This window comes from Quercus robur, chromosome 7 (genome assembly GCF_932294415.1).
Source record: "Quercus robur chromosome 7, dhQueRobu3.1, whole genome shotgun sequence".
NCBI lineage: Eukaryota > Viridiplantae > Streptophyta > Magnoliopsida > Fagales > Fagaceae > Quercus > Quercus robur.
The window spans coordinates 49432395-49576573 of record NC_065540.1 but is presented as its reverse complement, the minus strand read 5'-3'; the positions used below and the strand labels follow the sequence as shown (position 1 = coordinate 49576573).

The window sequence follows — 144179 nt, the reverse complement described above, 5'->3', positions numbered from 1 at the left end:
CCCATTGCTCCTCATAATTACAAAATCTCCAAGTGAGTCCAAGTTCCAACTAACCTTCATTTCACTATCAAACAAAGTTAATTACCACGCGCAACGCGCGGGTTTGCGGCTAGTTCAATTAACATGCAAAACGTGTGGTAGCACAAACAAATCACCAACTAAGTTAATATGCAGTGGAAAATAAATTTGATACGGTGATTTGTTTACGAATTTGGAAAACCTCTAAGGCAAAAACTCCATCGCGTGATTTTAACGTCACAACTCCTGAGAATTCATTATTATCACAACAAACAGTTACAAGTAAAAGAATCTCAGTATCTTATACCAACTTACAGTTGAACCTTTACCCCAATACCCAATTGACTTGTTCTATATTAACAATCTCTTCTTTTCAATGCACGGCTCCCAGTATGTGACTAACCAATCGATGCGCGAATCCCAGTATGTGACTTACTCACCAACTTGAGAAGGATATTGGCTGCAAAGTTCTTCAATTCATCAACACAATGAAGATCACGAAACTCCTTGGTTACAAAACCCAATGGCATACAAACGCGGCAGCTTCTTCAAGAGAAAGATGAACGAGGGCAAATTCTGTCTCCAATCACAATTTGCATGAACAAAACTTTCCCTCACACTTGCGCAACCTTTTATAGCCCTTAAAATAATCCTTATATATGCTTAGGGTTGTGAGAAAAGAAAGCCCAAACATGTATACACGAATTGGTGTGAAATCAAATCTGAAAAACTGATTTTCATAAATCTCGATAGATAGGTTATCTATCGAGCAGCTGTCGAGCATTGGGCTAAGTCTGCCTTTTAAACCTCGATAGATGTTATCTGTCAAGCTAGCTATTGAGCTTTAAAATCCAGCACTTCTTCACTTGTTTCTTGGAAAAATTTGCATGGTTTTAACTTTTGACTTGAACTCTTGTTCCTTGAAGTATTAAACACATTCTAGATCTACCCAATTACAAGTAAAGTGTGTTTTCTCAAAGGATTAGCCAATTTTAAATGACATATATTCCTAACATGATTCACATATGTCCTAACAACATCCACATGGGAGTTTAGGTTTTCATGATGAAGTCTTAAGTCAAAACATCAAGTGAGATTTTCTTACGTTAAAATCATGTTCATGCATAGTTAAAATAAATAAATGCATCATTGTATATGGAATAAATTAAAGGTTACTTAATTTCATATTTTGATCTAACCTTGAGTTTACTCATGATAAATGAATCTTTTTTTTTCTTTTTTCTTTTTTCTTTTTCTTTTTTTATCATTTATGTCACTTGTGTTGTTCCCATGACATGTGACGGTATCAACACTTTTCTCTTATAATTCTTTTTGTGCTGTAATTGTATATGGGTAAATTATCAATGGCAATTACGTATAGTGGGAGACCTATTTTTGGATTTGATAGAGAGAGTCCCTAATACCTTTTTACATTGTAATTTAGCCTTCGGGTTAAGGATGTAAAATAAAGCTTTATATATGTTTGAAATATTGTTCTCTTTAGATTGTGACAAAGTCAAAAGCCATGTAGTTTTTTGTTTTTATTAGGTTGTAACCTACTAACCTAAGATCAAAGCCTTGTAACCTTTATATATATATATATATATAGAAATTAATGAATTATTTCGCAATTCAATAAAATTAAAATTTTTTTCTTAATTCTTTTTTCGCTAAAACTAAATTAAATTGTGACTTCATGTATATCCTTTAATCTAAGATGGAGTATAACAATAGCTGAGTTCCTATTATGAGACTTTCTATTACGGGACACTTATATCATATGATACCACCAGTAGCTAAGCTTGGAATATTTGCTATCCAAGACTATTTTGTTCTCTTGGCTAAAAAAAATATATATATATATATATATATTTTGTTCTTTGTTCTTTGTTCTTTGTTCTTTGTTTTTCTTTTTTTGTGTGTGTGAAACGGAAACGACTATTTTGTTCATATATGATATGTTTATATTTGAATGGATTACAGAATTGTGGCAGCAATACGATACGGGCCAGTGGACATGGGCTGGATAGCCATTGTCCCAAGAACAGTAGAACTTTCAATTGAAATTCAAAGACATGGTACCTCCTTGGAATGTATGTGGCAATGTGACCCCAGTATGTTCACGGCGAAACAAAAGAAACAAATATAGGCACCATAACGGCTCTTAGGTCTTAACCTTCCATTCCCATTAAGCAACTCAGATTTGTTAAGAGTTGAAACTAATAGTCTGCTTCATGTGAATAAGAATGAAAATCTAGCTGCCCGTCAAATACCAAGGCATGAGGACCAAAAGGTCTGGTCACAAGATATTGACGATGAAGTGCTTCTGGACAAGGCATAATTTTATGACATCAGTCATTTCCGGATTTTATTGGTTGATTGCTTGCACATTGGATAGTCAAGAAGAAATGACATTCTTAATCGCCTGAACAAGGAACTTGCAGTTTCGAAATTATGTATAAAAAAAATACATCTCTGTTTATTTTTATTATTTCAAATAAAGAAAATACAAATAAATATGAAATAAATGCTCAGCCAAGGGCTAGCATAGTTTAAAACGAGAGAGAGAGATTACATTACACAAGCTAACCCCCACTGCAGACATGAACAACGTTAAAAAGATAAACTAGACATCTGACCTAACCATTACCATATGCTTGAAAGATGATTTCTTCACTCGAATGCATGTGGAGATCAATTTTGCTAACTTTAGACTAAAATTCTGGTACATACAGCCGAAAAACATGGACAACCAGGTCATTTCTTGCCCAGCTTAGTCTCTAACAGTTGTAAAGATTTTCTACCTATCCTACATTATTAGTTGAAAGTTCAATTTGTACTAAAACACATGAGCTTGTTTAAACCCCCAATATAAAAATTACGGCTTAACTTCTTTTACTCTAATTTATTTAAATGTGGAACAAAAGTAAATGAAGCTCAATCACTGGATCTATTCTAGTGCATACACATGAACAATAAACAATAAAAGTAAAGCATAAGAGTAAGGGAAGAAAGATGCAAACACAAGATAACACCAAGACATATTATCGAAGAGAAAACTGAAGAATTCGGTGAAAAATCTCTCCGCGACCCTCTAAGTTGAAATCAATCCATTAGTGAATAAGTAGGAGTACACGAATAACAAAAGACCCTCCAAACCTAGTCTACCCAATGTACTTGAATCCTCCAAACTCCTGCTACCAACTGACTTCTTGGAGTCTTGTCTTCACTAACTTTTTGGATCCCATAATGTACCCGATTGCATCCGTCAAGCCTCACCAGCTTCTTTTGATAAATTCCCAAAACTTCCCAAACTCCAAAATACTCTCTACACTCTGAATAGGTGTAAGTTGTGTTTGAATACAAATCTCCTCTCAAGTTATGACAATGGGAGAGGGAAGGAGAAGAGACTAGAATGATTTCTCACTAAGGATGAGTAGCTCTCTCTCTCTAAAAGATGGGTGTGTTGTGTTGTAAAAAACCTATCTAGAGTTTTTCTCTCTGAATAGCCTCTCTTACTTTTATGGGTAATAAAAGTATATATAGTATGGGTAAAGGGTAAGAAAATCAGACTTAAAATCCTCCAGGTAGAATGATTCGTGGGTACCTCGCAAGATGGCCTGTCTTGCAAAGCACTCGTGAAATGCAGCTTAGCACTTGACTCTTCAACTTCTAGCATGTGCTTCTCACGTACCCTTTTCGCAGGAACCTTTACTCATGAGCTAGTAGCGAAACTGCACTAATGTTCATTTCATGCTCAATTCTTCATCAACTTAATACTAAACCCAATATAATAAAATCCCATAAAATACGAGAAGCAAAATTATTACTACACTTTTTTCTCATAGAATAAAGTCAACATAAAACATAGTTGTAAATCACCACTTTACATCAGTAAAACAATCAATCTAACAACTTTTCATGGCAATTCTAATGAGTAATGAACACATTCAGTGACATGTTGTACTAGGCCTAAGCAGTAGAGGGGGATAGGTAATTATGCCCATAGCTTGCTTCACAATTGAACTTTGCCATGTGATAAAATGCAATTTTGATTAAGAGATGAATGTGTATGATCACTGGATGACAGATCTTTTTCTTTGGATAAAAACCTTTTGAGTTGTGGTTGAGCTGTGGAAGTAGCATAAACTATTATGCTAGGTTTTGTCACAAAAGTGATTTTTAATGAAAGAAGCAAAAGATACCTGAACTAAGATCATGACACTTCTAAGGGACCAACAAGGTCTTCATTGAATTCACCAAATATATTTGGACATTCATCCCATTTGCCCTGCTGCCGAGCTTCCCAATATTCACCAACAAAGTGAAAGGGTCCATTATCACCTTCTTTCTGGAACCATCTGGGCTTCCACCCGTTTTCTTGCATTTTCCTTGCCCGTAAAATGAGGAGTAAGATGAATCACCAATAAAAAAGATAAATAACGATGCTTTGATGAATATGGACTAAACCAGGTCCTGCCTGCCTAAGTTAGATATAGGCTTTACGATTCTTCAAATTTAAAAATCTCTATATTTTTCTTTTTCCCGCAAAAAAAAAAAAAAAAAAAAAACCCACAAAGAGAACTGAACACAAACAAACAAACAAACAAACAAAACAGAAAAACAGATCAGAGAATTACAAGACTCATTTCATGTCACTCGGGGGACATATGGGAGCCCAGAAAACCAGAGAATTTCATGTCACTTGTTACAAGACTCATTTCAATTGACACTGATAATTATTGGCCACACTATTCACAATCAATTCAGTCTATTATGGCACTTGCAAGGCAACATATGACTATATATATTGAGGGTAAATGACAAATAACTCCATGTGATTAGGACCATTATTAGTTTACCCTCCTGACTTTTTGAATGTCATATTTTACCTCCCTGTACCTTGGACTAAATTGCAAAGTCATATTTTCCATCCAAATTGATGGAAAATGGCAAGAAAATGACAAAATACCATTTCTTGGTGTTATAGGTTTTTGGAAGGGAAATGCATGTATTTTTCATTTTGATATCATTTTCCATCAATTTGGATGAAAGCATGATATTGCCTTTTAGTCCAAGGTGCAGGGAGGTACAGTGTTGTATTCAAAAAGTTGGGGTAAACTGATAATGGCCTTAACAACAGAGGTAATTTAGTCCAAGGAATACAACTTTACAGACATATATCGGTCATCCCCTTCTTATCCATAATGCACAAAATCCAATAACGTAGTATGACAAGATCAAAACATGCTAATTTGCATAATTACACACCATTCAGCATCCCCTTCTCAAGATCTAATCTTAGTAGAAGCCAACAACAAACAAATTGTTACCTAATTTTCTACGGAAACCATGATACAATATTTTCCAAATTCCTTAAGCTTCCAGCTTTAAATAAATTAAAAGCTACAGCATAAATCCACATCAAAATGATTGTGCATACACAGATTTTTGTCTACAACTGCTAAAGTTTCATAGAGCATATATTGTAAACAGCAGCTGGCATCTGATATAAAGCTATTATAAACAGAAATCAGAACCGGAGACATTCAATGATGAGTCCAGATATAAAGCTAGAGACAGTCATGTCAGTGTAACTGAGGCTTTCTTTATCAATTCATAAAAAAAAAATTAAAAATAAATGATTACATTCTAGAATGAAGACTTGGTTTCTAGAAAGATACATCATAGATATATCTGACCATAGCATGGACTTCAGATGTACATACTATTAAGTACAGCAAACATAATATTTATATCAGCTGATGACAAAAACATGCCACGTCAGCAATCTGAACATTTTTTTGCCTTCCAAGTGTAAAAATCAAACAAGAAAAAGGAACACACAATTTAGCAAACGAAGCTAAGATGTGTTTGCATGAGTGTTCATGAGAAAGAGGTGCTAAGCATACCATTCTTTGCCTCTTTTCCAGCTGCTGTTTCTCCGCATTCACCTTCTCATATTCGCCATTTTCCGAATGTCATTGATCTGATCGAAGCCTCGAGTCCGTGGGTGGGAGCTTCTCCTTAATCCGTGATCAAATACCCGGGATCAGACACAACTAAAAAAAACAATTAGAGATGCATAAGAGGGAAATGAAAATGCTGAGAAAATTGATTTGATACATCATGTCTACCTGCAGTCTTGGTGTCAGCTCATTTAGTGTGATTGCAAACGAAGTTAAGTTGTACCGAGTGAGATTAGGAGGCGGCTTACTCTTTTTCCATAGCAAAGCTGCATCATCAGAAGAAGTACAATCCTTGGGCTTGCCACTCCCATCATTATTAACATAATACATGCTATCATCCCACTTCCCAAATAATGTGGCAACCTTTTTTCCCATAACATCTTCAACAAATCCATTTACCCGTGTAGATGTAGGATACAATTAAATAAATCTGCTAATCATGTCAGCAAATAACAATTAAATTATACAAATAAGTTCTATCAAGAATAGTGATACAGCATGTAGCCCATGCAGATATACGGTGATAAAAAAGTAAATGGAATTTAAAAGTTTCCATAACTTCTCCAGATATTTCGGTCAAGATGCAATCATATGAATGGAATTCTCTACAAGTAGGATGCAGTACTAACCTGGCGAGGATTTCAGTCAAGAATAGACTGTTCTTTAAACTTGAGTTTGCTTGAATATTCGCGATTACCATGTATGTGCATTGTCCCATGGTGACCACAATAAACTTTACCGAGGATAAGATTATAAATAGTTGTAGTGACCTAAGAATAGCGTGATCATGTTTTAGAATATCAACGAAGCACCAATAGAAAAGAAAAGAAATGCACAAGATCAAGACGACTGAGCAGTCGATATTTTGCACAAACGCAATAGCACAACAATGCGCACCTTGCTCCACTGGAAAATTTCACCATCATCAAACTCTAAGGTCAGAACTCCGATAGGGTCAAGCTGAATTGACCGCCTCCAAAATATTGTGCGGAGGTTGCTGTCACACCAGAATTTCCACTCTCTGCCTTCCAGTGGCAGGCAATGAGTGTTGGATGGTGACTGACCTGTTGCAATCAACATGATATCAAATTACTTTGGATTGAAGATTACATTTAATTGTTTGATCATGATTACTGTATTTATTCAAAATGAACACTTGCGAAAGTGATTAAAAGACTGAAGAACATACATTGCCATACAGCGCATTACATATTCTTCATTGTAAGGTTGAATTTATTCAATCATCTAATTGGCTTTATTCCGTGCCAAATTTGCTTGTAATTCAGCATTTAGTAACCCTATATTTAGGTGGGTTTGTTGTAAGGGTAGTGAGTGAGATAGAGTGAAGTTTGCTCAAGAGTGTGCAAGAAAACAGAAACTCGCGGCTGAGACTCGCGGGTGGACTCGCGGCTGCAAGCCGCTAGAAGCAGCACACGTGCCAAGCATGCTGGAAGATGAACAGTCATGCTAGCTGGAGCACTACAGGACAACTGGCCATACGGTTAACTCGCGACTGGATCTCGCGACTTGGTCAAGCTGCGAGGTCAAGCCGCGAGCCACCCCTGTTTTGTAAAACCTGACGTTTCACATTCCTCTCCCACTCCAGTATAAATACCCCTTTAACCCACGATTGAAAGAATGCTTCCAGAGAGAATTTTGAGAGAGAAACCCTAAAGAAAAACCAGATTGCTTCACCCACAATCTCTACCTTAGAGTCTCTTCAAATTCCTCAACTCTCTTCCTCTCCATTGTCAAATCCTTGAGAGGCATTATACCAAACCTGGTTCTCACCATCATTTTCACTGTGAGACAGTTGTTTGGATTTCTGGGAAGCAGTTAGGAAGGAGCCAATCTTCATTGGTTGATGCTACGGTCTAGTAGCGGAATCCGGAAAACTAGAAAAGAAAAAGGTTCGGCGCAACCTCGTTGGAGCAAGAAGCTTGGAGGACTTAGGTGCACTGGGTAGATTAGGCTTGGAGGGTCTATTGTTGTCCTTGTATCCCAACTGTATTTTCTAGTGGATTGATTACCGCTTAGAGGGCGGCGGAGAGGTTTTTCACCGAGGACTTCGGTTTCCTCTTCGATAACACATCGCGTGTTGTCTTTGTGTTTGCATCTTCCTTCCTCTCTATCTTTGCCTTTATATTTATCTGCTGTGGATTTTATTTTGTTATGACTTAGATAGTTTATAACCAATTTCATATTATAGCATGTGTTAAGTTTCCGCACACTAGTTGTTTGACATATTGCTTGAATTGGTTAAGTTGTATTTTGGGGGTCTAAACGTTCAAAGGTGTTTTGTACACGTTTTTGAACTTTCATTCATGTGTAATTAAGCCTCCTCATATGGATTAAGTTCTTAAAAACACATCACATTTCAATTTCTTTCTTTCTTTCACTATTCTCATGAAACACAAACATAATCTTCAAAAAATCTAGAGAAAATATTCATGGAATTTTTCTTGTCATAAGGTCATAGCCATTGGACTGAAACTCAAGGACTCTAATATCCACTCTGGCATCCAAATTCTTAGAAATGTGATTCCAATAAACCTGGATGCCTAAGAATGTAAGTATGCTCATGTTTGGTTTGATTAAAAATCTAAATAGGTTTCCACGAATGTAAGATCTCTGTGTTTGGTTTATTCCTATAAATTCTATAGGAATCATTTATTCTTCTTATAATATCTTTAGCCTTATAAATAAAATGTACAAGTATTACGCATCAAATAAATAATAAGAAAAATGTTAGGACATATGTGATTCAATGTTAGGAATATATGTCAATATTTTATATAATTGGCTAATCCTTTGACAAAACGCACTTTAATTGTAATTTGGTAGATCTATGATGTATTTAATGCTTCAAGAAACAAGATTTCACGTTTAAGTGTTAAAGCCATGCAAGTCTGTCCAAGAATCAAGTGATGAAGTGCTGGATTTTAAAACTCGACAGCTAACATCGATCGAAGTTTAAAAGCTGCTAAAGCCTGTGGCTCGACAGCTAGCTCGATAGATGGCTATCTATCGAGGTTTATGAAACTCAGTTTTTCAAAGCTAATTTTCATTCAATCCGTGAATATGTGTTTAGGCTTTCTTTTCTCACAACCCTAAACATATATAAGGATTATTTTAAGGGTCGTAAAAGGTTACACAAGCTGCACAAGTGTAAAGCAAAGTCTTGTTCATGCAAATTGTGACTGGAGACAGAATTTGCCCTAGTTCATCTTTCTCTTGAAGAAGCTGCTGTGTTTGTACATCGTAGGGTTTTGTGACCAAGGAGCTTCTTAATCTTCATCATGTGATGAACTAAAGAATTTTGCAGCCAACATTCTTCTCAAGTTGGTAATTAAATCACGTACTGGGATCCACGCAATTGGTTAGTCACGTACTGAGAACTGTGCATTGAAAAGGAGATATTGTCACTACAGAACAAGTCCAATTGGGTATTGGGGAAAGGGTTCAACTGTAGGTTGGTATAAGATACTGGGATTCCTTTACTTGTAACCGCTTGTTTTAATAATAGTGGATTCTCGAGAGTGGTGACCTTAAAATCACCCGATGGGGTTTTTTGCCATGTAGGTTTTCCCCATTCGTAAGCAAATTACCGTGTCAATTTATTTTCCGCTGCATTTAGTTTAATTGGTGATTTGTTTGTGTTGTCACGCATTTTGTATGTTAATTTGATTAATTAATAAACTTGGCTAATTAATCAATTAATATATCACAAGGGGTCAATACATTCTAATCCTATCAAAAAATTATATGAACTATGACTTAAGTCAAATCTTACATAAAAATAAAGATTATTAGTGTTAAGCTTCTTACATGCAAAAAAAGATAAAGGTTATTAGTTGCCCAACTTCAGGACAGATGTAAATACATACTCCAAATAATTACCTAGCCGCTATTTATAATTTTTTCCTTGTATGTTCCCTTTACTTTAATTGAAATTTTTATTATTCATATGCTTCAGCTATTTTAAATCGATTATCGATTCAAAAGGAAGTCTGTTGGTTTATGCTTTTCACAAATGATTTACTTCTAGTGGATGAAAGGAAATTAGAAGTGGAGTTAATGTCAAGTTAGAAAATTCTCAAGACACTCAAAAATCTAAAGGCTTTCAATTAAGTAAGACACATTACATGGAATGTAAGTTTAGTAAAAGTAGAAATAGAGAAAAGGGGATGATATTACTCAACAGTCAAAAGATACTAAAGAGTGAGATGTTTTGATATCTTGGATCAATAATTAATAAAATTGGAGAGACAGAAGGTGATGTTTTTCTTAGGACATGAGCAGGGTGGATGAAAGGGAGAAGCACGTCAAGAGTGTCGTGTGATCATAGAATACCTATTAAGTTAAAGGAAAATTTTAATAAGAATGTTATAAGACAAGATATGCTCTATGGTACAAAATGTTAGGTAATCAAGAATAAACATATTCAAAAAATGAGTGTAACTGAATTGAGAACTTTTAGGTGAATAAGTGAAAAAATATGGAAATATATGATTAGAAATGAGAAAATCCACTTAAATATAGGGGTGGCCCTATTGATGAAAATATGAGAGAAAGATAACTTGAGATAGTTTGGCCATATTCAAAAGAGAGCGATAAACACACCAGTAAGAAAGAGTGAGTTAATTCAAGTTAAAGGACAAAAAATAGTTAGAGTATATATATATAAACACACACACACACACACACACACACACACACATATATATATATACTAGTAGCAATAGTAGTAGTAGAAAAAAAGAACATGTCAATTAAAGAAGTAACAAAAAGTATGACTTTAGAAATAATAGAATGGAAGAAAAGAATACATGCGGTCGACCTTAACTAAGCTATGAGGATAGATAGCCAACCCAAAACAACAACAACAACAACAAATATATATATATATATATATACACACACACATGCTTCAACCATTGTTGTTATACATGCTTCAACCATTCTGATTGTAAAAAAGAACCAAGATTTTGTAGAACTCCCAATGCAGAAATACACAAGTCTATCCTTTGTCGCACAACTTCTGACAACTTGTTAACAAAAAATTAGAAATAACTAAGGTGATATCTATTGCAAAATACAAAACTAAATCTGGACTAAAGAGTGTGTACCGACGTAATTGCATAAACCTCTTTTTTTATATAAAAATAAATTTATTAAAAAAAGACTACTACATAAAAAAATAAATATATAAAAAAATTTATTAAAAAAAATAAAATAAAATTTAAAAAAAAAAAAAAAAAAAAAAAAAAAAAAAAAAAAACCTAAACAAGATTGTGAAGCCTCTTTTCCAATATAAGTAATTAGATGAATCATGCAAAACTGAGTAAAATAATAATAATAGTAATGATAGGTGCCTAGCATTTAACTAATTGGATAAGCTCTAGCTAAATGAAAAGACACATATCTTCTGTCATAACTACCATTCAAGCAGTATAAAGATCTAACTGTAAAAACCTAGTACATATAAGAATATATCATAAACAACTAGAATTCAAATATCATACAACACAAAAAAAAAATAAAAAAAGGAAAATGAGATGTGCTTCTTACTTACAGTCAACTCTGCAAAAGAATGTCATTTTGAGGGCAAACACCTAATGTCTTCCATATCTCATTCTGTAAAACAGATTCAACTTAATCACAAAATCATACAAAAATTCAACCCCGGCTCCCAAAGAATAATACAAAAACCAATCACGATAGATTGGATTATAAAGTTGTGATTTCCAACTACTTTGTGTTGGTTTTAATTCTGTACCAAATTTGATTGTAATTTCTTCAATCATTTATGTATATGGGATTAATTGTAAGGGATGAGTGTGAGAGATCGGTGAAGAATCAAGCTTCAAAAGTTGAACAAGTGGATTTTGCGACTAGCTCCCGACTATCTCGTGAGAAGTAACCCACGAAAAGAGCCATGTGTAGAGCACATGACTGAAAGATGAAAAGTCGAGCCAGGCTAGATTTTTCATGACTGTCTCGCGGGTAAGGCCAACCCGCAAAGGACCCGCGAAATTCCTTGTTTGGCAAAAAGTTGGGCTTTGCTTTACCAAGTCTTTACCCACACTATATATACCCTCCTTATCCACAAATTGTAAGGAGTGCTTTTCAAAGAGAAAACCCTAGAAAATACACTTGAGAGTTAGAGATTGTTATACCCACAATTATTTACACATTTTCTTATGGTTTTCTTTGACTCCTACTTCTCCATCTTTAGATCCTTAAGAGGTTGCTAGGTCAAACACTTACCACACTCATACTAAGTGTAAAGTGAGAATTTGGTGCTGCTGGGAAGCATTGGAAGGAGCCATTCATTAACATATGCAATCGAGCTAAATTGTGGGATCCGGAAAGCTAGAGAAGACAAAACTCCGAGAAGTCAGTTGGTAGTAAGAGCTTGGAGGGCTCAAGTATATGGGGTAGACTAGGCTTGGAGGGTCTTTTGTTATTCATGTACTCCAACTTTATTCTCTAGTGGATCGACTTCAACTTGGAGGGTCGCGGAGAGGTTTTTCGCCTAGTTCTTCAGTTTCCTCTTCGATAAAAAGTCTCGGTGTTATCTTATGTTTGCATCTTTCTTCCATACTCTTTAAGCTTTTATTTTATTATTAATAATGGATGAATATGGCTTAAGGTAGAATTATCGGTTCATTGCGCTTATTTACTCTTGTTCCGTACTTAGTCTAAGTTAGAGTAAAAACAATTCACCTGTAATTTTTATTTGGGGGTCTGAATAAGCTCTTGTGTTTTAACACAAATCCGAGCTTTCAATCAGTGACTGTTTTAAATCACGAACACTTAAGAATAACATAGTGCAGGCACCACAGTTCTTTTAGAGTCGATAAACACATCATAAGAAGAAAATTGAGCATGCCAAATACCTAACGTTGGATAATTCAGCAGTATTAACCAATTCAATGAAAAAAAGAAATATATACAAGAGAATAAAACATGAACCATATTTAAATGAACAATGGTATACTTACCGCAATAAGATCTGACCTGGTCATAGAATTACGTATCCAGTTAAACAATAATATTGATCCAAAAATGGATTCCCATATTTCCTTGCTATGACCTTGGGCATAGAAACAACTATATTGTTTTGAGAAATATAAAGGGTATAGAGTATTGCAGCTTTTATATATATATATATATATATATATACAAGATTTTTTGTTTTTTCCTTTTTTTACATTCTATTTTTTTATATCTCCATGCTTTTGCTCCGGAGAACCAGCCAAAATTCAAATGAGTAGTTCTGGTTCTACAAACTGAATTTTTTTTTTCTTTCAAGATTAAGCCACAAAAGATGGCGCAATTTGACACTACCATTCATCCATGGGCCTAACTTGTGGCTATGGAGATAAATGTAAGCATCATGCAGGAGTTGTTTTGATTTTAAAATTGAATGTTCAAATAGTGTGTAAAACACGTTGAACTTTTAGACCCTCAATTTACAAATTACCAATTCAAGCTTAGAATCAAACAATGCAAAATATGAACATAAGCTTAAAACAGAATTGATAAAACAATCTAAACCAAATAAAATCACAACCACAGCAGAAATTAAATGGCAAAGATTAAGGGAAGAGAGATGCAAACAAAAAGACAACATGGCGATGTGTTATCGAAGAGGAAACCGAAGTCCTCAGCGTAAAACCTCTCCGCCACCCTCCAAGCGGTCAATAATCCACTATAGAATGAAGTTGGGATACATGAACAGCAGAAGACCCTCTAAGCCTAATCTACCTAGTGTACCTAAGCCCTCCAAGCTTCTTGCTCTAACGAGGTTAGTCCGAACTTTTGTCTTCACTAACTTACCGGATTCCACTATAACCCATAACATCAACCAATATCAATTGGTCGCTTCCTGTGAGAGTCGCTTTTTGACATTGTCCAGGCCCAAGCTTAAGTAATGACCCTGGGCCCTCTTGTTCTAGTTTGAAGGAATAGGGCTTGGTTCACCGCAGCTAAATGGGCTGTTTACAAACCAAGTGGTGCACAAAGCAAAGATCCTACAACACACGTATACACTAGCAAGCAAGAATATATGTATTGAACAGCAAGAAGCGCAGCAAAAGGAAAGCAATATAATAAGGAAAATCATACAATAACTGTTAGGGATCCTCAAATCAATATGAAATATTTGATTATTTTCTTAAATATGGATTACAATGTGCTCACTAAGACGTGTTACAAGATCCAAATGAACTCAAAAATCACAAACTTGGATGGCTATTCAAGCCTCCAAAACTTGCAAAGTTTGAATCCCTTTGAATCCGAGTATGCTCTATAATGGCTATATTGGGATACCGAGGAGTATTTCTCTTTCTTTTTTTACTCTCTCTAAACTTTTTACAGAGTTTTCTCAATGATTATGTTATGGTTCACTCCTGCCGAAAAAATTGTCTTTTAATGTTAGATTCCTTCCCCTTTTATAGTGTCATTTTAGGGTTCGAGGTACCATTGATCTCCCTTTTTTGGCTCCCTGGGTACCAGAGCCCCTGTTATGCCAGCCACTCTAACGGTTGATTCTTTCTCCATTTCTCATAGTTTTCCTCTTTTAGTCCTATTTTCCTGAAAGCCACTTGCTGACTTTCCATTCTAGGGCGCTCTTTGGAGAGCAGACCTTCAATCTCTCTTCTTTTAATGTTTCCAAGCCTTTACCTTTTCAAACCTAGCTTTTGGCTGCCCTTCCTTTTTGTCATTTTTCCCAAGTGAGTCGAATCCTTCCCTGCCAAGTCGAAGGTTTTCCACAGCTACTTCCCCTTATGGTTCATCTTTCTAGGTTCCCCAAGGTACCAGCCTTTTGTTTACAAGTTGTTGCTTTCCAAGCTCTCTGGTTTTTTACTACATCGCTGAGCGTTTGAGAAGGACATATCTGTCCTTCGTTTCTTGTGCTTTTTGGTTCCCCTTTCGAGCTGTCTCAATCCCACTTTGGCTGTGCTGCGCGTCCCAGGGATCCCGGGCCTTTGGCAGTCTCTGGGATCCCGGTCCAGTTCTTTCTACTGGACTCTTTTTGGTCCTCTGATCTTGGCAAGTTAGGCCTTTTTTCTTTCTTCCCTTTGTTTCATGGGCTCTAAAACCTGCCCCTTCATGGATCTTGGGCTTCAAATCTTTTAGGCCTACCATCCTTTGCTTTTATGAGTTCAACCCCTTTTCAATTTTTTACTTTCCATGGAGTTGGCCCAAGGTGCTATTTCTTTGGGCTTTGTGTTATGATTTTTTGAACCTCAAAACTTCCTAACTACTTCCCAAGCACCAAACAGCCTCCTCACAAATATAGGTATGGTGAGAAAAGGTTTTGGCTAATATACCTCTCAAGGATATAACAATGGAGAGGGTGAAAGTAGAGGAATTTGGAGAATCAAAAGATAAAGATTGTGGATGAGTCAATCTTATTTTTCTCTAGGTTTTTTCTCTCAAAAGTCTCTCTGGAAGCTCTCTACAATACGTGGGTATAAGGGATATTTATACCGGTGTGTGTTTGGAATGCGAAAGGTCAGTTTTTCCTAAACAGAGTGGTCTGGTTACTTGGCCTTGTGACTGGACTGAATTGCGAGTTCAAGTTGCGAGCTAACTGCCTGGCCAGCCTGGGACTTTTGACTTGTAGTGCAACAGTTGGCATGACTCTTCAGCTCCTCTGCATGCTTCACACGTGTGCCTCTTTGGCGACTTGCCAGCCGCAAGCCAATCGCGAGATCCAATCACAAGGCCCTGTTGAGTTACACACTTCTGAGCTTTTCTTCACACTCTCTCACACACTACCCTTACATGATTCTCATCTAAATACAGGGTTTCTAAATGCTGAATTACAAGCAAATTTGGCACGGAATAAAACCAACAAAATGGTTAATTAAATTCAACCTTACAAAAATGTTTTCTTCATTTTCTCTTGTACTACATTAGTAGTTCTCCATCTTGTGTTCATATAAAAATGTAAGAGTCATGTCTATGTCTGCAAATTTTGATTTTGATTTAAACTGCAGTTGTCATTTATGGGCCTCTCACTAATGGGTTCTAAGAGTATACATGTTTCCCTTTCTATAAATTTTCAGCGCTGCTTGCTCTTAGTTGTGGCTTTAGGACTACAAATTAATATTTTGAACCAATGTTATGAAAGGGGACCATGTGAGTGTCATATATAAGGTTGTCAATTAAGTCTTCTGTTGGCATTTACAAAAACAAAGTGGAGACATGAAGAACTCTTTATGTGCACTAAACTGGCTTCTTTATGTTTCAATTTTAGTCGCATAACTAATATGTTTGCAAAATTAGCTTAACGGGAAAAAAATCTGCCCAAACCCATTGGCTAAGCTTTTTGTTAAGTGGTATCCCAACATGCTATGTGAAGTGCTCACAAACAATCTCCTCATGGTGTCAACTTTTAACTTGTACAAACTCAAGCTCCCAACTAGTGGTACCAAAACCGAGCTAGGTGGTTTAAGTAAAGGCTTTAGTACTAGTTGTGGTTGAGTAAAGACTTTAGTAGTGGCAAGTCAAGGAAATTAGGTGTGTTGGTGGCTCTCATAATTGTGTAAGGAAGACTCCCTATGTTCACTCCACCCATTGTTGAGTAAAGGTACCCTAGGTAATGCACGATGCTTGGATTGTGTAAGGAAGACTCCCCATGGTTGAGTAAAGGTACTCTATAAGTAAGCATTTGATTTAATGGTAATGCTTGGCACTTAGATTATTAAGAAAAGAGCTTCTGTTTAAGGGGAAGATTACCCAAGGTATAACTACAAGTGGCTTGGTAGAATACTTAAATGTGAAGGCTGATTTATTGGAATATTCATCATGTGAGTGGTGTGGTTAGTTAAGTAGTAAAATCTCAAACTAGATAATAATGACATAAGAGAGTTAATATAATATTATTGGACCCAGTTAGATTAAATGGTTAAATTCATCATTTTCTAACAGATTAAGTTTTTTGGGAAAATTGGTAATTTATAATGATATTGTTAGGTTCTAAAGACTTAGATTTTTATGTATTTAGAACTCTAATGTGTATTGTTGGCAAACCATGATCAAAACAATATGGTTAGTAGTATTTAGTCTTGCTCAAAGTTGTATCTTTTATGTAAAGTTGGAATCGAGTTGATGCAGAAGTTACTGTGCATTTCGGCCTGGCTCGATCTATCGAAGCTTAGGCTTGATCGATTGAATCTCGGGCAGAATGCATTTTTCTGCAGATTTCCAACTCAGCCCTAGTTTGTTTAAAACGTTTAGGGTTTTCTAATTTGTCCTAAGTATAAAAGGCAAACCCTATCCACATTTTAGTGTTGCTCATATTGTTGTTTGTGTAAATCTCTTGTGAGATCTAGAGGAGCTTTCCTTTACACAAATTTAGGGTTTTCAAGGAGGAGATATTATCTACACCTTGATGATCAACTCAGTTGCTGCCATTGAAGCTTAAAGAAACACAATTGGGTGTGTTTATATCTGGTGGTGAATCCAAGAAAGAAGGAGTCTTTGGATTCGGAGCCTGCACGTGGTCGTGTCAGTAAGTTCTACTGGTGGGTGGCAATAAAAAGTCGAGCGTGGGGGCTTGTAAGTCTTATTGTATGAACTTCGATTCTTTTAAGATAGTGGATTCAGGTTTACCTTAAGGATAGCTAGGTTAAATCCTCCCAAAGTTTTTACCGGTTTGGTTTCCTGGGTGATCATATCATTGTCTTATTTATCTTTCCGCTGCTTTACATGATATGATTGTTTTGATTATGATAACCTAGATTTGTTAATTTGGACTAAGTAACAACTTGGCTAATTATCTAGGTTAATCCAATTATGTTTTTAAGGGGTCTAAAAACCATCAAGTGGTATCAGAGCAGATTGCTTTCTTGTTGTTGATCTTTTGATCACTGAGCTGATCCTTGACCCCTGCTGTCATGGAACACGAACACTTTCTTGTTATTCCTCCTCACTTTGATGGGAATAATTATGCTCATTGGAAAGTAAGGATGAAAGCATTCCTGAAATCAATTGATGAGAGAGTCTGGAACTCCGTTGAATACAGATGGGAGAAGCCCACTACTCTTGTTAGTGAGTGGCAAACTTCTCAAAAAGAAGCAGCCACGTTCAATAGCAAGGCTATGAATGCTATCTTTAACGCTGTTTCTATGGAGGAATTTAAGAGAATCTCTAATGTTGAGGTTGCTCATACTGCTTGGAATATCCTCCAGACTGTGCATGAAGGCACAAAGGCTATCAAAATCAATAAATTGCAGCAATTGACTTCAAAATTTGAAAGCATTAGGATGTTTGATGATAAATCTTTTGATGAATTCTATGCTAAACTGAATGATATTGTTAATTCTACTTTTAACTTGGGTGAAATCTATGATCAACCTAAAATTGTTAGAAAGATTCTTAGATCTTTAACTGAAAACTTTTGACCCAAGGTGACTGCCATTACTGAAAACAAGGATGTGGACTCCATCCCTATTGATAAACTTCTAGGATCTCTTCAATCTTATGAGTTGGACTTACCCAAAACTAACAAATCCAAATCAATGGCTCTTAAGTCAGTTGATGATGTTGAGGTTGGTGGATTTGATGATGAGCTCTCTGCTACAGAGATTGCTTACCTTGCCAAGAACTTTAGAAATTTTCTCAGGAATAGTAACAGAAAGGCAAGAGGCACGAACACTGCTGAACCTAGAAACTTTAGGAAGAATGATCCCACTAAGGTTAACAATAATGATAAACCTAGAGAAAAAGTAGGTCAATCTTCTAATAATTCTATGCGACCTCAGTGTTTTGGATGTCAAGGGTATGGTCACATGAAATCTAAATGTCCTACCTATTTGAAGTCTAAGTGTAAGGCTATGGCTGTAACCCTTAGTGATGGTGAAGTTTCTGATAATGAGTCTGATTATGACGAGGATGGAAACTTCATTGCTTTCACTGCTACTGCTGTAGTCAATGCTCTCTGCTGAAGAAAACCCTTCTGATGGGGAACTCTCTAAAGATGCAGATCTTCAAAAGGCCTACAACAAACTTTGCAAATTTGCTGCAAAGGATGCTATGAATATTGAACTTGGCCTAAAGAAAATTGAATCTCTTGAGCTTGATAAGAAGAATTCGCTTATAAAACTGTTTGATGCTAATGAACTTTTGAACAATATGAAAACTGAGAATATACTATTGCTTGATAAAGTTAAATTTTTGGAACTTGATTTATCTGTTGCTAGATCTGCTAGTTCTAAACTTGATCAAATGCTGAGTGTTCAAAAGTCTCCTTCTGACAAATCTAGATTAGGTTATGTTGAAAGCATTTCTATGTCTGCTCCCCATTCCACAAACTTTGTCCCTTCATCTTCTTCTGAACCTTCTGTGAGTGAGATTGTGAGTGAAACTATCAAACCCCCTGTGAGTGAAGTTGTCAAACCCGTAGAAGTTTCATCATCTAGGAAGATTAGGGTTGATCTGAAGAAGTCTAAACCTAAGAAGCCTACCCTGTCTAAGAACAAGTCACATGATAAAGCTACATGGGTTTGTCATTTTTTTGGAAAGTCTGGACATATTCGTCCAAACTGTTACAAGCTACAAGCTACAAAGAGAGCAAACAAACCAAAAGTACATGTGCCTCAAGCACAAGATCCTATGGTACTCATTGGTGAATTGGTAAAGGTTTTAAACCTTTATTCCAATCTTGAAGTTGGTAATCATTCCCATGTGAATAAGAACTCCAATACTCATGGTGCATTTAAAAGATTTTGGATGCAAAAGACTCGAACTAATTAAGTCTTTCTGACATGGTCCTTGTGCTTCATTACTCTATCCCTTTGTGACCATTGTTCTTTGGTTCTGTGTTTTTTTCCTAGGATTTGCATTGCATAACATTCATACATTTCATTCTAGGTGTTCTTTTTTATTAATAAAAAAATATAAAAAATATTTAAAAAAAAAAGGAAAAAGGGAAGAAAAATGAAGCAAATTGTATTTTTGCACTAGTTTCTTGGTTTTTGAGAACAAGGTTGGTCAATCTATTTTCACATAACATGTCTTTTGTACTTTGTTTAGCTTTGATGAGCTTACTTATTGCACCTTACTAGTTGAAGCTTTGTAGTGCATGTTGTGTAGGAAAGATGTTTATGGTTTTGATCACTTTGTCTTGATCTTGAAGTCACATGTTTTTTACTATCGGACTTGAACTTTTAGAGAAAGGCATAAATAACCATCTCACCACTGTTCACTAGCCAATCATGAACACCTTAGTGCATATCGTAAGATTTTGTGCTTGATAAAGTGTAGCAGATGCACAAAAAGAACATAAGATGAAGCCTCGGTTTAATTGCTTAATCCTTAAAATTGGTGTGTACTACTAGGCTTGATGCCAAATCACATAATTAAAATTGGTGTGTATATTATTTTGGCTCTTTAATAAGTTTCTGAATAAATTAAAATTGGTATGTATATTATGAGGCAAAATTCAAAAAACTTACATGATTGCAAGCTTATGTTCTAGGAGAGATGGGAGTTATATGATGTAACTCTTCAGGTGATAGTCTCTTTTATATTATATGTGATGAATTTTGTAGACTTTGTGATTAATTGCTATTTACATATCACCTCACATGTATCTCAAATTTTTGCTAGTTGCACACACTACACAAGTTACTCTTTGCTAAACATTGTACATGTTATTGTGTGTGTCTTTGGTCTGACCAACCAAGTTTGCAAATACCTTGTGTTTTGTGCAAAATTGATTTGATGTTTGAAAATTTATGAAGAATGTAAGAAATTTTAAAATTTGGGAAAACTGGGCTTCAATTCTTGTTTTTGAAAATCATATCATCACATACTCATGCATTTTGGGTCTGTTTGGATTGAACTTATTATTGCTGAAACTGAAAACTGAAAACTGAAAACTGAAAACACTGTAGCGAAATAATTTTTAAATGTGTAAAAAGTATCGTGGGACCCATTTTTAATATTTTTAAATGCATAAATAGTACTGCTACAGTACATGAACAGTAACAAAACAGTATATGAACAGTAAAAATGGTCTCCTTAAACGCGTGAAAGTGAAAAAAAAAAAAAAAAAAAAAAAAAGAAAAAAGAAAGGGGAAAAACGTGGAAGCGGATTCAGCAAACGCTGAATCCAAACCCACCCTTTGTTTCTCAATTTCAATGCTTTGAGTTGTTCCTATATTTTTTTTCAAAAAAAAAAATGTGTTTTTCCTCAAATTTAGTGAGCCTCTGCCAGTTTCAATTGATCCAATCTATTTTTCGATCAATCAAAATTCTTTTAAATTATCTAAGGAAGCCTCTATCTATTTCGATTGATCGAAACTGTTTTGAAATTGTTTTTTTTAATTTTTTAACGAGCCTCTATCTGTTTCGATCAATCGAAACTATTTTCGATTGATCGAAACTCGTGAATCACGTTTTAAAAAATTCAGATTTGACTTGTTCAAAACTTTTCAAAACTTTTTTCTCTCTCTCCGACTAGGCAAGGCTCCACTGAGATTTTTTTGTCATTTTCCTCCAATTTTCTTGCAAGGATTCTCTCTCCCTAAGTCGGTATGTCTATTTTACCCTTCCTTTTGCATTGTTTTTCACATTTTCATGCATTAATCTCATTATTTTTTGGGTAATTTTTGAACTATGCTATATTTGGGATTTTTGATTAATCAAGCCTTGTTTTATGAATTTGATCAATGGGTTTTGTTGCTACAATGATATATTCATTATATATGTTGGTTAATTTGATCAATTTGGGATTTTATGAAAAATCAAAAATTCTAGGGTTTGTTTTGAATCCGAATTGGGGCTTTTTATTCAAATTGGTTCAATTGATAAAATTGGCTTGTTGAATTGCTGTAATTGGTCATTAATTTTTGAAATCTATCTTGTATGATGATCAATTCGTCAATTTATTACAAATTGATCAAGTGGTTTTTCAAAATTTTTGGGTTTTTGTTAGAAACTCTATGCTCAAGCCAAATTTGTGAACTTGAACTTAAGTTGAACTTAATTGCACTGCATTAGGTCATGCATCACTACATTTATTTTGTTCGTGCATCATATAAATTTTTGTTCTATATATTTTTTGTGCTAACTTGTAGTCTGCCCTTGGTTTTTTTTTTTTTTTTTTTTTTTTTTTTGCTTTGTGTCTTGTCCTTATCCTAGCACCATGCCTAGGAAAACTAGAGCCCATAGGACCCCCTCCACTTCCTCTGAGTCTCCCTCTAGGAGTGAGGTGTTTAGGAATGACAGAAGCAGAGAGGCTTTTGAGAATCTGAACAGTAAGTGTAAGATTTGGTTGTCCCTCTTAGAGATAGATCATCCACCCCCAACCGCCCTGATTAGAGAGTTCTTCTCGAATCTTTCTTGCCACATCTATGATTTCAACACTCTTGTTAGGAGTTAGATACGAAGTGTTGAGTTCACCATTACTCCTCGGGTAGTGGCTGAAGCTCTTGGGGTTCCAGTTTTTTGGAAGCCTGACTATCCCTATGATGAGTCTCCACCCTTAGATGTTGTCATGTCATACATCACGGGGTCTTCTATCCAATGGGGTTCTGATCCTCAGATCACGTCCGTTGAGCTTACTGAGACTGCCTATCTTTTCTTTAGGATAGCGTGTCATTCTTTGTAGCCCATTTCTCATCTCCACACCATCCCTCTAGAGCGATGTGTGTTTTTGTAAGCTTTTGTTTCTGGTGCGTCTATCAGTTTCCCTCATCTGTTCCTTCGTTCTTTGAACGAGGTTTATAGGAGTTCTGCCGTAAGGCATGCACTTATTCATCCTATTTTCATTCATAGGATTTTGCTGTTTCTGGGTCTAGATGGTTTTCCTTCCGGTGAGCCTGTTCATGTTGTTGCTCCCATAGGTGCCACCTTTCTTAGGCAAAGGGCTGCTCACTTAAGAGTTGCTCCTTCTCGTCCTAGAGGTGTGTCATCTGGTGCTGTTCCCCCTCCTCCCTCTTCTATAAGTGCTGATGCTGCTGAGACGTCTGGTGCTGCTGCTGCTGATGCTGATGTTCCTCCACCAACTACTTTGGATGATTTGGACATTCGACGTACGTTGAATCATGTCTTGACCATTCAGGCGGCTCATGGATAGATTTTGGTGGACGTGCTCGATAAGATTCGTGCTTTGCACGCAGAGTTGGCACAGTTTAGACGATCTTCACCGCCACCTCCCTTTTGATAATGGATTTTGATTGTCCTTTGGCATTCCGTCACAAAAAGGGGGAGTACATTGTTAAGCACTTGTAGAGTTTTGTTTTCAGGGGGAGAACATTTTTTGTTGGTTGAAGCTTGTAGAGTTTAGATTGTATCTAGGTGCTTCACATTGTATTTTATCTTTTTAGCTCTTGTCATTTTTTTTTGTTGGGATATTCATGTTAGGGGGAGTTACTTTTATTGCTTTATATATTTCTTGTTTTCAACTATTTATTGATTTATATTTATGAGTTTTTCATTGATATATGTCTTTATTGTGTGTTGTTTGAAATCAAGAATTTATTTTGTTTACTTGTATTTTTCCACACATGCGGTTATGCATTTTATTTAGTGTTTCGGGAAATATATAGGTTGATTCAATTGAGATGCTATCTACACTTGCAACTGATGGATAGTAGTTAGGATTGAGTTTGTTTTATGAGCATTTGTTTTGTAAAGGGCTTTTCTTTGTAAACTTTGAGCTTCTAGTTGTGTTTTGTCACGGATTGCCAAAGGGGGAGTTTGTTAGGTTTTAAAGACTTAGGTTTTTATGTATTTAGAACTCTAATGTGTATTGTTGGCAAATCATGATCAAAATAATATGGTTAGTAGTGTTTAGTCTTGCTCAAAGTTGTATCTTTTATGTAAAGTTGGAATCGAGCTGATGCAGAAGTTACTGTGCATTTCGGCCTGGCTCGATTGATCGAATCTCAGGTAGAATGCGTTTTTCTGCAAATTTCCAACTTAGCCCTAGTTTGTTTAAAATGTTTAGGGTTTTCTAATTTGTTCTAAGTATAAAAGGAAAACTCTAGCCACATTCTAGTGTTGCTCATATTACTGTTTGTGTAAATCTCTTGTGAGATCTAAAGGAGTTTTCCTTTACACAAACTTAGGGTTTTCAAGGAGGAGCTATTATCTACACCTTGATGATCAACTTAGTTGCTACCATTGAAGCTTAAAGAAACACAAGCGGTTGTGCTTGTATCTAGTGGTGAATCCAAAAAAGAAGGAGTTTGTGGATTCGGAGCTTGCACGTGGTCGTGTTAGTAAGTTCTACTGGTGGGTAGCAATAAGAAGTCGAGCGTGGGGGCTTGTAAGTCTTATTGTATGAATTTCGATTCTTTCAAGATAGTGGATTCAAGTTTACCTTAAGGATAGTTAGGTTAAATCCTCCCCAGGTTTTTACCGGTTTGGTTTCTTGGGTGATCATATCATTGTCTTATTTATCTTTCTGTTGCTTTGCTTATATGATTGTTTTGATTGTGATAACCTAAATTTGTTAATTTGGACTAAGTAACAATTTGGCTAATTACCTAGATTAATCCAATTGTGTTTTTAAGGGATCTAAAAACCGTCAGATATTAGAGCAGAGGGGACTCACATTTGAAGGGGGGTGTTAGGTGACGCGCGTGTGAAGGGAGGTGTTAGATTAAATGATTAAATTCACCATTTTCTAACAACTTATGTTTTTTTATCAAGCCCAAGCCCAAGCCCAAAGGTTTAAGCTTGTTTTTTCGTGTGAGTGGTGTGGTTAGTTAAGTAGTAAGTTTCACATTGGGTAATAATGAAAAGAGTGAACAAAATTGAGTAGAGTCCCAACATGTTTTATGAAGCCTTCACATCAAGGTGTTAATGTCTACTCTCTCAAACTCAAGATCACAATCATTTCTATGTGACATATCCAAATCCTACCTAGACCTGGTTTATGGACTTCCTCAAACCGATTTTCCTAGGTTAGAACCGAGCTGAACAAACCTTTTGTGAGATAATCAGAGAAATGTTTTACATATATTTTTTTAACAAGTAATAAATTTATTAATATCATAGGTTACATCAAGCTCAAGACGGAAAGCACTTCATAACCTAAAAGAATTACAAAAAAATATGCTCAAAATAGAAGTGATTTTGTGAAAACTAGAAGTGTTAATATTTGGTAAGACTCCATGCTCAGGATCATTCAAACAAAGTTCCAATTAGCAATGCTTCTAACTGACATACAGGAATTCTATGTCAAGCCCTTTTCCGGGTTATTTTGACTAGGAAGCTTCAACTTTAGATGTGCATTTATTTGTGTTTATGAATAATATATCTTTGTTAGCCACTGTATGAGTTCAAATTTGCTCATGGAACAGTTAGAGATGCTGATCTACAGTATTCCTTGTAGTAATTATTATCTTAATTATACTTTATTGCATATTCCCTCCATCCTACAATTGATGAAAATTTGCAAAGTAACAAGTATGTTAATGAAACAAAATAAATATAGCTGTATTTCGATGATACTCTTAGATGGGCCATGTGTGTCAGTGTTTGGAATTACTCTGCATGCACATCTATCATTCAATCTTGGAGATACTAAGAGTTTTTTATTTATTTTCTTCATTGAAATGCTTGGCATTTGTTCAAACTTGGATTGTTATGGGACAGATGGACCATAATTTGGTGAGTAACAGAATACCTCTCAATTTGAATGTCCTTAGTGATTTTATATGAGGAAGTAGTTATCCTGATTATTCTCAAAATTCTGATGCCAATGATGGTTCCCCCCCACCCTCTTCTCCCTCTGTATTTTTAGGAGGAAATAGTTATCTCGACTATTTTTGAATCTAATAAGATCCCCCCTTCTCCTTAATCCCACCCAGACTAGACTCAATTAAGCTTTAACCCCAATTAATTGGGTTCAACAACATGGATCCTTTTATGCCACTGAGCCCTTTTTTGGGAGGGTAAGGCTGAGGAGAGGGGTGGATTGAATTACATCTTAAGAGTAATTCCATTCGAGAATTCATATAGTCGTCTTTGTATATATAGTTTTCTTTATGTCAATTGTACATGAAGTAGTCTTCTCCAATAAAATATTTCTTTACATATTAAAGGTCCTTACCTCTTTGCTATCTCCTACAGCCTTCGCTCTAGGGTCAATTAACTTTGCTGACTTTGAGCGCACACATGTTGGACTTTGGTGGAGCAACATATGGTGGGTGCGTTCTGTGTGTCAGGGTTTGCACTGTTTTTTTTTTCCTGGATGTATGTGTCTCTTAACATTTCAAGCACTGATAATTGTCTATTTTGAAAACAGGTTAAAAACTCTATATCTCTAGGAGGACCTCATGCTGGTATTGCCACAGTTCCTCAATGTGGTGTAAGTATTACTGAGTTTAGAGTTGTTATAAAATATAATGCAAAATAATTCTATTTAGAGATCATTGTTATTGTTCTTTGTATGCACTTCTAATTGTCCAATTGGATTAGCAGTGTCCCTGTGCTTATCGTGAATATCTAGGTCTCACTAGATTCTCTACATCAATTCACTCAATCACATTGTTAATAACTCAAAAACATAATTTTAAGATTCATTGTTGTCATCGTCTACCACTTTTCTGCATATTGTCAATGAAGCCTATTCTGGAGACTTCAAATTTTCATTTTTCTTTTGGGTTAATGGCTAGCTCTGCGTATTTTAAATTGTTAAATTTTGAGAACCATTAATTTAAATGTTAATGCTTGTTTTGATAATGATCACCTAGGACTAATGGCAAAAGACATGGTAAGGAATAGATATATTCTTATATAAATTTTAAAATTTGTTTAATCCTATCTTGAGCCCTGTCTAATATTTTTCTATGGCTTTTCGCTTCTACAGTCTGGTTTTAAATTCATTCTTGTGGACAAACTAATCAAGTCATTGCTCTACAGTCTACACAGACCTTTTCCAAGTATAAATCTCTCTCTCTCTCTCTCTCTCTCTCTCTCTCTCTCTAGATCTCTCTCTCTTCTATAACATTTTAACTCCTTTATTGAAGTTGGATAATTTCATCTTGTAACTCTTTTTCTGTCAAATTGTGTTATCTTAGATGTTTCTAATAAGCATGACCTTTGATTTCTGGAATCGCAGGATCACTTTGCTCCCAGCAGTTATTTCAAATTACCAAATGTGAGTAGAATAACCTGATGAACCCTTACAGATATTGCAGTGATCTTCTTTTCAATTGCTTTTGGCTCACTGTCCTTTTTGAAATTACTCTGTAGTCACAGAGGGCGAAACTGATTTTTTGGCCTTCGTCATATAGCCATCCATCTACTGCATTGATAATTTAACACCTTATCATATTTCCATCTTTTCTGAAATAGATGAAAACCTAAACATCAGAATTTACTATTACATTTCTAGGCTATTCCCAACTATTTAGAGAATTGCAGATTTCTTCCTAAGCTTAACAATGAACTCCCTGACGAGAGAAAATAAGGAACGGCTCAGTAGCCTACAGTGTTTGGTGCTTATCATGGTAAAGTCTCTTCTTCTTCTTCTTTTTTAACAGACTTATCTTTGCAAATTGGTGAGGAATATATCCATTTAGTAACATTCTTGGTCCTCTCAGACTGCTTAAATTTTCTCAGAATAAGAAATTTTAAAGTTATGAAGCACCTCTCAACCTTCTGTGTCTTTTTTTTTTTTTTTTTTTGGTATGCTCAACAGTTTGAGAATGATACTCTTTTGATACCTAAGGAAACCTCCTGGTTTGGATATTACCCAGATGGGGCCTTCAAGCCAATTTTACCTCCACAACAGGTATTGTTTTTAGCTTGAAACATGGTTTACTTTCCAAATTTGAATGATTCGCTGACATGGAATCCCATTGCCAAAATGGGTTTCAATTAATATCTTTTAAATGAACCTTGTCTATTTTCTGTTATTTCTGTTCTGTGTGTGTTCGTGTGTTAGAGAGAGAGAGAGTGAGGGAGTTATGTAAGTGAAATTACCAACCTGATCAGTTCCCAGATACACATAGCAAGACACAGTCGTCATTTAGCTGAAATGCTAAGACATTTAAATTACCAATATGAGCACTTTCACTTACAGTAAATGATGGCTGCAACTTTTATATCATGAAAAAAGCATGACTGGAGACACATTGGTTATTATTACTGCTGGAGAAACAATACAATGCTAATAGTTCATTTCCATGAAGCAAGGGAAGATTTTGTTTTGACCATTTCTTGGGTGAATTTAAGAATTTGAAGGAAAAAATCAGATTATTTGTAACAATAAATTGATGATCCATTTCATTGAATCTCAAGCTGGAAAATTAATTAAGGCTTGTCTAAATCTTTAGAAGAAATTTGTAGCAGACAATGCAAACTATTGGCTATGAGAGTTATGTGGCATGATAAAGGGCCAGGGCATAGTTCTGCAGTGTATAACACGAGTTAGCATGATAAAAATATCAGTCGTTTTTCCTTGGAACAAAAAGAAGTTTATGTCACCTTAATTTAGCACTATAATCTAAAACTTCATATGTACTACAACATAGTTTTTTGTGTTTTGAGCCTAAGTGGTGTCTTAGTTCTTGTCACTCGTTGTGCAGACACAGCTTTACATTGAGGATTGGATTGGTTTGAAAACCTTAGATGAAGCAGGAAGGGTCAAATACATAAGTGTTCCTGGATATCATCTTGACATCTCCCAAAGTGATATTGAAGATTATGTTCTGCCTTATTTGTAGGGTATGAACACTTGCGTCAATGCTGTATAATATAACAAGGACCACATTTTAGCCAACCAAACTCAAAATTCACCCACATGATCAGATCATTCAAAATTATGTAAAAATACATAGTTGCTACAGTAACCATGAATATATACACGAGCATTGTTCGCATTTCTCATTAGATTCTCTCACTATCTCATTAGATTCTCTCACTATTTATGAAGATAATAATAAAAAATTTAAAAAAAAAAAGAGAAGGAAAGATGATTATTTAAATAAAATAGAATGTAGAATAAATAATCTGATGTTAGTATTTTTGAAAAGTGGTTGCGTAAATAAATAAATAAAAAGTAAGTTCTTATACTAAAACAAACCCAAATTTTTGCTAGAGTTGTTGCTAAGGCATCAAGAAATAACAGCACTGAAAAGGATAGTGACGTTAGGGTGCACAGAGTACATGGCGTAGTTGCACAAAGCGACAAGAGAGAGCAAACTGTGCCTAAATTTGAGGAGAGCGCATCATATAAACTGATTCTCAAAGGATCATCAACTTATTGGTGACCCTCATCAATTAAGAGTTTCGTCAAAGGATTATTTCATGTACAGTTTTATTTCCTTCTTTTTTTCTTTTTTTTCTTTTTTGGGCCTCACCATCCTTGCTATTAGGCTGAAAAAAGAGAGTAAATAACCCTTTTCCACTTTCGGCCTGCCTATTTGCCATTGGGCCGAGTTTACTCATAATTCAATATTCACTTTTATTTTATAGCAATTCAATTTTCTTTTCTTTTCTTTTTAATAAAAATTTCGATATTCTTATTTTAAAACTAGTTAAATTGTCAATTTGGTCCACTAACTATTTTTTACAGTTAAGTTTGATCTTTCAATTATTAAGAGTAAGGTCTTTACAAATTGGGTTCAAAGCGATTCTCAATTCATTTAAAACCAAGCGGTGACCCCTACTCTCCATTGTGACCCATGAGGCATGTGGCTTACTCTCCAGACCATGTGTAGGCAAGGCAAACATTGGGCAACCTAGTCCGTTTTATCACGATCTATCATTGGAGAACTTTATTGAAATTAATGGAACCTAAACCAAGGGGCTTACATCATCAAGAATGGTTGTCCTTATCTTTAAGCAAATTTCTACATTTTGAATCCTAACTTTCGTTGTATTATCATTTATCTATCTTAACATTCTCTTTTAGTTACACTCATTTTATAAATAATATTTTTTTTTAACAACATTTAATACCATAGAACATAACTAATCTTCTAGCAGTCTTATTTTTTTCTTAAACTTAACTTCACTCACCTTACTCTCCAATTTCGAAGATAAAATAAATCCTAAGTAGCTGACATGGGGGGTGGGAGTTAAGTAGTTGGAGCTGAGAAAACCATGCCTCCAAAGGTGTGAAACACACAAAGAAGGGGGGCCATTAATCATCAATGTGACGTCTCATAAGGGCCTTCACAAGGCTTCTTCACAACAAGAGCATGATGAGGTCGAGTAGGACCGTAGGAGATAGCTGACGTCCCTTACTTCATTTTGTTGTATGAGACATTCCAACTCAATCCGACTTCTCAAAAGTTGTTTGACAAATAAAAGGAGTCCAAGAAGTCTGACGAGATAAGTTAAGTTATAGATGTCGTGGTTGCCCCACATGATTACTATTTAATAAAGAAATTAGTAAATTAAATATTTCTTATATAATTTGAGGCGGTTTTGAATTAAACCCTAAATTGAAATATGTATTATATAATAAACTTTTCATCCTTGTATTTAGGGGGGTGAGTTCATTTTAATTCTCGTGTTTTTATACATTTCATTTTGGTCATTGCCGTTATCTCACCTACAGAATTCAATGACTTGGCTAAGGACTAAGGGAATGTTAACATGGCACACCTAATAATAACATGGTTAAAAGAATAATATGAAAACAAATATTTAATTAACATTAAAAAAATCCCATATTAGTATCTTAATGCAAATTATATATATATATATATATATATATGTGTGTGTGTTTGTGTATTCAAGTTATATCAGGTGTAACTTTAAACAATATTACACCACTCAATATTTTTTTTATTGGATGCAAATTTTGACAAATTCACATCTAGATTACATCTTATCCTTATGTCCTTCACACTTGCAAAATTTTAAGATGATTAGAGATTAATAACTATCTTATTTATAAAATGTTTAAAACTCTACTTTTTATATTACAAATTATGCATAAAACATGAATTTATCAATCGAATATCAAATAATATTTGATTGACATGAAATCTGGTATGCGTATTAAACATATATAACATGTAATTCAACAATAAAATTTTCAAAATATTGACATCATTTAAAGTTATTGAATGGTGTAAAAGTTATACCTTGTATAACTTGATCTGACCACCAAACACACCACGTGGTTCCATCACTCTCTTTCTCAAGATTAGCCATCGCTAGAAGGAAGTTGTTTCCTGCACCTTGTGATTGTACCAAATGAATGTGTTCTCCTTATGTCATGTGATGTACTAATAATTAAAAAATTACACATTCTCTCTTAGTCATTGCCAAAATTTCTAAATGTATAAAAAATGCTATTTCATTAAAATTCTACTGACAAGAATTTTTTTAAGTTGAAAGAAATCATTATTTATTCTATATTGTTTTAATAATCTACCATATTTTTTTGTCTACCCTATTTTTTTTGTTTTAATAATAAAAGTTTGGGCATACATAACATGCTTGCACTATGTAGTTCAATCTAGTACTACAAGTTTTTTTTTTTTAGAAAAAAAAAGTACTACATGTTAAATTATTAACATAGTCTACTTCAATTGAAACTCTATTGCCAAAAATCTTATTAAGAAAATTAAAATACTACTTTGATTAAAACTCATTTATCAAAGTTTTCAATATTTTTAAAAGTTTTTTCATTATTTATATTATATATTTTTTATAAAATTATTATATTTATTTTTTTATCAAAAGATTCAAAACTTAGACTTACACTACGTGCATTTATCATGTGACTTAAAAATATTTTTTATTATTTATATTTACTATCTATTTATTATTCAATTTTAATATATTATTGACATATTTTTCTTTTGTTTACAAGCATTGGACGGGCATAATATTAGTTCCCACCAAAATTGGTTCCAACTAAAGTCTAAATACACTAAATATAAATAAAACAGTTCAAAGTTGAACTAATTTTATTATTTGTTAAACTTTTATCAAATTTGAACCAATTTTATAGTTTATCAAGCATTCCCATAAAATGCATAGTCGTGCTAAAATTAGAAGATGTTCATTCTTATACGCACAACAAAGTGCAAGGTCAAATAAATAAAGCGGCAGGAGAAGAAATCAAGTTTAGTGTCTCTCTTCATGCAGTGTCGGAGTTAGGATTTCGAATGAGGGGAGGCAAGATACACTCAAACCCAAATGCTTAAAAAATTTGTTATAACTCAAAGACAACCATGTGTTTTATCCAACTTATAAAAGAATATATACATACATATATATGTGTGTGTTTGTGTGTGTGTTTTTATCCCAAGCTTATTTGGGGAACTTTATCAAACACTTAAGCTGCAATTATCCTATGCTAATACTTTAAGATAAATTTCATAAATCATTTAAAACCCAGACAAAAACCCACAAAAAGAATCAAAATTTAATGAAAATTTGAATAAAGAAAGTGTACTTTTTGTGAAAGCATAGAAGTATTGAACAAAAATGAAGCATAAAAATTAAAAAACAAGCTTTATATACTATATGTGGGGCTAGTGAATTCGCGGCCCAATCCCACTCTACATGGGGGCCAAGGGCCTAGGGCCCAAGCCGAGGAGAGCCATTGCCGAGGACGACCTCTTGCTCGGCACCTCACAAAATGCCTGAAGAGAGGGGAAAACGAAGTTTAGGGGTAGGGTAAGGGAAAAAGCTGCCAACGCCATAATACCAAGCCCTGTCTCTGACAAGTCCATACTTTAAACCATACCCTTTAACTTTCCCAATGACCCCAAACCATACTGGGTATGGGTTGACAGGACAGGTTTGCACCCCAGAAAAGTGAAACTGACACGTGGACTCCAAACAGGAAAACAAACATGAGTATAAAAGAAAAATATCCCTAGAGGAGAGGGGGGACTCTCTTCCCCCGGTAAAAGAGGAGAGAGGGAAGGACACAAGGATCCTTGGACAGCGTCCGAGGACAAAAGTCCTACAACCCGTTCCAATGGAGGGCTTAGCTAGTCAAGCCAGGCCCGCCTGTACAAGAATTTCCATGGACGCCACGATCAAATCGTCCACCTGTGCCCAATGTTATGCCATTCAAGCCCACTCTCTACAAATCATATTGTTGGGGCCCATTGCATACGAGCCCAATATTACTCTTGGGCCGTTAAATAATTCGTGTCCCTACACTATATATTTTACTTTTTCTCATTGGGCCGGGGGGGCCATTGCCCCCCCCAAGTCCAAGCATAGTTCCATCCCTGTCTTCATGAGTCAGTCAAACTTTAATTTAAAACTAACGAAACTATAAGGTTTAATTTGATACCACCTTAAATTAGGATTTAAAATAAAATTTACGTTTTTTTTATTTTAATAAATGAAATCTTCAATTATCTTGTGTTCCTAATAATAAGTGTATTATTTAATTTCAATCTTTAGCTTTCTTTTGTATTCTCGAGATTTTTTTTTTTTTTTCCATTTATCATTAGGAACTGTTATTTCTATAACTAAATTTCTATCAAGTTTGAAAAGCTTAATTTGAAGGCTCTTCCTACTAGCTTGGCTTCCATCTCAAAAAAAACTAAGTTGTATTCCAACTTGTAAAATTGCTTCCAGCACTGCAATGACATATTCATTCTAAACTCATGTAAACAAATAAATAATTCAGAGTTACACTTGTGTAGACATCTATGCCATGCCATAACAAAACTGATTAGTTTAACTTTTCATTCTAATTTTGGCATTAGAGATGTCATCTATGTTAATTTTGGCAAAGTAAATCTTCATTTTTCTTGTGTTTATATGAAGTGCATTATTTGATACCATTCTCTAGTTTTCTTTTGCATTCTCATGCACTTATGTTGAGTTTGGAAAACTTTATTTAATTGATTTAAAATCAAGATCTTGTACCCAAAATTCCTAAAAAGAAAAGAATTATGCAAGGCTCTTCCTGCTTTCTTTGCTTCCTTCTCAAGTAAAGTTTTTTTAAAAAAAATTTAAAAGAAGATTCTAAAGCTATCATTTTAATATAATGAAGAAGCACATATCTTTACTCATAGCATCCATTATGAGTAAAGTTAAGTTCTATTCCAAGTTGTAAAATAGTTCAGATTTACAATTGTGTAAATCATCTATGCCCAGGAGCAGTATCACTATTGGTTTAACTGTTCATTCTAGTTATTTTGAAAATAGGACTGTTATCTACCTTAAATTCATTGCACTATTGTCTAAGTTAGATAGCAAAGCAAAACCTTCATTTTTCTTGTATGGTCAATGGTCAATAAGTGCATTACCTGATTTCATTCTCTAGTTTTCTTGTACATTCTCCAAGACTTTTCTCTTTTTGCATTTTTCGTTATGATCAGTTATTTCTCTAGCTAAATTTCTATTGAGTTTAGAAATATTTAATTAATTTGATTTAATAAATAGATCATGTAACTGGAATTCCTAAAAAAAAAAAAAAAAACTATACAAACCCTTCTTACTTTGCTTCTATCTCAATTGGGAAAGTTTTTGCTTCTAACTAAAGGTATTAGAAATATGTGGTTAAAACCTTAAATGATTAAATTTAAGATATTCCAAAACCTTTTGAGATCCTAAGTTCAATCATTGTCTCCTCTACTCTACTTTCTATTTAAATTTTCACGTGTTGTGCCTCACCTATTAAAGGTAGTTTTGGCCCACACATGAAGGGAAGTATTAGAAATATATGGTTAAATGATTAAATTTACCATATCCTAAAATGGACTAAAAACAAAAATTGTTCTCAAAACCCAATTTACGAAGGAAATTGAAAACAGGTATTGGACTGTTTTTAGTTTCTAGTTTTTAAAAGCCAATGAAAACACGTGCTTGATTTGATGAATCCATCTCATTTAATAAGTTAGCACTAGAATTCGAATCCTAGTAACAAAATATTTAGTATTTTCTTTTCTTTTTTCTTCAGAAAACTATTTTTTATATTTGAACTAACCAAACATGTTTTTTATTTCAAAAATACAAGAAAATTGTTTTTTCTTTCTATTCCCATAGAAAATAAAAACGGTTAACAAACATAGTTTAAAATTTTGAAACAATTGGTAATTTAACACAAGGAAAGTTTTAAGTTCTATTCTAACTTGTAAAATTGCTTCTAGCACGGCAATAACACATTGAATATAAACTCATGTCACCAAGTATATAATTCAGAGTTATATAGTTGTTTAGACCATCTATGTCATGCAGTAACGACATAACACTACTAAGTACTAACAAAGTTAGAGAGCAAAGCAAATTTCAATTTTCTTTGTGCTGCTAATAAGTGCATTATTTGATTTCATTCTCTAGTTTTATTTTGCATTCTCCAGGACTTCCCTTTTTTATTTTATATAGAATCACTTTTTTTATATATAAATAAATTGCTACTGAGATTGGAAAGCTTTATTTATTTTTATTTAATATCTGTTGAAAAATTGGTGGGCCTTTCCTCACCTGCATTCCCAAACACTCACACTCACAAATTAAGCACACAAAGGGAGAGAGAGCGGAGAAGAAAGAGTAAGAAAATTCTTTTTTACTTTTATTTCTTTTCTTTATTCTTGATTTGGAATTGAAGGGTGTATGGTTGTATATATACTATACCAAGAAACCCCTAGGCCCTAGGCCCCAGGCCCTAAGTCCCAATACATTTGTTTTCTAAACTCCTACCTTCATAAAATCTCCCATATAAGTATATAACTTCAAGAAAACCTCCCACATGCATTCACTACAATTTTATTTATAAAACTCATACTTATTAATGAGATTTTAATTTTCTTTTTTCTTTTTTTTATACAAGATAAAATTTCTACTCTAACCTAATTTAAAGTATATATGTGTGTGGAGTTTCCTCCTGAAAACTTGAACCCCGACCCTTGCCCCTCACACCCTATAAGCACTTATACTTGTGGAGTGACCACCACACCAAGAGTGTGCGGTAGTATTAATGAGATTTTAATTAAAGACAAGTTTACTTGGAACAATATCAAGATCGTGTACTTCAAATTCCTAAAATAAAAAAATAAAAAATAAATAAAAATAAAAACCTATGAATTCCCTTCCTACTTGCTTTGCTTCCGTCTCAAGGAAATTTAACTTCTTTTTCAAGTTGTAAAATTGCTTCCAACACTGCAATGACACATATTGAATTTAAATTTATGTGACCAAATAAATATTTTAGAGTTACAGTTGTGTAGACCACCTATTTCATGCGGTATCGACACTAATCGGTTTAACTATTCATATGGGAAGTGCAAACCCTTTTTCCCCCAAAATCCCAAACTATTCATATGGGAACCCGCTACTTAACCCAAATGGATATGTGTTGTCAAGTATCAACCTTCTGTCAATCAAACCAACATGCTTTAGCTTATTATATTTCATCTTAAAGTTGAAAAAAGTGAAGAAAAACTCTAACAAAATTGTAAAACAAGTGGCAAAATTTTTGAAGGAGCTTTAATGGAGCTAAAAGTTTTTTAAGCCTCGCTAAACGTAAAGCCAAAATAGTTTATGTAGGCATATTTTTACAGAAAATTTTATTTCCAAACTAGTACGGAGAAAAATTCTTCCAGTCACTCATTACATAATGATTAAAATTAAAGACTATCTATATATACATTTAGTCATATGACGTTTTATATAAATCATGTGATTTGTTTAAATAATACACGTAGATAATTTTATAAATCGTCACATTGTGAGTTGGGGAAGATTCCACCAAACTAGTTTTGAGGCATACCTTGTCCTATTTTTACACTTTTTTTTTCTTCATAATTTACTAAGGTAAAAAATATATAATTATTTTGTAAAAATAGTAATAGTGGTGGTGATACGTGAATGTGATGCTAGACCAATTCAATAAATTGTAAGAAAGCATGTGTTTGTAATTAATAATTTTATCAATAACCATCTTCATTTTATGATCAACCAACAACTGAAACCACAAGTCAGAGATGTGTGATGTACCCTTGGTGCTAATTTGCTTTTTATCATCAACCTAAGACGATAGTGAGTTTTATTTTTCATATAGCCATAGGCTAGAGCATGATTCATATCTAAGTCACTCATTTGATGGCAATAAATTTTATTATTTAAGCAAAGTGGAACTCATAATAGATATGTACAACTTTTTAACTTTATTTTTTATTTAAAATATTTAAACTAAAAATAAGTATTTTTTTAGAAATAAAAATAAATTGAAGAAAATAAACTCACTCAAGCATAGTTTGACACTCAAATCTATTCAAAGTGATTACCCATTGATGACTATAGAAAGGAGACTGATAGTGAAAATAAATGCTACAACAGCAACAATAGTAATAGAATTAGTATCATCTGTTTCATTCATCCCTCCCTCCCAGATTCCATGTTTAGTGTTTTCTGCAACAATCACTTAGGGTCCGTTCAGTTAGGCGTTTCAGGAGTCTAAAAGTGCGTTTTTAAATCCAAAACTCTGTTTTGCAACAACTCATCCAAACACACCCTTATCACCACGAAAACCTCACTTTTCCTCACTTTTTCAAAGTATAAGTATATTTTAGCACACTTTCAACAAATTTTTTTAGCAAAAAACTAAATTAGCAATTTCCAAACATACACTAACATCCCAAGCCAACAAACCAAAACAAGCAAACCATAAAACTAAAAAAACAAATTTTTTTTTAAATCCCTCAAAATTTCCTAGAGTCATTATTATTTATTCCCTTCGGTCTTATTTTTCTATTCTCATTAACAAAAACCATAATTTTCATAGCTTTTCCTTCACCAATGATTGTCTCCATCTCCATCTTGGTCTTCATGACCTTCCCACTTTCACACTCCATACCCTTCATGGTACTTCATGGTAAATTTTTAATTTATTTTTTCTATATGTTTTTCTTTTGGGAAATTACACTTTACTTAAACTATGACCATTTTTACACTGACCCCCCTAAATTATGAAAATATACACTTTACCCTTTAAACTATACCCCATTCTACACTTGCCCCCCTAAACTATTAGCCCCGCTCTTGTTTTTTCCCAAAATTTGTTTGAAACACCAAAAGATACCAGAATTTAGACTGAACCATAACAAGGTTTAGGCACCAAAATGGAAAATTTTAGTTAGGACATAATGGAATTTAAAACCTTGGAATTTAGTATTGTATCAAATAATGTTCTTATACACATTTTAAAAAAAAGTGATAATAATAATAACAGGAAAAATGAAAAATTATACTTTACTATCTAAACTATGAAAATGCATACTTTTCCCCTTAAAATATTAGGATGTGTTTGTTTCGAGGTGAAATAGGGTGGATGGAAAATTTTGGAGAGAAAATAGGAAGGAAAATTTTTTTTAGAGTGTGTTTGGTTGAGTAAGGAAGAAGAAAAATAAATGGTGGGGCTCGGGTATTTTCTCCCCTGGCTCACCAAAAAGTTTTCTCCCAAAATTAGAGAGAAAACTGAAAGAAGAAAATGAGGCTATTTAGTGGACAAAAATGCCTATATGCAAAAGCACATGAGAATCCGTCCAATTCCTTCTTCTTCTTCTTCTTTTTTTTTTCTTTTTTTTTTTTTTTTCTCTTCCTTTCCTGAGCTGGACGTTGGCTTCTTCTTCTTCTTCCTTCTTTTTCTTTCTTTTATTTTTTTTTTTTTTTTTGGGATTTCCTAGGAGTTGCCTTCTTCTTATTCTTCTTCCTTTTTTTTTTCTTTTTTTCTTTTTCCCCTTTTTCTTTGTTTTAACTAGACAAATTTTTGTTTTTTTGGACATGATTTTTATTTTTTAATAATTTGGGTGATTTTTTTTTTTTGGTTGTTTGTCACTTTTTTGTTTTAATTGGCTATCATTTTTTAACAATGGTATATGAGTAAATTTATACAAAACTCACTTTTTTCATCCTTCCATTTTTCCACTCCCAACCAAACAAAAATTAAAGAAATTAAAATTTTTTCTATTCTCCTACTTTTTCATCCTCTCACCATTTTCTATCTTCTTACTTTTCCACTTCTCCAACCAAATGAACCCTTAGTCCATGCTCACTTTGCAACCCCACAATTTAGTTGTCCTTTAATTTAGCCGAAATTTAGACTCACATGGAAGTCATGTCATGTGACAACTACAAAGGTGGCATATAATTAAAAGACCAAAGAACCCTTTTTAATCTAAGAGTCTATTTGGCACCAACTTTAGTTTTTAGCTTTTAATTTTTTGTACAATATTTTAAAACCTTACTTTTTCCCTTCTTTTCATACTTTTTCAAATTTTTTCAAAGTACAAATATACTTTAGTATATTTTCAATAAAATAAAATAAATAAATAAATAAATAAAACTAGATAAACTGTTTCCAAACAAACACTAAGACACCACTGTTCTCTGCCTCTCACGATCAGGTTGGTTCCTATCTTTATCTTCTACTTCTTTTTCTTATTTCATTTTAATTTGTTTGAAACAAGCACGTGTTCTACATTATATTGGGTTAATACATATTCAGACTGATATACACGCTCTCCTTTGATATACGAATGCAATTGGCATTTTATCTATGTGTAGCCACGGGTTCCAGTAATGTTTGACAATCTATAAAATCCAAATTCAATTTTTGCTCAACATCAATACGTTATCTTCTTAATCCCTAACCTTTGTGATAACCACATGGTTTAAGAAATGAATAGGAAAAAGAAACAGAGGAGAAAGATAGGAGTATAGGACTGTAACAAAACATGAGAGGGAGAGCTGTGTTGTTTTAAGAGATTAAAAGGGGGTAATTTGGTATTTTAATTACATGCCACCTTTGCAGTTGTCACATGACTTGCATATAACTCTAAATTCCGTCCAAATTAACAGCCGACTAAATAGTAGGGTGTGAAGTGTGCAGGGCCAGGAGTAATAATTTATGAGTGTAAATGTGTATTCTTATGCTTTAAGAGGTAAGTGTAACATGGGAGTAATAAATTATTGATTAACGGATTTTTTTTATTTTGAGTGTGCATTGCAATTCATAATTGAAATATTAAATAATGAATTTGGACACTAGTTAACAAGACCCATTTTAATTTGCAAGACAGTCTATTCGTTTGTGCAAAGTCTTCATGTACTTTTTCTTGAATTTTGCGTGAAGATGAGCTCTCTGCCGATAGAGTATTCCTTACTTGGCATTCGGAGTTCTTTCCTCGCTTTTATCTTCTAAATTGCTAATTACTTTCACGGTTTCACCTAAGTGCTCTGTCGTGCTTTTTTACTTTTGCTTCAATTCGCAATGCAAGTCTCTTTGTCTGCTCTAAAACTATTCTTGACTTGGCAATTGAATTTTTGCTCCTGGACTTATCTTAGTTGATTGCTTTGCCATATGAAAAATAAACTTTAACTGCTTTTATTTTCGATTCCACTTTCAGGCATATCGCTTTTGTGGGAATGAGAGATGTCTGCTGCTATTCTTTCCTTGGCAGTCGAGGTTTAGAACTATATATGTGCTCAACCAAATCGTGATTTCTGTGTTTACTTTTGAGTTTGAGTTATCAATGATATATGTAAATTTGAATATTCTTGCTGTGCTGCCAGTGCATGCTGTTTATTCTTTGCTTGTAAGTACTGCAGGTTAATATTCTGTTTATTAGTACAATCGATATCCTTCTTGTATCCAATGCGAGAAATGCATAAAAAAATAACTAAATTGCACCAACTATTTTTTTTTCCCCTTAAAACTTGGAGAGCTTTTTGGTCAAATTAAACTGTCCAAAGAGGGAGTATCAAGAATCTGATCGGTGACCGAGGATGTGTATCAGGGTTCAATGGAGGACCTTGCTATGTTTGTAGGATAATTATTGTGTACACCCGGAGTATCATAAATGTGTACTCCCTCCTCTCACATAAATGGTGAGTCATACTAATTAAATTCATGGTGGGACCCATCATTTATGTGAGAGAAGGGAATACACATTTATGATACTCCGGAAGTACCTAATAATTTTCTATATTTGTGTGCATTTTAGTTAGTTAACAATTAGTTAGGCCTCACAATTAATTGTCTCTAGGATTTTACTGTAGGCAATCAATTGTGTACATGCGCGATATGATGCTATCTATATTGTGCGTGTTATATAGTTTTTTTTTTTTTTTTTTTTTTTGGGTGGATTGAAAGTGTCTTATAGTGTTTGGTATGCCTTCAATGGCTCGTTTTGTACTAATCTATGTTTGTACGGCTTGATTTAGTTAACTAGGAATTTTTCGTGAACTAAGAATTTTCCGTTTTATATAATAAGAAAAATTATTCTTTTATATTGTGTTAAGTTATGATTTTTCTCAAAACATTAGTATTGGCTTATACTATGACAAAAAGTGTTGTAATTGCATAAATTTATTTTCTTGTATTTTTGTGGGATTTATTTGTAATGGGTTTAGTATTAAGTGGTGGAGATTTGATCATGTAAAGACAATAGTTATTTGATATGATTTTGCAAACCCAATCCAATCTAATTTGGGACTTATCATTTATAGAATTATACAACTATACAAATTCAAATACAAAGGAAATTCAAAATACAAATAACTCTACCCTATCCTATCTTATCATATCTCAATCTAAAACTCTGTTACAATTTAAATCAAGAACTGAATTATCTCACTACAGCTGCTACACAATTCTAATTTAAATTTGAATTTATACAGCCACATCACAGCTACATGGCACCATCATTTTGTTGGGGTTTATGCCCTAAAATCCAATTTATTGGCATGTCATAAATAATTAAATTGTTTGATTATATGAGACTATTTATAGATGAACTAATGGGACATTATCTTAGTCCATGAGATGCATAAGATGTGATTTATGTAATTTAGTCACAGAAGATATAAATCACAAGTTCTTTATAAAGTCAAAATTTTAGTTCATAGTCGGTGATAAAATTGGGCATTTCATCTACAAAGATTATAACATATCAACTAAGATGATTTGTCTTGATCATGGAAGCGGAGACTTCTAATTGATATATTGATTTGTTTTAAGAGTTAAGACATATTAAACTAGACCGCTGTGAGATTTATTATTCTCCTAAAAACTTTCAAATAAATAATAAATCTCACAACTTCTATTTACATCAACTCTAAATCCTAAAAGAATAATAAATCTAATCAAGAGGTATAGGTTGCTTTGATATATCAGGGTGAGATCTAAAGTCACGATCAAAACCTTAGTATGTTGGGTAGCTGCATTTAATGTTGATGGAACATATATTCTCAAGATGGAATTCATAATCTCTTAACAGAGATATAAAATATTCTCTTGAGATAAGTTTAATGGGTTTGGTTATTCAGAGCGTTGGGTCCAACTACTTTACTAAGAAGTTACTAAAGTATATATTTATGAAATTGGATTTTATAAATATATGATGAATAACTTAAAGGATTAAACCGGGTACTCAAGAATTAAGATGTAGTAATATTCAAAGTAGCAGTCAACATTCATAACTTTGTATTACTACGAATATTTTAATGAAGGGGTTGCATGTATAATAAAGTTTTGGGATATAATTTATTAATAAGGCCTAGAGTGCAATTATTCATATAGTGGTATTGAATATAATTTATGGTAATTTTGGACTTGTTAAGAGTTGACAAAAAAACCCAAGGCCCATTGGAGCTAGAGTCTTATTTGTTCCTTTTTGGTCTCACTCCAAGCCACATACTAAAACCTAATTGGAATGAACCAAAAGGCTAACCCAATTAGATAATCAGTTATATATAAGGAGAGAGACATACAAAATTTATGGGGTTTTTCATTAAGATCATATAAGAAAATGAAATAGTGTGTATGTGAGTATAAGCCACTCTCTTATTCTCCCTTAGAAACTAATTGAGAGACCACACCTCTTGGGCATTAAGTGGATTTGGAGTGAAGATTAAAAGTGTTCCCAAGTACTTCTAATCTTTTATTTTTGAATTTCACTGCACCGAAGTACGCTTTTTTGTTCTTAAACTTTGAAACTTACATAGTACATGTTATCAATTGCGAATGAAGAAGATCCATTAATTTTTCACTGCGTATGTTTTGTATGCGATACAAACATGTATTTTTCCAACACATTTTGGGCTGGCAACTTTATCCTTAACACTCCCCCTCAAGCTCAACCGTGTTGGAAGGACGTTGAGATTGGTCCGAAGCAGATCAAACCGAGATAAAGAAAGAGGTTTTGTAAAGATATCAGCTAACTAATCTTTACTGGACAGAAAACAAATCACAAGAGAACCATCAGCAACCATATCTCGAACAAAATGGAAATCAATCTCAAAATGCTTTGTACGAGCATGGAAAACCGGATTTGATGACATATAAGTTGCACCAATGTTGTCACACCATAGCACTGGAGAGCAAGTGATAGGGGCACCAAGCTCAAAAAGAAGAGCGCACAGCCACTTAGTTTCTACAACAGCATTAGCAAGAGCTTTATATTCTGCCTCTGTACTAGACCGAGCAACGGTCTTTTGCTTTTTGCAGCCCCAAGAAATTAGATTGTCACCAAGAAATACACAAAAGCCCCCAGTTGAACGTCAATCATCATGACATCCAACCCAATCTGCATTAGAGAAAACTTGAAGAGAGTGAATTTTTGATCGCTTCAATTGTAAACCAAAGTGAATGGTTTGCTTGAGGTAACGTAGAAGTCACTTGACAACTTGCCAGTGAATGGCAGTTAGACGATGCATAAACTGAGAAAGTTTGTTGACAGTAAAATTAATGCCAGGGCGAGTGAGAGACAAGTATTGCAAGGCTCCAACAGTGCTTCTGTATGAGGTAGCAACAGAGAGAGGATCCCCTTCAAAGGCAGAGAGATTAGTAGAGGAAGCCATTGGAGAAATAAGGGGCTTTACTTCTAGCATCCTTGTTTTGCCTAAAAGGTCCAAAATATATCGTTTTTGAGATAACAACAATCCAGTAGAATTAGGCAAGACTTCAACACCAAGAAAGAAATTCAAATTGCCCAAATCTTTTATGGCAAAATCAAGTTGCAAGTGACAAAGTAGAGCATCAATGACCGAAGGTTGAGATGCAATAACAATTAAATCATCCACATATATTAGAAAATAAATAGTGACAGCGGCACTATGATAAATAAACAGAGATGAATCAGTCCGTGAACCATAAAAACCCAATGCAAGTAACTGAGAACTGAGGCGAGAAAACCACGCCTGAGGAGATTGCTTTAACCCATAAAGCGCCTTTTTCAATTTGCAGACATGATCTGGGAATTGAGGATGAGAAAACCCCGGAGGTTGAGACATGTAAACATCCTCATACAAATGGTCATGTAAAAAGGCATTTTGAACATCAAATTGACGTAAAACCCATCCTTTAGACACAACAAGAGACAAGATGATACGTACCATAGTGAGTTTGATCACAAGACTGAAAGTCTCACCATAATCTACACCAGGAACTTGATGGAAGCCCTTGGAAATGAGACGGGTTTTGTATCTTTCAAATGAGCCATCAGCAAGCCTCTTAATCTGAAACACTCACTTGCAGCCAATTATATTCCTAGCAAGATGAGAAGGAACAAGATCCCAAGTCTGATTCTTGAGTAATGCATCAAAATTCAAGATTCATTGTAGCACACCATTTAGGATCCTTCATTGTCGAGGTGTAGCAAGTTGGTTCGGCCGAGACAACCACATCAACACCATCTACAAGGAGAGCACGAGGCAAAGGATATCTTACAGTCCCATCAGTGAAGGACTTAGGCTTGGAGATGTGATTCTTAGAGCGAGTAGTCATGGGATGAGAAGGCAAATCTGGGTGTGAAGAGGCAGAGGGCTGACTGGGAGAAGGGAGATCCAAAATAGATGGCTCAACATGAATCTATATATGATGAGGCATGATCCTGATCAGGTGTAGTTATAGGGCAAGAGGCAGGCTGGGCTGCACCTGGTGGGCCAAGAGTTGCATTAGGAGAAATTGGAGAGTGGGCCGAAGCTTGAGAAAAGGGTGCAAGAGAAAGTGGAGGCCCAACACAAGTAGGCAATGTTGTCCATGGGTCAGTAGACTGTACCTGAGATGAATCTGCACCTGATGACATGGAATTTAAATGAGAAGCAACAGAAATGTCCAATCAGATTGAACCATTTTAATTGTGGTATTAAAATATTGTTCAACTTATTTTTGCATTTAATAAAAATAGAGAGAACGTGACTTTTATTTGTCATAGGATAGAGCCAAGTATAGCGACTATAAGCATCCATAAAGGAAACATAATATTTAGAACCAGATTTAGGACAAATAGGAGAAAGACCCCAAACATCAGTAAAAATTAATTCCAAGGGAAAATTAAATTGAGTACATGATAAAGCAAAAGAAAATTGTTTACTATTAGAACTGAAACAAGTAGAACAGGAGTGAATAGTTTTATTTGAACTAAAAGGCAAGCTAAACCTAGAAAGAACATGACGAACAACTCTAAAAGCAGGATGTCCCAAGCGTGAATGCCATTGATTTGGAGAAGCACATTCACCAACAAAGGCAGAAGTCGATGAAGGAATTTTATTGAAAGCAGGAGGAAATAGATATAGTCCATCTTTACTCAGCTCGCGTAGCAAAACCTTCCCCGTTGTGCAATCCTTCACAATGAAATGAGTAGGGTGAAATTCAACTAATGTATTAGTGTCAGTAGTAAATTTGTGAACAGAAATCAAATTTTGGGTAATATGAGGAACGTGTAAAACATCATTTAAAGGAAAGGAAGAAGTGGGAGTGGATAAATGAGTAGAACCAATGTGTTTTACAGTCAAACCAAGACCATTACCAATGCAAATTTGATCAAGACCATGATACTCGTTAGCCTTCACATTCAAGTTTGCAAGATCAGCAATGAGATAATGAGTGGCTCCAGAATCTGAGTACCAATTGAGATCAGGAGCTATCTGAGGAGTAGTGAGCAAGGCATGCATGTTGCTACTAGGATTGATGGAATAAGAATTATCAAACCTATGATAGCACTTCAAAGCCGTATGACCAGGTTTGTGGCAAACTTGACACATAGGATGGTTTGTTTGAGAACCATTTCCACGCCCATAGCCTCGAGAAGTTTTTTGATTGCTAGAGGAAGACCCATGGCCAAATTGAAAAGAACTGCCATTGCCACAACCACCGTGGGAGTTTCCACATCCTGCTGCAAAATTTGCTTGGCATGTTGAAGGTCAACAGTTGGCTGTTGATGTTCAAGCTGCAATTCATGAGCTAACAGATGCCCATATAATTCATCAATGGTGAAAGGACCAACCCTTGTGGTCACAAATGTAACAAAGGAATCATATTCAAATCCCAAACCAACTAGAAGAAATGAGGTGATTTCAAAATCGTTAAAGGCATGAGCAGTAGCAGCAAGTGTATCAACCAGTGTTGTAAACTAGTGAAAATAATCAGCAATTGAGGAATTGCCTTTCTTCAAAGTGGCGAGTCGATAGTGGATTTGCATTGTTCGAGCCCTTGACTGAGAGGTAAACATTTTCTCTAAGGCTTGCCACACGTCCCTTGATGTGTTGAATTTGACCACATGAGTCAGAATACGCTCAGAGATGGAGGATATTATGGCACTGAGGATCATATGGTCTTGTAAATACCAGTGACCAAAGTTCGGATTTTGGATGACTTGCACGTCTCCATCGGCTTCAACAGTGAGAGATTGAGGTGGAGCAGGAGTGCTTCCATAGAGATAGCCATAAAGATGTTGCCCCTTAAGATATGGAACAATTTGAGCTTTCCATAATAGGTAGTTCTCACGGGTTAATTTGATGGTAATGAGGTGATGAATGGGAGTGAGTGTGGTGGGAGAAGGTGTAGCCATTGTGTTTAGGGTAGAGGTAGTAGACGTTGAGGAAGAGGCCATGAGGGAAAAAAAAGAATTAAACATGAGTTACAAACAACTCTGATGCCATGTAAAGACAATAGTTATCTATTATGATTTTGCAAACCTAATCCAATCTGATTTGGGACTTATCATTTATAGAGTTATACAATTATACAAATTAAAATACAAAGGAAATTCAAAATACAAATAACTCTACCCTATCTTATCTTATCATATCTTAATCTAAAACTCTATTACAATTCAAATCAAGAACTAAATTATCTCACTACAGCTGCTACACGATTCTAATTTAAATTTGAATTTATATATACAGCCACATCATAACTACACGACACCATCATTTTGGGCTGGCAACCTTATCCTTAACTAATCAAGACAGTTAAAAGTCACATAAGGAGCACATGACAGAAGCTGAAAAGTCAAGTGCCAACTATGGAAGTTAAAGAGTCATGTGCTAGCTGTGCCAGCTGTTTTCATGACTCAGGTAACCTGCGAGTGACCCACTAACTGGTTCGAGGATTTTTGAGTGTGACCTATTTGTCCATCACTCATACTATATATACCCTCATTACCCACAGAAATTGTAAAGAGCTTATTGAGAGAAAAACCCTAAGAAATGTTTCTACAACACACCCACCTTATTAGAGAGAGAGCTACTCATTCTTAGAGAGAAATCTTTGTAGTCTCTTCTCCTTCTCTCTCCCATTGTTATACCCATTGAGAGGAGATTTGTACCCAAACACAACCTACCCCCATTTAGAGTGTTGAGAGTGTTTTTGGAGCTTGGAAAGCATTGGAAGATGCCAAGGATGGCGGATGCAATATGAAGCTTATTATGGGATTCGGAAAGTTAAAGAAGACAAGGTTAGGCTTAACACTGTTAGAGCAAGAAGCTTGAAGAGCTTAGGTGCATTGAGTGGATTAGGTTTGAAGGGTCTATTGCTATTCATGTATTCTAACTAATTTTCTAGTAGATCATTTTACCACTTGGAGGGTGGCTGAGAGGTTTTTTACCGAGTTCTTCGGTTTCCTCTTCAATAACACGTCTCGGTGTTATCTTTGTGTTTGCTTCTCTCTTCCCTACTCTATTCCTTTTAATTGCTACTGTGTTTGTGATTAATTATAATTTAGAGTATTTTGCCAATTTGGGTATTGCTTATATTTATCATTATGCACATCAATTGTTTGAATATAAGCTTGTATTGGATAATTTGAATTTAGGGGTCTAAACAATCACTTGTGTTTTACACACTAAGTGAACATTCATATTGTATGGTACAATTACATAAAAGGTGACAAATGTTGTACATATTTGCAAAAAGTGATATATATTGTACAAGATTCAGACTTTCTAGATTTTCTAGGGTACTCAATCAGTAGATTTTCTTAAATCCTAACCACTCTTTTATGATTTAAGGGTCTAGATTCTACCGTGTGTTAGCATTCTACTAACAATACTCTTAAAATAATAAAATAATGTTATATAAACAAAACAGTTAAGATTGTTGTTAGTAGAATGCTAATATGACAAAATCCAAACAATTAAATCATCATCAAAAAATTGTTAAGATTTAAGGAAATCTTTTTAGTAGAGTGCCCTGGGAAATCTAGAGAATCTGAATCCTAAGTACAATATAAACATATAAAATTCTATATAATAATTTCTTATTTAAGAAAATAAATAAATAACAAAGCCTTTAACATAATTCAATATCTATTGTTTTCTTTCTATATCCAAAAAAAAAAAAAAAATTCGTTCTTTACCTAATAAACAAATATATTAAATACATCTTTTTATTAACCGAAGCTGCAAAGTTCCAATTAATATTATAGAAGTATTTTAAATTAACTAATAATCAAGGGTTTTAGCTAAATAAATTGAAATTGCAAAATTAGAGGTAACGAAACATGTAAGAAAGTCAATTAATTTCAGACCACCTAGATAATAAACATCATTTTTATCTACACAATAATAGCAACATATTTTTATCCTCTCTCTCTCTCTCTCTCTCTCTCTCTCTGATCAAAAAGAAACAATATTAATCAGTATAGTAGATATAGATTAGCTTATTTGTGTTTGGGATATATACTTTGAATGTATTTTGTCTTAATGAGTTATTATGCATGATAGAAAAAGTACTAAAAGCTGAAATCAATGCAGTATCCCAGAGGCTTATAGGCAGCATCATTTGATCTCCTTTGCAAGAAAAACCATAATCCATATCCTCTTCTCCTACTTGATTAATTATTGAATTATCAAAAAATAAAAATCTATATAGTAGCCCCTGCCCTCAGCTCCCCCCTTCCATATTGGTCAATCAAATGAGTATAAAAAAATTACGGGGACCATTAATTAGGTAAATTAAGATATATCTAAAAATTCGATAAATTAAACTATACCTCCCATTAGTTTGGGGTGATTTGAAATTAAAATTTTAAAAAAAAAAATTCTCATTAGAGCCCTAAAATTTTAAATTATTTAATATATTTACCCACTTAGAAAGTTATATTACTAACTAGAAGTATTGGGGAAGTGGAAGTATTGGGAAAATGGATTCTAGTTAATTCAACTAGTAAAATCTCCAATAATTGAATAAAAAATTTGGAGTTCAATCCTTGCCTATACCAAAAACCGATATGTGTTTTTGTCTGATAATAAAGAACCATTATTAAGAACGGACATCATAAATTAAAACTATCTTCAAAAAAATATTGGAGAATAAAAAACAAGTAAATAATAATAATAATACAGTAGTGATAACAAGACCAAGGCAACACTAACAAATTAAACACTGATTCAAGGAATCGGTTTACATAGTGGTATAGAACCCATTTTATTATTTGTCACAGATAACAAGACCATGCCAATATATAGAACACTGATTCAACTACTTTCCCATAGTGGTATAGATAGTGGTATAGAACCCATTTTATTATTATTCAACTACTTTCCCACAATCAATTTTGCCCTAGCATGGCCCTCATTGATTTGGAATTGCTCCCCCAGACCAAAATGAGCCATGAGTAACCAAACAAAAGAAATAAGTTGTCCACCTTTACTTACTTGTTGTGCATGTGTAGCTGGCCTGCAATGAGTAGCGGCATAGGACAACATTTCCACCCAAACTTTGCTTATTATCTTCCATTTGTCATCATTGTCATTGTTATCGTTATCCAGTTTGTTCAGCTCTTTGGCCAGCATACATGCATCAAACAATATAGATTTGCTTCTATCTCCCTTAACATGAACAGGCTTAACTTTTGTATCCACATCAAGGAGTTTCTTACAGGCTTCATTTACCTGACCTTTTTCTAAGGTCCTTCTGCTAAAGAATTTTTCAGCTTCGGCACAAGTATCCCGAAATCTTATTTGCCCTATACCAGCCACAGCGGACATCATAGTAGGCCGCATCACTAAAAGATATACCATGTAATCTGAGAGGAGCTTGCTGAACTGAATGTAATCTTCTTTTTTAAAACTATTGGATTGAATTGCGTCCTTTTTGTCTGCTTTGCAGCAAAGTTGAGTAGCAACGTGCCACAACCAACAGGTATTCTGATAGCAAAGAGTAACAACGTGCTTCAGCCACAACCAAATGAACCAATAACAGGGATTGCCTGCTTCTGTTTTCTCTTTTTTGGTATTCTGAAAGCAGAGTTCAGTAGCAACGTGCCACAACAGAAGGCTCTCATCAAAAGTAACATTTTCAATATAGTCCTCTGTTATCTTTTGATACACTTGGGCATCGCCTCCATTCCATTGTCCTTCTTGGATAACATAAGCACCTCTGGCTGAGCATATCCTTTTGGTAGTTTCCAAATCCAAATCCTCGTCGGCATCTTCTGGGAAAGATGGGAAAGATTTCCCATGCAGCTCATCAAAGACAAATTTCCATAGCTTTCTAGGGAGTCGGCGGCTAGACACATACCACCACTCATTTATAAACTCCCTAGCACCCAAATAATCAGTGACCTTATCAATGACCTTATAGATATAAGGCAAGCAACACTCAAAGATAGAGCCCAAATAACGACAGCCTTTCTTAAAAAGGTTAGAATTCTCTTCGACTGGATATGGACGTAGCCTGAGGCAATATGATACCAAATTAAAACTTGACACGGATTCAGACCACCTGCGAAATAGTATAAAGGTTCCCAATACTTTCTCCTTGTTTTCGGGGTCTTCAATCCAGCTTATCTTCTTCATGTTAAGATATTTTTGGGCAATAAGAACTAATTTTCCCGTTCGCTTGTTGTTATTGATAGCAGCCATGGTCCAATAAGAGGAAATGAGCATGAGGAGAGCAATAAAATCGAGGCAAATGGCGCCAACTAGCAAAGCGTAGGTAACATTGACATCGAACTTCGTGAAACAATGCTTGTTCAAGTAATGGAACTTTACACAGGCCGCCACAACTGAACCAACGGATATAGCCCGGAATATGTATCCAGTTGTGCTATGCACCACAACCACCTTGGTATAGAGAGCTTCATAGATGAAGTTGAGTTCTAAATCAATTATTTTAAGCGCGTGTTCTGTATCTATCCCTCGGAAAAACTCTCGGCTTTCATTGCGCTCACGGAAGCTGAAGATAAGCTCAACGATGAGTCCCTTGAATATTTGAAAGTGCTTGTAAGCATACCTCACCACATCAAGTTCCGTTAGCTCTTTTGCTTGATCTGAATTCTCAGCCTTATTTTCAGGCTTTGAGTCTTTACCAGGCTCTGGTGTCATTTCTATCCTTGTTGGCAGTCCTGCTTCCTTCTTCGAAGTGTATTCCTCCATGAGCTTCGCATAGTTGGGCCCCGCATCAGGTGCTTTAAGCATGGATTCGCGGAACCTATCCAAACTTGCACCAAACAATGCACGTGTCCGCTCAAAATACTTGATAATTCCTGCCAGAAACATGAGCAATGTCGGGACCAATAGCTTGTTTTCCGGAAGTGTGAGCAAGAACACATAACCAGTCACAACAACTTGGACTAGGAGGCTGAATAGGTGCCTTAGCCAGAGCTCATTATCCTCAAGGGAAAATGCAGTTATGGGGTCTGGTCCACCCAGGTGTAGCAAAAGGAAGGGAGCCCAAAATGCCAGAAGATCAGCATTCTCATGGGACTTGTCTCCCTTATTACCAGTGGTGCCATGACAGATCATCGAGTTTTTATTAACAAGGTGGCAACCCTTATCATCAGTATAGGGATTCTTGGAGTCTGGGACTTGACTGTTGGCGATGTGTCCAATAGCAAAGCTTGCGGCCCAGTCAGCTAGCAAGTAAGATGACCAGATGAGCAACATCACTGGTTTTTTAGGTATGCGTTTTCTGAAAGGAGCAAACAAAATCAAAATGGTTTGCAGTGAGAGGCTTACGAGAATGATCCCCCTGATGTTCCATTCGTCCCATACGCCCTTTAATCTGTCAGGAATTGGGTTTATCATAGTCTCTCGTTGGTTTCTTTTCCCCCACTTCCTCTCTCTCTCAAGTTGGCTAAAGAAAACAAGTATTTTTACCACTGCTAACAATGGAAAGCAGAAATGCACAATGCAGTGAGCTTGGTTGGGAGCATGTGTAATACAAATCCCCTATCTCACTCATACTCCACCAATCACGGTATATCATGAATTCAATATCTAAAAGGGTTACAAAATCATGTGTTAAGCGTGGGTTTCATTAATTAAACTAATAAAGTTTTCTGTAGGAAAAAACAAATAAATCTTTCTGATGTCTTCACGCATCACTTTATAAGCTTTTTATCACACACAGACAATCTTGATTTTTAAGTTTCTTTACTTCGTTTTTTAGAGAATGAAGATTTCTAAAAAATTCCTTTGATTATATTGTCTCGTCGGTAGTAAGAACATATACTAAAGTGGGAAAGAAACAATTTGCGTGGTTGGTAAGAAAACTGATCCATCGAAAAGAGGCTTCCTGAGTCCAAAAGTATTTGAGCGAAAATTTTCCAGTCAAATAGTCCAATAATGATAATAGAGTTCATAGCTAATAACTAATTTGTTGCTTTGGGCTTTGTGAAGTTAAGTTTATTCTGTTATAGTAGTGGTTAAATTATCTCTAATTATACACTGCTGCATAATCTGAAGCTTACTAAATACTAGGTGCAGCACGAGTGTCATTGAATTCTTCTTGAAACATGAAAAATACACGTCCTCATTTATCTTTCTTTTTTGTCATTGTCTTTAGTTAGTGTCAGTCTGTCAGATCTAAGAAAAAGAATACAGAGAGAGAAAAGAGAAAACACAAAGTTTACATGATTAAGTTTAATGGCCTACGTCCACAAAAGGAAAACATGTACGATTTTATCTTTACTATATATAATCTCAATTTAAAGTTATAATAATGAACCCAATATAAATTTATAATAGTTTAAACCCTAAACTAATCACATAATAGACCGTGGTTAATTGACTTGTAGTGCAAGTATTATTCTTGGCTTGCACATCAATGATTGGAATTGGGCTTATACTACAATTGGGCTTTATTCCTCTAGCACCCCCTGTGGGTGCAATAGGAGGAGAAGTACGTCTCAATCGAGTGGACCGGGATGAAGAAGGAAAAATGGAGTCGCCACCTAAATTAGGAATCATAAATATTGCGCCCTTCATGGAAAGACTAATCTACTACCAAAACACGTGTCCTGAGTTTAGGTATGGGGATGGAAAGGTGTTAGGCATCCAATCCCATCGGACCCGTGGGTCGGCTTCTACACATTGTGTCTTATGTTTTAATCTTATTAAAGACACATTCAACATTCATCATTCTAGACTCACATACACACTAGCACACATCTAGCAATCAACATAGCATCATATCATCCTAAACCCTAGCATACATCTATCATGCAAACAAACAAGCATACATCACATCCAAAACAAAAACATAGACATATTAAGATCAAGCAACATGTTATAGGCATCTAGATATCAAGAGCACATCGTCTCACCAAGCATGTTCATACTTATCATCAAAAGCATATTCCAAACAAATGCATATTCATATGAATGTATGACTTATGTCACTACACCACAGCACTTATGTATAAATGCATGGTCATATCATATACATGTTCGTGGCATATCAAATAAAGAAAAGAAACTCTAATCTAACATGTAAAGAACAAAAAACAAACAAAACATGGAGGTAGAGGCTCATAAGCACAACAAAAGACCAAGACAGAAGCATATTGAACAGATAAAACAAATAAACAGAAGTAAAAAGGTTCGGATTAGGGTTTCTGGGCATGAATATACGTGCACATACATAGGACCTGCCTGCGAAGCCTAATTTTATGCGTACGCATACTTTAAGTATGTGTGTGCATGCATACACACCCTAAACCCTAAACCCAGAAAACAAGAACACAGCAAAACAGAAACTTAAAACTAATAACCTAACATAATTAAAAACTAAAAGGCTACGTAAACCTAAACTATACAAGCACGTTATAACACATCAAAACATATAAAAACACAAAAACAAGAATTAAAACAAAGGATCCTTGGCTTGATTTTGACTGTTCCCCTTAGTCAATCTATTCAAAATCAAACAAAAAGTAATTAGCAAACTTGAAACTTGAAGATCAAGGCAAGAAAATGCCTCAATTAGAAAAATATTGACTTGAAGATGTTTTGGTCAAATTTGACAAATTCAAGCTAGCTAGGGGAATGAGATTTAGGGATCTTGCTTTGTTCAATGATTCTCTTCTTGTCAAACAAGCAGTTTGGCGACTCATTCACAAAACAGATATTCTTTTTTATAGGATATTCAAGGCCAGATTTTTCCCTCATTGTTCATTTATGGAAGCAAAGGAGTAGGCATCAGGGTCATAGGCTTGGAAAAGTATTCTTCAAGGTAGGGAGGTCAAAAAAAGGGGCTATAGATTTCGGGTTGGCAATGGGAAGAACATCAAAATTTGGTAGCACCATTGGCTCCCCATTAAGCACTCAACCTTAGTTGCTGCCCCAATCATTGGGTCCATGGAGGGTGCAACAGTCGATTGCTTAATTGATGAGAACTCAAGACAATGGAATGCTGAAATGGTAGATGGGATTTTTATTCCTGGTGAAGCCGAGCTTGTCAAAAAAATTCCAGTAGCCCGAATTGCTACTGAGGACTCTCTATTTTGGCCTTTCTCTGCTAATGGGCACTATAATTGCAAATCGGGTTATCGATTTTTAAAAGAGTTGGATGCTGATACTGATGAGGATGCACAGCCGGATTGGGATAAGAAACTTTGGAAAGGCACTTGGTCTTTGGAAATTCCTAACAAACACAAAAATCTGGTTTGGCGAGCATGCAGAAACTCCCTTCCAACAAAAATGAACCTTACCCAAAGAACCATCATTGACAATCCAACCTGTGAACGATGCTCATCTGACATGGAGGATTCATTGCATGCTCTATAGGGTTGCTCGGGTTTGGATGAAGTCTGGAGTGAGGGGGACCTATGGGGTTTTTGATCAAGAGAATATTTGGCAGATTTCAAAGACTTGGTCTGTTGGATCATGGAAAATGGGAAGTCACCGGAGCTCTTTGCTGTCCAAGTTTGGTCGATATGGACTCAAAGAAACCAGACTCGCCTTCATCAAACTTGCTGCCACACGAATGAATTGAAACAAACTGCCGAAGAACATTGGGAGGAGATTAAGGCATCCAACCCACGGCCAAGCCCAAGCAAACCACAACCAAAGCCTCGATGGACAGCACCCCCACTGAATACTTACAAAAAAAATTATGATGGCACGATTTTTGCTGAAGAAAATAAATCAGGTATAAAAGTGATGATTCGTGACTATTATGGTCAAGTTATAGCTTCATTAGTGCAACAACTGGGGCAAGCGTACCAAGCTGTGGAAGTCGAAGCATTGACAGCCTGTAGAACCTTGGAGTTTGGCAGCGAGATTGGTATTCGCAGTACAATTGTGGAGGGAGATTCTGAGGTTATTGTAAAGGCTTTGAGAAAATTGGATAATGGTTTATAACTTTATACTCTTTTGGTCTTTTGATCAATGATGTTGCTTTGTTTTCAGAATTGTCTTACTCTCATATTAGGAGAGATGGAAATAAAGTTGTTTATAGTTTAGTTAGGTTAGCTATGACCACGTCATAAGTGTACTATGTGGATGGAGGATGTTCCACTCCGCACCTTACATTTTGTTCAGATTAATTTAACCGCCCTTAATTAAATATATGGATGTCTTCTTTCTAAATAAAAAAAAAAAAAAAATCTATTGCCAAAATTTTTATTAAGAAATTAAAAATACTACTTTGATTAAAACTCATTTATCAAAACTTATAAAAAAAAAATTCATTTATCAATGGTTTCAATATATTTAAAAGTTTTTTTTTCAGTATTTATATTATATTTTTATAATCTATTATAATATTTAGTTTTTTTTTTAATAAGTTTTTATCAAAACTTAGACTTACTATGTGCATCTATCATGTGACTTAAAAAAAAAATTACTATTTATTTATTATTTAATTTCAATATATTTTTTATTTTTTTATAAAAAAAATTTCTTTTGTTTACAAGCATTGCACGGGCATAATATTAGTTCCCACTAAAATTGGTTCCAACTAAAGTCTAAATGCACTAAATATAAAATAAAAACAGTTCAAAGTTGAACTAATTTTATTATTTGTTCAACTTTTATCAAACTTGAACCAATTTTATAGTTTATCAAGCATTCCCATAAAATGAAAAAAAAAAAAAAAAAAAAAAAAAAAGGCATTCCCATAAAATGCATATATAGTTGTGCTAAAATTAGACAATTCACACACAACATAGTGCAAGGTCAAAATAAATAAAGTGGGTTCATGAGTCAGTCAGACTATAATTTAGTGTCAACCCGTCGACCGACTCAATCACATCGAGTTTGAAGAATTTAAAACCGTTGTCGACCATGGACATATGGGTTGTCGACCGATCTGATGAGCTTAAATCAGTGGTTGGAATGGTTGAACCCGTGGGTCATCTCAAGATACAGGTGATTTGTGTGGTGTCACAATGATTGAGTTAGACAATTGGAAAACAGGTGGCAAATTACGCCAAAGAGCTTCATGGGAGCTTAAATCTTTTTAAATTCCACTAAAAGTAGAGTTAGACGGTCTATTTACACATACTTCTCAGTTCTCACATCTTTATTTTTATTTTTATTTCACGATTTATTGAGGTGAAAAGTTTTAATTAAGTAAAGAGAGTGCGGTAGTAGTGGTGAGGTTAGACCAATCTTTCTTGATACAACGAAACTACAGTAATTTTTTTTATAAAAAAAATAAAATTTAATTAAGAAAAAACGTGTTTGTAACTAATAATTTTATCAATAACCATCTTCATTTTATGAATGACCAACCAACAACTAACCACACAAGTCAGAGATGTGTGATGTACCATATTGATGATTTCTCTTTATTATCAACCTAAGACAATAATGAGTTTTATTTTCATATATGTAGGATTCCAATGAAGACAATAAACTCTATCAATTAAGCTAATTGGAAGTTTGGAACTTATAATAAATATTTTAAGTAGAGTTGTAGTGTGTCTTTGTGTTAAAGCCTCTTTCCCTCTCTCTTGTATGTGTGTGTGTTTATTTCTCAAAAAAAAAATTTGGGTAATTGTCCCACATTGCTTAAGAGAATGTGTTGTGTATAGTATAATTTGTCCTACCCTTCCTTAAAAGTTACAATGGCTTTTGAGTGGAATTGTAGTGTGTCTTTATGTTAGAACTCATTTCTCTCTCCCTTGTACGTGTGTTTGTTTGTTTCACAAAAAAAAATATATAACTTTTTAAATTTTATTTTTCAAAATACAAATTATTTTTCACTTAACTAAAAATAAGTTTTTTTTATAGAAGAACTAAAAATAAATCAAAGAAAATGTTTCGACATTAACATTTTTCTAGAAAATGAATTATTTTTCAAAAAAACATTTTTTAGAAAACTATTTCATTTTCCTATATTTGATAGCAATCTTAAAATGAGTTGGAAAGCCATATCTTAATTTCTCTTTAGATAGAGTTGTTTTCCTTACTTAGCTTTGCATTAGATTGAGATCATTGAGTTGTTTTTCAGAAAATTTTAACGATAAACAATTCTATTTCGGGTCTATTTCGGATCCGCTTATTTTGTTGAAACTGAAAACTTTTTGCTGAAAATACTGTAGATAAAGGTAAATGTTAGTTGAAATAATATAGTGAAATCCATGAATAGTACTAAAAAGTGCAATAGAACCCATAAATAGTAGTAAAAATAAGTTGAATAGTAAAATAAATTGACAAAATAATGCTTCTTTTTTTTTGGTTTAGTGTTATAATATTTAAAAGTAATATATATATTTTTTAAAGAAAGGTAAGGTAACATAGAATAATATTTAAAAATGAGATATAGATAGTGTTCTAAGTTTTAGGAAGAATGAAGAAGATAAAAGAAATAACCTAAAACACAATTGAAGTATTTGAATTCAAATAAATAATAAATACATATAGGAATCAGACATTTGAACACAAGTAGTTTTTACCTAAGGTAGTGGGTTTGTTTTAGAATAAGTAATTGGTAAAAATCCAAAAGTGACCCTCTAACTTTCAGCATTTTTCATTTCAGTTCTCTAACTTTTAATTTTCGGTCCTCTAACTTTTAATTTTTGTCAATGTGGTATTCCATTAGAACTCAGTTAGCTATTGCTGTTAAGGGTGCTGAAATGACATCGTTTTGGCTTTTTCTTTTTCTGTTCTTTTTTCAGAATTAAAAGAAAATAAGAAAAAAAAAAAAAAAAAAAAAAAAAAAAAAAAAAGGAAAAAAAAAAACATTTAAGGGGAATGACGTCATCGTTCCCTTTCCCCTGAAATCAAAACAAAGAACACAACATTCGATCCCTAACTGAGAAAATTTAGGGAAAACAGAAAGCTAGTCGGTTTGAGAAAGAGAGAGACTGAATGGGTTTGAGAAAGAGGCCGATTATTAGAGAGAGAGACCAAGATGAAGGTGGAGTTCTGATAAAGACCAATTTGCAAAGATTGAGAGATTGAGACCAATTTGGAGGCAACAGGTATTCAATCATTGTTCTTATCAGCTTCTAACTAAATATTTGTTTTGTTTTCATAATTGAAAGATCAAGTATTAAAACTTACATTTATAGGAGCATCAAACGTTGAAAAATCCATAGCTAGGATGTGGTTTTGTTTAGTTGAGTTGTGTGGTGTTATTTTTAGCTCTCATGAAGCAACGCAGGAGGTGGCTTTGGAAAAACGACTACCTTCTCGGTTAAGAAATCCATCACCTTCTCAATGCAGATCGGTCTATCTCGGTCTCTATCTCTCTCTCTGCAAATCGGTCTTCATCTTGGTCTCTCTCTCAAACTCAGTCCCTTTCTCAACTCAATCTCTCTCTCTCTCTCTTAAACCGACTCACTCTCTCTCTCTCTCAAACCGACCCATTATCCCCAAATTTACACAGTTAGGGATTTAGGTGTCATACCATCGTGTTCTTTGTTTTGATTTCAGGAGAAGGACGTTGTTCCCCTTAAATGTTTTCTTTCTTTCTTTTTTTTTCTTTTTTTACAGATTTTTCTTATTATTTTCTTTTAATTCTAAATTTTAAAATTAAAAAATAAAAATAAAAAAGACAAACAAACAAACAAACAAACAAACAAAAACAAAATAAAACGGCGTCGTTTTAACACCCTTAACGGTGGCAACTAATTGAGCTCTAACGGAATACCACATTGACAAAAGTTGAAAGTTAGAGGACTGAAATGACAAAACTGAAAGTTAGAAGATTGAAATGAAAAAGGCTGAAAGTTAGAGGGTCAATTTTGGATTTTTTCCTAAGTAATTTTGTAATTTTTTTTTAGGCGTAAATGCACTTTTAGTCCCTACATTTTGACGTTTTTCCATTTTAGTCCCTACATTTTATTTTTTCCACTTTTAGTCCCTAAAACCAATTTACGCTTTCCGTTTTAGTCCTTAGAGCCTCATTCTGTCACCAATTAACGGGGAAACTGACAAGATTAATAAAATATTATTTTTTTTTACACGCTGGTGAATAAAATAAGGAAGGAATGAGATTAATAACTCACGTGAGTGTCACGTGAAGCACTTACCCTGAATTTACCTTCCACTGGCGCGCAGGTAATGAGATAATCACACAGCACTTGACACGTCCAGCCCCCACACGTGTGTACTTACCCACCCATGGCGCGCACCTTTCTCCCAAATCAGACTTAATCCCTAGTGAAGTGAAGCTCTGCCTCTACCGAAACAACCATCATCATCAACCTAAGGAAAAATCACACTTCTCTCTCAAACCACCATCATCATCAACCATCTCAAGATCTTCAACCATTTCGAAGTCCCTGATCAGATGGAAGCAAGCTTTTCATCCAGTTCAAGCTTGAGAAGGAGAGCTCCATTTAGGTGCTACTATGGTGAAAAACCAGTGTTAGTGGTTTCGTGGACACCAGAAAACCCTGGCAGAAGGTTTTATGGCTGTATAAACTACTGGGTATTTCAATATTTGAGTATTTTTTTTAATTAATCATGTTTTTTCTACTAGGTATTGCAAGCTTTGTTACTGTTGGTGGGTTATTGATGTTACTCTGTTTTAGTGAGATGGGGTTTACTTCCTCTTCATTGTTTTTGGTTTTTTTTTTTTTTTCCAATGTCTATTATTTTCTGATAAAACAAGGGAAAATCTAGGAAAATTGATTTTGAATCATGGGGTTTTCGTGTTTTTATTTTTATTTTTATTTCATTGGGGTTAAGAGAAAGGGAGGAATTGTGTTTTGCATTCGGGTTTTTGTATTTTGCATTTATTTCGTTTTCCTGGGTTTGGAAGGAATAATTTTGGGTTTTTTCTTTTCTTGTTTTACTAAGCTATTTGGTGGTGCAAAAAATGGTGGGGAATTGTGTTGATATATCTGTGAGTTTTCTAGTAGATGTTGTAACCGTGTCCTGGTAGCTAATTGCTAGGGAAAATTCAAGGAATTATACTGTTTATTTATCTAAGAGATTGGCAATTGTATGATAATGGTTCTGCTGATAAGACTAGTTACTTTATATGTTTACCTGGGCTGGCAACATGCCAAATTATTAAGCAAGTGGAGAATTTAATGGTATGTTTGTACTTATAAAGAGGAAACCAATGTGCAAGTGGAGAATTATCATTAGTATGGTAATGTTTATAGAATTAGCTGGGGAATATTTTCCTTTTGTTGACAATTGTATTATTTTCCTTGACAATTGTTGCAAGTGGAGAATATTTTCCTTTTCAATTTCATGGCAATTGTATTATACAGTCCTTATTGGTCATTAAGTAGCTTGATGGATAAAGAATAGTTTCTTAAAAATTGGATTACTATGGTTATATATAAACAACAATGTTTTTTCAATTTCATGGCAATTGTATTATACAGTCCTTATTGGTCATTAAGTAGCTTGATGGATAAAGAAATTGGTTTGCATTTCAGGTTGGGCGAAAGTGCAAATTCTTCCAATGGCATGATGATGAGATATGTGAACGTGGTAAGGTGCTCATCCCAGAGCAAAGGCAACAGATTATCAGACTAGAGGACGAGGTTACAAGATGCTACAGGAGAGAGAAGTTTTACACTGTGGCTTTGGCATTCTTATTGGTGATATGTGGGATTTGTGTCTTTAATTGTATGGGTCGTTAGACAACTGGTGGAAGTTTGATTAGGCAACAACTGGGTAGTGTGGAAGTGTTTATGTTTGGTTAGCATGTTACATAGATAGGGGAGTTTCAATATCCTGTAATTGCTAATGCATAGGGCTGGCAGGCTAGCAGTGTGTAAATTTTTTGGTTAGGCAGTTAGCATGGAAACACCTGCTGGCTTTTCTTTTTTTTTTTGTACCATTCCTGGAATGAAATGAATACCCCTGTTTTCTAACTGTGTTGTTCAATGGTAAAATATTAATAATGATCCATTCTCTCCTTTGTAACTTTTTCCCCACATTGAATGATATGGAATTTGTGTGTGCTTGACATTTGTTTAGTATTCATCAATGTGGGGCTGCTGGAATGTGTTTATGAACTGTATTCATACTGGTTTCAGTTTAATAAAATAAAAAATACAAAGTTAAATAACCAATTGGAAAAAAGAGATGTGAATATAAAATTTTATAATTTCAAAGTCAAAGAGAGTAAATGATGACAATTCAAGGCATGTTGGCACAGACAGGCTACTTAAAAGATCAGAAATTCCATGTGTTACCAATGTTACCAAATGTTACCAATGTGACAAAAAACAATCCCAAAGCCACAAAAAGAATAGATTATGAATTAAAGAGTTTTGACCAAGCTATATCCAAAAAGTTTATAAATCTTATTATATTGTTTTGTCTTTTTGGATATTGCAACTTATATAGCATCAGACTCCAATATTAGGGATAGATAGACAAAGGCCAGGTGACCCTTCTAGTTCCACTGTTGGGCATGCCTTGTTTTGCTATGTTCCATGGCAGCCACAAAGCCAGGTGTGCAAAACTGCAAATATATTCAGGGTGGTAAAATCTTTTGACAGATTGACTTAAGGCACACTATCCAGACTTGATGAACCAAACTTTTTGCAAATTTCTACCAACAAATTTCTGCAACAAATTTCTGCAGAAATTTGTTTGATTTCTGCAGCAAATTTCTGCTGCAATAAAAATTTCTATGTCTTTCGAACAAATTTCTGCAACAAATTTCTGCAGAAATTTGTTGGATTGCTGCAATACAAATTTCTGCTGCAATCCAACAAGTTTCTGCACAAAATTTCTTGCTGCAATACCCATTTCTACTGCAATCCAACAAGTTTCTGCCCAAAATTTCTGCAATACAAATTGCTGCAGCAAATTTGTTGGGTTGCTGCAATACAAATTTCTGCTGCAATCCAACAAATTTCTGCAATACAAATTTCTGCAACAAATTTCTGGAAAAAAAATTTCTGCAACAAATTTTTGCAATAACAATTTCTGTAGCAAATTTCTACTGCATATTTCTGCAGTTCTACTGCATACAATCACAGTTCTACTGCATATTTCTGCTGCACACAGTCACAACTCACAGCACACACCACACAGTAACAACTCACAAATTTCTGCTGCATATTAATAGTACAAACACTTACAGAAAACACAGTAACAACTCACAACTTTCAGCAGCAAACACTTACAAATTTCTGCTGCACACAGTAACAACTCACAACTTTCAGCTTGTGCCAACTAAGTCGCAGTTTGTACAAACACTTACAGCAAACACAGTCAAACAAATACAAACACTTACTGCAACACTACAAAATATCAGAACACAGTCAATTCTACAAATATCAGCACTAGACCACAGTCACAGTTATCACTTTCTACAAAATAAAGGGCAATGTTCCATAATTAACCCTATCACCATAACTACACAAAACAAGCAAAAAAATGAACTTGTGCTCTCTTCATTTCTTGGACCATGCACAGATGATGATTGACTCCCACCATGTCTGATTGCTTCCATGTATCTGGATGCATTCTTAGAAACCTTTACAGTTTCTAATGTAACCACCCTTGCCTTTTTCTGCCTTGGCTTTGGGTTGTTGCTGCTGGAGTTTTGATGTGCACGTACATTCTGTGTGGTGCTGCCTGACTGGTGTGGTGCAGCTTCAGTGGAGCTGTGCTGTTGGGTATATGTGCTTCTGGTCCTGGCATGAGGTGTTACATTTGGACTGGATTGGTGCATCCTGGTCTGAGATGGTGCAAATTGAGTGGCTGAGCTTGTCTTGGCATGAGATGGTGCACCTGGCCTAAAGCTGGGCTTGCTGGATTGGCGTGGTGCACTTGGAGTGGCTCGGCTATGCATGCTAGACTGAGGTGGTGCACCTAGAGTGGAGCTGAAGCTATGCATGCTGGCCTACGAACAGTAACTAATAGTTGGATTAATGCTGTGTGTTCATAGGATTAGAAAAATCTGTTTTAATAAATGGCTAGCAAAGCAAGCCATTCTCTAACAAGCATATCAGATGTGTTATGAACAAGTCACAGGGCATGCAATGGCTAATGAGAGTCATGGAAAAGCACATATGTAAGCATGAGTTTATTGTAAAATGTAAATGACAACTGGCCAGAATTTTTTTTTTTTTTTTTTTTTGGTTTTGTTTTTGGGGCCAAGCAAATAAATTACTATGACAAGCTCATCTACAATTGTATTTCACATATATTACCTTTTTAGATGAACCGGTTCTATTTGTGGAGTTCCCTCCAATCTCACCCTTGCAACTTCTTTTATTATGCCCTAACTTACCACAGGTCTTGCATTGCTTAGAGATCCCGGCTCTCCTTATTGGCTCATTAGGTTCTCTTGCTCTCTTCTTCTTTGGTCTGCCAGGTGGTCTTCTTTTGATGGGAGGCTGAACTGGGGTAACACCACTAGGTCTCCACATATTGGCTCCATTAATTGGTGTTATGATTGGTTCATAGCAAGCCTTGTATGTAGAGACATGATAACATGGATGAACATACTGCTCAGCATCTTGTCTGTTAAAAAATATGCAGCTGATTGCATGAGCACAAGGTATGCCACTTATATTCCACTTCTTACAACTGCAGTGTGCTGTGGCCAAGTCAACGGTGAAACTTTACAGACCATTTTTTACTTCAAATTGGGTCTGTCCTGCCCAACAAGCTATCCACCTATTGGCTGCCAATTTTTCCTTGTGCAACCTTTTCAGAACCTTGGCACAAATATCTGACTCTGCTCTCTGAATCTTCTCTCTGTTCTCTTGAAACCGAGTCATGATATACAGCCTGATACACTCAAGCTGCAAGTACATACAAGTAAAATAAAACATTAGATATTAATTGCAAAATCTACTAAAAACAGTACCAAACAATGAACCTAATTAAATGTAGGTAATTACAAAGACTCATACCATGCTAATTATAGGCTTAGACCTGAATTTAAGAATTCTACTGTTGAAACTCTCACACATATTATTTACTATAGTGTCAGTCAAGGCATCCTCACTAAACATGTGTTTGGCCCATTTTGTTGTTGAATGAGCATCCAACCAGCCGTGTGCATCAACATCAATGCCCTTCAATTCATCCATCACCCTATCAAACTCTTCTTTATAAGTTGCCTTGACTGCCCTCCAAATGAATTCTCTAATCAGAACACCAGGATGGTTCTTTCTAAAGTTGTTGTAGAGGTGCCTACAGCAAATTCTATGCTCATACTGTGGCCAGTTATCAATAAAAGTATGCACCAACCCCTGTCACAAACAATACCAATGTCCTTAATTTGTCTTAGAGATAAATACAATGCGTAAATGAAGAAAAAAAAAAAACCAAATAGAGAATAAATTACACACCTTTTGCTGGTCTGACATAAACACCCATCTCCTATCCTAACCTATGTCTGCAAGCAACAAATTGATGAACCAAGTCCAAGAGTCCTTGGTTTCAGCCTCTACCACTGCATATGCAAGTGGGAAATACTCCTCATTAGAATCTCTACATACTGCAGTAATCAACTGTCCCCCAGACTTGTTCTTCAAATGGCAAGCATCCAAACCAATGAATGGCCTGCATCCAGACAAAAACCCCTTCTTGCAGCCCTCCAAATATATGTATAGCCTCTCAAAATAAGGCACCCCACACACTAAATCCATCTCAGCCGCTAAATCACCATCATGGAAGGTATGTACCTTCATAAGTATGGTACTACCAGGACTAGCTCTTCTTAATTCCTCACAGTACTCCCACAGCTGGTTGTACTGTTGTGTATAAGCCCCATCAACATATTCTCGAGCCTTTTCCCTAGCCCTACCTGCTTTTCCTACACTTATGTTTAGGGTGTACTTGTCATGGACAGCCTCTTAGATGTCTTTCAGCTTGATATCAGGCTGTCTTTTCACCTTCTTCATCAACTTCTTCCCAATGTATGATGAAATACACCTAGGATTCTTATAAGTTCTAGAGCAGGTGTGTTCCAATGTCAAAGTCCTTAATTGGTAGCTTCTCTCCCTTGGCACCTTTGTTAGATATGCAATAAACTTGCACCTTTCTTGGCAGACAGCTCTTACCCTTTGTAGATCATTTTTAATAAATTTGATCCCCCATCCACCAAAAACTGCATAATCTGTTATCGCTTCCTTGAATTGCTTAGGTGTAGTAAATAGCATATCTTTCTCAAAATAAATATGCTCAGCCTTAGCCACTGGCTTAAACATAGGGAACTTCCTCACTTGCTCTTTTTTCTGTTCCCTTTCATCTCCCACATGTGTCTTGTTATCATCCTCAGACTTATCATCACTATCATACCCAAACTTATTATCAGATGATGATTCTACAAGACTATGCAATTCCTCACTCTCATAATCAGAATTCATTATACCAGCACCTATTTGGCCTGGTTCATTAACTTCAGCATCATTCTTACCATCCCAACTGTCACTACTATCCTCAACAAAGTCCCTAACACCATGGTCCAACTCTACATCATCTTCTAGGCCACTTCCCCCACCATCACTTCCCACACTATCACTGCTATCACGTATATGAATGACCTCAGGTGGATGCTCAATGATAGGTTCTTTACCTACTCTTCTTGAACCCACTTGAGAAGCAGCCACCTTAGTAGGAACACCAGCATTAACCTCAAACTCATCCTCATTTTTAAAAGTTTGATCATTAAAATACATGTCATCACTATCACTATCATAAAAATCACTCCCATCATCTTCACTGCCATCATCATTGTCATAATAACCTGTAAAGTCTTGCTCCAATGCCAATGGCTGCACACCCTCACTAGCATCCTCTCCTTCATCAACTAATATAGGCTCATGTATTGGGTGCTCTACATACATATGAATATCTTGATGACTCCTCACTAATTCTGTCAGGTACATGGCATCACTATCATCAACAATCAAATGGAAGTCTGCCAGTTCTTGGTCCACTCCAGGCATTTTATACCACAGCCTGCTAATAGATGTGTACCCAAAATCCCTACATATACTCTCTATCTCAACCTTAGACCACCTGTCAGGATCACAATTATCAACTATATCTACTGCACCTCTCACATATTTTCGACCATTCTCAGTAAAATGGCCACCATGATGCACGGATATACTAAATAGGTTATCCATTCTGCATGCAACATAACAACAAAACCAATTAAACAATGCTAGGTACAGAACAAAATATATATTATATTTAACAAAACAACACTCATTCCTAATAAAACATTCTATTATGCATGCAGACAACACAACACTTAATCAAATATTTAAGTAAAAATCATACTAAAAGAAACAGAGAAAGCACTTTTGTCATACACGAGGAACACAAGGACCACACAGTAAACCACAAACAAACACATGCAGACAAGGACCAACAAACAGTCAAAAAGCCAAAATATACAAAAAGGCAACACAACACTTAATCAAATATTTAATTAACAATACAACATTTCAATAATTTTGTCATACTAAAAGGAACAGAGAAAGCACTTTTGTCATACTCAGGGAACACAAGGACCACAATGTAAACCACAAACAAATACATGCAGACAAAGACCAACAAACAGTCAAAAAACCAAAATATACAAAAACTTTGTGGCCCCTACTAGGAAAAAGCCAACAAGCTTCTTGTAAAGCTATAAATAAGGACAGAGAGAAGACCTTTTCACAAAGACAGAGGCCTCTAAGCTTTCATTTTCTCCACTGCCAGGCACCACAGTGTGGGTATCAAGTGGGATTTTTCGGAGATGGGCTTTGAGAAAGAAGTGTCTCTCGTGTGGGTATCAAGTTAGTGTCTCTTGTGTCTCTCTTTCAGAGATGGGCTTCGTGAAAGAAGTGAGATTTTTCTTGAGATGGTTGATGATGATGGTGGTTTGAGAGAGAAGTGTGATTTTTCCTTAGCTTGATGATGGTGGCGTTTCGACAGAGGCAGAGCTTCACTTCGCTTCACTTCACTAGGGATTAAGTTTGATTTGGGAGAAAAGGTGTGCACCAGGGATGAGAGGTGGGTAAGTACACACGTGTGGGGGCTGGACTTATCTCATTACCTGCGCGCCAGTGGAAGGTAAATTCAGGATAAGTGCTTCACGTGACACTCACGTGAGTTATTAATCTCATTCCTTCCTTATTTTATTCACCAGCATGTAAAAAAAATAATATTTTATTAATCCCGTCAGTTTCCCCGTTAATTGGTGACGGAATGAGGCTTTAAGGACTAAAACGGAAAGCGTAAATTGGTTTTAGGGACTAAAAGTGGAAAAAATAAAATGTAGGGACTAAAATGGAGAAACGTAAAAATGTAGGGACTAAAAGTGCATTTACGCCTTTTTTTTATAAATGTATTTGAATTCAAATAGATAACAAATACAGATAAGAATCGAACATTTGAATACAAATGAGAATAATGGTTTTTTTTCCCCTTTTGTACATACAATAGTATTATTCTTTTAACCTTTTTTATTTTTTGTAGGAAAAAAAAATTAAACTAAAGGATAAATTATTTTAGAATTTGTATGAGGATATTTTGGTACATCAAAAATTGAAGACGAAATAGGAAAATCCTCTTATTAGTAGCATAGATAGATAGATAGATAGATAGATATAGATATATATATATATATTGGTTTTTTAAACCAAAGTTTAGGAAAAATTCAATTAAAATCAAATTTGGATTTTGCTTTTGTTAACTTTCCATACAAATTAAATTGTTTAGATTTTTTCTATTATTTTTTCTCTGAGCTAATGAGCATATATTTTTTATAGTTTCTATTCAGATATTTTGTATGAATTTTGTATACGAAGATATTAAACATAACAAACTCTAATTGGGTTGAACGATCTCATGTACCTATTCCCATTCAATTTAGGAGATACTATTTGACCAATTTATTATTTTATTTTGTGTTATATTTAATAGAATTTCACGTACAATAATTGTGAATTGATATTGGGAATTGATATTGTATATGTAATATTCAATAGTGATTTTGAAAATTATATATGTAACAGCAATGTAATAAAAAACTTAGCGTAACCAATATCATGAAAATTGCAAGGAAAAACTATTTTAGTACCTCTAAATGTCCTAGTCGAACTATGACCTATATATTTAATAACTCAAACTAACATCAATAGCACCCCTACAATTACACGTGGATTACATACTTGTATATAGTTACAGAAGTTTAATTTTTTAGTCTCGGCCATGTGTTACATTTGTAGTTTCACACAGTTGACACGTAGTCAATTCATGATTCATCAAGCCATATAGGAATTAGGACTAACAACGCTATATGGCAAATCACACACCTTATGTATATTTGACATGTTTTAGATGTAATGTTTACCATCTACATGTGAAAGTGTTTATGGGTGCCCTTAAGGCAATTGTTAATAAATCATATTAGGAGAATTTTAACTCCACTTTCATGGAAAATACAAAAAAAAAAAGTAGCAAAGAAATTAATTTCTTTATCATTTTCCAATAAAATGTTCCTAAACTAATACTCTTAGGGCATCTGTTAACATTTCTTTTAATTGTTTCATCCCTCGTAAATAAATGGACATTTTTTTCTTTTTGTATAAAAATTGATTTGCCTCCTTCAATTACTCATAAATTTCCAATTTTAATAACTTTATGCTAATCAATGTTTTGAAACCAACCACGTTAGCCTCTCTTTTTTTTCTTCTTTTTTTTTTGGGGGGGGGGGGGGGGGGGGGTGTGGGGAAGCTATCATAAGTTATAGTTAAGAATATACTGTATTGAAGGAAACAAAAATTCTAAAAACAAATTGACTTGTAAGTTTTTTTTTTTTTTTTTTTTTTTTTTTTTGAGAAACCTGCTTCATTGTCATTAACCAACATAGGCCAAATCAACATGAACAATACATTGAATGTCTGGTGGTACATCTTCCATCCAAACAATTAAATTGAGAGAGTTTATTGTCTATCTTGCTAAAACATGAGCTACATTATTTCTTTGACGGCGGACATAAGAAAAATTGTGACTAACAAAAGAGGAAGCTAAACAGAGAGAACATTTTTGTCATTTTGGGTCTTAGATTTTCAAAGCTGTCATGTTGTCATGTCCTATCTCTGTACTTCTCAGATTACAAATTCTAAGACTAGACAGAGAGAACAGCATAACTAAGACAACAATAAGTTGATAACAATAGAGTTAAAGTTCAAGGGCATCTCTTTAAAAAAACCAGGTGATGCCTATAAAGCCCGCACCTTACCCTAAGAGAAAACATTCTGGCCCCTTAAAGGCTTAAACCTTATGTTTTTCGTAGAAATATCATTCAAAAATATTTTTCTAACATCCCTTTACAAAGTTACAAACCTTTCTTTTTTATTTTTTTTAATCAGCATCCCCTTGCTAACCATAAAAAGAAGCGAAATGTTTTGCTACATAGAAGAATATGTGGTGGCAAAAGGAAATAGATATATGTTCAAGGGTTGTGTGTATTAGTAGACCTTAGACGCTAATTCCCTTTTCTTTTTTTTTTCTTTTTTTTTTTTTTGCTGATACTCCTGTATTCAGAAAATCATGATTACAACTCAATACGGTCGTTGGTTGTTTTATATAACTACATGCGGCTCAAATCACCATCATTGCAAATTTTAACCTAGAAATAAGAAATAATTAAAAGGAAAATACAAAAAATAATAAACAAAATGATATAGGGTTGGGCCGATCTAGGATAAAGGTGAATAAGCCCGAGTCTAGTTCATTTTTCAAGTTAAAATCAGGCCTACAACAACTAAGCCCAGCATAACCATATGGGCCAATTTCTTGGCCCGAAATTACGTTGTGACATTTGTTCTTGTGCAGTCATTTTAAATTTCTTGGTGTTTTGCGTGATTGTTATTTCATTTTTGTTTGAGTCTATTATATTTTAAAGGTAAATTGCACTCCCTATTATGCAAAGGACAGATGTTTCTTTTTCATTTATAACGTAGTAATGTGTCCTCCAAGTTTCAGCCTATACTATTGCCACTAAACTATTTTCAATTAAAACTAGAAATTAGATATCAGTTTTTCTTTTTCTTTTTTTTGTGGGAGATACATGCAAGATTTTAACAAATGCGACCTATAAGCCCTAAAAACTCCAGAAAAAAGAGCATTTAACATTATTATAATATCTTTTATTCTTCCATACAACACATTAAAGTAACATAAAAATATGTGAGAATAAAACAACATTAAAAAAAAAAAAAAAAAAAAAAAAGTAATCATAAAAAGGATTATACTTATGTACTCCGAAAGTATTGCTCTCTCCTCTTACATGAAGGGTGGATTTCATGGTGGACACACGTATGGAGCCCACCCCTCATGTGAGAGGAGGGAGCATTGCTCCAAGATAATCCAATAATTTTCCCTAGAAAGGAGAGGGAAGAGATAGAGAGAGCATAAGAGCATTCTCATTAAGGGTGTCAAATGCCAAATATTTGGTATTTGACACCCCAAACTTTAAAAACACACCTCCATCAAAAGTTTTAAATGCCAAATATTTTGGCATTGGTGAACAGTGCGGTCTCAAATTTGAGACCGCACTGTTCACCAATTGTAAAACTTTTATTGTTTTTTTAATTCAGGTGAGGGCCCACTTTCTTTTCTTTATTATTTTTGTATTTCTCTTTCCTATCACTTCGCTCTTCCCTCTTCTCTCTTCTCTGTCCCGTGGCGGCAAGGTCTGATGGGTTTGGGTCCGATTGGATGGTTCGATGGTCGTGGGTGGTGGCGATGATGATTCTTGGTCGGCGATTGTGGTCCGATGGGCATGGGTCGTGGGTCCGACGGTTCAATGGTAATGGTGGAGGTTCGGCGTGGGCGATGGAGGTTTCTTCTTCTTCTTCTTCTTTTTTTTTTTTTTTTCCTTTCTGCTGTGGTTTGTGGTCGTGGTTTTGGTTCGGCGTGGGTCGTGGGTCACCGATCCTGGGTTTGTGTGTGTGTGTGATGGGTTTTGGTTCACCAATCTGGGTTTGGTTCCTGTGGGTTTTGGTTCGGCGTGATGGGTCTGCTGATGGGTTTTGCTGGTTGTTTTTGTAGTGGTTGGGTGGTGGTTGGTTGTGATTTTGGTGGATAGTTGTGTTATACTTTGGTTTTTTTTCTTTTTCTGTTCTTCCTGCAGGGGGTTATGGTTGCCACAGTGGTGCTGTGACTTGTGGTGGTGTGGCTGTGGTGGGTTGTGGTTGCTAATGGTGGTAGGGGTGGTGGTTGTGAAATGGGTGGGCGGATATGGTGGCCGGCGGCGCTGGGTTGTGAAAGAGAGACACAGAGGAGAGAGAGTCAGAGAAAGAGAGAGGAAAAATAAAAAAGAATAAAAAATGATAAAGAAAGAATATTTAAATGAAGGGTTAAAAAAAATAGAAGTTTTGATGGAAGGAATGTTGTAAAGTTGGGTGTTATATCTTATAAAATTGGGATTTGAGAGGGTAAATGCTAAATTTTTTGCAAACCTTGATAAGAATGCTCTAAGTGCAATGTGAAAGAGACAAGGCATTTAATATGTGAGAATAAAGAAAAAAAAAATTTAGAACATTGCTAAAGTGTCGTTCTACTATTAGAACGACACTGTAACATGTTCTTTAAAAAAGGGCATTTGGAACATCTCATGAAGCATTTTTTTTAGTGTTTGATGTGCTAAATACTAAAAAAAATTAGCATTTAGCACACTTGATGCTAGGGCTCTTATGTAGTGATGTATCTCAACTTTATTTGTAAACTTCACCCTAGATATTGATGAAATGCCATTTTCATTGATATTATATAAATCCCTGGGATATAGCAAGTACACAGTGAAGTTATCCAAAGATTTGTTTAGCTTATAAGTTTAGTTTTTAGTTTTTATATACAACTTTTTAAATTTTCATTTTTTTTTCTCACTTTTAGTTAGATAAGCTATTCTCAAATAAAAATTTTATCTCATACTCCTCTGTTAGCGTTTTACACAACAATATATCTCTGAACTTGTGTGTTGACATTTGATGTACAATTTGTGGGTCATACACTATCTTTTGTTTCAGTTTTATTTCAAATAATCTAAATTTCAACTTTTTGGAAATATTTTTTTTTTTTTTTTTACATCATGCAAATAAGTTATAAAAAATAAGCAATTCTCAAACAGTCACAAATCAACTATTCATATAACTTTTCAATTACAGTGCATTTTTTTTAAAAAAAAAATTATTCATTTTTATAATTTGATAGTTACAATGGGATTGTAAAGATTTAAATCCTGAATATTTTCAATAGAAATATTAAGAAATACCCATTTAAGCTGCCAAAATACTAATATCCATCACTTATAAGTTATAATATACTCCGATAGTCCAATTACTCTCTCTCTTTTCTCAATTTTATTTAAATAAGATCCTTGCCCAAACCATGTAAGTGTGTCGCATGCCATGCCCTTCTTCAAATATTGAACTATACATGCACGGTTCGACGTTTTGGGACTAAAATATATGATATATATGAACCTTTTCTCTTTAAGAAAAGAAAATGGGGTGGGAGCATCGTGGAGAACCTTTAATGTTTAAATTCTTGTTAATAATAATTGTCTCTCTAACAAGTTTTCAACAATAGGATTTCAAGATTAGACCAAAACAGTTTGACTCCACCAAACCGTCAAACTCAGGAGATGGCAGTGTAGCTCTTTAGTTATTTATGTTGGATCACCTTTTTGTTTTACATTTTTATATATTTTTTTGCTTCTCTTCCCTCTCTCTCTCTCTCTCTCTCTCTCTCTCTCTCTGTCTATCTCTCTCTCATCTATATGTGAAATGAGCAACATGCATGGTGTTCAAACTGCTACGTCTCAACTCTCAAGGACAAGGCATAAATTAAAACAGTAGCTTTAAGTGGGAATTTTTTATATATATAAATTTAGATGGCAATTAAATATATTTATTTAATTTTATATATTATTTTTATTTAATATTCTTATTATTTAAAATGTAAAATTATTAATTAAAATTATGTATTTAGATTTTGTTAACATCTTGTTTTTAATTAATAATATGATTAATTCTCTTTTTTTTATTGGAGAGAAATATGACTAATTCCTAATCTTTATGATGAAATTGTCTTTTTCTCTCTTTCTTTTAAGCTAAGGTTTTACAGCATGTTTGCTCTAGCTATAAGCCTATACCGGCAAGGAATTTTAGCAACCAAAAAAAAAAAGGGTAGTAGTAGTAAATGATAAAATTCATAAAACTAAAAAGTGATGAAATTGATTTTTTTTTTTTTTAAACTAAAAAGTGATGATAAAATTCTATATGGTTATAAACTTTCTTCTTCTGATGGGAATATCCTCTCTTGCTTCCAAGCCTTCAAAAGGATAATTCCAGCATCGTCCTCTGTTTTCCTTAAAGAAAAAAATAATTATTATTATTATTATTTTAAATGTCACAGTGGCTCCTACCAAATAATTATTGCCTTTATTCCTATGGGTCCCACAGTTACTTTGTGGTCCCACTAAATTAAACTACCTTATTTATGTTTCTCCAAAAAAAAACTACCTTATCCTCTCAAAAAAAAAAAAAACTACCTTATTATTGGACAACCAAAAGGACCCTGGGCTGGGCTAGATGCCTGGGCCCACTACGAAACTTCCTCGATAAACTCGAACTCGACTATTCTAAGTTTCTCCAAAAAAAATAAATAAATAAATACTATTCCAAATTTCTAACAAACATATGTGCATTATTATTAGTTCATTATAGTCGGAGTGACAAAACATGGGTGAGAAGAAAAAAAAAATGGATAAATCAATTTCCTTTTATTTAATAGAAAACAAGGATGATTAGAAAAAAGAAAAAACTTTTTTTTTTAGAACAAAAGAAAAAAGAAAAGACATTTTTTAAAAGAAATTAAAAACTTCTTAAATTATTTAATGTCTAACATAATTTTTTATGCTAAACTATAATTACTATTATAATTATTCAAGAGTTTTATATATTAGTAATATTGTGTGATCTCTTTTATAAGTAGACGTTTAGTTCAAATTTTTCATCCTTGCTTATTCTTACAAACACTTATAAAAAATAAACACATATAATGTTTACTAATTTAAATAAGTTATGCATCCATTTATTTTAATTTAAAACATCTCATTTCAATTGCGCATCATTTTAACTAAATTAAGATCCTTCTAAATTTCTAATCATATTCTTTGTGTATATGCCTTGTGAATTTCGAATAGCTAAAGGTGCCAAAACAAACTTACAAAACTTAAAAAAATAAAAAATAAAAAAACCTTAAGGGAATATTGTTGTGATACATAATGGAGCAAAATTAATAATCATTTTACCGAAGGATTAGGTTTGTTTGTTTGTTTGTTTTTTTTTTTTTTTTTTTTTTTTTTTTTTTTTTTTTTTTTTTTTCTTCTGTTTTGTGTGTGTGTGTTCACTTTTTGGGTGGGTGAGTGCCAAGGTCCCAAATAAAATTACCCTAGTTCCATCTATATCATTGGGATTAGAATTCTCCCTATTTTTGTACTGGAATGAATAGATAATATTTCAAAATCAAGATATAACTTTACAAATCTAAATGTGTATAAGATGTACAGTTAAAATTTCTTTCTACTAAAAAAATGATTAAAAAAAAATCTAATTGTAGCTAATTTTAAATAACGCGGCATTATATAACTTTATATTTGTCAAAATTAAATTTGCATAATATAAATTAAACTTTAACTATATATATATATATATATATATTTGTTCTTCTTCTTCTTAAATCCGCACTATCTATTCCTCCTTTTGTCTTTCTATTTCCTCCCAGGCTACTCCCAACCAAACTCCTCCTCTATCTTCCTTATGCTACCAAACCCTCATCTTCCCTCTTCTCATATTCTTGTCTTTCATCCAAGCTCTTCTAATTAACATGTGCTAGATGAAACTTGAGGCCCTACTTTTTTCTGCAATTTTATCAATTAAAATATTAAAATTGTATTTTTTTTTTTAGGGCTATTAAAATTGTATTTCATTTTATAAAAGTACAATTTTGGGTGGTGAGAATAATATATAGGAAAAAGGGGGCAAGGCTTGTCCTTATATTGTTATTTAATACTAGTAGACAGATTCTCTTCTTGAGGAGTTACCATTCATGAAGAGAACCTTCCTTAATTGGCTATTAAATAATTGTCATAAGCTATTTGGGAAGTTTTAAGGATTTTTATAAGAATTCGTTGTCTTCAAGGATAATACATCTTTTTTGATAAGTAGTACATGTTATTTATATGGTATAAATTATCAATTGTGATCATTGTCATACTTTGGAGGCTTTTTTTTTTTATTTTTTTTACTTATTCGACTAAACTAGAACATAATATTAAAAGGATTATATTAACAAATGTCTTTAAATAATTGTTAATAAATCATATTAGAACCATTACTTTTTAAAAAAAAATATTAAAAAATTGTCAATAAAATTTATTACTTTATCGTTTTCTCATAAAATATTTATATCTTATGGCATTCTTTAACATTTTTCATATTTTTGTAAAATAAAAACATTTCCCATATTTAAAAATATAAGAATTTTTTTTTTTAAAAGAGATTTTACAATGGATTTGTTACGGAATATTTACAATGATTTCTCATGCTTTTTCTCTCAATAACCAAAAAAATCAAAGTAAGGAGAGAAAGTGACAACTCGTTTTGCTCATCTCAGATATGAATGAGATGATAAATTATTTCAAAGTCTCGCCTATTTTTTCTTCAGATAGAGATATCCACGCTACTATATGCACTTTTTTTCTTTTTTTTTGGGGTTCCTTTTCACCCACGTTTTTGGTTTTATACTTTTATGTAACTCATGCACATGTCTCAAACCTTTTGTTTATAGTTTACCCCCAAAAAAAAAAAAAAAAAATCACCTTTTGTTTATAAATGCATGCTTTGCGTATTCTAAAATGCGATTCAGTCTGACCTCTTCATGTTCAGAGGTACTGACTACTGAGCCTTAAACCTCCATCAACTCAAAAAGAAGAAAAAATGAAAGATTGAAGAGTCTACCCTGAAACTGCCATTCAGCTTGTATCTTAATCTTTTTCAATTAAGTGAGGGTTTGGTATCTGTTTATTTTATTGAAACTGAAAATTTTTTATTGAAATTACTATAAGTAAAGGTAAAAATTAGTTAAAATAGACAGTAGGACCTATAATTAGTAATAAAAAATGTAGTAGGATTCATGAATAGTAAAAAAAAAAAAAAAAACTAAATAGTAAAATAAGTTAACAAAAATAATTTATGTCAAACACACACTAAAAGAAAAAATGATTGTGGGAGTAGGCAAACAACCAAAAATTATCATACAAGAATCGTGTATATAGTGCACTTTTCACAAATCACAATAGGTGAATCTCACGTGTGGCATTCACCAAATATGAGAGCGTCATTCCATATGCTTGTATTATATACTATTTTTATTAAGGTGCGCATAATTTTCATAATCACATTCACACAAATAACTATGTATGAATATACATTTATTCAACTTTTTTTTAAAAGTAAAATAAGTCAATGAAAAAAAAAATGCCAAACCAACGACATAGAGCGCATTTGGTGTATTGAATGTGGTAATTAGTTTTTGATGAGAATGATATTCCTTATTTATGGGAATAAAATGTGTTTTAATACTAAACACAAATGGTCAAAAATTAAAATCTTTTGAGAAAAATGCCTAAAGATCTTAAGGGTGGCAATTTGTGTTCGTGTGTCGGGTTTGTATTGGGTTAAGCTATAAGTATTATGTTATATGGGTTAACTCGAACTCGACCTGTTTAATAAACAGGTCAAGATTCCTCAACCCTAACACGACCTGTTTATTAAACAAATAACCCAACACGACATATTTAACTCGTTTAATTAGTAGGACATGTTAAGGTCGACACAAATGACCTATTAATAACCTATTTGATTAATAAATCCTAACTAACCTGAACAACCTGTTTAATTAATAGGTTAAACTTAACTTGAATAATCTGTTATCAACTCTCATATATCTAAAATTATAATTCAACCATAAATCAAGTAATAAAAATTTAAATAATAACGAAAGCAAATATTCTTTCATTCCTTAAAAATAAAATTACTAGTCCAAAAGGTTCCAACCTCCATACAATCAAATTCAATAATATGTCAAAGTCCCATAATAAAAAAACCAAAATTATTACATGGCATCTGAGTGCCATATATGTAATCATTCTAGTTTTTTAATTTCTTAATATGTAATGGATTATCCATGATGGCAAAATCTATGTCCAAACATCAAAGTGCCATATCAAAAAGTAAAAGTCATCACTGATTAAGGGACTAGATAATCCATTGAGGGTTCCATTGAAGAGGTGTCTTCCTTATTTGATTAGTCTTAGCAATTTTTGGCGGAGGAAGTTCAGCCACTTCATCAAGTTCATCTTCTAAGTCAATGTCTTCTCCCTCATACTTAATTTCAATATGTATCATCTCATCACTTTCCATCTAGACCAATTTAAAGAAAATTATTGATTAGAAATTTAGTAATTCTAAGATGACAAAAACAAATAAACTTGAAAAGAAATCATAAATAATGACAAATAAATTTAAAATCAACAAAACAAACAAACAAATCTACTATGTCTATTTGTACTACACAATCAACATTACAGTGATTAACACAAAATACAAATTGATCTTCAATTATTTTACTTTAAGATGATTGAAACAGAAAATACTTGAAAAGAAATCAGAGAGCAAGACAGATTATTTTAAAATCAACAAAAGATAAACAGATCTACTTTCTTTGTTTCTTTTTCTTTTTTCCAATAAACAGATCTCCTATTAGTACTAAAAATCAGTTGTATGGTGATCTGTTTTTCTACAGTGTTGTTTACTGCAGAAATAGGTCTGGTTTCCCTTTTATCTGGTTCTTATATACTGTTTTATTATCTTGTTTGTTTTTTGTAGTATATGGTTCTTATGTATTGATTATTATACTTAATGTAATAAAATTTCTATCTTTTATTTTAAAAAAGAGAAAATAATCAACATGATAGTGATTAACAAAATAAAGGAACAGATCTACAATTATTTTCTTTTAAGATGATAGATACAAGAAACTTGAAAAGAAATCATAGAGCAAGACCCGATTATTTTTAAATCAACAAAAAAAAAAAAAAAACCAAGTCTACTATTAGCACTAAACAATCAACATGATAATGATTGACTCAATAAAAAAGATCTACAATTATTGAAAATTTCATTAGTAAGAAAACAAAACAAAAATATATAATGTATATACCTTGCTAATGGATTCGGTGGTTGAAAGCTGAAGAACTTGAAATGGGGAAGTTGTGAAGTCATGAAGGAGAACAGAGAGCAGAGAGGGTAGCCACGATTTTGAGGGGAAGAGGAAGTAGAGGGGTCAGTTAGGGATTTGAGGGGAAGAGAGAGTAGAGGATTGAGAGACATGGGAAGGCTAGGGTTTTGATTTTATATTGTAGATTCAACATATTTGTAGTTGCGAATCTGTATCTGTAGATGTGTAAAGAGGATCGGTTGGAGTTTTGAGGAAAAGAAGAAGAGTTGGAGACAGAATAAAGACCAAAGATGAAAACGAAAAGACGCAAGAGTGAGAGAGGCATGAGGTTAGGTTCTAACTAAGGAGAAGAGATGATAGATAAGCTTATATACCTAGGTTATAAGGGTAAATGGTAAAATTACATTTATAAACTAATCGGGTCAAATGGGTTAAACATGTTAAACACGAACATGACCCATTTAATAAACAGGTCAGCTGTGTCAACTTGAATATGACCCGAACCCGTTTAGCCTCAATCTATGACTTGCTTATAAATGGGTTAGTTGTGTCGAGTTCACAGGTTGTGTCGGATTTTGCCACCTCTAGGAGACCCCTTGAATTTCAAGGTATTGGTTATTACACCCCTTAACTATTATTTTCATCAATTTACTCCTTGAACTTCACACATGTGCTAAATAAAGGGATTTGTTAATTTGACATTAATATTCTAATGGAATACTCATGTGAGAAGCCCATGAACATTTAAAATTTCAAATTCAATCTCTTGAAACCAAATGGAAGGAAGATAGAGAAACTTAGGTCAGTTTTGAGAGAGAGAGAGAGAGAGAGAGAGAGAGAGATGATTGGCGGTGGCTTAGATTGGTGTATTTTGTTGTATGGTGGCTGTCAAACGGTGCAGTTGAGATAAATGACGTATCTCTCTCTCAATTTAAGTGTTTCTGTTGTTGCTATCGAATAACACAAATGGCGGCATACCCACAATGGATGACAAGATTGGTGGTGGGATCATGAAGTTTAGCGATGGCGTGGCCTCTCCCTTTGATCTCAGTCTCTTTGTGTATCAAACTGAACTGAAATATATTGAAACTTGTAACCTTAGTTTTTCTCCCTTTATTGACTTGGATTTAGTTAAATGAAGTGCATGTGTGTACCACGTAAGTGATATTAGTTTTTTTAAAGGTAGACTAACAAATGCCTTTATTTGGCATATGTCTGAAGTATAGGGAGTAAATTAGTCAGAATAAAAGTTTAAGGGTGTAATGATTACTACCCCAAAGTTTAGGGTATCTCCTGACAATATTTTTCAAATCTTTTTATATTTTCTCACTTTTCTGTCTTCCACATATTTTCCATCATACTAACCAACCATAATATAAGAGTCAACATAATTAAAATTTTCTTTTTTGGTGATGTTTAAAAATTCTACTTATTAAATATAGTATTCCAACCGTTTGTACCCATGCCTCTTTCAACCCCAAGCACCCCAAAAATTGAAGTGGGTCTGGTCACATAAAACTTTAAAAACTTATCAGAAATGTTTCTTAATTTATTTACAATTTTTGATAGTTTTATTGTTGATCTATACCATAATGTAAACGGTTATTAAGAATAATGCTACTCTAGTACACACTCAAATCCATAATATGTTGATTCTCAAAAAAAAAAATCCATAATATTTTGAAGTGTCATATTATAATTGGTGCACCGATTATTATTTTTTATTTTTTAATAAGCGTCCATTATAATTCTACGTGTAAGTACTGAAATATAATTAGAAGTTTATATACAAACATATTGGGACGCGTCCATGGATTCAGCTAGGCCCTACCTTACACTTTTTTTTTTTGAATTTTTTTTTTTGAATTTTTTTTTTTGAATTTCCCTACCTTACACTTGGGTTGCTACAAAACTCACAAAAAAATATTAAAAAACCATTATCTCATGCATAGTATTCAAATTCCCCAATCCCATTTTATCGTATTTAATAAACAAATATCTCTCCTTTCAATTTCATGTGTACCTTAAAAGGAACAACTGAGAGCGACACTGAGCCGCCCCATACGAATTATGAAGCCACGCAAACGTTTTCGACACCATTGTTTAATCATTCTTCCACTTTTATTTTCTATCTTTGTGTAAAATATCTTTCTTGAAAGTTGAATTGAAAGAATAACATTATTATCGGTCAAATAAGTCATCGGTGATTTTTGTCTTTTGAAAAAGTAAGCACTAGATTTTTCTATAATATGCCATTTTTTTTTTCAAGAATAAAAAATTTAAGCGATTTTAGCCCAAAACTTTAAAATAAGCCCATAGCTCCTCTAATACACCAAATTATAGTACCAAATAAAATTTTTTACCTATAAAAAAATAAAATGATTTTTTTAAATAACCCTTATTAGTCTAAAAAAAGGTTAAGTGTCTATTCAGAAACAGACTTATCTAATTTTTTGATTAAATTTTGCGGAAAAACTTAATATAAAAAATAAAAATTAACTTTTAAAAACAGTTTTAAAAGCTGAAATTTGTGCCAAATAAACTCTAAAATGATAGTTCCTAATGAACTTTCCCTTTTAAAACCCCCTAAGATGATAACTGATCACATTATTTATAAAAAATAAAAAAAAACACTTCCAAATTGGGAATAAAAATCACTTTGTGCTCAATTTATAAATAATATATTTAGGTTTTGTATGGTTCAATTAACATTCTTTACATTTTGAATAAAAAAAATTCAAAATTCAAAATTTAAATACCATTTTCTATTAAAATGTATCCAAAAAAAAAAAACTATAACAGGAAAAAAACTGAAATAGAAAAAGAAAAAGGGCAGTTGGTGGAGTTCCAAGTCAGAGCGTGCCACCAAAATTCCAAAAATGTGTTGAAGAGTCTTATCCTTCGTTTCTTTTGCCACTTCCTTCTCTCTTTTCATTCCCACACATACCATACTTTCCCTTCACAAACACGCAAAACACATACAGTCACACACACACACACACACACACACACACACAGACACACACTCTCTCTCTCTCTCTCTCTCTCTGGTTTAGCAGAGATGGGGACTGCGCGTACACAGTTGAAGGCCATGCTTCGCAAGAACTGGCTTCTCAAAATTCGCCACCCTTTCATTACTTCTGCTGAGGTTTCTCTCTTTCTCTCTCTCTCTGTTTTTTATTATTAATCTTTTCTGTTTTTGTTTGATTCTTACGTTTGATCATTCCTGTCACTAAGAATGTCTGGTTTTTGGTTATTGTTTTTTGTTTGCTATGAGTTTGATCCTTAATATCAGTGATTAATTTAGATTTTGCTTCTTTGTTACTTTTTAACTTTTCTTTCTTGGTCTATTTGCACGAGTTTTTTTTTTTTTTTTTTTTTTAATATAAATAATTGTGTATATAATATTTAATTTGCTTTAGTGTGAGAAATTTTTGTTGGGTTAAGGGGCTATTTGTGTGTGTGTGTTGAATTTGGCAGTTCAAAATTTTGATCAATGAAACACAAATTTTTTGAATTTGTTTGTTGAAATTTTCTGGCAGATATTGCTTCCTACAGTTGTGATGTTGTTGTTAATAGCAGTTAGGACACAAGTCGATACGCAGATTCACCCTGCACAGCCGTGAGTTTCCATCAACCCTTCTCATCTTGATTGTTACTGTTTCTTTATCTTTCATATTGGATGCTCAAGATGAAATGCTGAATTTTTAAAATTATAACTTTTGTTCTTAGTTGCATATGCTTTGTATTTATTTTGATGAAAGGAAAATAAGGGAAGAGACAAAATGGTTTTTTTTTTTTGTTTGGAAGTAATGCCATTATGTTTTTATGGAACTGGAACAGGTATATCCGAGAAGGAATGCTTGTGGAAGTGGGCAAAGGAATATCCCCTAGTTTCCAACAAGTTTTAGAATTATTGTTGGCAAAGGGAGAGTATTTGGCTTTTGCACCGGATACAGAAGAGACAAGGAGAATGATTAACTTAATGTCAATGAAATTTCCCTTGTTGAAGGTACCCATTTTTATCTATTGGCAGTGTGGGTGTGTGTGTGTTTTCAGATTTCATTGCTACTCCTGTTTATCCTTTATGGGCCAGTCTAAGGTTTTTCTGTTCCCTCTTGTAAAACCTTCTTTGCTCATACTTCACATTTGTTTTGTTCATAATTATGCATTGTGTACACGTATAAGTACACATTCAGGACTTTTTTTTTTTCCTTTTTGGTCACACATCTGTACTTTCAATTCCTTTTCTCCACTGTGACCTTATCTTCCAGGATCAATTGTTTATAACAAATTGGTTAAGAGATTTGCTAAAGCCTTAAAGTAGAATGAGATTCAGCCAGTATAACGTAGTGCACTGGAGCAACATTTATTTATTTATTTTTGTATTCAATGTAAACTTTAGTAACATGTCAAGAGATAATGTTGCTTTCATATGAGCATCATATAGCTAAATACAGGTGGTAGAAGGTATTTACTATTGTGACTTGATTTCCTCCCGTTAGGCTTGTCAACCATAACATTTGACATTAATTTTTAAGATTTAAACTTGATATTGTGCTTATGTGCACAAGCACTTGTCAATTTTGTTTCTTCTTAATACGGATAGACATGAACTTGGGACAATTTGGACATACTTCATGATAAGTTTATTTATTCTCTATTTAGTTTTTGATGTTGTTAAAAATGAAAATTTAATCTAATAATACTATTGGAGATGAAAATTTAGTCTTTGATGTTGTTTACTTCCTTGATAAGGATTTTCATGACTCGAGCTAAATGAATCTTGTTTCATGTTTACAGCTAGTTACCAAAATTTACAATGATGAACTAGCCCTAGATACCTACATACGCTCATATCTCTATGGTACCTGCAATCAAGTCAAGTAAGTCATAATCTGTGTGTAACAGCATTGGTATCAAGGTGATGTGCTCAAAATAAAATTCTCAAATTCTGTGCCACAATGGTAATAGAAAGTAACTAACAAAAAAGAAACAAAATGAACTTTTTTATTCATTTGAGAAAGGAAATCGGATATCAAATTGGTTCATTTGAAAGGCTTTTATGTGCTGGTTCATTGTTGCATAAACTTTAAGAACCCAAAACTCAATAGTTTTCTGTTGACTTTAAGTTCAATTGTAGGATGAAGTTTAAAATTCATTTAATATCTCAATTATTCTTAATATTTGGTAGTACATGAACCCTTCAAATGTCTTCACACATGTTGGATACAAGTGATGTGAACACTTTGTATGTTTGGATGATTCATATTACTTAGTGGTGCGGACACCAGATCGATGCTAATTGATTCCATTGGACCAGATTGTTGCTAATGGTGCTGAATGCTATTATGGGATTTGATTTTGAGGATTTTATGGGATTTGATTTCCATTTTGATTATGATCTGATTTTTCTTCCTTATTTTATGTAATTTGGGATTCTTATTTAAAGGCCCTAGAGAAAACATTATCGGTACACCTGTTCTGATGAATAAAATTTTGTTGGAATTTTTATTGGCTGGGTGTTGACTCCAAGTAACCCTAACTGTTGACTCCTAGGTTTTCTATCCTTTTTGTTCTTTTGTTTTCCCTTTGAACATCTATTTTGCTTTTGCATCACTTAGTCTTCTAGTTGGAATTAGCCATTGCTTTTAAATTTGTTGTTACTGGGTTTTTCATTCATGTCTTTGTATCATATGATGCATCTAATATATAGAAATATACACAATGGTGATTCTTTTATTGAAAGGATGATATGTTCACATTTCTTTATTCAGGAATTGTTCAAATCCAAAAATCAAAGGTGCAGTCGTGTTTCATGAGCAAGGCCCTCTGCTATTTGATTACAGTATACGCCTCAACCACACATGGGCTTTCTCGGGATTTCCTGATGTGAAATCCATCATGGATGTAAATGGTCCTTATCTTGATGACTTGGAACTGGGCGTTAATATTGTACCAACAATGCAGTACAGCTTCAGTGGATTTTTGACTGTATGATTGCTCCTTTACCTTTTTACTATTTTTAAAGTACACTTTTATTCTTCACAGTAGTTCAGTTGTTAAAGAAATTTTCTGGTTAGTGTAACCTGACAATGGTTTATGGTCCTGTTCCTAGACTGTAATGATTTTAAACTATACAGTTAACAGATTTGGTTTATAAATAGTTTCTATGATTTTCTTGTATTTTAGAATCACTTATGCCAATTAAGTTCTGCAAATGTGATTATTACTGATAATATGCTGTTACATGGGTCCTTTTTATAGAAGAGTTGGTTTTAAGAAGACCTTTTGTCATTTGTCAGGTTCATGGCAGTCAAATGGAAGAGTATAAGTGTTGCCATGAGCATTACTTATAACCTTGTGATCATGATGTGATTTCTTTCTCACTTTGATTTTAACTTATTCGCTGTAATGCTGCCTCAAGTTCCTTTTTTTTCTTAAAAAATTATTTTTTGTATGATTTTTGAACTCTGACTGAAACTCCAACTACGACCTTCATAACCTATTTTTGTGAGAAATTGTTACAATAATAATTGATGATTTCAAACTTTCTGCAGCTCCAGCAAGTATTGGATACATTCATTATATTTTCTGCCCAGCAAACTTATTCAACCTCTCAAAATATAGAAATTCCTTCAGTGCAGTCCTCTGACAATGTCTCCTCGCTTAAGTTGCCATTGATGCAATTTAGCCCTTCAAACATACGAATAGCTCCCTTTCCAACTCGTGAATACACTGATGATGAGTTCCAGTCTATCATTAAGAAAGTCATGGGTGTATTGTATGTACTTCTTGAATTTTAAGTATTTAACATTATTGCTATTTTTTATTTGTATCATTTTTATCAGAAATTAATGATTTTATCTTTGATTTGCTGACTGTCTATATTTTTGGTATCCTGTTATTGGGATGGGCAGGTATCTTCTGGGATTTCTCTACCCAATCTCTCGCCTGATCAGCTTTTCTGTGTTCGAGAAGGTTTGGTGATAATTATGTTTGCTGCAATTGGCATAAAACTGATAATGTACCAAACTATCTGTCATTTAAATAATTTATGTTTATTTTGTTCCTTGTTCCCACAATTTTAGTATGACGTGAGCTATCATCTGTCCTTACGTTTTTGAAGTCATCCCATTAAAGTTTTTGATATTTCAGGAACAGAAAATAAAGGAAGGTCTCTACATGATGGGCCTTAAAGATGGGATATTCCATCTTTCTTGGTTTATTACATATGCTTTGCAGGTAAATTTTGTTTTTTTTCCTTGACAGAATCATCTTAATTGTCTGTTTTTCTTTGAACTTTCAAAGAATTCTGGTAATGGAATATTTTCCTTCTCATTTCTATTATATCATATCCATTAGTGTTTTTTTCTTTTGAACGATAGAAAATTTAGACTTATGCAAGAAAAAAGGGTAGAAATTTTAGAGTATTGTTGAAATTGATCTAGTATTTAGACATTGGTTGAAAATGATTCAGTTTCAAAAGTGTTTCCTTTGGTTGATTAATGTAATTAGGATCTCTTAATGGAAATTTGATATGGTTAAATCATCTTAGTAGTGTGATATTATATTGTTTTGGTTGGGGATAAGTATGGGTTGTGTTTTGACTTACCAAAAAAGGGTATTGGTTGTATTTTGGACTAAGGCGGGCATTATTTTTGTGAGTGGTCTAGTTAATTAAGTAATAAAGTCTCACATTGATTAATTATGACAAGAGTGAATGATTAATATAACATAATTGAGCCCAAATTGGTGAATCGATTGACCATCTATTCCTTCATTGTCCTTTTGCTTCGGATCTTTGGTCTATGGTTTTGGGTCTTTTTGGAGTTTCTTGGGTTATGCCTCACTCTGTTTTGGGGCTGCTGCGATGTTGGCAAGGCAGCTTTGGTCGTCATCGAAATGGTTTTATTTGGTCTATCATTCCTCATTGCTTATTGTGGTGTCTTTGGAGGGAGCGGAATAGTAGATGTTTTGAAGATTCTGAGAGATCTATTCCGGATCTCAAGCTTCTCTTTTTTAGAACTTTAAGGGATTGGTTGTTTGCTTTGCAAAATAAATCTTTCCCTTCTTTTATTGTTTTCCTAGACTCTTGCAATTTTTGTATTTGATTTCCTTTCCCTTGTTCACTTCCAGTGCACTTGGGTATTCCTTTTTTTCAATATATCTTATTACTTATCAAAAAAAAATAATTGAGCCCAAATTGGGTTTTTTTTGCCCGTTATACTATTTTTGCAAACATATTAGTTATGTGACAGAATTATGCGATTTGGAACCCTAAAGCTTGAGTTCCATTGGAAACTTAAAAGAAAATATAATCTCTGGTTTTTCTCCATGAGACTCGAGTTCCAAATGAAGCCATGTAACTAATATGTTTCAATTTTAGTCACATAACTAATATGTTTGCAAAATTAGCTTAATAGACAAAAAAACTTGCCCAAACCTATAGGCTAAACTTTTGGGTTAAGTGGTATCCTAACATGCCATGTGAATTCCTCACAAAGAATCTCCTTATGGTGTTAACGTTTAACTCGTACAAACTCAAGCCCCAACATGTGGTATTAGAGCCAAGCTAGGTGGTCTGACTGGGCAAGCGTTCATTAGTGGGTCCTAAAAGTAGAGTGAGGAAGACTTCCATGCTAGCTCTAGTCACAATTGAGTAAAGGCTTTAGTAGTGGCAAGTCAAGGAACTTCCATTTAAGGGGAATAATACCTAAGGTGTAGTTACTAGTCTCTTTGAGAAGTCTCTTAGATGGGCCATGTGTGTTTGGAATTACTCTGCATGCACATCTATCATTCGATCTTGGAGATACTAAGAACTTTATTTATATTTTTCTTCATTAACATTCTTGGCATTTGTTCAAACTTGGATTTATCATGGGATGGATGGACTATAATTTGGTGAGTAACAGAATACCTCTCAATTTGAATGTTCTTAGTGATATATGTGAGGAAGTAGTTATCTTGACTCTTCCCTAAATTCTATTTTTAGGAGGAAATAGTTATCTCAATTGTTTTTTAATCTAGTAAGATCCCCCCTTCCCCTTAATCCCACCCAAACTAGACTCAATTAAGCTTAATAGGTTCAGCAAACTTTTATGCCACTGAACCCTTTTTTGGGAGGGTAAGGCTGGAGGAGAGGGGTGGATACCATTATGTCTTACGAGGAAGTTGGTGTGGGTGTGTGTTCACATTTTTGTTTTCTTAGATTTTCGTAGAAGTTAGATGGCCTTAAAAATCTGCTTTGATATGTTTGATTTGTGGAGCTTTGCTTTTAGATCTTTTAGGGCTTAGTGGGTGTTACTGGAAAAGGTTATGGATCTTTAATTTGAATGGAGAAATTGGGTTGGCAAGCACTCGTTGGATATACAGAACTTAGTTCCATTAAGTTTGATGTGGAGAATTTGGAGGGAACGAAAATGTCATAATTTGAGGATGTCGAAAGTGTAGGGACTCAATTGTTAGCTTTGTTTTCTTTATTTGATTGGTCTCGTGTTTGAGGCTTTACTAATAGTAATTCTATTCGAGAATTTATATAGTTGTCTCTGTATATATAGTTTTTCTTATCTGCAATTCTTTAGACTTCTTTATGTCAATTGTACATGAAGTAGTCTTTTCCAATAAAATATTTCTTTACATAATAAAAATAAATAAAAAATTTGCTGAGTAAGATCACCTTTTTGCCATATTTCTAAATAGAAGAAATTGTCTTAGAGTTCTCACTATCCCTTGGTTTAATCTTTTCTGCAGTTTGCAATTTCATCTGGGATCATTACAGCCTGCACCATGGGTAGCCTTTTCAAATATAGTGATAAGTCAGTGGTGTTTATGTACTTCTTTGTGTTTGGATTAAGCGCAATCATGCTGTCATTTTTGATCTCAACATTCTTCACACGAGCCAAAACAGCCGTGGCAGTTGGAACCTTATCTTTTTTGGGTGCCTATTTTCCTTATTACACTGTCAATGACCAGGCTATCCCTATGTAAGTAACTCTATTAACAACTTTATTATTATTTGTTTTCTTTGGAATATTAGAATGCTGATGGAATTCATTTGTTTCCTCTTTCAGGATATTAAAGGTCCTTGCCTCTTTGCTATCTCCTACAGCCTTCGCTCTAGGGTCAATTAACTTCGCTGACTATGAGCGCGCCCATGTTGGACTTCGGTGGAGCAACATATGGCGGGTATGTTCTGTGTGTCAGGGTTTGCACTGCTCTTTTTTTTTTTTTTTTTCCCCCCCTTTCCTGGATGTATTTTTGTCTTACATTTCAAGCACTGATAAAAAAAAAGTAATGATCTGTGTAGGCATCATCTGGAGTGAATTTTTTGGTGTGTCTCCTGATGATGTTGGTTGACGCGCTGCTGTACTGTGCCATTGGTCTTTACCTGGATAAGGTATATATTTAAGCTCATTAAGTCTTTTTGTCAAAATTGTTTAGGTCATGCTAATGAATAATTACCATAATTCTCTAGTTGCTTCTTTGTTGAAAATGTGCATAATGGTATCATGTTCTCTGTTATTCTTTGGGCCCCTAACAAGGAAAAGATGCTCATAACTTCAAACCTTATGGGAATCCATTCTGTTGTTGATTGAGTTTGACACAAAAGTAATTTCATGGCTCAAATGGAATAAGGTTGCTTTTTTTTGCCCTTCATTATATTATTAAGTTAATCATATTGTAGAGATTCAGTATTTCCTTTTGAATAATATGAGTAGTCATTTTGGTGTATAGAGGCCGTTGACAATGACCACTGGTTTAGAGGCTATGATTTCAAGGCAGATGTGGCTGAGTAGGGTTTAGACTTTCGTTTGTTAAAAACTTGTAATAATTTGTACCCCCCTTCCCAAACAAAACACGCTTTTAACATAGTGAACTCAAAATACATAATGTAATATGTCTTGGTCTAGACTCTAGAGAATGATATCAGTAAAGGCACAGAAAGTAAACAGCAAGCAACATCTTTTAAGCCCCCCAACCTTTCTATTAATAGAGGACACTGTTGAGCTAGCTGAGCTAGCCAATGGCAATCAGTTAAATATCAACATTAATACCAGGAATCTTTTGATGGGTTTATTTAGAAAAGTTGGTACATGGATTGAGTGACTTTGATTGACCATTACTTTTTGTCATCTTTCTAGCAAGCAGGCTTGTATATAAACCTTTTCACTATGTATACTCTGCTCTTTCTATGGTATCTTGTGCGTCATGAAATTGTTTAAAATTTATTTGTGTAATCAGGTCCTTCCTAGGGAGAATGGAGTACGTTATCCATGGAATTTCATATTTAGCAGTAGCTTTTGGAAAAATAAAAGTATTGCTGCACACCACGCTTCCAATCTTAAAGCTACAAGTACCAATAATAAGACAAGTCTTTCTAGGAAAGATACTTTTGAACCTGCTGTGGAAGTGATAAGCTTGGACATGAAGCAGCAAGAGCTTGATGGCAGGTAAATGTACTAAAATTTGAATGCTTTAGTTTGTGCACTTAAAATGATGTTTCGTCCACATTCTTGTTTTGTAGTGCTTTTTGTTTACTCCCTCTGGACTTTCGTTGCCCTCTTTGGCAAGCCTTCACTTGTACTAAAACTTGAAATAATGTTACCTCCACATTCTTATTTTGTAGTGCTTTTTGTATACTCTTTGTATGCTCCTTGTGTACCTAGGTTGCCCTCTTTGGTGAGTCTTCATAGTTTTATCACTTATATGACTATACCATTTTATTCAACTTGTAGATGTATCCAAATCAGGAATCTGCATAAGGTGTATGCTACGAAGAAGGGGAACTGTTGTGCGGTTAACTCATTACAGTTGACCTTATATGAAAATCAGATTCTTGCTCTTCTAGGTGAGTGTATCCTTTTATATTTTTTTCATCTTTCTGTTTATTTCATTGTTGATATTCTTAATTGCTTGATTCCTAAAACCCAAGTAATGGTCTTAATCAGGTGCTTTCTCTTTGAGTTTTTGATTGTTTGAGAAAGAATAAAAACACCACTTAGAAGACACTTCGCTAATCTGAGCTTCTTAGTTTAAAGTTGAAGATTAATTGAATAAGATGTACCTGGTTAGAGTTGGTGTGTTGTCCTTACATGAACTGACATGTCTTTGCGATCAAGAGCTAGCTACTTCTCTTCTCTATTTTATTTTATTTTATTTTATTTTATTTTTTTTTTTTGATAAGTAAAAAAGAAATATATTAAGAGATCTACCTCATGAAAACAGAGGCAGAACAGAAAGTACAGGGAGAGAAACAGACAGAAAAAAGAGAACTAAAAAACAAACAGAAAGCAACATAGAACTAAGTACAGAGAAGAGAGCAAAGGAACAAAGGGAGGGAATCACTAGAGGTGAGTCCCCAAGCCCTAGACCAATCAAAAAGAGAACCACAAAAATAAGCTAGCAACTGGTCATCGGATCTGTCCCTATCCTCAAAAGTTCGCCAATTCCGTTCCCTCCAAATACACCACAAAAGGCACAACGGAGCTAAATTCCAAATGCTAGAAGAGTGCTTTCCAAACCAGTTCCACCAGCTGAAGAGCATTTCTGCAACCGATCTAGGCAAGACCCAAGAAATCCCAAAAGATCTGAAAATCAAGCTCCACAACTTATAAGCTTTTTCACAATGGAGAAGCAAATGGTTCACCGTCTCCCCATTGCAACGACACATAATGCACCAATCAACCAGCTCGAAGCCCCTACGCCGCAAAGTGTCCCCTGTAAGAATCTTCTCCCAAGCCGCCGTCCAAACAAAGAAAGAGACGTACGTAGGGGCCTTAACCTTCCAAATACCTTTCCAAGGAAAAGTAAAAGGAAAGGGGCTTCGAAGCTTGTCGTAAAAGGAGCGAATATTGAAGTCCCCCTTCTTCGACAATTTCCAAGCCATGCGGTCTTCTTGCTCGGATTGAGGTAAACAAGAATCCAAGATATGGAGAAAATTAACCACCTCTCCCATCTCCCAATCATTAGGATCCCTAAGAAAAGGAACCTTCCAACTTCTACGAGCCTCGGTCCCCAACCTTTCGAGAGATGAGGCCACAGAAGCCTCTCTATTAGAAACAATCCCATACACAACCGGGAAGGAGAGATGGAGTGGAGAGTCCCCACACCACTGATCTGTCCAAAACTTCACTCTATCCCCCACCCCAATCTCAAACCGGATAAACTTGCTAAAAATCTCCCAACCTTTTCGGATACTTCTCCATAAACCACACCCATGAACACCCCTACCCAACTTAGAAGACCAACCCCCCCACTCTTCCCCAAATTTCAAAGCTACAACCCTCCTCCAAAGACGAGACTCCTCCACCCCAAACCGCCATAACCACTTTCCAAGCAAAGCTTTATTAAAGGTAGTTAATTTCCTGATACCCAAGCCGCCATTAACCTTAGGAGCACACACCTTATCCCACCCCACCAAATGAACCTTCGACTCCCCCCACAGGAAGTCCCTCTGAATCTTCTCAATTTTATTAGCCACATGCGACGGAATGGTGAAGAGAGATAAATAGTAAGTAGGAAGGCTAGATAGCGTACTCTTGAGCAGCGTCAATCTACCGCCTTTTGACAAATACAACTTCTTCCACCCGGCTAACCTCCGATTAATCTTCTCCAATATAGGATTCCAAATAGAGGAGGATTTATGAGACGCCCCCAATGGCATACCAAGGTAGGTCATTGGCAAGGACCCAATCCGGCAACCCAGAATCTCTGCCAAGGCATGAATATTATTAACCTCCCCTACTGGAACCATCTCACTCTTCAGGACATTAACCTTCAAACCAGTCACAGCCTGAAAACAAAGGAGAAGCATCCGTACATGAAGGATCTGATCCACGTCCGCATCACAAAACAAAATAGTATCATCCGCAAATAGAAGGTGCGAGACACATTCCCCTTCACCCCGTCTTCCAACAGCATTGAAACCCCTAATCAGGCCGGCACCTTCAACTCTTTTCAACATCCTACTTAAGACCTCCATCATGACAAGAAATAACAAAGGAGATAGCGGATCCCCTTGCCTCAGACCCCTCGTGCTCCCAAAAAAGTCAGCAGGAGCCCCATTGATCAGAATAGAAAACTGGACAGTCGAGATACAAGTGCGGATCCAACTACACCACTTCTCCCCGAAACCCATTCTCTTCAAAAGGTCCAGAAGAGCCTCCCAATTCACATGATCATAAGCTTTCTCAATGTCTAGCTTACAAATGACCCCCGGGACCTTACTCTTCACTCGACTATCAACGCATTCATTAGCAATAAGAACTGAGTCAAGAATCTGTCTTCCTCCCACAAAACTATTCTGAGACTCAGAAATTAGATGATCTAAGACCAGTTTCAAACGATTCGCCAAAACCTTAGACAGGATCTTGTACATGCTCCCCACCAAGCTAATAGGCCTGAAATCTCGAATATTGGAAGCATCATTCTTCTTAGGAATGAGAACTAAGAAGGTAGCATTCAAAGATTTCTCAAACTTACTATGTTGATAGACCTCCTCAAAAACTGCTAGGACATCCCTTTCCACCACTCTCCAGCAATGGTGGAAAAAGGCCATAGAGAAGCCATCTGGACCTGGAGCTTTATCTCCGGCCAGCTCGTTAACGGCTAGAAGAATTTCCTCCTTCTCAAACCTCCTTTCAAGCCAACCCCTTTCCAACCCATCTATCTGATCAAACTCCAGACCTTCCACAAAAGGTCTCCATTCCTCCGTCTCCTGATACAGATTTTTATAAAAGTTTACTGCCTGGGCAGCCACCTCGGATTCCTCCTCATAGATCACCCCATCCACCTCCAAAAAGCTCAGATTATTATACCTTCTGCGGGAATTAGCCACCCTATGGAAAAATTTAGTATTATTATCTCCTTCTTTAATCCATAGCATCCTTGATTTCTGTCTCCAAGAGATTTCTTCCAAAGAGAGAAGATTCTTCACTTCAGACCTCATCGCTTCTCTCTCACAAACCTCAGCATCAGAGAGGCCAAATTCCCCTTCCTTGGCATCAAAGGATTTCAGAGCCTCTAATAAATGAGACTTTTTGCGCCCAACATGACCAAACTCCGACCGGTTCCACTGAATGATATCATCTTTCAAAGCCTTCAGCTTTTTAGCAAACACAAAGCTAGGAGTACCGGAGAAGGAATGACGATTCCACCAAGAATGAACTCTATCAATAAACCCCTCCGACTTTAGCCACATATTCTCAAACCTAAACGGACTTTTACCCCTCGCCATTCCCCCTACCTCCACAAGAATTGGGAAGTGATCTGAAACAGGACGAGGTAAAATCCGTTGGGTCACATCCGGGAAGTGCTCCTCCCAATCATGAGACACCAAAACTCTGTCTATCCTAGACATCGAGGGCTGATCTGAACCGCTAGACCAAGTAAATCTCCCACCCTCCAAAGGCAAGTCAATCAAGTTAAGATCCCCAATGAACTCCGAAAAGAGTTCCATGGCCGGAGTAAGACGAGAATATCTCGACCGTTCGCTAGGAAAACGAACAATATTGAAATCCCCGATGCAACACCAAGGGACATTCCAATATTGCTGAACACCAACCAATTCGTCCCACATAAGACCCCTCTCATTGTTATCAACTGGGCCATAAACCCCCGAACACGCCCAAGTGAAACCGTCCCCCACCCCACGCCACCGAACAGACACGGAGAAAGAACCCACCAAACAGTCCAACCTCTCTACAACCCTCCTATCCCACATCAGCAAAACCCCACCTGCCGTCTGGACAGCATCTAGCGCCACCCAATCCAGAAAAGGACAACTCCATAAGCTACCAACCAACTGTCTGTCCAGGCCAGCAAGCTTAGTTTCTTGAAGGCATATTACATCACACTTCCAATCACGCAATAAATTTTTCACTATCAAACGTTTCCGACCGTCATTCAGACCCCTAACATTCCAAGAAAGAATTTTCAAATTCATAAAGACAATATCGCCCCCACTGACCAAAAAACTCAGCAGCCAGCGCGCTGCCTACCATCATAATTAACTGAGGATTGCAAATTCCTCAGTTCTCTCTTCCCTTTCTCCTTAAAGATGACAACTTTTCTAGTATCCGTAGCTTTCCTGTTCAGCTCTTTGGCAGCCTCCGTCTCCCTCTCAATCTTTTGTAACAAGGCAATACATAAGTTCTCATGCCGGCTTAAAGGCAGCCCCACCAGTTTACTAAACCCAGGAAGTCTGTTCTTCACCCATCTAGAAATATCCGACTTGTTCACATACTCCACTGCCTCATTACTCCAATTTAACTCAGCTGCCATAGGGAACCCAAAGGGCCTCAGAACAAAAAATGTAATTTGCAATGCTAGATACCCGTCTTTCTATTGTTTTATTTTAGGGTACCTTTGTGCCATTGAATAATGCTAAGATTCTTCACTCTCATTATAACGTGTGACTCGTATTCTAAATATCAATCATTTCTAACATATCAGTATTACCAGTCATTTGCAAGAGTGAGTCATGTTCAATTCCAATGGCTCTAGCTCAAATTGCATCCCCTCCCTCCATAAGGATGGGGAAATGGTGACATCTTTTGTTAAAAACTCACTAGGTGCAGGTCTGAAGTATGAATTAAAAAGAAAGAACGAGTGAGCCTCATTTAATTCTAGCTTTGATAACCTTAGAGTGACTGTCCCTGGTAGTGATGGAATAAAGAAAGAGCATATCCTTAGCATAAAATCCAGCCACTGCCTGCATATCTAACTTAAGAAATTGAATTTTTATTTTTTACAATCATCAATTTGAAGTTAATTTTTTTAGAGGTTAGGCCTTGGTGCAATGACAGGTGCCTTCCACCATAAGCAATAGGTAACGGGTTTGAGTCCCTGAATCAGATTCTCCCACAGAGAGATTGGGGGTAAGATTGCCTACCAATTATCTCTCCTAAACCTTGCAAAAGTGGGAGCTTTGTGCGCCGGGTATCCGTTTGAAGTTGATTTTTAAACTGTCCAGACGAGGGTGCTACAAGAATACATTACTTTCTTGAGTATAGTTGCTTCTCTTTAACTTTTTTTTTTTTTTTTGGGAGAAGCTCCTACATGTGTCGCACACTCATTGTTCAACAGGAACACCTGTATGAATTCCTGGACTTTTAAGTAAGCTCATTGTGAACTTTGAAGTATTTTATCACCTTTTTGGTTGGGGAGCATAATCCTCACTCATCGGCTTCGGCTGCTTTGGATTCACTCTTCAAAATTTTCTTTTCTTCTCATTACACATGATTTAACCATAGGTTGTGTTGATAGAAAAAAAAGTAGCTCAGAAGTGATTATGTACTGAGCCCCCTTGGAGTTTCTAATTAGCCTACAAAAAAGCAACTAGGAAAATTTGAGGAAATATTAATGGTTGTGCTTTCTTGTATACATATTAAATGCGTTTGTCTTCACCTACCAACATAAAAACAAGTAGTTCTTGTATTTCACATATATCGTTGCTTTGTTATGTTGAATTTGCAATATTAATTTTGAAGGGCACAATGGAGCTGGAAAAAGCACAACAATTTCAATGCTTGTTGGCCTTCTTACTCCTACTTCAGGGGATGCCATGGTTTTTGGGAAGAATATCATAACGGACATGGTAAGTTGCCTGTTTTCAGATAATTTGCTTATACCTTTCTGCCTTCACTCTATTTGATGATTTCCTATGCATAAAATATTTGCCCACAGGGTCAAGATTACTAGCAGAGTGGTTAGATGTGCTTACATTTTAAATTTTTTTCCTTGGGGACAATCACCCAAAGTCCTTGTAAAACCAGAATGTTATTATTAGCGGCATAATTAAGCTTATAGGACGCTTCTAAAGATTTAGATACAAATTATTAGGGTGCTTTAGTCATTTGGATACTAGTAAACTGTAAATTCATGAGTTATGTGTATGCTTAGTATTATTTTCTTCATTGATATGAACTTCATATGCTATGTTTGAGCATGTATCTTTAAATTATAAAAATATAATATAAAAAAAGGAAAAAAAAAAAAAATCTTGCCTATATATAAGCTGCAGTGTTCTAAACACTGTATCTTTCTCAAAACAATATAGTTGTTTCTATTCCCAAGATCATAGCAAGGAAATATGGGAATCCAATTTGGATCAATATTACAGTGTTACTGGATACCCAATTCTACGACCAGGTCAGATCTGATTGCAGTAAGGATACTAAATAAGAAAATGACTTTATCAAATTTTATTTGTTATCTGATAGCACCGGTACATATTTATATTGTTCATTTAAATATGGTTCATATTTTATTCTGTTGTATATATTTCTTTTTTTCTTTGAATTGGTTAATACTGCTAAAGTGTCCAACGATAGCTATCTGGCATGCTATATTTTCTTCTCATGATATGTTTATTGACTCTAGCAGAACTGTGGTGCAGACACTGTTAATCTTAAGAGTTTGCGATTTAAAACTGTCACTAACCAATCTATCATGATTGGTTTTTGCATTATTCTTTTCGAGGTGGGGTTTGATTTTTGTATGATTTTGTGATTAATTTGAATATGTTTTACAGGATGAGATACGGAAGACATTAGGTGTTTGCCCTCAAAATGACATTCTTTTTGCAGAGTTGACTGTAAGTAAGAAGCCCATTTCATTTTCCATTTTCTGTGTAGTAGGATATTTGAATTCTAGTAGTTTATGATACTTTCTTATAACTACTAGGTATTTACGGTTAGATCTTTATACTACTTGAATGGCAGTTTTAGCAGAAGAATGTCTTTTCATTTAAGCTAGGGATCATCCAATTAATTAAATGCTAGGCACCTATCATTAGTATTATTATTATTTTACTAAGTTTTGCATTATTCATCTTATTACTTATATTGGAAAAGAGGCTTCCCAATCTTGTTTAGACTTTTTTTTTTTCCATGAAGTAGTCTTTTTTTAGTAAATTTATTCTCATAAAAAATGAGGTTTATGCAATTACATTGGTACACACTCTTTAGTCCGGATTTAGTTTTGTATTTTGCAATAGATATCACCTTTAGTACTTCTAATATTTTGTTAATAAGTTGTCAGAAGTTGTGTGACAACTTATTAACAAAATATTAGAAGTACTAAAGGTGATATCTATTGCAAAATACAAAACTAAATCCGGACTAAAGAGTGTGTACCACATTGGGTGTTCTACAAAATCTTGGTTCTTTTTTATAATCAGAATGGTTGAAGCGTATATAACAACAATGAAGCCTTAACAACAATGGTTGAAACGTGTGTGTGTGTGTATATATATATATATTTCTCCAGGTTGGCTATTGATCCTCAATAGCTTAGTCAAGGTTGGCCACATGTATTTTTTTCCTCCATTCTATTATATCCGAAGTCATACTTATTGTTACTTCCCTAATTGACATGTTCTTTTTTACTACTACTACTACTACGAATATATATATATATATATATATATTGTTCTCTTTCCTCAACTTGAATTAGTTCACTCCTTCTTATTGGTGTGTTAATTGCTCTCTTTTGAACATGGCCAAACTATCTCAAGTGACTCTCCCCCATATTTTCATCAATAAGGGCCACTCCTATCTTTTAGTGGATTTTCTCATCTCTAATCATATATTTCTGTATATTTTCACTTATTCATCTTAAAATTCTCATTTTAGTTACAGTCATTTCATGAATAAGTTTCTTCTTAACAACCCAACATTTAGTACCTATCTGGTCTTATAACATTCATATTAAAATCATCCTTTAATTTAATAGGTATCATACGATCACACAATACTCTTGATCTGCTTCTCCCCTTCATCCACCTTGCTCTTATCCTAAGAAAAACATAATCTTCCGTCTCTCCAATTTTATGAATTATTGATCCAAGATATTGAAACATCTCGCTCTTTAGTATCTTTTGACCATCGAGTAATATCACCCTTCTTTCTCTATTTCTACTTTTTCTAAACTTACATTCCATGTACTCTGATTTAGTCTTAATTAAAAGCCTTTAGATTTTCAAGGGTCTCACCAAATTTCTAACTTGACATTAACTCGACTTCTGATTTCCTTTCATCCACTAAAAGTAAATCATTTTTGAAAAGCATACACCAAGGGGCTTCCTCTTGAATCGATTTAATATAGCTGAAGCATATCAATAATAAAAATTTCAGATAAAATAAAGGGAACATACGAGGGAAAAATGAAAAAAAGATAAGAAATGAAAGAAAAAGAAAAGAGAGCATAGAGTTATACTTGGATTCATTTTGAAATTTATTAAAGGCACTATGTTTATGTTCATTGATGGGCGCTGCCATCTTATACATGTACCTATAAACTTGAATATCTTTATGAGATGGCACTTCCTTCTCTCTCAATGATGGGATGGAGGGTAAGGTTTTGGATTCAAGATCCACTGGGTGTGTATAACTTACCAATTAGGAAAAAAGGTTGGAAGTAGGAACTTTATTGGTCATTGAGCTCCCCAATTAAGGCAGTATGATGTGTATGATGTAGATGAGTGACACTGGCAGTCATATATATACTTTTTTCATGAGGAAAAACTCAAAACTTTTTCTTCTTCTTATTATTATTATTTTTTATTTTATTTTATTTTAATTAAGAAAAACTCAAATTCTTCATTGTGTGTCTGCTAATAAGCAGTCACTGCTTTCTTGTTGGAGCAAATTTATGTTTTGCTAGCATATTAATCTTCCATTTTCCTATCTAATTTTTTTTTTTTTTTTTTTATCAATTAAAAAAAGAAACTGAATAGATAATACTTATCTGTTGAGTTAGATGTAAATGGTGTTATAGCTGCATTTATAGAGTAATTTTCCTAGTGATTGTAAATCTTTCCATGCCAATAACATTCTTTGCTAATTTTCTTTTGAAAGTCTTTTCCAGTTTTATTTTTAGCTTTAGATATCTGGTATTTACTGCATTCATTTTCTTCAATACTAATGCCTTATTTAATGGTATTCTCTTGTTAAGTTGCTAGATGCTAACCTTTGCCTTATTTGATGGTATTCTTCAATACTAATGCCTTATTTAATGTTTTACTTTATCAATTTCTCTATCCAGGTGAAGGAGCATTTGGAAATTTTTGCCATTTTGAAGGGTGTGAATGAAGAATTTTTGGAAAGAGTTGTTATGGATATGATTGATGAAGTGAGTTCCTCTTTGCATGACTGAAATCTTGCATGCTTGTGTTACTATTTCTTAGCTGTCTTTGCCTTACATGTGTTTATTGAGTCCTACTTTCTGAAAAAGCATTTATAGTCATGCCCATTTCTCCCAGGAAATGTTTGCTGTTTGGTAATATGCCATGTGAAGGATTTTCCCCCCCTTTTATTATTCCTTGTTATTATTGTTGTCCTCAGTGGATGATATAATGGTTATAGACTGGTAGTCAATCATTTGAATTGGCATGATTTAGAATTTGTTGAGGAATACCAATGTCTTATTTGGTTATTCCTTTTAGATAGAGCTTGGTAAAATTTGGAAGTTATTGGGAAACCACATGGGGTAAGTGATAATTTATCAGTAAGATTAAGGGAGAGGTATTTGCTGACCGTCTCAAACATATAATTGGCCACTTAGTTTTGAGACTTGCATAGTTCTTTTGTTGGAGACAAATAAATTGTCAATTAAGTTCTTATTGCTAATGAGTGTAGAAAACCTCGGTAGCAGTATGGCACCCCCAAAATAATTTGTAAAGTAGATATAGAAAAAACGTAGAACCATATATAGTTGGGACTATCTGTTGTACTTGTTGCAGAAATTCGGGTTTGGAGAAAGATGGAGGAAATGGATTGGATTTTGCATCTCACCTGTGAGATTCTCAATTATGATCAATGGCAACCATACTGGCTACTTTTGTAGTCTGAGAGTTTGAGGAAGGAGACCCTTCATCTTCTTTTCTGTTCATCTTGGGGATGGAAAGCAGAATGATCAAGAGGACTGTGGAGACTCGTTATCTAGCTGGTTTAAGGTTGAGGGAAGGAGTAAAGGAGTCTTGGAAATTTCTCATCCTCTTTTTGTGAATGAAACTATTGTATTTTATTATTATTATAGAAGGTTGTGTGCACTAGACATGCCATAGGAAGATGTTTATTGTTTATTTATTTATTTTGTTTTAATATTTAAGTTTATATGGTTTGATTGTTATGCAAATTTTCTTCCCATATGGTTTATGGTATTGTTCCCCTTATCCAATGCGCTTTTATATTTGACTACTAGAAAACATTTGAGCTCTCCCTCTTTTTTTCGTAATATTTTTGGGATTAAGGTATGAAGGTTCTTTGACTGCTCTTATTATGTACAGGTGGGTTTGGCTGATAAAACCAATACTACTGTTAAAGCTCTTTCTGGTGGTATGAAGAGGAAATTGTCTCTTGGAATCGCTCTGATAGGAGATAGTAAGGTGGTGAAACAATTTGGTAGCACATTTTTTTACTTATGTATGTACCAAAATTGTTGCTTATATTTATTATGACAGGTCATCATCCTCGACGAACCTACTAGTGGAATGGATCCATACTCAATGCGCTTGACATGGCAGTTAATAAAAAAACTAAAAAAGGGCAGGATAATATTACTGACAACACACTCAATGGATGAAGCTGATGAACTAGGAGATCGAATAGCTATCATGGCTAATGGTTCCTTGAGATGCTGTGGAAGGTATATCCTCCTTCCAATTGAATTTTTTTTTTTTTTTTTGATATTCTATTTCTTTTTTTTTTTTTTTTTTTGTTCCTTGACATAGTAGCAAGCGTGATAAGAGGATTGCACTTTTTATTTTCTATCAAAACCTAATTTTCTTAGAGGCAAACAAAGTGAAGACTCGTTCCCCTTGGCAGCACTTATATCTGCATTCTTATTTATATAGAAAATTCATAAATTATATAGGAGAGTCAACATCACAAGGAATACTGTTTGAAGTAACTGAAAAATATTGTTATTTTCCCATTCTTTTTATCACATGCTTTTAACTTTCAGTTCATACTTCATATTCAACTTCATCTGTCTGTAAAACCTTTTTTCTGGGCTGTTCTTCTGCTTTGTCTTCCAAGAAAAACTAAAAATATAAATATAGAAAATATATATATTCTACGTATCCATTGAACTTCAACCAATGAGGTGGTGACACATGCATGCTTGCACATTCTGATTTAGACTCTCAACTCCAAATTCTAGTTAATTATTGGTTTTGTTTCTTGTCAACACTCATGGAATGACATGAAGGGTTTCTTGGAGCAAACCTCTCTAGGATAATGCGTTAGAGTAGATTTCATCAAGTCCCTGGAATTTGTGAGGAAACTGTAGATTGAGAAAGGTAGAACGAAAGATTGGAATGGAAGTCTTTTTGAGATCTTCAGAAAGATGAAAATCTGATGCCAATATCTTGATAGGCTATTGAACCATTTGGTTAATATAAAGAAATGGGGCTTTCTGAAAAAAAATCAAGGAGATTGACATTAAGGGAAGAGAGCGAGAGATTGACATTAAGTTATCAAATGATTTACTTACAATCTTATTATTGGGCTTTGGGTGAGTGACCTCAGTGTGTATTTTGGAGGGTAAGAGTGGATGAAAAGGTAGCTTTTTCTTCTTTTTTTGGGCTAGGGAAGAGGGGCAAGTGGCGCATGGTAAATTCTTCAAGAGTTGATAATCTCAAAAAGAGAAAGTAGGCAATAGGTGATTAATATTGCAAGAGAATTGATCATCTTCATCATGGTGCATGGACAAGGAGTTATGGTGGTTGGTTTTTCTTTGTGCTGATTACTTTGGCTTATACCTGGAGCTTTTAGGATGGCAAAAAATTTGTTTTCACACACCAGAGTAGCATTGTCTGTAATGCTATTCCACTTTTGCCTTGGGTGGAGTCTATGGAGGGAGAGCAATGGTGCTATTTGGATGTTTGTCCCTCATTGTTTGATGTGGTGCATTTGGCAGGAGAGATATAACAGGAACTTTGAGGATTCTAAAATGACTGTACCAAACCTAAAATTCTTGTTTTTCAAAACGTTATCGGATTGGATGTTAGTTGTAGGAAGTCATTCTATTTTTTCAGTTCTTGATTTGATGGATGCTTGTAATTTGTGTGTTTCATTGTATTAGTCCCCAGATGTAAACTTCCTGTATATTACTGAGTATTTAGTGATGTGGTTGATGTTTGTAATCTTGAGACCCCTTTTCGTTTAGATGGGCACTTCTGGTGGTTTCTCTTCTCTTTCTTTTCTGGAGTTTCTGGATCTTTGTAATTTCAGAGCTTTTATGGAGTTTCTAGAGCTTTGCTGTATTTCTATTTATTATTATTAATTTATTTTTATTATTATTATTATTTATTTATTTTCTTATTTAATCTGTCAAAACAAAACTGCACCACATCTACATATTCTTCTGCACCCCACCCTACAATCCTACAATGTTTATTTTGGTGAAACATCAGTATCAAAATCTTAAGTTGTTAGAAATTGTGCCAACGATAGATATCAAGCATAGAACACACAAACATCCCCCTGCTGAGATGGCAACAAAATCTGGACCAGTTGTGGGCCTCTCACATATAGAACAGAAGAAATAACAAAAGCGGAGATAATCAGAATCAAAGACATCACAGATCTCGGGTTGTGATACTATCATATCAATTAAAAAAATTTAAGCTATTGTAAATAAGCCAAGAAGAATATCTTGCTATAATAGTTGTCATCACTTGCAAGATCATCATATTGAAGCTCAACACTTTTAATTATTCATCATAGACGGAAGATCCTTAAACCTCATCACAAACAGTGAAGGAAATCTAGTAAGCTCACTGACCTTGCTCTAGGATGTGGAAGCAAGTTGAATTGACTGATGTCAATGCTAGGAAGATAATGACTTCTCTAGGTGATGTATATACTATGAGGTATGAGCTCTATGAGATTGCAGATCTTTCCTAAGTCCAAGAAAGATGTTCATCTTCTCTTGGCCATAGGATAGTTAATTGTTAATGCTGGAACCTCCACCAAAAGGGAAGTGTTGTGGGGAGGTTCCTAATCTTCATGTCTAGGAGAGATCTTGGGTTGCCGGATTGGGTCTTTGCCTATGACCTATCTTGGTATGCCACTGGGGGCATCCCAGAAGTCCCCTACTATTTGGAATCCTATATTGGAGAAAATTGAGTGTAATTTGGCTGGTTGGAAGAAGATATGTATGTCAAAAGGTGGAAGATTGACATTGCTTAAGAGTACATGATCTAATCTTCCAACTTACTTTTTATCTCTTTTTACAATCCCTATGCATGTTGCCAATAAGATTGAGAGGTTGCAAAGAGATTTTTTTTGGAGGGATTCCAAGACTCATTTGGTGGGCTAGGATAAGGTGTGTGCACCTTTAGAAAATGGTGGGTTAGGAGTAAGGAAATTAACTACTTTCAATAAAGCCTTACTAGGAAAATGGTTATGGCGGTCTGGGGTTGAGGAGACAAGACTTTGGAGAAGGGTAGTAGCTCTAAAGTTTGGGGAAGAATGGGGGGGTTGGACTTCCAAACTAGATAGAGGGGTACATGGGTGTGGTTTGTGGAGAAGCATCTGAAAAGGTTGGTAAGCCTTTAGTAAAAATATTCAGTTTGAGGTAGGGGTGGGGGATAGAGTGAAGCTTTGGACAGATCAATGGTGTGGGGATTCTCCACTTAAATTGACCTATCTGGTTGTGTATGGGATTGCCTCCAATAAAGGGGCATCTGTGGCCTCTTCCCTTGAACGGCTAGGGATTGAGGAGCAGAGAAGCTGGGATGTTCGTTTCTTTTAGAGACCAAATGATTGGGAAATGGGTGATGTGGATGCATTTCTTCGTACTTTGGGCTCTAATTTACCTTCAATTGGGAATGGAGACCATATGCGATGAAAGTTGTCGAAGAATGAGAATTTTGATATTCGATCATTTTATAATAAATTAAGAGGACCCGTGCCCATTATATTTCCTTGGAAAAGTGTTTGGAAGGTTAAAGCCCCTCGGCATGTTTCCTTCTTTGTGTGGACTGTTGTATGGGATAAAATCCTTACAGGTGACAATTTGAGGGGTAGGGGGATGGACTTTGTTGACTGGTGCATTATGTGTCGTAATGGTGAAACGGTGGATCATTTGCTACTACATTGTGGTAAGGCTTACCGGTTGTGGAGTTTGGTGTTTAGATCTTTCGGAATTTCTTGGGTCTTGTCAAGATCAATTGTAGATAGTCTCTTTGGTTGGTGGAATTGGCTTGGGAAGCATTCGTTTAGTATTTGGAATTTAGCTCCGCTTTGCGTAATGTGGTGTTTGTGGAGGGAGCGAAATTGGAGGACGTTTGAGGACATGGATAGTTCTGATGATCAGCTATTGGCTTCTTTTAGTGGCTCTCTTTTTGATTGGTCTAAGGCTTGGGGACTCACTACTAGTGATTCTCTCTCTATGTTCCTTAGCTCCCTTCTTTGTAATTAGTATTTTTTCTTTTTGTTTTTATCTTCTTTTTCTTTGTACTTTTTCCCACTGCCTTATGTTTTTTTGCATGAGGTAGTTTTTTTGAATATACATCTTTATTACTGATCAAAAAAAAAAAAAAAAAAAAATTGTTTTGTACACAAAAGAAAAAGAAAAAGGCTCTACACTAATTGACTATCATCCTCTTCAACTTTTCCCCATCTTGGTATTCCACATTAAGGTCATTCCAGAATTCCCTCTGAGGATGACCAAAGGTGTTCATCAAAATGCTGCAGCCCTTCAAGTTGCTTCAAATTTTATAAATAAAGTATTTCATTATTCCAAAAAAAAAAAAAAAAAAATGGTTTCCTACATTTTTGGAATGTATAAGTTATTACTAATTGAATCAAATGCTAAAAAACATTGGACATACTGATTTTACTTTGAGAAGTTGAATTAAATGTCTCTTAAGATTCCTTGTTTCATCGGAGGAGTGGAGACCTTTTGTGGAAGGTTTGGAGTTTGATCAGATAGATGGGTCGGAAAGGGGTTGGCTTGAAAGGAGGTTTGAGAAGGAGGAAATTCTTCTAGCCGTTAACGAGCTGGCCGGAGATAAAGCTCCAGGTCCAGACGGCTTCTCTATGGCCTTTTTCCACCATTGCTGGAGAGTGGTGGAAAGGGATGTCCTAGCAGTTTTTGAGGAGGTCTATCAACATAGTAATTTTGAGAAATCTTTGAATGCTACCTTCTTAGTTCTCATTCCTAAGAAGAATGATGCTTCCAATATTCGAGATTTCAGGCCTATTAGCTTGGTGGGGAGCATGTACAAGATCCTGTCTAAGGTTTTGGCGAATCGTTTGAAACTAGTCTTAGATCATCTAATTTCTGAGTCTCAGAATAGTTTTGTGGGAGGAAGACAGATTCTTGACTCAGTTCTTATTGCTAATGAATGCGTTGATAGTCGAGTGAAGAGTAATGTCCCGGGGGTCATTTGTAAGCTAGACATTGAGAAAGCTTATGATCATGTGAATTGGGAGGCTCTTCTGGACCTTTTGAAGAGAATGGGTTTCGGGGAGAAGTGGTGTAGTTGGATCCGCACTTGTATCTCGACTGTCCAGTTTTCTATTTTGATCAATGGGGCTCCTGCTGACTTTTTTGGGAGCACGAGGGGTCTGAGGCAAGGGGATTCGCTATCTCCTTTGTTATTTCTTGTCATGATGGAGGTCTTAAGTAGGATGTTGAAAAGAGTTGAAGGTGCCGGCCTGATTAGGGGTTTCAAGGCTGTTGGAAGACGGGGTGAAGGGGAATGTGTCTCGCACCTTCTATTTGCGGATGATACTATTTTGTTTTGTGATGCGGACGTGGAACAGATCCTTCATGTACGGATGCTTCTCCTTTGTTTTCAGGCTGTGACTGGTTTGAAGGTTAATGTCCTGAAGAGTGAGATGGTTCCAGTAGGGGAGGTTAATAATATTCATGCCTTGGCAGAGATTTTGGGTTGCCGGATTGGGTCCTTGCCTATGACCTACCTTGGTATGCCATTGGGGGCATCTCATAAATCCCCCTCTATTTGGAATCCTATATTGGAGAAGATTAATCGGAGGTTAGCCGGGTGGAAGAAGTTGTATTTGTTAAAAGGCGGAAGATTGACGCTGCTCAAGAGTACGCTTTCTAATCTTCCTACTTACTATTTATCTCTCTTCACCATTCCGTCGCATGTGGCTAATAAAATTGAGAAGATTCAGAGGGACTTCCTGTGGAGGGAGTCGAAGGTTCATTTGGTGGGGTGGGATAAGGTGTGTGCTCCTAAGGTTAATGGTGGTTTGGGTATCAGGAAATTAACTACCTTTAATAAAGCTTTGCTTGGAAAGTGGTTATGGCGGTTTGGGGTTGAGGAGACTCGTCTATGGAGGAGGGTTGTAGCTTTGAAGTTTGGGGAAGAGTGGGGGGGTTGGTCTTCTAAGTTGGGTAGGGGTGTTCATGGGTGTGGTTTATGGAGAAGTATCCGAAAAGGTTGGGAGATTTTTAGCAAGTTTATCCGGTTTGAGATTGGGGTGGGGGATAGAGTGAAGTTTTGGACAGATCAGTGGTGTGGGGACTCTCCACTCCATCTTTCCTTCCCGGTTGTGTATGGGATTGTTTCTAATAGAGAGGCTTCTGTGGCCTCATCTCTCGAAAGGTAGGGGACCGAGGCTCGTAGAAGTTGGAAGGTTCCTTTTCTTAGGGATCCTAATGATTGGGAGATGGGAGAGGTGGTTAATTTTCTCCATACCTTGGATTCTTGTTTACCTCACTCCGAGCAAGAAGACCGCATGGCTTGGAAATTGTCGAAGAAGGGGGACTTCAATATTCGCTCCTTTTACGACAAGCTTCGAAGCCCCTTTCCTTTTACTTTTCCTTGGAAAGGTATTTGGAAGGTTAAGGCCCCTACGTACGTCTCTTTCTTTGTTTGGACGGCGGCTTGGGAGAAGATTCTTACAGGGGACACTTTGCGGCGTAGAGGCTTTGAGCTGGTTGATTGGTGCATTATGTGTCGTTGCAATGGGGAGACGGTGAACCATTTGCTTCTCCATTGTGAAAAAGCTTATAAGTTGTGGAGCTTGATTTTCAGATCTTTTGGGATTTCTTGGGTCTTGCCTAGATCGGTTGCAGAAATGCTCTTCAGCTGGTGGAACTGGTTTGGAAAGCACTCTTCTAGCATTTGGAATTTAGCTCCATTGTGCCTTTTGTGGTGTATTTGGAGGGAGCGGAATTGGCGAACTTTTGAGGACAGGGACAGATCCGAGGACCAGTTGCTAGCTTATTTTTGTGGTTCTCTTTTTGATTGGTCTAGGGCTTGGGGACTCACCTCTAGTGATTCCCTCCCTTTGTTCCTTTGTTCTCTTCACTGTACTTAGTTTTTTGTTGCTTTCTGTTTGTTTTCTAGTTCTCTTTTTTTGTTTGTTTCTCTCCCTGTACTATCTGTTCTGCCTCTGTTTTCATGAGGTAGTTTTCTTAATATACTTCTTTTTTACTTATCAAAAAAAAAAAACATTCCTTGTTTCAAATGTTCTTTTTTTTTCAACAGCTCCCTTTTCTTGAAGCATCAGTATGGGGTTGGTTATACTCTGACGCTGGTGAAGGTGTGCTTCTATTTCTGTGTATCTTTCTCTACATTCCATTGAATGGCTGTTTGCTTATTATTTTCTGTGCTGATGGCTTTATTGTCTCTTCCTTTCAGTCTGCACCTACTGCCTCAGTAGCTTCTGATATTGTGTATCGACATATTCCATCAGCAACATGTGTGAGTGAGGTATTTCTCTCACTTTATCCATCAATTGTTTTGTTAATCAATTAAAATTTTTATGTATATCTTTTACCATATGGGTTGTCTAAGTATAACTATGACTTTTGCAAAGAAGATGTTGAAACGTTTTACCTGAATGGGCCAATATCTCTGTTTACAATGATATATGATGAGAGCTATCAATTATAATGTGTAGGGGTAGTTTGAAGTTCAACAGATATTCTTCTGGTTTAATATTTTTCCTTTATTTTTTCACCTGTTGTATGACTTAATGGTATGATAAAATATGCCCCTGATCCTTGGCATTAACATATGTGTGGTTGGGAATCTCTCTTATTGCACATGGATGTGTGTGCTTGGGTACCTGTGTGTAATCTATATCAGAGTGCTATAGTAAAAAATCCTTAGATATGCCCAATGTTGCTAATGCTGATACTTCCGTTCACTTTCAGGTTGGAACTGAGATTTCCTTCAAGCTTCCTATGGCATCTTCATCATCCTTTGAAAGTATGTTCAGGGAAATTGAAAGTTGCATGAGAAGGTCAGTTTGTAACTCCGAAACAATCAGGTCTGAGGACAAAGACCATTTTGGCATCGAAAGTTATGGTATATCTGTCACAACTCTGGAAGAGGTATTCCTTAGAGTTGCAGGATGTGACTATATTGAAGCTGAATGCATTGAGCATAAAGAAGACTTTTGTTTACCTGAAGCTGTGGTTTCTCAGGCTTCTCATGATCATGTGCCCAAAAATAACTCCAAACTTCTGGGAAATTGCAATCATATTCTTGGGGTCATATCAAACATAGTAGGGAGAGCTTGTGGCTTAATTTTTGCTACAGTTCTAAGTTTCGTAAACTTCTTTAGTAAGCAGTGCTGTAGCTGTTGTTTCATTTCTAGGTCAACATTTTGGCAACATTTTAGAGCATTGTTCATAAAAAGGGCGATAACTGCTCGGAGAGACCACAAAAGCATTGTTTTCCAGCTTTTGATTCCTGCAGTCTTCTTGTTTTTTGGACTTATTTTTGTCAAGCTCAAGCCACATCCTGATCAGCAGTCTCTGACCTTTACAACTTCACAATTTAATCCTCTATTAAGCGGTGGTGGTGGTGGTGGTCCAATTCCTTTTGATCTGTCCTGGCCTATTGCAAAGGAGGTTTGTTAATCATGTTAATTCATGTTGATGTTCCATCTTTTTTTGGGTGATGTCCTGTGTTGTGAAGTCTTCAATGTAGTGGATTTAACTACATATTGGTTGCATGCCTATGCAGTGATTTCTTCCTTTAAACTATCTGTGCTGCAGATTGCACAATACGTTGAAGGGGGGTTGATTCAAAAATTTAAACCGAGTGCATATAAATTCCCAGACTCAGAGAAGGCATTAGCTGATGCAGTTGAGGTGGCAGGGCCAACTTTGGGGCCAGTTTTACTTTCAATGAGTGAATTTTTGATGTCTAGCTTTAATGAATCCTATGAGTCAAGGTGTGTTAACTCAAATATTTGATTTACTTCATTCTTTACGACTTTCTGTCAGTTGTTAAGATGGTGTTAGCATGACTAATGGAAATCAAAATCATAGTTGTGGAAAGAATCCTGGTGATACCCAAAAAGAAATGTGAACTTCATGCAGTCGTCTACAGTATTAGTAAATTATGTCTATTGAAGTGGAATGTTTATTTATATATATATATACATATATTTTTTTTGATGACGTGGAACCTCACCAAATTAGGACACCTTGGAACCAACCCTGGGGAGTAAACCACTGATACACGGTCCCATCTGCCAAAACCATGTATCAGGTAATCCCGGAGAACTCCTATTGGGGATCAAACCCAAGAAGTTTGGGTCTACAGCTCATCCCAAGCCTCCAACCATGAGGCTACACCCTGACGGGTTGTTTATTTATAAATTATCAAGAAATTATCAGATAGTAGGCAAAAACATTAAAGATAAGTTGTGTATTTGCTTGTAATTTTTGTCCTTCCCCCATAATTGGGATATCTCGTGATCTCATTGGCAATTTTGCAAAATAATAATAGAAGAGATGATGCTATTCAACAACGTGAGCTACATGAAATTAACTTTAGTATTGTTAGTTTTAAGTTATTTTTAATTTTATTTAATTTTAGAGATTTTAATACATTCTTATATGCAGGTATGGGGCAATTGTGATGGATGATCAGAATGAAGATGGAACTTTAGGGTACACTGTACTACACAACAGTTCTTGTCAGCATGCTGCTCCAACATTTATCAATTTAATGAATGCTGCAATTCTTAAGCTGGCTACTCAAAACAAAAATATGACAATTCGAACTCGTAATCATCCTCTGCCTATGACAGAAAGTCAGCACTTGCAACATCATGTAAGTTACTGCATTCATTTATTTGAGTTGTTCTCTCAAGCATGATTACACACTTAAGTCTTGCCATAAACCCTCAAAAGAAGATATCAATAAGAACTATCAACCCCCAAACCACCCTCCCCCCCCCCCTACCCCACCACACACAAAAAAATAAAAATAAAAATAAAACCACTTATTCATGAGAACATGATTTTATTATTATGGAAATGCTTCAGGGTTTTCTTTTAAATGTATTGGGTATTATATGTTAAATCAATTATTGTGTTATTATCTTGTAATATATTAAACTCTTTTGGTATGTTGAGTAATGCACTCCTGTCTTCTCCTGATTTTTATTTTAAGATTACCTTTGGACGCAATATGATGGGGAAAATGGGAAAATTCTAAAATGGTATGCAATCTAGAAGTTTTTTAGTTTACCTCTAGGAACAAATGTTCAAGCAGACATCCTTTTGGAAAGTGCATTAGAATGTAAATTGTAGTTTTATAGGTGGAGCTTGATACACATCTGCTGTATTCGAGCTCCTCATATCATTAAAGATATATTTGCTTAAAAAAAAACTAGAAAGGAAAAATGATCAATGACATATCTCAAGCCATTAAGCATTATCTAATAATATAGTATGCATAGCGTCTGTCAGCTACAATCTTTACTACTTTTCTTTTACATTTCATAATTTTTTTTTTTTTTTTTTTTAAATTTCTTGTGTTCAATTTAAATTCTAAAAGGTATGACATTAAAACATGCGCTCTTGTATAACCCGAGGAAGTGCTAGCCACATTTGCACTATGTTGAGGTTGCAAGTGTTTGACATGCATTCTTCTTAGTTTTCTTGACATCAAAACATGGCAGAAATAGAAGTTCCCCTCTATCATTTTTTGTTATTGAGTTTGTAATGATTTAAGGGATTGCTAGTCACATTTGCGCAATACCCCAAAAATACCAGTAAAGTTACAATTGGGGCTCATCGTTATCACTTATGTAGCCAAGTTCAACCAATTAAATATTTTTGGGGGCTAAACACATGCCTGCGCAACACACACTTATCCAATATAATCCACCAAGGTATTACAATGTCCTCCACTTAAAATCATCATGTCCTTGTTAGGTCCCACGTTATGCTGCAGTTTCCCAGCCACATGACATTTCCAAGTCGACTCTAATACCATTTGGAATGACCCAAAGAAGCGCTAGTTACATCTGTATTATATCCCAAAAAAGGCTAGTCAAGTGCTCGTAATCACATATATGGTCTAATCTGACCATACAAACACCCGACTTGGGACTCAGCATAGGCCCACAGATACACGCTTATCCAATCATAGATGTTGCTATTTTAAGTCATTATCATATGGACATTTTCAACCCTAACATTGATAATATCTCAACACTATGATGAAATTGGCTTTGCATTTTGTTTGTTTGTTTTTTTTTTTTTTTTTTTTTTTTTTGGGGGATGGACTTATATTTGAATGAAACAAGAAGATTCAATGTATTTTCATTTTCAATTTGTAGGATCTTGATGCATTCTCTGTAGCAATTATTGTTAACATTGCCTTCTCTTTCATTCCTGCCTCATTTGCTGTTCCTGTTGTAAAGGTATTTTCCACAACTCTATCTCATCTACTACGGCAATTTTGTATGGCCTTTCCTACTCCTAGCATCATATAGTGTTGTTTTAAGTTAACTTATCTCCAAAAAAAAAAAAAAAAAATTTAAAAATTAAAAAGGAAAAGAATAAACTAGTTTCATTTGAAGTGGGAGTTCAAAAATCTTTTTTAATTTTAATTTAAATAAAGTGGAATTTAAATGACTTCTTTTTCAAATGGCACCCCCTCCCTTAAGAACAAGGTGGTGGGTGAGGTTGTGATTTCAGACCCATTGGCCGATTGGCCATATGTAATTTACCTTTAATACATTATTTTAAAAAAATTGTTACATATCATTTGTTTTCTTACCTCGAATCCAGGTATATATATATATATATATATATATATGTATATATTGGGGAACAAGTTTAAGGGTATAGTTCATTTGTTGCTAGATTAAATAAAAATTAAGGCTAAATTGCAAGCTACTCCCCTTAAGTATAAAGTTTGGGAGTGTTTGGATTTACACTCTAAAGTTTCAAAATTTTGATTTTACCCATTGAAATTCTATTTTGTTTGCATCAACAGCTCCATTGTCCATATTTTCCGTTAAGTGCCACATAAACTTACCACGTGTTTAGTTCATCCAATTAAATGATGCCACATCATTTTAACTATGCCTTGCCATTTTTAATTATTTAAATTTTTTTTTAGGCTACAAAAATGATGTGTTTAGGGGGTAAAATTCAAATTCTGAAACTTTAGGGTGTAAAATCCAAACACCCCCAAACCTCCTCCAAACTTCAGGGGTGTAATTTGCAACATCGATCTAGTATTATTTATTTATGTTTAATTATATTGTCTCTCATGAGAACATTGCCTAAATAAATTTATGGGAGTGCTTCCCTAAGAATGTGTAACTTCTTTAGCTCATACACCATAAGTATTCTCTAATTTCTTGTTTTTTGGCATAATAATTTCTATGATCTTAATGCAGGAACGTGAAGTAAAAGCTAAACATCAACAACTAATTAGTGGGGTATGTTTGTCCTAACGAAAAGAAAAAAAAAATGGCTGCTAAATTTGATTCTTTTAGTACTACTATGGAAATAGATATATGACTACATCCTTGTGCAGGTTTCCATACTTTCATATTGGACTTCTACATATATATGGGACTTTGTCAGCTTCTTATTTCCTTCATCTTTCGCAATAATTCTTTTTTACATCTTTGGTACGTCTGTAAACTCTCACTTCAAATTTTATCTTTCAGATTACTTGGGGTTAATTTGGTCACTTTCATAATTGAATTAATTGATACTTATGAGGGGAGAAAATAGAAAAAACAAAGCTATATTCCTAGTGTTTTTAAAAACGCGCTTAAGCTCAAAGCTCGAAGCCCCAAGGCTCCAACCTTTTTGCCTCAAAAGCTAAGCTCGTTCAAATAAGCATGCTTTCGGTGCGCTTTTTTTAGCTTTTTCAAAAAGCTCAAAGCGCGCTTTTTGGAGCTTTTTTATATTTTTCAAAAAAAAAAAAAAAAAAAAAAACCAAAACTGAATTAAAGCTATAGGATCTTGACATTATTGATATAAACCATTGATTTTGTATATTTTTAGTGTAAATTGCTTATCAAAAAAAAAATATTTAGAGTATAACTTGTCCTAAAACCCAACCCACAACCTCCTAGATTTTCTCTATTTTTATTTTTTCTCCTTGAAACAGTAACCCACCTAGCTCCTTGGTACCAATTACCATGTTGCAATGTCCTCATATTCTTAGCTCATTCATGAAAAAAAAAAAAAAAAAACGTATGATATAATATATGTGGTAATTGTTTAGTTACTTTAGTGGTTGATTTTGAACATAGCAAACTAATTCTTCTGGAGTTATTATCATTAAGTGATTATATTATTAACTAATATTACTAATTAGTCATAGGGCATTATAGATATGGGAGATTTAAGAAAGGATATTATATGGAAGTACTGATATCTAGCTTATCCAAAAAAATAAAATGACTTGACTTGCAATTTTTGTGTTAAAATTGCAAAAGTAGGGCATATCTAAATGTTATATGAATTATATAAAAAGTTTTATTTCAATTTATATGATAATTTGATCATTTGATTGTTGCATTTCTCATTAATAATAATTTTTAAAAATTTTAAATTATTTCTAAAAAAATGTGCGCTTCACTTCAATCAGGCGCATGCTTGCGCTTTGCGCTTTGTACCTAGGCTCCAAGAGGCCTTTGAGCTTAAGCATGCCCTCCCTCCCTCTCTCTTTAATTATTCAACCCCTGGCACTGTTGAAAGTTTGAAGACAATGCTATGGCGAAAAGTTAGATATTTGAACCTATGTTCTAGAACATCATTACCCTTACCAATTACCATGTTGCTGAGTTTTTTTATTTTTATAAGTACTATATTAAATTAATGCTGTAATGGCACTGTTGAAAGCTTGATTACATTGACTAATTTCAATGCTACGGTGATATTTCAGATGTTTTATATTTCCTGCGTACCTAGGTGCCCCTGCATTATTTACTTATCAAAAAAGGTAAAAAGCAGGAATGTAAAAGGGGTAGGAAAACTGAAAATGATTAATACATGTCTTTGCACTTAGTTTTCCTGTGTGTTTTGAGAAGGGGAGGGGGCAAATGGAAGGATTATCATTCCCTCTAGGCCTACCATATTACTCCTTGTAAATTCGGGTGTTGAGGAAGTACAAAGAGAGGAAATTTGTACCATATTTCTTTTTCATTTCATTAGGCCGACTAGATTTCCTGTTTTATCCTAGAAAACCCAATAACAAGAGGGAAGGTAGATTTCTTTACTTTCCCTTCACTCTCCTTCATTTCCTAGCCCTTCCCTCCACCCTGTTAAAATAATTATAGATTAATAATTACTCCGTTATATTATCACTTTGTTTTTCATTATTGTCACGATTAATGGGGGTTTTTTTTTTTTTTTTTTTTTTTTTTTTTTTTTTTTTTTCCTTCTTGTCATATTTAAACTTTCTGTAGGTCTGGATCAGTTTATTGGAACGGGTTGTGTCTTGCCAACAATCCTCATGTTTTTGGAGTATGGATTATCAGTTGCATCATTCACTTATTGCCTTACATTTTTCTTTTCTGACCACACCATGGCACAGGTGGGCACTTTCACTTCTCAATGGTAATTTTAGCTTTCATTGCATTATTCTTATAATTTCATGAGTGCTTACATTCTCACTCTTCTTGCAGAATGTGGTCCTCTTGGTGCACTTTTTCACTGGACTCATTCTTATGGTTATCTCATTCATTATGGGGCTTATAAAGACGACAGCAAGTGCAAATTCTTTTCTCAAGGTGTTAGACTTTTTTCCATTTTTGATGATCAATTTAGGGTGTGGAAGGCATTCATTATGATGGCGTTAACTTCAAACCTATCTATTAATCACCAATGGAGTTAAGAGATTTAAATTTTAATTTAGATAATGGTGATACATGTCTATCTTGAGACCTTCCATAGGATTAAAGTCCCCAGCACTATGCTGTGCCCTAATGACAGCTAGTGCAACCCTTTTTCTTAATATTGTATTATTATTTTCATTTATAAATATTTGTCAATTGAGGAAGTTGATGGAATTCATTCATGGCCTTAAATTGCAAAACAACCTGTTAGTCACCAGCACAATTATCATATTGAAATTTAACTTTTAAGCCAGCCTTATTCAGTAGATGGTTATGGAGGTTTGTGGAGTAAGGTGATCGCTCTTGGAGGAATGTATTTTTTTTATTATATATAAATACTCTTGAAGGAATGTTATTGCTTCCTAAAATGGGGAAGCAGGGTGTGGATGGACTACTTTGGTTATTTGTAGGCCACATGGGTGTAGCCTGTGGAAGGGAATTAGAAGGGGTTGGAGGAAGTTGTCCTCTTTCATCTCTTACAAAACAGAAATGGTAGGAGGATCAGTTTCTCTCATGATGGGTGGTGTGGTGAATGAGCCCTAAAGGAGATGTATCTAGACTTATTTTCAATTGTTGTGAATAAGAATGCATCCATGCTTTCCTTTTTCTCTACAAGGGAGGATGGTCTTTGTTTTTGGATTTTAAGATTTATTTGTGGTTTTCATGATTGGGAATTGTGGTGTGTGAATATTTAATTGGACTCTGACATTTATTTTCTTGGAGGGGAGTATCATATTTGATGGGGCCTAAATAGCAATATAGAGTTTAGTGTGCAATCATATTATGTTTGTTTGAGGGGTGATTATAAAGAGCCCTTTATTTTTTTTGGACAGCAACGTTGATTAGAATATCGAATGTAGGCAACCTGATAAAGAGAAATATGGTATTGGTCAATTGGCATTGCATGTATTAGGATGATGCAGAAAAAATGGCCCTCCTCCTTCTTCATTGTCCTGTTACTCATGACTAGTGGTCCTTCATTTTATCTTCTATTGGAGCGCGGGTGATGCCATCTAAGGTGACTGTTGTATGGTCTTGTTGGAAAGGACCGTATGTGGATGCTTTGCAGGGCTGGAATTGTTTAACTTTTGGAGGTGGGGAGATATCTCATATCTGTGGTTGATCTTAGGGCCTCTTTCTTCAGTTTTCTTTTTGAATTTTGTACAATGAAGGAGGGGGGGGGGGGGGGGGGGGGGGGGTTCTCTTGTACTCATTAGTTGATTTTATGGATCATTTAAGTGTTCAATTGTAATTGTTGGGAGGCTCTTCATTTATACGTTTCCTTCTCTTGGTAAAATTCCTTTTTCAAATCCTGATGGAGCTGCATGAGCCCTTCCTGTATGCCATAAATGACCTATGAGTAGGACGAATCCTACAACAAAATGAGAGGTAGCTAACCAACATCTAGGTTATGTATACGATGAAAACATTAAAAAAAAAAAAAAATTAAAAAAAAAAATTCTTTATATGTATAACCTAGATGTTGGTTAGCTACCTCTCATTTTGTTCTAGGATTCTTTCTATACGTAGGTCATTTATGGCATACAAGAAGGGCTCATACAGCTCCAGAAGGATTTGAAAAATTAATTGATTGTGTTTTTGAACCAAAATTTTCCATTACTTCTCTTAACTAAGACAGTTAATTTAATGCTTGAAGTCAGAATCCATTTGATTTAATCATCATTATATATATGTGTGTGCGTGCGCGCGCGCGTGTAACTGGTTAGAGAAATGTCATCTTGGGCCCATCCATAAGATGAGGCCCTCAACCTTACTGTGTCCTAGTTGTTTATCACATTTTTTGTTATTATATATTGTTTGATCGAAAGCTACATTTTGTCTAGTGGATGTCATTTTTGAAGAATGAACTCACTGATGACTGAAAATTTGCTTAATTTCTTTTTAAATTGACTTACATGCTGTCAATTCTGTCAGACATGTGTTACCATCCGCAATGCCATATTCCATCAGAAAAGCATATGATTGCTTCCAGAATTGTGTGCAGTTTCTAACCAGTTTTTCTATGATTGTATTCCTGTAAAATCTTTCCAATACTGCCAAGAGCTGAATCTAATATTACATTTCACTTGATAAAAATTTACATATATGTTGTAACTAAATATCTGCCTCTATATATAGCCGGCCTTCACTCTGATAATAACTGTCTTATTCCTTACTTCTGTTATGTATCCTTCCAGAATTTCTTCAGATTATTTCCAGGTTTTTGCTTTGCTGATGGGCTTGCTTCGCTAGCTCTGCTACGGCAAGGGATGAAAGATAAATCAAGTGATGGTGTTTTTGATTGGAATGTTACTGGTGCCTCCCTTTGTTATCTTGGTCTTGAGGTACGTTTTTTATCCCAGTCCTGCATGAAGCTTTTCTACCATATGCTTTATGATTTTCTGCTGTATGCTTGTCTACAATTTTATATTTTGATTAACTTTTTGATTACATGCATTGCACATGAAAAAAAATGAGTGTATGTTGTATAGTAAGACACAATTTATATTAGTTTGAAGATACTTATATAATATATACATGACAAAATACTTAGACAAGATTTTATTTTTATGTTATTGAAAGACATCAAATAAGAGAAAGAAGAAAATAAATGTTGAAAAATGAGAATAAAATAAATTTAGAGAAGCAGAAGCAAGAAAGAGAGAAAAAATAAGGGTTACATGGTTCAGCTTGATAGCCTACTCCACGGGATAAAACTGTAGGGGTTACATCTTTGTAGTATTCTCAATTTTTTATTACAATGAACCCTAGTAGGGTATATACAAGAGCTAGAGTTAGCCCTACATGGGCTTACAATATATTGGGCCTCTTGGGCCATTACATTAACAAAAATCCAATATCTTAAAAAAAAAAATATATATATATATATAGCAACTAGCAAGACGAGGGGGGCTTTTTCTTTCAGTTTACAATCGCCTATAAGGTTATAACTGATTATTAGTCGAAGAAAGCCAAAGAACCTATGCTTTAGAATAAGGCTGAATGAATATATCCTTAAGTAGAGTTATTTTATTTTATTTTATTTTTTTAAATAATTTAACAAATCCTAGTTGTGTAGGAATGTCCTGCTTTTAAAAAAAAATTATTTATAAATTTTTAACTGATGGCTAAACTAAAGAACCTTAATCAGAGAAAGAGGACCCCAATTGGGGGAAAAAAACTAATAATTAAAGTGAAAGAGGATAGCAACTCAGATTAGGTAAGTTTGGTAATTTCAAATATTTTCTGGATAATATTGTCCAACAAATGTTCATCACCATCCATGCTTTTGTACCAATTATATATGAAGCTGAGGAGCAACATCCACTTCCCTATCGACGTATTTGAATGTTTAATAACAAACTAGCTACTCTAACTTTTTATGTCAGAGCTGGAACCATCAATTGAAATTCATATGCAGTAAATTGGCGACGTGGTATGCAGGATATGCAGGACAATAGATGTTGATGTGTAAACCAATTTTCTTCTGTTTAAGCACACAAAAAATGTTCGTAAGATCTCAAAAGTGATTTAAGAATATCCTCTCTAAATTGGATTTCTTAACCCAGAGCTTAATCTGAGTCTATTGGCCTGGTTTTCTTATTTTTATTTTTATTTTATTTTATTTATGGTAAGGACTAGAAGGTTTCTCATCTTCCCAATTTTCTAATGCCACAGAGGCATAATATAGACATTCCATCTTCAGATTGCCCGATAACTATGATCTTCCAGTTTGATATTGATGCAGCTTGTACAAAACTTTTCTTAACTGACATTCAATTAAATGAGTGGATTTTTCAATGATACAATGCCCATTTCTGCTAATCTATTTTATTATGATCAGTTGGTTCATGTAATAAAGTGGTGGAACAACTTCTAGCTTGGAGCCATTTAGATATCTAGAAACTAGATTTTCACATAAATTGATAAATGTTTATTTGATGTAATGCACTGAGACAAAATTAAGTATTTTTTTGGTTTAATATTTTAATAAAACTGTTATGTAGCTACTCTGGCTCAAATAATGCTTCTCCATTAAGAAAGGGTGGACCCATGGAGGGTAAGTTGTTGTGGGTTTAATAATTATTGGGTGCATGTGTAACTCGCCAATAAAAAAAATGTTATATTGCTGGGATTTGCGTGGACTTCCATTAGTTCATAGATGCCACTTTGTAGCAATTCAATCTTCCCACATATTGCTGTATCAGTGGAAACTTTAAAGCATGAGTGTAGAAATCTTATTGTTTTTCTATTCTTTTTAAATACAACAAAAACAACAAAGCCTAAATCCCAAAATTTGGGGTCGGCTATAGATCCTTGATAGATTAGATTAGGTCAGCCACATGTATTCTTTTTAAATATGCTTTTGAAATTGAACTAGAAAAATAATTTTGAAAATGGACTTCGTTTGATTCCACTCAATTTTCTTACCTGTGGCAGAGCATTGGTTTCTTCCTCTTAACACTTGGCCTTGAACTGTTGCCTTCTCACAATTTGACTCCTGTCACAATCAAAGAGTGGTGGAGAAGTATTAAAATTCCCCAGCGTGGTACTTCTAGTTATTTAGAACCTCTCTTGAAACCCTCCTCAGAAACTGTTGCTCTTGATCCTGATGAAGACATAGATGTGAAAACAGAAAGAAATAGGGTACTTTCAGGCTCAATTGATAATGCCATCATCTACTTGCGTAATCTTCAGAAGGTATGAAATTACCTGTTCTTAAGTTGTAATTTTGTAATGCCAATACTACAACCTTTCACGATTCTATTATACCACTTTTAGGTGTATACTGGAGGAATGCATCACTGCACTAAGGTCGCAGTACAATCACTGACTTTCACAGTTCAAGCAGGAGAATGTTTTGGGTTTTTAGGAACAAATGGAGCTGGGAAAACCACAACACTTTCAATGCTGTCTGGTATGTAAAAATTCTGTAATGATACATGAGCAATTTATCTGTGGAACATCTAAGTATATCTTATGCTGTCATGAACAGTTTCTAATTCAATTAATTTTTTGGAGGAGTCAACTTCATAAGAAATTACTAGTTTAGTTGTGTTGTTTAAACAACACAACACATATTTTCACAACACTTTTTCATTCACACATATTTCCACAACACTTAAACAATGTTACTAGAACAACATTACCTAACGGGCCCATATGTGATAATGGGGAACTCCATTATATAGTGTCTGTTCTCCTGCTTAGCTGTCTTGTATACTCGTCTTTTATTTATATATAAATTCCTGAGGTTTTATGTGGTCCCCAACTTGATGAGCTTTATAGGAACATGATAATGTTAGAAACTTTTACCAGTGTCAAGAGTTCTGATTTTTCTATAATTAATAATTAAGTACCTGAAACACTGTCTGTTTTAAATTACATTAGCATGTTTCTGAATTTTGAAATAGTTAGTGAGGTTACTATTTTTGATCATATATTTGCCATACAGGAGAAGAATCCCCAACTGATGGAACTGCTTTTATTTTTGGCAAAGATATACGTTCCAATCCCAAGGCTGCTCGTCGGCATGTATATATTGATTTATTTCATTCCTTTTCCTTTTTTTTTTTTAATCTTGAATGTAGACTAGCTATTTGTAATATACCGGTAGAACTTAGCTAACTTCTTCTATTTTTTTTTAATTTCAGATTGGGTATTGCCCACAATTTGATGCTCTATTAGAATTTTTGACTGTTCGAGAGCATCTTGAGCTTTATGCAAGAATAAAAGGACTTCCAGAATACAGGATAGATGATGTATGTATATTAGTTCACACCTTATAGTTCATTTTACTGTATTAAGCTGGTGGTTAAATCAGAATCTGGTCTGCTCAGCCACAACCAACTTAGAATTTGTTCATGTTTGATTCGCTGGGATTTGATTGTGCATCAATGAAATTTTTTTCCTCTGGGTTCCTTTTCCTCAGTTTGGGATTGAATGTATTAGTTAGACAATCTGATTAGTTGTGTGTGTGTGTGTGAGAGAGAGAGAGAGAGAGAGAGAGAGAGATCTGGTTTATTGTTCTCAAATATTTATTTATTTTAGATTGGTAATAAGAATTTGTATTAATATTTAAATTAAAGAGTACAATAGTCCTTTGATGCGGGGAGGACATTGGATGTTATTCACCTAATACCCACTGAACTTTAAAAAATGCAGTCTTTGATATCTGCAATATTCTTTGGTTTACCAGCATCTAATGACATCCAATGAAGAAAGGAGCTGACAAACATCGATTTAACCCTCAAAATTGACAATTCATGCCCCTCAAAAGTTCTTCTATTTCTCCCCCTCAAAGTCTACGAGCACAATGGTACTAAATTCCAAGCCCTATGTCTGAAGGATCTTGGTTTCCTTCTTGGACCTTCAAGCATCATATACACATATTTAGCCATCACACACCAAACACTAAAGATCACCACTCTTCTTACACATACAACAACAGTCAACCATGATCATCCCTCACATTTGAGATTGAGTTCAGGATTTTGTATGAATCAAGTTTCTTATACAATCAAATATTGAATGTTTTACATAGAAGAAATTTTCTTTAACTTTAATTGTGTGATTTGGTATATAGAGACAATCATGTTTTAGATCTTTAATGGCTCAAGCTATCTGAACAGGTTGTAATGGAAAAACTAGTGGAGTTTGATTTGTTGAAGCATGCAGACAAACCATCGTTTTCCCTTAGTGGCGGAAACAAGCGCAAATTATCTGTTGCAATTGCTATGATAGGAGATCCTCCTATAGTCATTCTAGATGAGCCATCCACAGGTATACAAGCCGCTACTTTTTATTCTACATTTTATTCGATAAGTTTGACTAATAGTAAGTATCATAACTTTTGTTATCAATTCTAGTTAAAAGTATGGTTTTTCAACATTAAACTTGAAAACTATCAATATTAAACTTGTTATCAATTACAAACACAAACTAAATCACAAATCTCACACATTCACAAACTCACAATCCTAAAGCCCCAATACACCTAACTCTCTCACTCAAAAATAGACAGACACTCAAACTACTCTTCAAAGAAACCCACTCCATGCTCTTTTAAGAATTTTCTCCTCTCCCTCATGGGAGGACCCATAGCCAAAGTCACACAACCCTGTAGAAACAAAAGCCTTGATTTATTATTAGTGCATCTAACAATCTGACAGTACAATGCCTTTCACACATGAAATTACTCTTCAATTTGTCTGTTAGTATTATGTTGAAATGCATGATATGAAATTATACGAGTCATGTCAGTTTCATAGGATTCTTGGAGGCTATAAATTATTGATGTTCAAACTACTCCATGAAAAAACCCCTTTTTACTACATCTAGGTTTTATCTTGTAGTTAATGCATTGTTTGCTTATCCTTAATTTGAGTTGTTTATGCATGAATCAATTGCAAAGACATCCTCCCCACCCAAGCCTATAGTTCGTGTTCAAATAACATGTTCTATTCGTTGTTAGTGTTATTTCCAATCAACTAATTTGTTGTTGTTACTAATAATTAATTATTGTAGGTATGGATCCTTTTGCCAAACGATTCATGTGGGAAGTGATATCTCGTTTATCTACCAGGCGTGGAAAGACAGCGGTAATTCTTACAACACACAGCATGAATGAAGCTCAAGCTCTGTGCACAAGGATTGGGATAATGGTATAGATTCTGTGCTCCTTGCTAGACTGAAGAACTTGTAATATCATTTAATAATTATTTTGATTATTTTGTGTTTGATTTGAAGGTTGGAGGCCAACTAAGATGCATTGGGAGTCCACAGCATCTAAAAACACGATTTGGAAATCATCTTGAGCTAGAGGTATGTATGATGATTTCCAAACTTTTGGAGCTTTTTCAGGAAATTAAATTTATGTTCCCTGTCCTCAGGTAAAACCTACTGAGGTAAGTTCTGTGGACTTGGAAAACCTTTGCCGGATTATTCAAGAAAGGCTTTTTGACATTCCCTCTCACCCAAGAAGTTTACTTGATGACATTGAAGTTTGCATTGGGGGTATTGATTCCATTGCATCAGAAAATGCATCAGCGGCAGAGATTAGCTTGTCAAGGGAAATGATAATTATAATTGGGCGCTGGCTTGGTAACGAAGAACGAACTAAGACACTTGTATCTTCAACACTATTTTCTGATGGTACTTTTGGTGATCAGTTATCTGAGCAGTTGGTTCGACATGGTAGGTGTTGCATATGCTGATTTATGTTCTTTATTTTGCTGTTGATAATTTTTTTCCTATTAATGTTTTTTTGTTTCCTTGGGAGTTTGAATGGGAAACCTTTAAAAGCTTCTGGCTTGTCATTTTCACAAAGTTAATGATACTGCATTACTTTTAATCATCACTATCATCACCACCATTGCTACTACTTTCAGATTTCATATATTTTGCTTTCCAAACCTTTGATCCTTTGATTCTTTTGTTTCAATGCAAACTACGCTTTGATCCTTTTACTTCTGTTTTTGAATGTTTTCCTGATATGTTAAACTCTTGACATTTGCATTTTTCATGTGTTTTGATTTTCAAAAGATTATTTGTTGTTGGTAGTCAATACTGGTTTAACATACCACAGTTTAACTCGATCCACTTTCGCACTATATCTGTATGGTTCTTCTATGTTTTACAGCAACATGCTGAAACTATAATACTTCCTGGCTTCCCATAAGACCAGTTCCTATCCCCATCCAACCCCCCTCCCCCTCCCCTGGCGCGGGGTTCCCCTGGGTTAGGTGAAATACAGAAAACGCCTTCTACATCAGAATGAAGACGTGTCCAAATTATTAGTAGAAGTTTCACTATAATTCATATCTTCTTACTCATTAATCTACTTCTCATTTGTATTAAATAATAATTTTAAATTTGAATAGATATCAATATTATGAAGATCATTGCCATCACCATTTCTAGTACCTGCTACAGAATTTGCAACACCAAAAGCATTACTTAAACCAACTGTCAATTTGAAATCACAATTGTCCTGAAAGCTTAAACTAATGGAAAAGGGTAATCTATTATGGTATTAAAGAGAGCAGTCTTGAGTTCGAACCATGTCCCACTCTAAACCTCCCATTATTTTAAATATTTTGGCCCTACATATTAAGGGGGAGTTTAAACCCACAATTGAGGGGGAGTGTTAGAATAAGGGTTAAATTCTTAAACTCATCATTTGTTATCAACTTAAACTTTTAGAATATGTATGCATTTCTTAAATTAAAAAATAAATAAATAAAAGAAGAAGAAGAAGAAGATAAAAGGAATAAATTATGTCATGAATATAATTTCATGTATGTTAGGTTCTCTAAGTTGATGGTCAATGTAATCATTTTCTGACTCTCTTTTGTCTGTCTTGCAATTTTCTAATTACTATTTGAGTTTGTGTAGGTGGCATACCCTTGCCAATATTTTCTGAGTGGTGGTTAGCGAAAGAAAAGTTCTCTGTGATTGATTCATTTATCCTTTCTTCATTTCCTGGTGCAACATTCCAAGGATGCAATGGATTGAGTGTCAAATATCAGGTAAAATCAATAATGGCTTTGGGATACTAGATGTAATTCAAACAAGTCTTATGTTTCTTGGTAGAAATGATAAGCATACCTGGTCACACAAATGACAACTAAGATAAATATTCATCTGGGTTGTACCCCTAAATAGGCAATTGTATATAGACTTGTGGGTGTGTGTTTTCTTGTAACTGCTGTGGCTTTTACAATTCTTACAGTAGTTGTTGATCTTAAAATTTGTTGCAGTTGCCGTATGGAGAAGGCCTATCACTTTCAGATGTTTTTGGACACCTGGAACAAAACAGGTAAAGATATATTAGTACGTACCTTGTTTAAGCAATTAGAATTAGGCTAGTGGAATGAGTATTATCCATGTAGGTGATATTTTCCATGTTCTCTTCTTGCTCATCAAGCTGACCAGTGTTTTTTGTTATCTCTTCAGATTTCGGCTGGGCATTGCAGAATACAGTATCAGCCAGTCAACTCTGGAAACCATATTTAATCATTTTGCTGCAAATTCATGAGGTATAGTCATCTTCTTGAACCATTTCACCCACAATCCATGAGGAAGGTTCAAATGCTGCATGCATCTCGTGTTCTTGTACGAGTTCCGCTGACAAGGTTTTTAGGCCGGATGTAAATATCAGAGAAGTGGTGCATTGTATATAAGTCAAACCTTTTCCATTTGTAAATGTAAGCTTTTACCTTGATCAAAAGATTGTGACCCATAATCATATAGGTATAACTTTGTGGACTGATTGATTATTACAGCCACCATCTCTCCTCTCTTTTTTGTTCCTATTGCTGATAGTGTGAGTTCAGAGCTAAATAAAAAATGAGCAACCCCCTACTATTTATTAACTTTGGCAAAACCTAACCGTTTAAAAGACAGCTAACCCCTCCAAATATTCTTTCACCTAAAAAGTGGAATGTTCGCTGGCTCGTGACTTGTGGGCCTTCTCCCAAAATTAAAAAAAGAAAAAGTAAATTATAAAAAGAAAAAAAAGGTCTTCTTAACATGAAACATTTAAGGGACAGTGCATGAAAAAATCTCTCATTGTTTAGGTACTTATTTTTATAACATCACGTGGCAATATCTCTTTGGGGGAATACTTGCTTACTAAAAAAAAAAAAAAAAAATTAAAGATCAAGAGCATAATGAAAATATATGGACCCAATGAAACCACCTTACACTTTATGGGTTGGACTTTGCCCGACAAATCCCAAATCATCACTCAACAAATTCTGGGCCTACACCACTATGTTTAACTGGCTTGAAATTATGTGTCCCCCCCCCCCCCCCCCCTGAAAATCATGTTAAAAATCGGACAGTCCAAAAGCCCATCGATTCAATTTCCTCAGTAGAATATTAGATGTGGGCCAGAAAAGCCCAATAAATCTCCTCACCAAGTGGACGTAAAAAGCCCAAGGAACCCACTTCGCTCAAATCTAAATGAAGGCTACCTGGGCCACCCATCTATGAAGCAAGATCCAGTCCATACTAAAATGACAGCCCATGAAAAAGAATGTCATACATAGCCCAGTTGAAGACGGGAAGATAATAGAGTAAATGGAGAAACTCAATTGCCGCTATATTGTTCACCAAGTGAGCAGCAAGACAAGCTACACTAAAAAGAACAAAATAGTAGGCTAGAGTATAAAAGGATGGACACGGCGAGGGGGATTTTTGGGAATTAGCATAGTAAGGGGGTTCTATATAGTAAGTTGAGTAACGTTTGAAACGATTTAGGAAAATAGCATCTCGAGAAACTTGAGATATTGTTTAAAACTCGATTGTTAGAAACTCGCTTTCCACTTGCATTGCACTTGCTGAATTGGACAAAAAGCCACATAGATCTCGAGTCTCAAAGACTCGATTTCTATAAAATAAAAATCAAGTCTTAGAGACTCGATTTTGTTAGAGATAAACGTTTGATGAATACTGATAGATATCGAGTATTAGAAACTCGATATTTAATTAAAATTTGCATAGAACTCGAGTCTTATAGTCTCGAGTTCTGCTGGGGAAAATTTTTATAAACATAGATGCACGCATCAAGTACACGCACAGATAAAAATTTTATCAGCCCTCACTCTCTCACCCATAACACTCAGCCTCACTGTCTCACTCACCCATAACTCTCACACCACATTGGCTCTTACTCTCACTCATCACATTGCCTCTCTCACTACTCCTCCCTCTCAATAAATTCATATCTGAGATAAGAGTTTTTTGATTTGATTGTCATTGTAGTTGGGTATTATTTGTTGTTGGGTGTGGGTTAAAGAGTTTGACTCTTTATTTTGTAGATGGATAACATAACTTAGTTAAGATATCAATATTTTGAATTATAGAACTTTGTTTTGTTAGTGTTAATTTTTTGAGTATTTATTTGCATGGTTTTTGTTATTATTATTTTATTCATCATTTCTAGGCTCTTATTTTTATCATGATTTTACAAGTTTTTTGACTTTATTCATCATTGTTTTAGGTACGAAATGGGTAGTGAATGAATTGTAATGAATGGGTATGTAATCATGCCCTTTGAATGGGTATATAATTAAATGAGTGACTTAATCCCTTCGAATGAATTGTAATGAAATGAGTATGTAATTCATGCCCTTCGAATGTGTAATGAAATGGGTTTTTTTTTTTTTTTTTTTTTTTTTTTGTATTGGGTATGAAATGGGCATGTAAATGTTATGAGTATGTAATTAGATAAAATGTTGTATACTTTTACAAGTATTTTTTTTTTTTTTTTTTTTTTTTTTTTTGTATTGGGTATGAAATACTGTCTTAGCATGACGGAAAAAGGATTTAGGTATGAAATGTGTAACAAATGTGTAATGAAATTCATACCCTTTGAATGAATTGGAATTTGAACTTTGTGTAGTTTGACTAGATAAAATATTTTTTAACTAACATAGTAACTTGACTCTAACAAGTTCACAATGCCTGAAATTGATACAATCCTATACCACGGTGGTCTGCTTAAGAATTCCAATGAGAACAAGGGATTGCCATTTGAAGGGCTGAGTATAAAGACCTATTATACCCAAATTGATCGTAGGTTGAAGACCCTTGATGAATTGAAGATGATAGTTATGGAAGAATTATATGTGAATCCTGTTGTACACAACATACAAATTACTTATCGTATGTCACATGAAGTCTTGAAGTACCGGATTAATTACAAGTATATGGTGATAGAAACAAACAAACATGTAAAGATCATGTTTGACAAGTTGGAGAGAATACCTGCAGTAAATGGTATTGAGTTGTACATACAGTTGGAGCTACGTGCAGAAGTTGGTATCGAGGAAATCCAGCAAACAACCACAAGTTTACAGTCATGATAAAAAAGCATGCACATATATAATGGGAGATTCATAAGCCTAAACAACAAAATCAACATGAGATAGATCCCCATTCAAAATAAGACTATATATTGCAACATTTCAAAATGGAATACAGAAAAAACTAGTTGGGACAAAGGGAGTAACAACATTCAAAAGTGAAAATCAATGAAATTTTCAGTTTTTATGCACAATCGATGCAACACTTCAATGCCACATCATTTGATCAAGTAGCACATAGATTAAAAGAAAAAAATTATGGTGATTGGAATCCATGCTGTTAGGTTCTAAAGATTAGGAACTAATGTATTAGAACTCTAATTTGTATAGTGGCAAATCATGATCAAAACAAGTTTTAGTCTTGTTTAGACTTGCTCGAAGTGTATGCGTTTTATGTAAAGTTGGGATCGAGTTACTGTAGAATTTATTGTGCAATTCTGTTTAGCTCGATTGATCGAGAATTAGACTTAATCGATCGAAACTCGGACATAATATTTTTCTGTGGAATTTTCCAACTCAACCCAAGCTCATTTGACGTGTAGGGTTTTATGTTTTGTCTTAAGTATAAAAGAGAAAACCCAAACCACGTTTTGGTTGCTTCTTATGCTATGTGTGTGAATCTTTTGTGAGATCAAGAGATGGTTGCCTTCACACATACTTAGGGTTTCCAGATTCGAAACTATGTCAAGAACTTGGTGATCGATTCAGTTGCTGCATTAAGAGCTTAAAGATATACAAGCGGGAGTGCTTGTACTTGTTGGAGAATCCAAGAAAGAAGGAGTTCGTGGTCTTGGAGCTTGCACGTGATCGTGTTAATAAGTTTCTACTGGTGGTAGCAATAAGATGTTAGTGGTCTAAGTCGCTATTATAAAATTTCGATTCTTTCATAATGGATTCAGGTTTACCTTGAGGATAGTTAGGTTAAATCCTCCCTAGGTTTTTATCGGTGTGGTTTCCTAGGTCATCATATCTTTGTGTTCTTTATATTCCGCTTTTTACATTGATATAATTATATGATTGTGTTAACCTAGATTTGAAATTTGGACTAAGTAATCACTTGGTTAATTCACTAGGTTAATCTGGTTGTGTTTCAAGGGGTCTAAAAACGTACACATGCGAGTGTATACTGTTTACAAACACATTTTTAACAACGCAATATGCATTTCAACATAAAAAAACCAATGAAAGACTCTTGATCCCATAGCAGTTTGAACAATGCCAAAAAGTATAACCATTTAAATAAATCACAACATTAACACAATAAGCATATAACAATCGACAGCATTGTCAATTTTCAATGTCAGACATCAAAGCATATGAACCAAACTATAAATTCAAGAGGGAACTAATTAGAAAAAGGCTATACCTTTGAAAATCGCAGACCCAAATAGAATTCTGAGCAAACTAGTTGTAAAACCTGCAATGAATAATAAGAATTCAAAATTACTAACTAAATCCCTCATCTTTCAAAGATACTAACAAATAACAACATTTGAAAGTACTAACTAAATCTTACAAAATATAAACAAATTGTTAAAGAACAACCACCAACAAAAGTATTCAAAACCAAAACGCAAACAAACACATAAAACAGTCTTTTTTATATATGAAAGAATGCTATTAAAAATAAATAAATAAAAATGCAAACAAACACAGTTTCAACTTTCAAGGATCAAACTTTCTTAGCATCCAAGAGGGAATATTTGAAAAGGATATACCTTGGTACAAAAGCTGAAAGAGAGACCATGAGTGACCAACAATGTATGACTGTAATTGAAGAACAGGAGAGAAATACTATGGAATAAACCGAATTGAAGAGAAAGATTGAATCTTGAAGGGAGAGACGTGAAAGAGGATGGAGTCTCCGTTAGAGTAAGAATAGAAAGAGTGTGTTGAAGTGCAATGTTAGAATGAGAATCAAAGAGAGTCTCTGTTAGAGTGAGAGTAACTAAGTGAGAGTGAGGAGAGTGACGAGTCAGGTCAGATTTTAGGTTTTAAGTGGTCAAAAACGTGTTTCTGAAACTTGATTTTAGAAGGGAGATAAAAACGTTGATTAGAAATCGAGTTTGTAAGATATCCAAGTGGAAAACTTTGTCCACGTCAGTATATGGAAAAACCACAAAATTGAGTATTAAAAACTTGATTTTTAGTCTGATCTCGAGTTTTAGAAACTGAAGATGTTAGTTTCCCACATTCTTTTAGAACTGGGCAACTAACGAAATTGTTAGCATAATAAGGTTATTTGGAAAAAAAAAAAAAAAATCACACGGCGAGCAATTCAAAATCCTCATTTTTTCAGCATACAAGACCCCACAACTAATGGAGCGTGGGAAAAGGAGAAAAAGAATTAAATATATATATGTATATTTATATATATATATATATATATATATGCTTCTTTTCTCCATTTTGAAGTTTGGTAATGACTTTAGGAAGTCATGATTGAACTCTAAACGAAAGAAGAAAGAAGGGAGCATTGTATTTCTTCTTCCCTTGACCACTTAAATTTTGAATCAAGCACATAAATCACAAGATGGGAAACTTAAAGAACTGCGTTTTGGAGTGCATGATGATTGATTTAGAATATGATATTTTTCCTTATATTTAGTTACTTTGATAACAATTAACACAAAAGTTAAAAGACACAAAAAATTAAATATTTGTGAATTCACAAAAATTGGTTTTTACATTTAGATTTCCTAACTTCTTTTAGTGGCATGTTAACACTTAATCAAGAATGTAAAAATAATAATTGAAGGATGCTTGCATTTATTTTATTAAAATGATATTTGCATTCTTAGATAAGCATGTAGTTACAACTTCATGCAATTTTTGAATTTGTAAACACATATTGTTTGATCAAATATTTACACCATTCTTATTGTCTTACTATTATATCTATAAAACAAAACACTAAACATTATAAATTTTTACCAAGAAAATTATTAAAATATTGGAGGGAACAAAAACAAAATGCATCGCACATTGTGTAGGAACTTTACTAGTATTTCTAAAATATTAAAGGGTAAACTATATATTTGGTATCTAACCTTTAAGTTGTATGTCAATTTGGTCACTAACATTTCAAATGTGTCAATTTAGTCCCTACCTTTTGGTGTTGTGTCAAAATGGCATCGACTTAAGTATGAATAAAAAATAATGACATTGCTAATGGCGATTTTAAAATATTACATTTTATTCCATGTAAATAAAATATTGGATTTAGCTTATATTGATCTTCATTACGAGAAACAAAAATTAAAAATTTTCTTTTTCTTTACTTTTCTTTTCCTTTGCTTTCTCAGGAACCAAACAGGGGTTAAATATCCAAAATTCAAAACTCAACTCAACTCACAATAAACCATGTTTACATAGCTGAGAGCATGATAGCTGGGTCTCCTCTTCCTTGTGCCAAAAAGCATCTAGATCTAGATAGAAGAGGGGAAAATCTTAAATTTCTAGATTTGCTGACAAAATGAGAGCTTGTATTGACTTTACATATAGGCTGATTTATTCATGTGAGGCCAACAAAACATTTTTATCCAAGATAGTGATTGATTCATGTGATTATTGACTAGGTCACTTAAAGATTCTAAAGAGCATAAGGCCTATATTTAGGGTAGGAGTTCAGCATTAGAAAAAGAATGTAAGTTCTTATTCATTATACATTTATACCTATAGAACAGGAAATCAGATTGCAAACTATGTTGCTAAACACAGGTCAATTGTGGAAAGATATGAGAACACAGGTAATTGTGGAAAGATATGAGAACACAGAAATCTACTTCTGATCTGGGATGTTGTCTTAGATCCCAACTGTGATTTAGCAAGAAATTTGAGTTATTTGCTAAATATGGTTTATTGTGAGTTGAGTTTTGAATTTTGGGTATTTAACACATGTTTGGTTCCCAAGAAAGCAAAGGAAACGAAAATTAGAGAAAAAGAAAACTTCTAATCTTTAGTTTTTGGTAATGAAGATCAATATTGAAAGGGGAAAAATTGAAGTAAAAGAGGAGACCACTGTTCCAATGGCTAATTGTGATTTAAAATGGTAACATTAGCCAAAATAGTGGCGTTTAGTTTAGTAACAAATGATATCATTTTGGTCCATTTATGTTTCGTGTAAATGAAGAAGATGACGTCGTTTTGGCATAAAGAGATTGTAGTGGGCCTTTTTGGTTAAATCAGGCTAGGCTGCCTCCTGCGGTACTGGGCCCAAATATTCTGAGTAAGGGAGTTGAGACCGGTTCAACTGCAACTCAATTTGGTCCGGCTTGTGCACAAACTATGTCTCGTCTGTCAAGAGCATGCTTACGGCGGACAAAACTGTTTTAGATGAGTCGTGGCAGGCAGATATAATAATAATAAGATAAAAGAAAGTATTTTGACTTCTTTATTAAAGTAAATAGATAATCCCTACTTAAGAAACGATAATCACAGTTTAATGACAATTATTTTTATAAGGAAAGTAAGGGAAACAAGTGGGTAATATATGGGTTAATTAAAAGAGGAAAGAAATCAGATTAAATCTGATCCACAAGACCAAAACCAGAGAGGGAAGAACACCTCTTCTCAAAATGAATAATCTCCCAAGGAGATTCTGCTGTGAAAATTAATCACTTTGATGGAAGCGGACCTGAATGGTTGGTGCACAAGAGAACTCTTTGTTTCCGGAAGAGAGCAAGACTTTGAGAGGGAGAGAGGGAATCAACCTATTGGTGCATGTCTGCTGCTCTAATTCTCTATCTTTTTCTTTCCTTCTCTTCTAATATTCCCCTTTCTTCTCTTTTTTCTTTCGACTTCTTTCTCTTAATACTTGTTTTCTATTTCTTGGTTTTCAAATTCCTAATATCGTAGTGATTGTGTCGTCCCTCTCCTGTACACGGCAAGGGCCTCTTTATAGTGCCTGCCGTGACCGGATTTTACTATTTTAGCCCTTAACCACATTTGTCTAGTCTGCGTGTGCTTGCCGACCACCACTGGTCCGTTTGTGTGCCACTCTCCATCGGCAGACAAAAGAAAACTATTTTGTTTGTTTGTTTGCCGTGGCACCCTTTCTTGCTATGGTGTGGGTGCCTTCTCTCTCCCTATCTCTCATGGCATGCACCTAGTGGTTCCAACTCAGTTTTGCTTCTTTTGGGTGGTATGTCATCCCAGCAGGACACTTTCCCCAAAAGAGCCAGAGCAAAAACCTCAAAATAGGTTTTTCCCCTCTCCTCACTGCCAAACCATACCCTCTTACCTTTGACCCATTACCTCACCGTGTCTTGTATTGGCTGGGTATAGGTTGGTGAGGTCTGAGCCTTACATGTGCCTCTCTTCCATGTATGTCCAAAATCTGCCTACTGCTCATGCGTTTGCCGTGGTTGGCCCGTATAGTTTATCGTCCATTTTTGACTATTTTCTAGTTCCCCTTTACTTTATGGCTTGCCCCAATTAGGGGCTGGGCCTTGTTTGACGGTGGGCTTTGCCTTTCTTCAGCCCACCATTTTTCCTGCTACCATCTCCTGCCATATCACTCTATCATTTCTGCTAAGAAGTTGTTTGTCTCAATCTTGCTGGGCCTCTTTGGGCTTGCCGTTTATTCTTCTCCCAATGGCCCACTACGTCTGTTGGTTCTTTTATTACATCACTGGCGAGCTCTTGCATCCCATTTGTTTTCTCTTGGGCGTCCCTGGCCCATTTGCTTTCCTTGAGCTTCCTCGGCCCTTTTCTTAACTTTGCATTCCCATGGGTTTTTACTAAGTTCTTTGAGTTTCCTTGGCCCAATTACATTATCTTTCATTCTTAGGGTTCATGGGCTTGCTATCAACCTTTTACTTTCTTTGCTTTGGGTCTGCCATGACCTATTCTCACTTTTCCACATCATATACTGTCCATGATTTGCTTTTTTTCTTTTTTCGGGCTCTTTTAAGCTCATTTACCCTCTTAAGGTCCATTTGTCTATCTCATGGGCCTATGATCCATTATTCCTGCTGCTTAGGCTTAATGAGTTTTCTATCCATTTGCCAACTCTTTTCTGTCCGTGTTGCTGAGCTTTTCCTTTCCACTTGGGCTTCCAAAATGGCCATCAATAGAGATTAAATTCCTCCTGAGAGAACGACATCGTTTTTACTCTTCTTCATTGTGCATCTCTTCTTGACTTGCTCTGTTCTTCCTCTACAACAAGCTTAGTTTTAGGATATCTCTTTATCATCAAACCAAGACATCAATTAGTTTTGGGTATAAGCCGGGATTGAACCCTAGATCTCTGATTCAACCATCAAAGACTTTACCAGCTGAGCTAACTAAAACCTATAGAAAACTTCTAGAGTTAGTTACTAATCTATGTAAGCTCTATATATAAATGGAGCTCCTTTGTTAATGTATTCTTTAGTGTGCTTGCAATACAATTATGGAGAATTATACAAAAACTCTCTAAACTATTCTTCCGCCAATGTTGTTTTTCTTTCAAGCTCACATTCTTTCAAATATAAACTAAATCCTTTTTTTTCAAGTGAAGGAGGTAGCTGAAATAAAATATAATATTTTAATATCACCGTAAGTCACATTAGCATTTTTCATCCACCACTTAACAACAAGTACCATTTTAACACAATAATAAAAGGTGTGGAGCGCAAAAAGTATTGACAAGGAAGTTGACAGGTTTTGACTTGATACTTTTGCTCACACCATTAATTTTTAGAGGTGGGATGCATGGTCAACCTTAAATACCCGTTATAAAAAAAATAGTGAGAGTGGAACTAATTTCAAAAGAGATTTGAGTATATTCAATTAGGGAAAGCCTTGAAATGATAAAGTTGGTGTCCTCGGGTTTAGGCCGAGGATGGGGATACAAGTCGTTAGTCTCTACTTTTCCAAAAGAAAATCCTCCATTGATCCAAGTGCTTCTTGGCTTTATATAGTTAGCCAAAATGCATCTGAACTCTACATGTGGAGGGTTAGGATCGAACTTCATTGATACTTGTCCCATCAGGGCCTTGGTAGAAGGTTTTTACACTAAGGTATGAGTTGTATGCACACTACTCTTAAGTCATTTCTCCATTAATGCAGCCAACTAAGTGGTTGTAGTGCATTTAATGCAGAGGGGATAGCTGTTTTGTCCTTCCTCTTTCCTCTCTTCTTTGCTCAATGTCAAGTAATCCTTTTTCACCCTCGGTTTGCACTGTGCTCCCCTTAACTCTAATTCTCGACTTTCCAAGGGTAAGTTGGTGTCCTCGGAATCCTTTGTCAACTGTGCTCTTTCTGCATTTGCATAAGGTAGCTGAGATCTTTCCGAGGACATTTTGTTGATGTTTCCCAAGGTTTGCTTCCTGGGAAATGTCCTTGATTACTTTATCAGTAGTTTTGGATCCTCGTCCCCCCCACAAAAGATTAGGGACTAAACTGACACATTTGCAACGTTATGAACCAAATTAACATACAACTTAAAGGTTAGGGACCAAATATGTAGTTTATCTAAGATTAAAATTTGGTTGTTCTAATGAGTTTAGTGTTTAACAAAGATATATCATCCAGTTTAGTACGAAAGTGACCCTTTCTTACCACAAAAATAGACAACTAATGCCATTGAAGAATTTTGCAAAATATTTGACAAAAGAGATGAAACATGCTTATCAATATACATAACTAGGGCTGTCTACAGATTGGGTCAAATTGGGTTTAGGATTGACCCGAACCTAATCCGATTGGATCAGGTGGATGGAAAATGGACTCGCAGCCATCTGAATATTCAGGTCGGATCAAAAGGATCCAGTCATTGGTTGAAGGGGTCAGAGTCGTCGAGTGATTTCAAGTTTGAAACACAACAACACAAATGAACATAGAAAATCAAAACCCAAAAAAGTGAAATCAAAACCCAAAGAAGAGAAATCAAAACTTCAAAACTCAAATAATACAAACCTAAATAACACAAACCTAAATAACACAAAACCACATTCCAAAACTACAGAAATCAAAGAGCACAAAGAAGACCACAAAACCCAAATCTATGACTATGAGACTAAACCAGAGAGAGAGAGAGAGAGAGAGAGAGAGAGAGAGAGAGAGAGAGAGAGAGAGAGAGAGAGAGAGAGAGAGAGAGAGAGAGAGAGAGAGAGAGAGAGAGAGAGAGAGAGAGAGAGAGAGGACTAGATCTGCACCACCACCATCAATCACAAGATCAACACGCAATCTTTAAAAAAAAAAATTACTGACCCACCATCAAATTGCACTATTTCAGAGCCTTAAAGGAGATTTCAAACAAATTAAAGGAAGCTTCACTTCAAGAGAGTGAGGTTTGAGCAAGACTTAACCCAGGACTAGTAATGAGCACTGTGAGTCAACTACAACAACATAAGGACTAAATTGGCAATGGTGGAAGTAAGGCCAACTTGGCAACTATAGCAATAAGAAGGAGGCTAGGGTTATGGATTTGAGAGACAGATCAAACAAAGAGATAAGAAAGAAAGACAGCATGAAAAAAAAAATGTTTTAGAAATTAAAAGGCTAAAAAACCTTTTTTTTTTTTTTTCTTTTCAAATTTTTAATCAAACGGGTCGGTTTGTATGAGTCAAGAATAATGGAACTCTGAACTCAAACCAAAACCAAATTTTTTAACATTTATAAACCTAGACTCGACCCATCTAACTATTTAGATCCAACTGTGGGTCTTTAGGTCGGATTAGGTCAAACAGGTGGGTCGGGTCTAATGAGTTGTTGGACATCCATTTTTAATAAGATAATGTGTGTGTAAAAAAATAGTAATAAATGATGATATGTAGCTAGAAGGTTAGATAACCAAAAAAAAAAAAAAAAAAAAAAAAAAAAAAAAAACTTTTAGCAACAATTGATGGAACACTATGGCTTTAATCATGAAAACATAGTCTATTTATAACCAATGGAGGCATGTTGTACTATATGCATACCAGTTTAACAAGCTTGTGCCTGTTTTGTCACCCTTTTAATTAAGAGTACATAACAATTTACATATGTTGCATGAACCATCTTCATAATTTGTTTTACATCTTAGTCTAAGCTATATATTGGTTTTGTCTCGTTAAGATAGTCTAAGCTACTTAATTTTTAGTAGCTGTATTGATATTTTACTCTACATGGAATTCATTTGCATGATTGAGACAGTAAAATGCTTGCGCTTTCACGAATCTCTGCCCTCTTTCTCTTCATCTCCCTCTCTCCTGGAACTTCCAATCTCACTCCAAACAACTTTGGTCTCTCATCTTCCTCTTCCTTCTCTGGATGTGCATACATGGCCACCAAATCAAGTAGCTCCTTACACTTCTTTTTCATGCTCAAAAGCTCAGAATTCAAGACTCCATTCTCTTTCTTGAGACGTTTATTCTCATCAATAAGGGTACTATACCCTGAAGATGATGAAGTTGATGATGACCTTTGATCTTCATCAAACTCTTGAGGTGCAGATTGGGTTGGTGCAACCGGTTGCTGCTTGTTGGACCATGCTTTTCTGCGACGAATTTCACATAGTAGCTCTTTTTCACCCTTTCGGAACATGTCATTGCAAAACTCCCATCGGTTTGTTGCAACCTTACGAAAGCCCTATGCATGACAAAACATGTAATGAGTTTACAATCTGTTTAGCAGTTTGAAAAGAGTACATAATAAGTAGTAAGTATTAGTATTGCTAGAATCCTACAAATTTTATTATACAGAAATTTTACAAATTTATATGTCATCAATCACCAAAAAGTAATACGTAGATTTGTTTATTATATTGTTAAAGTTACGTTAATCTCCATTACCATGTGTGTAAGTGTTTATAAAAAATATATATATATATATAAGGTGGTGATAGGTTTGAAATTTTCCTTTGGGAGTGAGATAACATTGTGTTAGCACAAAATATAAGTAGGATTAATAAATACGAAAAGAGTAATACTATAATTATTATTTTTGGATAATACTAAAATTATTTAAATTAGTAGAAAAGTGGAACTTAAGCTGCCAAATATACTACAACGTTTTGAGTATTATTTAAAAACTTATTTTCTCGGCTCATGTTGGAATATGCTGCTTAAACATTGGCCCAACCGCACTAAGGCTAATGTGTACAAGTAACTCAATTAGCTAGTCAAAGGTTTAGTCACCTTAAAAAAAGGTTATTCAAAGGTTTAAGCATTGACCTTCTCTATTTTTTGATCAATTAACTATTGCAAATTTTTTGACCCAGTTCTCACCGGGTCATACAATTTCAGGCGAGATGCCACCTTAACCCAGGTAGTAAAACCTTATCCCGTGTTATCAAAGGTCTGGGTTTGAAAAGCTCTTTAAGCTATATTCAATTAAAATCTTAACCCCCACCAGGAAAAAAAGAAAAAGAAATGAAAAGTCAAGAATAAATGAATATTCATCAAATGAACAGGAATATATAATATACTTTATCTTGGTCTTTGATATGTAAATATTCTGAAGACCATAATCTAATGTATTGTGTTGCTTTCAGCCCCAAAGCCCATGAATTTTCATATATATTTTCATTGGTTTGGACAACCCATGAAACTTCTTGCTCAAAACACATACATAAAAAAACCAAATAATTTAATTCATAAGTAATCTAGGCCCAATAAATATGGCCTTTGTTAGGTAAAGACAGGAGCAGTTAACCTTTTTCATCAGCAAGAAAAATGGACTCGAAATATTCCAAGTCAACCAACCAAAACGTAGAGATTTTTGTTTTAAAATCATTTTGGTTTGTGTTCATACTTACTTTTAGAGATCAAAAGGTATACCTTTAAGACCTAAAAAAAGATGGTATTAGCTTTTCTTTCTTTTCTTTTCTTTTTATTTTTTATTTTTTATTTTTAATGAAGATGGTATTAGCTAGAGTCTTAATTAGAACAGTGATTAATATGTATCTATTAATTAATAATGTTACATACATAGGTATTGAGCTGCCGGACAAAGCTAGAGAAGTTGCTATGCTTGAAAAGTGTTGGGAGGAGATCACGGGCAAATTCCGCCGGCTGCCACACCACGAAGGCCGTCCCTTCCACGTTCCACGATATCACGTCGTCTGTCACCGGATCCTCCACCAGCATGTAGGTCTTGAGCAAGAAAGGTGGTGGGCTTGACTTCCTCACATATTCTAACAAACCCTTTTCACACATACCCTCCATGTTGGAGTTATTGTATAACATGAAAAGAAACAAAGAAATTAACAAAGCGTTTTGCTTGATTATTTACTTAGAAAAAAAGAAACAAGTAGGAAGAAGAAAGATCAAGGATGATAATGAGAGAATAGAAGAAGGGCAGTTAAGAACTCCCAACCCCAACAATAGAACCCCAGCACGACTCCACAGTTCATGAGAAACGCAAGGGCTTAACCCCTTTCTCTCTTCTCTCTAAAAAGAAACTAATGGTTGAAACGTGTATATTATGCCTACCACTTCTTATATAGTAGAGAGAAAATTCATGTCATGCACATTTTTATACTATAAAATTGGTATGACTATACTGTGCACTTAACATGCGTGCATGTTAGACGAAGTGTTACTTAAAAGATTATACGGTTTCCACCCTATGATCCCATAATCAAACCCATCACTACGATTTCTAAGGCTAGGGTGATGAGTTTGACTGGTCAATTAATACCAATTTAGTCTGACAACAATGTGACCGGCCGTTCCATATATTCTAGAATAAAGAAGAAAGAAGAAAAAAAAAATACTAGAAGCACAATTATTTTCAAAACATTTTTCACAATCTCTTAAAGTATAAGTTATGTTTAGAGTAATATTAATTTCAATCAAGTCTATTGCATTGACATTACTTTTTTTAATAAAACTTAGGTACAATATTTAGGTGTTGTACTTTAAGTTTCTCTTTTGAAATTCTGTTATATGGATTTTTTTTCATGAAAAGGAAGTATATTTTTTAGTTAAGTAGCCACATGGCTGAATTTTAATAGGGGAACCCGAAGAACAGCACCTAAAGTACTGTACCTAAATTTTGTCCTACATTTTTTATACACCAATTAGCATACCAACGTATTGAAATAAAAAAACACAATTAAAGAAACATTATTAATCTTCTTCTTCTTTTTTTTCTGGTCAAAAGGCAAACAAAACTTATCAAACGGTTCTGATTATTGGGTCAATTGATCCATATGAATGAAATTGTGTTCAGTATAGCATGAGCACGCAAGTATAAAACCATCTCTCTCTCTCAATATGAAACCATATCTTTTATTGACAATTGTTTAATCTTGTCCCAAAATTGCATGAAAAGTCCATGAATCACACCTATCTTATGGGTCCAACCGTTTGGATAAACAGTGAAGATCAGCAGTGTTTAGTAGCATTATCCCATCGTGTCATATATTTATTCTACCAAAAATAATGTTTGGTTAAACACCTTTTGGTGTGCGAATACTTTCTACATTCTATGTTCTCTTCAATCAAACGTGCAAATTCCACTGTCCAGAAAATTTTTCCATTTGTTGGGTTTGATTCTTCCCTCTATCATGACTAAAATACTCTAGAGTTTTCTACGAGAAAGAAGTGACTTTCTTGACTTTGTGTGCCATTTCATGTCTCCAATTTCTCTGATTGAAAGGTGTAGCTTTTACTCACTATAAGCGCGTGTGATATTTATATCGCTACGTACACTCGAAAACAAACAAGAACATTTTATGAAATTCTGCGCCCATTTTTTTTTTGCTGAATTTCTGCGCCCATTGAACTTACGTGGAGCTGATATATATATATATATATATATATATATATATATATATGGGGTTTAAGTAAGTTTAAACAAAAGCTAATTATGTGTCCATTATTGGTTAAGTTTTTTCTTCTAGATTGGCTACAATTTTTTGAATATATATAAAAATTATTTTAAGTATATATAGTTATACTTTTACCTAAATTATTTTTTGAATAACGTACCTATACATTTTTTTTAATTGAATTAATTAAACTGTCCATTTTTTATTCAAAAACAAATGAAGAGTGGTATGCCCTTTTTATATGAGCGCTTTAAAAATAAATTTTTTCTGTATTATTATACTATTATTCCAATTTCATGTAATGTTTCTAAGGACACATGAGCTCTCTAATTAATGTTTATAAGTATCTAAATTATTCCACTTTGGAGGTTAAAATGCTTATTTTGAGTAAATTATTTTGAGGTTAATTAATAGTTATAAACTTCAACCAATTATTTCTTTTGTTTACTTACTTGGTTAAAAATAACTTTCTAATTATTAGAATGTTGAGGTTCAAATTCAAACATAATCATGCATCCAAACAGTTATATAAATGTGTTTTTTTATTTATAACAACATCTTTGCAAAAAACCACAAAGTCATGAAAGCTAATGGAAATATGATATTTTACTTTACTTTAATTTTTTTTATTATCGATATGATCGGTTTGAAAAAGATTTATGAAAATTCATTTTAATTAAGTGATTCTAAGTCTAACAGTGCAATGCAATGTGGAGTTCATGCCACCTATCATTGAAAATTTTGGTTAGTAAGATTGGGACCCATATATGGCCCCTTGTGATGGGAGCGTGCATCACCCGCGCTATTATGAATGGATGGAAGGTAGAGTTTTGAGGTAGAGGAAAGAAGAAATTCAGGGCATTTAGACACATACGAAGCTTCTGATTTTGGTTGGGCAGCTGAGCTTTCTTGACTTAATTTTTATAAAATTACTATTTCTTTTGCCACACTTTTTTATGTTTTGTCTAATGGTTTTTAATAGTTCTTGTCCTCTCATTGTCGTAGGCCTTCAATTTCACCAACCATACTTTTGCTTTCCCATTGGTTCATAGTTCATACCGTGAATTGAGGGTGGTGTGAAACGTGCCCTAACTTATTGCTGCACACCCATTTGAAATGGATAACAACAACAACTATCAAGATCAAGGGTCAAGGAGAGCATTGCCCCATATCTCATCTGCATCAATTGGTCCTCCGTATACCTGTGTTTGTACTTTACTCAAAATTATGGTTGTTTTCAATGAGGTAGAAATAGAATTGCATTCCATCTAGTGCACGCAATTCAAGAATGTTACCATCAGTTTTCTTGTGATTCATGCCCCTGTATTTTATGTCGAGCAATGCTAAATTTTAGGGATAACAATAGGGCGGGGTCTTTGTCTCTGTCTCACATAGTTTTGTCTTATCCCATTCTTGCTCTGCCTGGCATGATGGGGAAATTTTTTTTTGCTCCATCTCCCCCTTGGGGCCCTACGAAGCCCCACCCCACCCCATAAAACTTTACTTCTTGTTGATTTGCCCACAACTATTACATTTTTTTTAATAAAACCAATTTCATTAATAAAAATATACTTGAAATTACACATAAATTTATCCCATCAAATCAAACTCATTTTTAGCAAAAAATGAATAATATTTTGGCGTAAATACACTTTTAGTCCCTACATTTTGCACTTTTTTCATTTTGGTCTCTACATTTTATTTTTACCACTTTTAGTCTCTAAACCAATTAACGTATGACATTTAAGTCCTTACCATCAGCCAATTAACAGGAAAAGTTGAGGTGGCTGACGGAGAGAATTGAAAATTATTTAAAAACATTAAAATAATAATAATAAATTTTATTTTAGTATTAAAAAAATGCCACGTCAGCATATAAATTTTAAAAAATTAATTCATTAATTTTAACTAAATAAAAAACAGAATTAAAACCCAAAAATCACAAAAATTTAGATCTAAAAAATATCTTGAACAAAGTTAAAAAAAAAAATATTCGGAAAATTTTCTTTTTCATTAGAATATTTGGAAAAACATGTTTTTTCCCCAATCTTTGGTTGGAAACATGTTCAAACCATCTCTTTCTTCCAATTCCATTTCCAATTACAATTCCTAACTAAAACCAAACAATCCTTATAAACCAATTTCTCTTCTCCATTTATCAAAAAAAAAAAAAAAAAAAAAATTCTCTTCTCCTCCCTCTGAGCTATTCCACAGTCCCCATCAATCTCTCCAAACCTCTATCTCTACCTCTCGATCTCACTCTCTCGGCAAGGGTGATGACAACCATGAGCTTCTCCATGACAAGACCGTTCTCGAGTCGACACCGTAGCTTGACTCCCAGGCTTGA

General features: G+C 34.7%; 3 protein-coding genes, 1 non-coding gene and 2 pseudogenes across 5 annotated transcripts; 2 read left to right on the top strand and 4 right to left on the bottom strand.

Annotated features, from left to right (window-relative positions):
* Window positions 1-3947: 3947 nt before the first annotated feature.
* On the bottom strand, window positions 3948-14555 carry LOC126691555 (oxysterol-binding protein-related protein 2A-like; annotated as a pseudogene).
* Window positions 14556-26138: 11583 nt separating this feature from the next.
* On the top strand, window positions 26139-28849 carry LOC126691554 (uncharacterized; annotated as a pseudogene).
* A 17288-nt stretch (window positions 28850-46137) lies between these two features.
* Window positions 46138-46276, bottom strand: LOC126693836 (small nucleolar RNA Z247). The gene has a single exon (XR_007645551.1). It is a non-coding gene; the product is annotated as a small nucleolar RNA Z247 (small nucleolar RNA).
* A 3235-nt stretch (window positions 46277-49511) lies between these two features.
* Window positions 49512-52386, bottom strand: LOC126693773 (uncharacterized). Its single transcript, XM_050389898.1, has one exon. The coding sequence runs from the start codon at window positions 52212-52214 to the stop codon at window positions 49722-49724; it is 2493 nt and encodes an 830-aa protein (XP_050245855.1). The 5' UTR covers window positions 52215-52386; the 3' UTR covers window positions 49512-49721.
* Window positions 52387-82089: 29703 nt separating this feature from the next.
* Window positions 82090-126503, top strand: LOC126693772 (ABC transporter A family member 1). Of its 2 annotated transcripts, XM_050389896.1 has the most exons (40): window positions 82091-82257; window positions 82652-82731; window positions 82953-83121; window positions 83913-83995; window positions 84887-85103; window positions 85670-85893; window positions 86030-86090; window positions 86268-86354; window positions 88863-89095; window positions 89183-89297; window positions 89419-89508; window positions 90354-90562; window positions 90848-90960; window positions 96602-96708; window positions 97645-97707; window positions 100158-100244; window positions 101401-101499; window positions 101575-101759; window positions 108589-108643; window positions 108742-108813; window positions 109260-109961; window positions 110109-110287; window positions 110964-111174; window positions 112691-112774; window positions 113762-113803; window positions 113902-113998; window positions 115790-115917; window positions 116009-116113; window positions 118417-118563; window positions 120659-120919; window positions 121001-121136; window positions 121674-121753; window positions 121873-121980; window positions 122851-123001; window positions 123746-123882; window positions 123968-124042; window positions 124111-124414; window positions 125615-125748; window positions 125980-126038; window positions 126176-126503. In XM_050389896.1, exons 1-40 carry the CDS (start codon window positions 82171-82173, stop codon window positions 126255-126257), a joined length of 5658 nt encoding a protein of 1885 aa, XP_050245853.1. In that variant the 5' UTR covers window positions 82091-82170; the 3' UTR covers window positions 126258-126503. The 2 variants fall into 2 exon arrangements, with proteins under 2 accessions (XP_050245854.1, XP_050245853.1); XM_050389897.1 differs by lacking the exons at window positions 122851-123001; window positions 123746-123882; window positions 123968-124042; ... (2 more) ...; window positions 125980-126038; window positions 126176-126503 and having other exon boundaries at window positions 82090-82257; window positions 121674-121749; window positions 121873-121916.
* Window positions 126504-137935: 11432 nt separating this feature from the next.
* On the bottom strand, window positions 137936-140483 carry LOC126693770 (heat stress transcription factor B-3). Its single transcript, XM_050389895.1, has 2 exons — window positions 139986-140483; window positions 137936-138645 (listed from the first exon to the last, which is right to left on the bottom strand). Exons 1-2 carry the CDS (start codon window positions 140241-140243, stop codon window positions 138190-138192), a joined length of 714 nt encoding a protein of 237 aa, XP_050245852.1. The 5' UTR covers window positions 140244-140483; the 3' UTR covers window positions 137936-138189.
* Window positions 140484-144179: the final 3696 nt, after the last annotated feature.

Excerpts from the sequence above, each read along its gene's own strand:
- LOC126693773 (XM_050389898.1), bottom strand. The coding sequence starts at position 52,214 with ATGATAAACCCAATTCCTGACAGATTAAAGGGCGTATGGGACGAATGG.
- LOC126693772 (XM_050389896.1), top strand. The coding sequence starts at position 82,171 with ATGGGGACTGCGCGTACACAGTTGAAGGCCATGCTTCGCAAGAACTGG. Across the intron at positions 90,563-90,847 it reads CAGCAAGAGCTTGATGGCAG|ATGTATCCAAATCAGGAATC; the intron begins GTAAATGTACTA and ends TTCAACTTGTAG. Across the intron at positions 124,043-124,110 it reads GAAATCATCTTGAGCTAGAG|GTAAAACCTACTGAGGTAAG; the intron begins GTATGTATGATG and ends CCCTGTCCTCAG.
- LOC126693770 (XM_050389895.1), bottom strand. The coding sequence starts at position 140,243 with ATGTTATACAATAACTCCAACATGGAGGGTATGTGTGAAAAGGGTTTG. Across the intron at positions 138,646-139,985 it reads TCCGGCAGCTCAATACCTAT|GGCTTTCGTAAGGTTGCAAC; the intron begins GTATGTAACATT and ends TGTCATGCATAG.